The sequence below is a fragment of the Dipodomys merriami genome, unplaced genomic scaffold, assembly GCF_024711535.1.
Source record: "Dipodomys merriami isolate MVZ:Mamm:240054 unplaced genomic scaffold, mDipMer1.0.p SCAF_234, whole genome shotgun sequence".
Lineage (NCBI taxonomy): Eukaryota > Metazoa > Chordata > Mammalia > Rodentia > Heteromyidae > Dipodomys > Dipodomys merriami.
This window is the reverse complement of record NW_027203760.1, coordinates 1,120,119-1,264,297: the sequence shown is the minus strand read 5'-3', so window position 1 is coordinate 1,264,297 and position 144,179 is coordinate 1,120,119.

The following is a 144,179-nucleotide window of genomic DNA, read 5'->3' as shown; positions in this document are numbered from 1 at the left end:
GATAGAAGTACAAAACCTCTATCAGTGATAGAGGTTCAAATGAATCAAAGATTGGTTGCTCACACATGTTATACGACGTACTCAGGAGGATGAAATCTAAGGATCACAGTTCATGACCAGCCAAGTCAGGAGAGTCCAAGAGACTCATCTATCTAATTTGCCACCAAAAATAAGCTACAAGTTGTACTTTGGCTCATGCAGTTGAGTGGTATTCTTAAACAGAAAACCTGGAACAGCACCTAAGACCTAAGTTGAAATCCTAGACACACATTTCAAAAAACCAAACAAACCCAAACTAAAAATGAAGGGAAAAGAGAAAGCCAGTTTCAAAATGATCATGGGTTTTGGTTCATATGTGTATTCCTAGCTATTCAAGGTTCAAAGCTAGACTTGGCAAGAAAGTACATGACACTCTTATACCCAACTACCCAGTGTAGATATCATTGTAGCTGTAAAACACTGTATTTGTTTAAAAATCTAAAAAACAAACTTGTTTGCTGAACGAGAGATCAATTCCTGGTACTGAAAATGTGTAGGAGAAGAGAAGAAAGCCAATTATAAATTGAAGCATAAGCCTAGTGCTTGTTGATCATGGCTGTAGTCCTACTCAGGAAGCAGAAATCTCAGGATCAACTTTCAAGGCCAGGTCAAGAAGCAAAGTGCAGGAGACTTTGTGTGTGTGTGTGTGTGTATGTGTGTATGTTTGTGTGTGTGTGTGTGTGTGTGTGTGTTTGTATCTGTGATGTTGTGTTTGTGTACCATACTTTGCTAGTGCCCTAGCATTCCCAGATGTTGGGTGGTGAATTGGAGATAAGAGTGTCATCGATTTCCTGCCCAGGCTGGTTTTGAAACATGGTCCTCAGATTTCAGCCACCTGATCCAGCTGCAATTTGATCTATGGCTTAAGTGGCAGAACTGGGCAAATATTTTCTGGGACTCCACCTAAACCCTGAGTTCAAGCCCCAGAACATGCACAGAAGAGATAAAGAAGAATAGAAGTAACCAAGGAAGAGTGAGTGACAAAGTCTTAAATGAATCAAGCATTGTTGGCTCATACATGTTCTACTAGCGATTCAAGTGGCTGAAATCTGAGGATGATGGCTTATGTCCAGCCCTGACAGGAGAGTCCATGAAAATCTTGTCTGTAACTAATCACCCCCCGCAAAAAAGGGCCAAAAAGTAATAGTGTGTCTCATGTAATAAAGGATAGCCTTGAATAAAAACGTCTGGGACAAAATATGAGCCCCAATTTGTAGACCCAGTAACAGCACACACATGCAAAAAAAGTAAACAACAGTAGATAGTGGCAAGCACATATTAAAGTTTTAAAATGACACAAGGGTTGTTGGTCCTGTGTATAATCCTAACTATCCAAGAGGCTGACATCTGAGGATGTGGTATCAAGTCAACCTGGTCATAAACCTGCTTGAGATGCTTATCCAAGCTACCTAGCACAAAGCCCTGAGCTGAAGCTGAGGTGGTAAAGTAGCAGCCTTTATTTAAAAAGCTAAGAAACAGTCCTCAGAGCCTGAGGTCAAGCTGCAGGACAACTAAAATTTACAAATAAAAACCAATAAATAAAAAGGACAGTGGAAGAAGAGAGACTGAAATCTGAGGATTAGTGTTCAAAGCTAACACAAGCAAGAAAATCCATGAGACTTTGTGTGTGTGCATCTCTGTGCCATCCTGAGGCTTTTGTGTGCCATCCTTGAACTTGTGCTGGTTTGTTCAAGGATAGAGCTCTACCACTCCCAGCTATTCAGTGGTTAATTGGAGGTCATAGTCTCATGGACTTTCCAGGCTAGCTTGATTTATGCTAGGCTTTGTCTCAGTCTCTTATCTCCAATTAATTGTCAAAAAGAAAAGAAAAAAACCTGGGAATTGAGTTATGGCTCAAGTGGCAGAATTAGGCAATCACTTTCTGGGACAGCAACCTGGCACTGAGTTCAAGACCCAGGACAATCACAGAAGAAAAAAAAGGAGGGTAGAAGTGCAGAAGGAAGATCCAATGACAGAGGTCTAAATAAATCAAGCATTGTTAGCTCACTGATGTTCTATCAGCTACACAGGAGGATGAAAGCTTAGGATCACAGTTGAAGGCTAGCCCAGGTAGGAGAATCCCTGAGACTCTTATGTCTCATTTGTCACCAAAATATGCCACTAGCTGGGCTCTGGCACATGTGGTAGAGTGCTAGTCTAAAACAGAAAGCTCTGGGACAGCACACAGACCCTAGTGCTGATGCCCTAGCACATAAATTACAAAAAAAGAAAAAAAGCACAAATTATAAAAGATGGAAGAACAAGAAAATTACAGTTTCAAAATGAGCCATGCGTTATGGATTTATGTGTGTATTCCTAGCTACTCAGAAAGATGAAATATGAGGATCACAGCTAAAAGCCAGCTTGGACAGGAAAGTGATTGAAATTCTTTTCTCCAACTACCCAGTAAAAGCTGGAAATGAAGGTGTTTTGTAGTTGTAAAGTACTGACATTTCGTGAAAAAACTGGGAAACAGTTCCCTGGTCCATAATTCAGCCCAAAGTCGAACAAAAACAAAACTGAAAGAAGAGAAGAAATGACCATTTGAGATTTAAAAATAAGCCTGGGGCTGGTGGTTCTTGCTTATTATTATAGCTATTCAGGGAGCTGAAGTCTGAAGATACATTTTAAGACCAGCCCAAACAGGAAAGTCCATGGTCCTTTTCTTACTGTGTGTGCCAACCTGGGGCTTGAATTTGAGTAGTTAGTTGATGGAAATAGCCTCATGGACTTTCTTGTCCAGGACAGCTTCAACTTCAATCCTCAGATTTTAGCCTCCTGTGTCGTGCTGGGCTTTACATGAGACATCTCCAATTAACCACCAAAAGGAAGAAAAATAAAACCTGGTGATTGAGCTGTGGCTTCAATGGTAGAAATGAGAAAATAATTTCTGGGACAGCACCCAGATCTTGATATTAACTTCAGGATGAACATACACACAAACAATAAAATAAATAAATGTAGAGAGGTTAGGAGAAGAAAGGGCCAATTTCAGAGTTTAAAATGAGCCAAGCACAGGTGGCACACATCTGTGATGGTAGCCACTCTGGAGGCTCAAATCTGAGGATCACAGTTGAAAGCCAGACCAGGTAGGAGAATTCATTGACTCAAATCTAAGTAGCTATTTGAAACAAAACAAAAACTAATAGCCACAAGTTATGCTGTGGTTCATGTCTTAGTGTGCTAGTCTTGAATAAAAACTTCTGGGACTGCAACTGGGCTGATTTTTAGACCCAGGACCAGCATACATAAGAAAATAAAAATACAAATAAAAAGGTGTAAGAATGGCTGGGAATGTGGCTTATTGACAGAGTGTTTGCCTACCATGTTTGAATCCCTGGGTTTGTATCCTCATTACCTCATAAATAAAAAAGGCTGGAGGTGGCACAGTGGCTCAAGTAGTAGAGTTCTCACCTTGAGTAACAGAAGTTCAGGGACAGTGCCCAAGGCCTGAATTCAAGCCCCAGGATTAGGAAAAAGAAGAATGGTGTGAGAAAATCCAATTAAATTTTCAAAATGATCCATGCATGAACGTTTGGTCGGTATGTGTAATCCTATTTACTCACAAGAATGAAATCTGAAGTTTGTTGTTCATAGCCAGCCTGGAGAGGGAAGTTCATAAATCTCCAACTAACCAGCAAAAAACTTCAGAAATGAAGCTGTGGTTGTAGTTGTAAAGCACCAGCCTTGAATGAATAACTTATTGAAACAGTGCCCTGGCTCAGAGATCCTGCCTCAGGATCACAATAAGAAAATTAAATGCTTGGAAGGAGAGAACCTAGGACTGTTGGCTCCTGTCTGTAATTCTAGAAATGCAGGAGACTGAAATATTAGATCCTGTGTAAAGTCAAACCTAATCAAGAAATTTGAGGAGACTGTTTTGTTTGTGGTGGCCACACTGGGGATAGGTTTTTGTTGATTGAAGGGAGATAAGAGTTTCATGGACTTTCCTGCTCAGGCTGCTTTCAAACCATGATGGACAGATTTCAGCCTCCTGAATCAAGCCAGGCCTTGCATGAGCTCGAGCTCCAGCACCAACACACACAAAAAGAATGAAATAAATGAAAAGTAGGGTAGAAGAAGAGAAGAAAGACCAAGTAACAGAGGTTTTGATGAGACAATCATTGGTGACTCATATCTGTTATTCTATATAATCAGGCCGAAATTTGAGGATACTCTTTAAAGTTCAGCTCAGGTATAGGTGTTCATAAGACGTGTGTGTGTGTGTGTGTGTGTGTGTGTGTGTGTGTGTGTGTGTGTGTGTGTGTGTGTGTGTGTGTGTTTGCCAGTCCTGGTGCTTGAACTTGCACTATTTTGCTCAATGATCTACAACTCTCAGATTTTAGTGGTTAGTTGGAGAAAAGAGTGTCATGAACTCTCCTCAATTTTCATCCTCCTGAATCTGGCCTAGCTCTACATGATTCTTTTCTCTCCAATTAACCTCCCCCACAAAGCCAAATATTATGGTTGGTCCCATGTGTGCCCTGAGACAACATCTGAGTTTCAATTTCTACTCCCAGGACAAGTAAAAATGGAAAAAGAAAAAGAAAAAAATGTGGAAGCAAGCACATATTAAAGTTTTAAAATGATCCAAATGTTGATGGTCATGTATGTAAGCCTTACTACACAAGAGGCTGACAACTGAGCATTGCAGGGTCAAGTCAGCCTAGGAAGGAACGTGCTTGAGATTCTTATCTCTAGCTACACGGCACAAAGTCTTGAGCTGTGGCTGAGGTGGTAAAGCACCAGCCTTGAGTTTAAAAGCTAACATATAGGCCTTAGAATCAGAGGTCAAGGCACAGGACAAATAAAATTTTCAAAGGAGAGAGGATGAAGAGAGGCTGAAATCTGAGAAGCATGGGTCAAAGCTAGCCCATTCAAGAAAGTCATGAAGCTTTTTCTCTAGGTGCATCTGTGTGCTATCTTGTGACTTGAACTTATGTTGTATTGTTCAAGGATAGAGCTCTACCACTCCCAGCTTTTCAATGATTAATTGGAGCTAAGAGTCTCATGGGCTTTCCTGCTCTGCCTGGCTTTCAACCATGATCCTCAGAATTCAGCCAACTGATTCATGCTAGGCTTTGCATTAAACTCATCTCCTATTAACTACCAAGAATTAAAAAAAAACCTGGAGTTGAGCTGTGACCCAAGATACAAACTGGTCAATGACTTTCTAGTACAGCACCTAGGCCTTTACTTCAAGCACGAAGACAAAACACATATAGCCACAAGTTATACTTTGGCTCATGTGGTGAGCCACTAGTCTTGAAGAAAATCTCTGGCATTGTATAAGGCCCTGATTTGTAGTCCCAGGACTAGAACATATACAAAAATTAAAAAAAAACAAGGAAAATTTTAAAAATAAGAAGTGAAAAAAACGTATTAATAATTTTAAATGACCAATGGGTTTGTGCTTCATGTGTATAATCAGAGCACCTGAGGAAGCTGAAATCTGAGGATCATGATTTGAAGCCAGACTACTCAGAAAAGTACATTTGAAACTTATGTCCAATAAACCAAAATAAACTAGAAGTGGAGCTATGGTTGAAGTTGTAAAACATCATCCTTGAGTCAAAAAGCTAAGAAACAGAAGGGCACTGCTGGTTCTATTCTGTAATCCTACTACTCATTGGGCTGAGATATTAAGATCACGGTTCAAGCCAGCCTGATCAGGAAAGTTCATGAGACTGTAATCTCCAATTAAACACCAGAAAATCTGAAGTGGCTCTGTGGGTGAACGAGTAGAGCATTTGCCTTAAGCTGAAGAGCACAAAGACAGCCCCCAGGCCTAGAATTCAACCCCTACCCTCCTTCAAAATAACTAAGAAACAGCAATGTGGCCCAAAGATCAGGTCTACTGGACAAAATAAAAAAAGTATTGAGGTTGAAGGCAAGAAAGAGATGGTTAAAAATATTAAAATAAGCCGGGTACCAGTGGTTCATGCCTGTAATCCTTGCTACTAAGGAGGCTGATACCTGAGGATCAGAGTTCCAAGCCACCCTGGTCAGGAAAGTCCCTGAGACTCTTATCTCTGATAAACCACTAGAAAACTGGAAGTGGTTCTATGACTCAAGTGGTAGAGTGCGTGCCTGGGCTGAAGAGCACTGGGACAGCACCTAAGGCCAGAGTTTAAGCCCCAAGGATGACCAAAAAATATATAAGTCAGCAGTTGGTTGCTCATGCCTGTAAATCCTAACTCCCCAGGAGGCTGAAATCTAAGGGGTGAAGTTCAAAGCTGCCCAAGCAAGAAAGTCCATGAGACTTGTTTGTGTAATTACCAGTACTAGGGCTTGAACTTGCCCTGTTTAACTCAAGGCTAGAGATCTACTACCCACCGCTTTTTGGTGATTAATTGGAGATAAGATCTCAGACTTTGCTGCTCAAACTGGCTTCAAACCAAGATCCTCAGATTTTAGTCTCCTTAGTTGTGCTGGGCTTTGCATGAGACTTTTCAAAAGAATGAATCTGGAAGTTGAGCTCTGGTTCAATTGGCAGAACTGAGAAAAATCTCTGAGGCAGTGGCCACTCCGTACATGCAGAAAAAAAAACGATAAAAGCTTTCAAAAATAAATAAAAGTAGTTGTAATATAGAAAAAATAAAAAAAAACATGTTTAATATGATATAAAGGAAAACCATGTGTTTTTTTTGTTTTGTGAGGCAAACGAGAACATAGTACAAAGTTTCAAAATGACATACTGAGAGTAAGGGAAAAAGAAAAAAAATTAAAATCATGTAAATGTTAAATACAAGCCGACATGACCAAAATATAATGTGATCAAAAACTTATCTCTCTTATCTCTCACTTTTAATTGCTTACAAATAATTGTCCCTCCAGTTTCAGCAGATACTACGATCATTTAGACATGACCTCTCTATGCAGCCTTGAATGTATAAGGATCTTCCTGCTTTAGACTCTTGAGTTAGAACTGCAAGCATTGCTCTCATTTTAATATACGAAGTTTCCTTTAAAACTCAAAATTAATATTCAAATAATGGATTTTCTGTAATGCATGACTAAACATCAGAGATCCACCAGAGATCCTCTGAGGAATACAATCAAAACAGTAGAAAAGGAAGGAAAATTTAGCATTTTTTTGGATGTGCTGGGGGTTGAGTGCAGGGCCTCATGCTTGCTAGGGAGGTATAAAATTCAGTGACATTAATTATATCCACACTGCTTTGTAACCATTACCTCTATTTGTGAGCTATCTTTTTGATACTGATGGAGTCCACACAATTCTTGAGTAATATCACCCCAATGACCTGCCCCAGAAAATTTAATCTTCCAGTTTCTCTTATGAAATAGTTTAGCCAATATGTTTAACATAAATAGTAGATTATTTTTGGTGTCCATCCGTGACAGACATATATTAAATTGCAGCCATCCTGTGGATAAGTCATAATCCATTTATGCATACCTCATATTTTATAAACCTGTTCATCTAATAGACACTCCAGGTATTTCCAACTTATGACTATTGTAAACGTTGGCATATGAGCTATTAGTTTTTTTTTTTCTTTTCAGTTCTTTTTATTATGCAATGAGCAATGGAATTGCTGGGTAATGTGGTAATGCTATGTTTTGTTAGAAGAATGAGTCAAATTCTACCATAATTGTTATATCACTTTTCATCACCACAGAAATGTACAAATGGTCAATAAAATGTACCATAGTATTTCAAATCTTCCACAGCTGTGCCCTAAAAGATCATTTTTCTTACTTTTTACTTGTTTTTATTTAGGTCATGCAGGCCTGGAACTATGAAGCATTGTCTAGAGCTGAAGTGAGAACAGTACCAAATTCCCCTCCCCCAGCCTCCAAAAACATTTAATCTGCTAGTCATTTTTTTCTAGAGATAAATTTTACTGATTATTTGCATTTTTACTCTTAAAATAAGGTTTTGAATTTTAAAATGATTTATATAAATGTAACACCTCTATATACTTCTTTTTAATAAGAAGAAAAATTATTTTTCCAAAAATTATAAAAGGAAAAAAAAGATTCCCAGCAGGAAAATACATTACAATTACAGTCTTATTCTGACCCAAGCAAAATATTACAATAAGAGCTCATCTAAAGTAAAATGAAGAACAAGGGCTGGGGGCAGGGTTCAAGGGGTAGAGCACTTGCTTGCCCAGCACCAGCCTCTGAATCAAAACCACAGTACTGCCAAGGAATAAAATAAAGTGTTAAAACTTAAGGAAACATGCAGATAATAGTATGATGGATAACATAGATGTACACACCTGTAATCCCAACAGTTAGGAGACAAGGCAGGAGAATAATGATGTTAAGATCAGACTTGGCTACATAATGAGACTGCATAGAATAAAATAAATCAAACTATATTTTTAAAGACTAGGAAGTATTTCAAGTGTAATTTAAGTAGTTTTGTATGTAAAATGAACTGATAAAATGCACAAAAATTACATGCTTTGATAACTACAACGTTCAGTTACACTGCAGTACAAGGTGCCCCTTGGCTGGAATCCCTCCTGAGGGAACCTAAGGCAGTTGATGCACCTGTCTTCTTGGCTGGACTGAGGGTGTTGCTGCGCAAAGTGTTTTGATCTCCATTCTTGAATCCCACTTACAATTTTTTTTAAGTAGACCACCTACAAATCTCTCCCATCTCAATAACAGGGTCTTCTGGGTTTCAAGTGAAGTTATCTTTGATATATCTTAGGGCTCTCCTCCCCTTTGTCTAGAAATGCTCTGTTCCTGGACCCACATTCAGTAGCTTGTTCTAAGAAGAGTGGTAGCTATTTTGCTAGCCACCTCTATCCACTGCCATTTCCTCCTCAAATTAGTCTTTGGTATCAGTTTGTGTCTACTCAGAAGTTAGAGCCAGTCTGGGCTGGCTTTGAACCATAATCCTCAGATCTCACCCCCCTGAATAGCTAGGATTACAGATGTGAGCCACTGGCACCCAGCCATCATTTCTTTCTTCCAGGAAAATGTAGCAGGGTGGACTAGCACAGCAGCACATATATTCAATAGCAACTGCCCCAGGGTGAACCAGATGCTCAGACCAAATCACTGACCTTGATATTGTCTTTGGTATCCAACAAGATGTTGTTGGACTTAAGGTCTCAGTGTGTGATTCTGTTCTAGTGTGAACAGTACTTACAATTTGTGTGAAGAGCTTCTTGGTTTCATCCTCATATAGGAGGCAGGATTTTCAGATCCACCCCAGGAGGTATCCACTACTGGCATGATGAGATACACATACTCTTCCTTCTCCATCACCTGGTACAATCTCATGATGTTTGTGCCATATCCTTTTAAAAATGTCCACCTCATTCTTTAACTGATGACTAGAGAATTCTCCCTTCAGGAGTATTTTAACTTCCACTTCCATGTGTGTGAGGCGAGGATGGGCCAGCTTCACTTGTCCATTGGTACCATGGTCGATGAACTCTTTCATCTGGCATTGTTTGATGATCTCCTCCTTCAAGGATCTGGAGGATGATTCTTTTTATTCTTCCATCCTTCTGCTATGATGGCAGGTAGCAAGTCTACCTAAAATTAACTAAATAAAATAATGGAAAACCCAGAAAAAGTAAAAAGAAATACCAATATCCAAACGACAACTCACCCCCCAACCAAAAAAATCATGTATTTAGCTTTGAGACAGTCAAGTGGGTCACCAATCAAGAGATCCTAAAGGTGTTAACTGACATAGGTTGGAGCACAGTGGCTTCCTATATACCCTGCATGACCTCTCAAAATGGAGCTATCACAGCCCGGCATAGTGACATCATAGAGGAAATGGACCATCAGAGTCTGGGCCAGTGAGGTCAGAGAAAAAATTGGACCAATCATAGCTTTCCAGCATTGCTACTCTAGCTCATAAGCTTCTAAGACTGTTGCTAAGGAATCCATGTGGGCTTGAGCTTACTCTGGTCATTATTATGCCATTCCTGAAACCACTAAGACAGTGGTCAAAGTCCTCTGACCTTATAGAAGACTCCTGAATCTCATAAATTGCTTCTGTGGAGACACTATCCAATGGCCTCCATTCTTGATGCCCACCTTATCCTATATCTTGTTCCAGCAATGAAATGGCAAAAAGGCCTCTGTCCTTCTCAAGGACTGCTGTCCTACAACTTGCTCATGAAGGGACAAGGTCCAGACTGGCTTTGAGCCACAATCCTCACAATTCACTTTCCTGAGTAGTTAGGATTATATGCCTGAGCCATCGTTAGGTACTTAGCTCATCTCTCACCTTTGGAGGAAGTATAAATATTTGTTAGAAAGGTTGTTCTGTCTTTGACTGTTTAATTAGGATGTGTCTTAGTGTGGACCTGTGTAATTATGTTAATTGACTTCTTTAAGCTGCTAGATTCCTGCATAGAAGGGTTCATGCTTTCAATCAAATTTGGGAAGGTTTTGGTCATTATTCCTTCAAATACCATGTATTTTTTTCTCCATGTATTTTATACATATACACATTATACATACAATACATATTCACGTTGTATATGTGTTTTCCCCATTTATGTTAGGTTTTTTAAAAAGATTTACATGAGTAAGCACAGCAGCACACACGTGGTATTCAGGTTTTATTCATCGTTCTGGCTGGCACCAGACCATCTTGGTCCTCCACGCGGTGGGGAAAGGCCTGGGAAAGAGAGCTGGGAGAGCTGGGAAAGAGAAAGAGCTGGGAAAGAGAGAGATATGGGAAAGACAGGAGCGCTGAGAAAGAGAAGAGAAGGAAAGAGTTGAGAAAGAGCTAGAAAAGAGCAGAGAGAGAGAGCTAGAAAAGAGAAGGGAGCTGGGAAAGAGAAGAGAAGGAAAGAGCTGAGAAAGATCTAGAAAAGAGCAGAGTCACGTTGTATATGTGAATATACATATATAAACCTATATGTATATATTATATATACAACATTTATATTCATATGTTTTTCACATAGCTTCCTCTTTTGTGATTGTTCATGGCAGGAAGTCTAGATTGATCCCAGCTAATCCATCAGAGTTAGAGTTAGCAGTTTTCCATTTTATTTCTTGGTGAAAATATGCATTTATCGACAAGGATATTTAAAACGGTACAAATCAGAGCTAGCCTTGAGTCTCTCTCTCTCTCTCTCTCTCTCTCTCTCTCTCCCTCTCTCTCTCTCTCTCTCTCTCTCTCTCTCTCTCTCTCTCTCTCTCTCTCTCTCTCTCTCTCTCTCACTCATTCTCTCTCTTTCTCTGATTTCCTGCCTGTCAGTTCTCTGAGCACAGGACCATGGATTAACAAGTTCTTCTAGTGTGTTATGTAATCTTCTAGTGTGCACACTGTCATGTTGTGCTTCAATGGCCACTACACCTGCACCTGGAAGAGGAGCTGCTCCAAAGTCAAACTGCATAGGTGTGCCTGCCTCTTTATTTTTGTCAGAGCCCCCATAGCTACTGCAGTGGACTTAGTAGATGCCCATGTGTCAGGACTGCTGACTGCTGACTGTGGACAACTCAAGCACAGCCTCTGTTTTTTTTTTTAACCAAAGTCAATGGTCTGCATTGGATCCTGGGGGCACTGCCCTGTTGGTGACTGTGCTAGTAGCAAGGCTGTGGACTGCAGAAGCCTCACTGTGGCCTGACTTCTGGGGCACAACATATGCCAAAGGCTTCTCTGGGCTCTATTCAGAATACATGGGCAAGTTCAGGAAACAGAAGCTGAGCTCAGGGGGCCCCTCAACACAGGGTGGGCAATGGACCTTGAAGGGACATGGCTGTCCAGGTTGGCAGGGGGACAGGTGATAAGCCTATATTAGTAGTTTGCCGGCTTCCAACGGAAAAGTTAGACTTACTTGCTACCCAGAAATATCCTCCTAAAACTGGATGCACCAGAGTGTCCCATGCTGCTGAGGGGCAAAATCCCAAAAACCAAATTAGACAGACTAGGAGCACTTGGTGCTCTTGGTGGGCAAATCATTGCTGTCACTGGCAAGAGGAGCTGCGAGATCCCTAACATTGCATGTCCAGGGTAGCCAGAGTTCAAGCAGACACCAGAATTGGCCAGCTGCACACTAGACATGCTGGAAGGTGAAACGTTGCTGGATAGCTTTGCAGAGTCTGCAACTTGGGCCACCTGAAGGCACAAGAAGCTGCCTATCATCTACTCAACAAAGAACTTGGGTACAGCCGCTTTCCAAACTTGGAAATGAGTGTTCAGCTCAATAGAGGATGCTGTGATCAGTTTGGGTCTGGGAAGAGTGGCAGGCCTGCTGCTAGAGGGAGCAGATGCCCCTTCCAAGGCTTCTTGGGGACAGGGAGCCCTTGGAAATGGGCTCATGGGAAGGCTGTTGTGTCTTCCCCAAAGAAAACACCTCCAGCTTGTTTGACTGTTTGCTTGGGTAGGCAGTCGCCCCTTGGGGACAGTAATATTAGGAGACAGTGTTCATGAGATTATCCCCAAATTAAAGAAACCCCTGAGGATGCAAAAGTGTAAGGATTGCTGAACTGCCTATAGCAGGTGGAGGTGAGGCCATGGCTGCTTCTGTCTTGAAGGACCATGAGGCTTTGTCACCAGAGGACAAGTGAGTGGATGCTGGCATGGAGCCTGATAATTTTAGGAAAATTATTAGAGAGCCCTACTTGACTTGCATGTCACTCAGCAGGCCTAAAACTGGGTGAGGAGTTTGGGCTGTAAAGCTGAGCATCACAGTTTGATCTTTTTGAAGGGCTGAGGAAACCTTCTGGCAGGTGTTGGAACTTTACGAGGTCTAAGTACATTATGTAATTAGGTGTGGTCCTCTGAACTTCATCCTTGGGCTGTTATAGGGCTGAGCCCTCCCTCCCTGCTGTCCTAGTGCTCTCAGGATCTGGACTGGTGTCTGGTGGGTAGAAAAGGGCAGTGTGTTTACCCCCTGAGACTCACTGTGAAGGATTATTGTTGGCAGGGAGGATTGTGTCATTAGGAGGTCAATGGGTTCTTTGAGTAAGGAAATCTACACACCTCAGAGGACATCTTGTTTATCTCTCTGAACATTTGGTTTCTTTGGAGTACTAGTCTCTTAAAGGCCTAAGAGTTCTAAGGCTCCAGAGTCTTTCTTGATTTCCAAACATGTCCAGGGCTTGTTCTTTTTGATCTTACACAGCTCTAACTTCCTCCCTTAGTCATGTTTTACTGAGTCTTTTGGCTCTGGCATGAATGAGAAAATAAAGGCAGGGCTGTCTTGTTGCTAAGGAAAAGCAGACAGGGCTGTCTTGTTACATAGTTTCATTTTATTCTCCAATGTTGGTAAATAAAGTCATCAGATTGGACTTCAGGAGCTGCCCAAGATCATTGCTCCATCCGTTTTCCCTGCTCTTACCATACTGCCTTTCCATTTAAATTTATTTTCATTTTCAATTTTTGGATTGGTGATTGAATCTAGGGCATCAATAAGCTGAGCATAGTGATGTGAACCTATAAGCTTAGCTTTTGGGGTTGCTGAGACTGCAAAAATTCTATTTTCAGGTCATCCCAGGCCAAATTCTGTGAGACCTCATGTGAACAGAAGAAGCTGTGCACAGTGGTGAGCACCTCTCATCCCAGCAGTGATGGGAGAGGAAAGTTGCATACCTGAGCAGGAAATGAGACACTGTCTCAAAAACAAATAAAAAATTATACAGCTGTGTCTCAATATTAGAGTGTGAACCTGGAAAACATGAAGCCCTGAGTTCAAACCACAGTACCATAAAAGGAAGAGAATCAGTTATGTCTGGAAAGCTTATTAAAACTAGTCTTTTTTAAAAATAAGTTTTTATTGTGAAAATACTGTACAGAAGGGTTACAATTACATGGGAAAGATAATGAGTACATTTCTTATCAAGCATTGTAGCCTCCTCCTTTGTTTCCCCTTCCCATCCCTTCCCATCCTCACCTGCCCCCACCCAATTCTCCTCCCCCCCTACCACTCCCTCCCCAAAGTGGTAAAGTTCATTTTTGACATAACGAATTGTACATTTCATTATTGCAATGGGCCAACTGTATCCCTATTTAAACAATTTGTTTTTTCCCTTCCCCTCCACAAAATATACCAACATGAAATACAGTGAAAGCAAGGGTTATACCATGGGGGAGGGACATACAAACAACAAAGAAATAATCTTATAAATGTGTTAGAAACAATTGGATGAAAGAAAGAAAACATTTTAATACATATCTCAGGGTTCATTTCCCTAATATCAAGTTATCTGACCTTTTCTGCTTGACTCCGACATATACTAGTTATTGTAAATAAGGGAAACCATAGCACCTATGTTTCTTTGGTCCTGGCTTAGTTCATAGCTAAGATATGGAACCAACCCAGATGCACCTCAGTAGATGAATGGGCCAAGAAAATGTGGTATATATACACAATGTAATTCTATGCCTCCATCAGAAAGAATGACATTGCCCAATTTGTTAGGAAATGGAAAGACTTGGAAAAAATTATATTAAGTGAAAAGTAGTCTTTTTTTTTTTAAATGTGTTTCTATATTGGGGTTTGAACTCTGGGCATTGACATTTTACCTTAGGGAAATTTTCACATAAGAGTGGACTTTGTTTTTTTGGGATACACTTTGACTCAGTGTAACAATAAGTTGTACAAAACATTAAGTTGAAAATAAAATTTACAACTTTGATGTGGGTGGGAGGGGGCTGGGTAGTTTTGTGGAGGTGGGAGGGAAGGGATTGTAGGGGGAAAACAAAGAAAGAGGCAACAATGATCAATAGGAAATGTACTCAGTACCTTGCTCATGTAACTGTAACCCCTCTGTCCAGCATTTTTACAGCAAAAAAAATGTACAAAAAAAGAGACTAATCTTATATGATTGAGCCACAGTTCCACTTCTAGTATTCTAGTGTGTGTGTGTGTATGTGTGTGCCAGTATTCGTTTTTTGAAATCCTGGACTGGGCCCTGGGCACTGTCCTTCAGCTCTTTTGTTCAAGGGTAGTCTTGTACCACTTGGCCCTCCACTCTCCTACTGACTTTTGGTGGTTCATGAGATAAAATTTTTGTGGACTGTTCTTGCCCCAGCAAGCTTTGAACCGAGATCCTCTGCTTTCAAACTCGTGAATGGCTAGGGTTATGGGTGTGAATCAGCAGTATATGGTAGAAGTGTTCTTAAGCAGAAATAATGTGGATGTGCTGGCCTTCTGCAATTTGGTGGTGTGCTATTTTTTTAGAAATGAATTCCTTTACTGGGAGGCCAGAGGTTACCCTGGAAGCTAGGAAGGCAAAGGAAATGCAATCCCCTATCTGCAGAGGCAGGACCTTTTTGCACGATGGTTGTAATACCATCATCTTCCTTTATCAGAGCAGATATCTATGCTAGCCTGAAGGTAACATTGTTTTCTTCATCAGCTTTGTCTTGGTTGCATTAAATAAGAAAATTACTTGAAAACTCTCACCAAGGTTCACCAGAGAGAGGGTGGAATGAAGTTTTAAAGTGAGGCATTAGACACTACAGGAATATACCAGAAGGGGCAAGGAGAAATGAAAGTTCATAAATACAGATTTTTATTTAAACATAATAGGAAGACAACATGAATATATGTCAGAACTGGACGAGTGTGCTCAAAGTTTTCTAATAAGCTAGCATTTAAAGGAAGTATTTTTAGCTATGGTAAATAATGCTGCAATAAACATAGTTGTGCTGGTAGTTTTAGTGTGGTCTTGTTTGTAAACATTTGGGTAAACGCCCAAAAGTGGGATTGCTGGGTCATAGGGGAGTTCTATGTGAAGTCTTTTGAGGAACCTCCATACTGCTTTCCAAATTGTTTGAACAAGTTTACATTCCCACCAACAATGAAGTAAAGTTCCTTTCTGTCCACATCCCCTCCAGCATCTGTTGTTGTTAGAGTTCTTGATTTTTGCCGTTCTAACTGGAGTGAGGTGATATCTCAATGTTGTTTTGATATGCATTTCTTTTATGGCTAGGGATGTTGAACGTTTCTTCATGTGTCTATTGGCCATCCTTCTTTCTTCTTCAGAGAAGTTTCTCTTTAATTCTTTCTACCACTTATTTATTGGGCAGTTGTTTCTTTGAGAATTTGTTGTTGGGTGGTTTAATTTTTTGAGTTCCAAGTATATTTTAGATATGAGACCCTTGTCCATTGTATGGCTAGGAAAGATCTTCTCCCAATCCATGGTTTTTCTATTGATCTTGCTTGCTATGTCATTTGCCCTGCAGAAGCTCTGCAACTTTATGCAATCCCAAACTTTCTTTGATTTGTTGTGTTTCCTGGTCTCTATTCAGAAAATTTCGGCCTGAGTCAAGGAGACCTAGGGTTTCTCCTATTTCATCCTGTAATGTTTTCCGAGTGTCTGCTTTGAGTTCAAGGTCTTTGATCCATTTGGAGTTGATTCTGGTGCAGGGTGATATATAAGGATCTAGTTTTAGTTTTCTACATGTAGTTAACCAATTTTGCCAGCACCATTTACTGAAGAGGTTGACTTTCTTCCATTCTATTGTTTTAGCTCCCTTATCGAATATTAGATGGCTATAGGTCTGTAGGTTCATTTCTGGGTTTTCAATTCTATTCCATTGGTCCTGAGTTCTGTTCTTATGCCAATACCAAGCTGTTTTGATTACTATGGCTTTATAGTAGAGTTTGAAGTTTGGTATTGATATTCCTCCAGCAGTGTTCTTTCCGTTGAGGAGCGTTTTTGCTATTCGGGGTCTTTTATTTTTCCATATGAATTTTTGGATTGCCTCTTCTATTTCCTTTAAGAATGAGGTTGGAATTTTGATAGGTATTGTGTTGAATTTGTAGATAGCCTTGGGAAGAATTGCCATTTTCACAATGTTAATCTTTCCAATCCAGGAGTATGGGAGGTTTTGCCATTTTTTAAGTTCTTTGTTGATTTCCTTTTTTAAGATTTTAAAGTTTTCATCATAGAGGTCCTTCACTTCTATAGTTAAGTTAATTCCTAGGTATTTTATTTTTTGTGGGGCGATCACAAATAAGAATGACATTGCCCCATTTGTTCTGAAATTGAAAAACTTGGAAAAAATTATATTAAGTGAAGTAAGCCAAGCCCAAAGAAACATAGGTCCCATGCTTTCCCTTATTTGTAATATCTATGAGTCAAGCAGAAAAGGGCAGATAATGTGATGTCAGGAAAATGAACCCTTAGATGTGTATTTTAATGTTTTTTCTTTCATGCATGTTTTTCTAATGCATCTATAAGATTATCTCTTTGTTGCTTTGTATGTCCCTCCCCCACAGTATAACCCCTGCTTTCACTATATTTGATGTCAGTATAACTTGCGGAGGAGATGGGGAAAAACCAGTTGTTTAAGGATACATGTGGACCTGTTGCAACAATGAGAAGTACAAGTTGTCATGTCCAAAACCAGCTTTACAACGTCGGTGGGGGGGGGGGGTAGGGGGGGAAGGAATAGGATTGGGATGGGGGGAGGGGGGAGGCTGGGAAGGGATGTGAAGGGTAAACAAAGGAGGAGGCTGCAATGCTTGGTAAGAAATGTACGCATTATCCTGCCCATGTAATTGTAACTCCTCTGTACAGTATGTTCACAAATAAAATTAAATTAAATTAAAAAATAAAAAATAAATAAAGGAAGTATTTTTATGATGCAGGACTGCTCATATTACCTGTGTAGATTGTCTAATCCCTTCACTGCCCTCCCAGGGGAAGACACTGTCCTTCCAGCTCAGAGCAGAGCATCTAAGATAACATCTATCTACTAATGGGCATTGGAAGACCAGTCAAACAGCTGGTGAAGTGTGGACAAGCTGCTCGAATCCTGTTTCCACCCAATTCTAGCCTTTGCTGTACAGAGTTCACAGATTAGGGGAGATGCTTGAGAATACTCCTGGACCCATAATTATTTGTGTGTGTGGGGGGGAACAGTACTCATATGCCAGCATGGGGCTTCTTTTGGGTCTCACAGGTGTTTACTCCTTCTTCCCCAAGTCTATTGAAAAGATTTGTGTTTCTCTGCCTGAAATGCAGCGGAGGAGGAAATGGTCCTTGAATTCTCAACTGGTAGATCAGATGGGTCCTTCTATATGCTCTGATTTATACTAATGCTAGTGCTAATACTAACCCATGACTGGGAATATCAGCTGATACTTTTTGTGTATTTTGGCACTAGTTTTTTTTTCACATGGATTAAGCAAAAAATTCTCATAAGAATATCATGACATAATGTTAAATATAACATGCTGCATACACACACACACACACACACACACACACACACACACACACACACACACACACGCACATATTTGGCAGCAGTCTTCATTATGTAAAGTGGACCATGAACTGTACAGAAGTTCAATGGATGCCTCACAGGGACCATATTCTACAGCCAGCACCTTGGAGGAGGTACTCACAAGAGTGTGGCCAACAAGTTGGAGACAAGATGATGTAGATCCCGTGCCATTGTTGGCTACCGGCCTGATCTGGAGGGACACAGGTTTTGCTATCCTAGCACTGTCCCCCATGGCCTGGCCTGGCCTGTCACCACCCCAAACCCACATAATCTTTGGCACAGGAAGAAAAGTTTTGTCCTTTTGGCCACACGTTCATCTGACACATAAGGTTTGCTTCATAGAATTTCCAGAGGACAAAAGGAAGATATCTAGAAGATATATTAACTGAGGTCAGAAAGGGCAAAAATTTACTGTAGGTCTCACATTTGGTTAATAGTGGGGTCTATTGACTCCTTGATCTTTCCCCAAGGAAGGGGAGACACTTATTTAGGATTCTCACAATCCTCCCTTAGAAAAATAATCTACTAGAGTCAGAAACAAAGAGGCAATTAAAAAAATCTATATATAATGTTAATTTTTATTCTTGAATTACTAAAATGCATGCAGAATCTGTCTATCCAAGAAGCATAAAATGGCAGATGGTGTGAGCTTGACCTCTGTCTCTCTATTGTGGCTCTCTTGCTCCAACCTGGGGTGACCACTGCTACTAGTTAGTTATGTATTCCAGCATATAAACTAAATGTGTGCAAAGGACAGGCTATTAAAAGGAGACTTCTTGTCCATAGCTACCTGAGGTCCCCCAAACTGCTAGCTTAGAACAAGGCCAAATTTTCATTCACACTACAGAGATTCAATCTTCTACACTCAGGTTCACAGCCCTGAGCCAAGTCTATGCTGCAACCACCTGACTGAAGGTGATAGCTCAAAACTTCACCAAAGAAAAAGTCTGCAATAGCTGAAAGTCTGCCCTCCATCTTTCCAAATAGGTCACAGCATCAGGAATGAGGACTATGGAGTTACAAGGCTTTTCAAAGGTTACTAGACATTGGGGTTTAACTTTTGTAATATCAAGTTTTGCTTCAGATCAAATATTGGGCCTGCACAGCAGCAGCTCAAGTGGAAATGATGTCCAGAACTTGTGTAAATGTCTCAGATCATTTGAATTTGTTTTTACTGAATTGTCATTTTTCTTACAATCCACACCTGTGGCCGAAAGGGGACTTTCTTACAGCTAGCTGATAGAAGACACAACACTGGATCTAGTTTCTACCTAGTTATGCAGTCATATTCTGGAATATGGCTGTTGTAGTCTTTGATTTACAATTCCCCTTTCTTTTTCAAAAAAATGTATTTATTTATTTATTTATTTATTTATCTATTTATTTTCATTGTGAGAATATCGTACAGAAGAGTTACAATTACATGGGCAGGATAACGAGTACATTTCTTATCAAGCATTGTTACCTGTTCTTTGTTTCTGCTTCCCATCCCATCCCATACTCTCCCCCTCCCCCCACCCATTCATCCCTCCCCCCCACCAAAGTTGTAAAGTTCATTTTTCAACATAACGACTTGTACATCTGATTATTGCAATGGGTCCACCTGTGATTTCTATATTGTTTGTATGTCCCTACCCCACGATATAACCCATACTTTCACTGTAATTGATGTTGGTATAATTTGTGGAGGGGAATGGAAAAAAACAAATCGTTTAACTAGGGATACAGGTGGACCCATTACAATTCCCCTTTCTATTACCCTCTCTTTCCCCAAACTCTCTGTCCTTCAGTGAATGATTCAAATGTCACTTGTTGAAAAAGAAGTTGGAAAATTGTCATAACATTAAACAGTAGTGTCCACCTTTCAAGTCTGCCAATATTGTTAACACAGCTGGAGAATAAGGAAGATAAAAAGTAAATGCACATACAGATGCATACACGGACACCCACTCCTACACCAGAGAGACACATAGATACACCTTGTTCTCTTAAAAATTTAAATAGACAAAAATATGTGATGCAGGTAGGAAATCACTAGGGTCTGTGCACACATGTGCACACACATGCACACACACACACACACACACACACACACACACACACACAAACACACACAAACACACACAAACACACTGCCAATCCTAGAGATTGAACATAGGATATGTGTAATGTCCCTGAGATTTTGTTTTTTTTAATTTTTATTTTTTAATGTGAAAATACTGTACAGAGGGGTTACAATTACATGAGCAAGATAATAAATACATTTCTTATCAATCATTGTAGCCTCCCCCTTTGTTTCCCCTTCCCATCCCTTCCCATCCTCCCCCCGTTCCCCCAATCCACCCCACCCCCCCACCAAAGTTGTTAAGTTTATTTTCGACATAACAACTTGTACTTCTCATTGTTGCAACGGGTCCACCTGTATCCTTATTTAAATGATTTGTTTTTCCACTTCCCCTCGACAAATTATACCGGCATCAAATATAGTGAAAGCAGGGGTTATACTGTGGGGGAGGGACATACAATGCAACAAAGAAATAATCTTATAAATGCGTTAGAAATAATCGCATGAAAGAAAAAAAAACATTTGAATACATACCTTAGGGTTCATTTCCCTAACATCAACTTATCTGACCTTTTCTGCTTGACTCAGACATATAATAGATATTGCTAATAAGGGAAACCATGGGACCTATGTTTCTTTGGGCCTGGCTTATTTCAGTTAATAAAATGTTTACCAAGCTTTTCCATTTCCTAACAAATTGGGCAATGTCATTCTTTCTGATGGAGGCATAGAATTCAATTGTGTATATATACACATTTTCTTTTTTCATTTCTTTTCTTTTTATTTTTTTTATTGTGAACATTCTGTACAGAGCGGTTACAATTACATGGGCAAGATAATGAGTACATTTCTCATCAAGCATTGCAGCCTCCTCCTTTGTTTATCCTTCACATCTCTTCCCAGCCTCCTCCCCCCTCAGTCCTTCCCCCCCCCCAAAGTTGTAAAGTTCGTTTTCATCATGACAACTTGTACTTCTCATTGTTGCAACGGATCCACCTGTATCCTTAAACGACTTGTTTTTCCCCTTGTCTTCCACAAATTATACCGACATCAAATGTAGTGAAAGCAGGGGTTATACTGTGGGGGAGGGACATACAAAGCAATGAAAGCTACCACTTTACTCATTTGCACCACAGCTCTACTTTGGCTTTTTGGTGACCAATTGGAGATGAGAAACACATGGACTTTTCTGCCCTATTTGCCTTCAAACCACAATACTCACATCTCAGCCTCTGGACTGCTTGAACAGTTTATATTCTCACTAACAGTGATAGAGTTCCCTTTTGGCCACATCCATGACATCATTGGTTCCTAATCACTTTGAAAAAAAATTATTGGCCTTCCTTACTGGGGTGAGATGGAATTACAGTGTTGTTTTGGTGTACGTTATCTTTACGTTCAGTTGTTGAAAATTTCTTCATGTATCTATTGGCCATTATTACTTCTTCTGACAAGTATCTCTTTAGGTCATTACTTCATTTAGTAATTGGGGTGTTATTTGAGGGTTTCTTGGGGGCTAATTTATGTGCTCTATGTATATTTTTTCTATTAGGACCTGTCTGATGCAAGCTCATACAATTCTTCCCCATTCCGTGGGATTTCTATTTAGCTTGTTATGTCCTTTACCAGGCAGAAACGTTCAAGTTTCATGCAATCCTATTTATCTACTTGGAATGTTTTGCCCTGAGTAGCTCGAATATGTATATGTCACCTCACCCAATGTATCTCTCATTTGACTACTGCAGAAATTTTTTAAAAGAAGAAACACCTCCTAATTAACTTCATGAGCCCCATGACAAAATGAGAATGTATTTATAGCAATTATATTTATGAAGAGAAAGGCAAAAAATCCTAAACAAAAGAGAATATGTATCAGTAATAAAGGACCATTTACATTTATCCTTTTTTCCTCGTTCTTATGTGTGTGCTGTCCTGAAGATATAACACCGCTTCACCCATGTTAATCAAGTTATTCTAACACCAAGCTGCAACCCCACTTACATAGTTAAAATTTAGAAAACCTAATGCAATTTATCACACTGAGTAACGAAGAAATCCTATATATTCATCGGAACAGATGGTAACACAAAGGCATTTAATATTTTTAATATTACTGAAAACTCTGAAACTGAAGGAAAAGAGCTTTATCTTATGTAGAATATCTATCAAACATGTACTATGTTCTTAAAAATTAGCTGAGGTATTTCTGATGCAATCAAGAGATAAATTTCTTTTCAGTGATGGAATTCGGTGACACATTGGATGTTTTATTGAAGAAGGAGGAGGAAGAGGAGGAGGAAGGAGGAGGACGAGGAGGAGGATGAGGAGGAGGAGGAGGAGGAGGAAGAAAAAGAGGAAGAAGAAGAAGAAGAAGAAGAAGAAGAAGAAGAAGAAGAAGAAGAAGAAGAAGAAGAAGAAGAAGAAGAAGAAGAAGAAAAGGAGGAGGAGGCGGACGAGGAGGAGGAGGATGAGGAAGAAGAAAACCAATTACAATAGAAGGAAAACACTGAAATTTGTGAGTAAGATAACATGGTAGTCTACATAAAAATTCAGACATATTTACAGGTATACTCTAATTATTCAGTAAGTTGGTTAAACATGAAGTCAACCAGTAAAGAAATTAAAAAAATATGCAAGGATTTTGTAGATTTCTGAGTTACTATATGAGCTACATCTCCATTCCAGGATTTTGCTAGTTGATTAAAATTTTTGAAAAATAATCTCATGAATTTTTTTGCCCTGATTGGCTTCCAATTGTTATCCACAGATCTCAGCCTCTTGACTAGATATCCTGAGTAGACAGGAATACAGGTGTGACCAATCAGCACAAGGCTTTCAGAATAATTTTAAAAGTAGAAGAAAATTTACTTCATGGTGACCTGTTTTGTCATCTCTTACTTTTAAAGCATTTTAGAGTGATTATATGTGAATTAATTTCATTTTTGGATTCTTAAAAGACAGTAAGTGATGATATTTAAAAGTTTTAGTCCTTTTCATAAGGAAACTGGAACTGTGGGACAGAAGAAATTTTGCTCACTTTGGACCTCAATTTATAAGCTCAGCTCTATGCGTGGGTTTACAAAGTTGTGTTTAATACCACTTCTATGCTGGCTTAATGCTTTGTGAACAGTCTTTAGAGGAACACAATTCAAAATTATTATACTACTTCATAACTATTATAACTCATCAAAAAATCAAATGAACCATGTGTGTTGGTAAAGGCTTGTAATTCCAAGCATTTAAGAGGTTGGAGTAAGAAGACTTGAGTCTAAAGCCAGTCTCGGTACTGCACATAGTAAAACCTGCCCTTTAAAAAAACCTCAAAAGGTAATAATATTGGTGAGAGTGTGGAGAAAAGGAAATTTTCTACATTCTTGGTCAAAATACAGGTTAGTATTCTCGTTGTAGGAAGTAGTATGCAGTTTTCTAAAGAAATGCAAAGTTGAAATATAATCTGACCCACCAATCATGTGATTATTTCTCTCTGGGTAACTCGTAAATTTACCTGTAGTTCATTGTTATTCACATTATTCACAACAACAGCCAAGATATAACTCAAAGTTTAGTGTACAACTACAGACTAATAAAGCAGCTGTGGTACATGCACAAATGTATTTTTTTCTGTTTCATCCTTAAAATAGCAAGACACTTCTCTCATTAGCCACAACTTACAATGACCAGAAAGATGTATTCTAAATGAATTAAAATGTTATCTTCTCACCTTTGTAATAACACACACACACACACAGACACACACACACACACACACACACACACACACACACACACACACACACACACATACACACATGAACCTCAAACATTAAGAGAGAATTTTTTTAGAAAGTAAACTGGAATTACTATGCAATTTAGGTCACAATGTAGAAAATAGAAGATATGCAGGATGACCAAGAATAGAGTTGTAATGTACAACATGGTACAGGGGACAACTATGTCCTTACATAGGAATGAAGGTAAGTAAGTGGGAGATGTTCTTCCTAGTAGGGATTGCTCTTTAAATTGTTCTTTCTTCAGTAATGGATGAGATGAAAGTAAATCTTTAAATATACCTGCGTGCTTGCAGAAATAATAACAAATAATATAGCAATAATGTTCTATGCTCAACATAGAACAAAATGTCAAATTAAAATTCATGAGATTTTCCTTGATGTAAACTAATTATTACAATTAAGAGAAACCATGGGACCTATGTTTCTTTAAGTCTGGCTTACTCCAATTATTATGATTTTTTCCAAGATCTTCCATTTCATTACAAATGAGATGGTCTCATTATTCCTGATGGAACGATAGTATTCTGTGTGTGTGTGTGTGTGTGTGTGTGTGTGTGTGTGTGTGTGACATTTTATTGATCTATTCATCTACTGAGAGGCATCTGGGTTGATTCCATATCATAGCTATGGTAAATAATACTGTGATAAACATAATTGTGCTGATAGCGTTAGTGTGGCCTTGTTTGTGGTCACTAGGGTAAATGCCCAGACGTTGGATTACTGGGTAATAGGGGAGCATTATTGTGTACATCAAGGATAATCTTAGTAGATGAGCAGAATAGCTCAATAGCTAAGTACATATGACCATATAAGGTGATTCCAAGTGAAATGAACTCCAAGACATGTTCTTTGTTTTTGTTGTTCTTAAAATACTGTGTGGTTTCTTTTTTTTTCTTTTGTGTTTTCCACACCTATGGTTTATCCCCTGTAGTCACTGTATTTCATTTTGATACCCTGGCTACTGTAAATATGTTAATCTGAACTAAGGAAGGGAAAGGGAAAAAAACAAAATGATGAGACAAAGGACAAAGGGGGAACCTATGCAACAGTGATACTCACAAAACAATATATTGGAAATAATCTTGGGGGAGTGTTGGGAGGGAAGAGGGAGGAAAATGTGGGAAGGTGGTAACAAGTTAGAAAAGTAATGAATTCACAACCTTACTTATGTAACTATAACCACTCTGAACGTTACCTTGCCAATAAAATTTAAACAAAAATAAAATAAAATACATGAGAGCAGCAATACAGGAGATGGGAGTGAGGGAAATACTGCACTATACAGAGAAGAGTAAAATAGCTTTGGAGAGCAGTAATTTTACTTTAACATAGGAAGTAATAATCTAGCATACAGATTTTCAGACTCATGTCAGTCTCTAAAAAGAGAAAAATGCACAATCAGTAAACCAATAGAGATAAAATAAAAAAAAAAAACTGAACAGTTATGGTGAAAAAATGATTTGGACCAAGAAAAACAAATGACACAATTAGGAAACAACAAGCTGGTAAGTTTAAAAAATATTTTCATAATTTTATTAAATGTTTTTTACATCACAATTTGTTAGAATTATAATTCAAATCACAGTGTAATCGTATATCATAGTAATAATAGGTTAATTATTACTGATTTTTAATATTGAATGTTTAATATATAATTTTAGTAGTTATAGAAAAGAAAAAGAATCTAATTTTAATAATATATTTCATGAATTATAAAATTAAGAAGCATTAGAATTTAAACAAATATATCATTATTTCAATAATAAATTATTATTTCATTTCTGTGAATTAATGTAATAATTCAAAGTGTATTCTACTCTTAGCACTCATATTGACATCAAATAATAAATTATTGCACACGACTCTTGGTATTAGGTGGAAGGGTTCAGCATTGTGGTAAAATTCACACTACACATTCTCCAGGCAGTACACGAGGGTATGACTACTCTCGTCTAGCTTAAATTGTGGAAATTGAATTAATATATGCATGTTAAATTCCTGTTTAGGTGATATTCATAGAATTATACATAATTCTATACACGAGGAGTATTTCAGATGATAAATAAAATCATATTCATTAATTAAATTTTTATTATTTTGTGCCAAATAAATATTTATAGAGACTGAATTTCTGAGCAGCTGATGGTGTATGTGTGCCAGATTATACATATTGAGGTTTATTTTATATTTCTAACATTGTTTCTAAAATTCGATTAAATATTCCATAAGGGGTTAAGAGTATTATATTGGATATATGAAAGTCAATGGAATGTTTACTTCATTAATCCTTTCCTACTTGTCTAATCCCAAGTACAAATTATACATGTGTTTGCAGTAATGAAAACAACACATATAAGCAAGTTAAATCTGACTACACATAAATTATCCATGTGTTTGAAGTAATGAAAATAATAGATATAAGCAAGATAATTCCATCTGTAGACAAGTATTTCCACCTTAATTTTAATAGTTGGTCCCATTTTACACTACAGAATATTCTTGGGAAAATGTGCTCCTGGCTAACCACAACTGCAGAATATTATGGTTTGATCTATCAGAAGAGAAGGAAGGAAGGGGTTTCTTCCTTCCAAAAGTCTGCTCGCAAGGATGTGATCTGTTTTATGGTGGTGACTTGGAAATGAACATTTTTCACAGTCAACCTTGAAAAGCTATCTTGATAGACAATTTCTGTAAGTGGTTACAGAGGACTATTCATGGCTTGGCAAGGATGCCAGATGGCCTCATTTTGAAACAACTAACACAGGAATTAAGTTAGTTGTTCTTTGTATCTTTAGGAGAAAAAGCCATTGATTCTAGGCTAAGGGATCACTGGAGCCCAGAGAAGCTACTACCTTTAATATTAATGCTAGACCGCTAAAAACAAAACAAAACAAAAACTGCAGTAAGCACAGCCAGCCAGGGCTGCTCTCACATCCTACATGAAGTCATGCAAAAAACAGAAGCTAAGAGTTATTTACCTGATAACTATTATATTGTTTTATGAGTCAGATTAAAATGAGACTCTAGAGACAATGTCAAAATGACTGATCAGAGAGACTAAAATTGGTCACACAAAAATTGGAAAATAGAATTCCTTGCAGAACAAATAAATCATAGAATGTCTGTTCGTGCAAGAACAAGACAGCAGACCAAATTCCAGAAATGCAGTTTCTTATAGGACAGCTTAATGAATTATCAATGGAAATCTTTGAGTTCTTAATTATTTGATCACATGTGGGAGAAGGCCAATTGCTCAAGAGAAAGAAAATGTCATCCCTCTATTAGGAGGTCCAATCACATTAGGAAGTAATGACTTGTAATAAAAAGCGAAAAAGAATTATTGCAAGTGAGGGTTTCATTTGTTTTGATGTAACAGTTCTTCATTTAGGTGCTAGCAGTTACTATACAATTGATCCAAACCTGCAGCTGAGTTGATATTGACTGCAGTATTCACACATGAAGGAAAAGAGAAAATTTACAGATGTCTGATGAAATGAGAGTGTGAAGTGTTTTAATAGTGATATCTGAGGTTTAGACGCAGGTGAAGAGGTGGATTTTCTTCTTTTATAAAAATCCCCCATTTTTACCTGGTGCCAGTGGCTCACAGCTGTAATCATAGCTACTCAGAAAGCTGACATCTGAGGACTGGTTTTCAAAGCCAGTCTGGGCACGAAAGTCCCTGAGACTCATCTCCATTTAACCACAAGAAAACCAGAAGTGGCACTGTGTCTCAGGTGGTAGTCCACTCACCTTGAGTTGAAGAGCTCAGGGACAGTGCCCAATCCCAGACTTCAAGCCCCAGGACCAACAACAACAACAAGAAATCCCTCTTTTCTTGGACTGCCTACATCTTTCCTAACATTCAACAAAGAAGCCATTTTATCACCCACTACATTTAAGTCCTATCCTAGATACTGCAAGTAGAATGATTTGGTATCTTATGTCAAAAGGTTCGTATTTGTGGAAACAAATTCCAGCAGTAGTAACCTTTTTACTAGTCCTTGAACTCTGGGCCTGGGCCCTGAGCATGGTTATGCTGGTAGCTTTAAAGTGAGCTTTTATGATTATTACTTATTGGATTACTCTCCATGAAGGAAATTACTTGGTCATAAGGGAGATCTATGTTTAGTCTTTTGAGGAATCTCCATACTGCATTCCAGTGATTGAACAAGTTTAATTTCCCACCAACAGTATACTAGAGTTCCCAGTTGGCTACATCCATGCCAGTAATTCCTATTGTTAGCTTTCTTGATAATGGCTATTCTAACTGGGGTGAGGTAGAATCTGTCTTCTTTACTTGAAGATTTTTAGGCATCTTCTAGATACCAGTAATTAATGAATATATGAACCCTCTGAGTTTGCATGCCTTTGTTTTTATATAATTTTCCAAGCCTTTCGTTTTCCTGAAGACTGGTGAAAAATCATCCTTTCAGTTGGGTGAATTGAATTCCATTATGTGTGTGTGTGTGTGTGTGTGTGTGTGTGTGTGTGTGTGTGTGTGTGTGTGTGTGTGTGTGTGTGTGTGTGTGTGTGTGTGTGTGTGTGCGTGTGTGTGTAAGATGACTATAGGCCTATGAGTTCATTTCTTTTTTTCTTTTTCTTTTGTTTATTGTGAAAATATTGTACAGAGGGGTTACAATTACATGGGCAAGATAATGAGTACATTTCTTATCAAACATTGTAGCCTACTCCTTTGTTTCCCCTTCCCATCACTTCCCATCCTCCTCCCGACCCCTCACCAATCGTCCTCTCCTCTCCCCCCTTCCCTCTCCCCCCTACCAATCCTCCTTCCCCCTCCACACCCACCAAAGTTGTAAAGTCTGTTTTCGACATAACAACTTGTATATCTCATTGTTGCAATGGGCCCACCTGTATCCCTATTTAAATGATTTGTTTTTTCCCTTCCCCTCCAAAAATTATACCAACATCAAATACAGTGAAAGCAGGTGTTAGACCATGGGGGAGGGACACACAAAGCAACAAAAAATAATCTTATAAATGTGTTAAAAACAATCCCATGAAAGAAAAAAAAACATTTAAATACTTATCTTGGGGTTCATTCCCATAACATAAACTTATCTCACCTTTCCTGCTTGACTCAGACGTATACTAGTTATTGCAAATAAGGGAATCTATGGGACCTATGTTTTGGGGGCCTGGCTTACTTCACTTAATATAATTTTTTCCAATTCCTTCCATTTCCTCACAAATAGGGCAATGTTATTCTTTCTGATGGAGGCCTAGAAATCCATTGTGTATATATACCACATTTTCTTTTTTTTAAATTTAATTATATTTTATTTGTGAACATACTGTACAGAGGAGTTACAACTACATGGGCAGGATAATGCGTACATTTCTTACCAAGAATTGCAGCCTCCTCCTTAATTTACCCTTCACATCCCTTCCCAGCCTCCCTCCTGCCCCCCAATCCCAATCCTTCTCCTTTCCCCCCTCCCCCACCACACCGACGTTGTAAAGCTCGTTTTGGACATGACAACTTGTACTTCTCATTGTTGCAACAGGTCCACATGTATCCTTAAACAACTGGTTTTTCCCCATCTCCTCCACAAGTTATACTGACATCAAATATAGTGAAAGCAGGGGTTATACTGTGGGGGAGGGACATACAAAGCAACAAAGAGATAATCTTGTAAATGCGTTAGAAACACATGCATGAAAGAAAAAAACAACATCTAAGGGTTCATTTTCCTGACATCACATTATCTGACCTTTTCCGCTTGACTCATACATATACTAGATATTACAAATAAGGGAAACCATGGGACCTATGTTTCTTTAGGCCTGGCTTACTTCACTTAATATAATTTTTTCCAAGTTTTTCCATTTCCTAACAAATGGGGCAATGCCATTCTTTCAGAGCATTTTTCTGCCTGTTCGAACAAACTGTCTTAAGAAACCAATCAAGCCACATTTTCTTGATCCATTCATCTACTAAGGGGCATCTGAGTTGGTTCCATATCTTAGCTATGGTAAATAATGCTGCCAATGAGTTCATTTCTAAGCCTTCTATTTAATCTGTAATTTTGTAATTCCATGTTAAATTGGATTGCTTTCTCTACTGCATTGAAGAATATTGTTGGTATTTTGATGGGTATTGCATTGTCAATTGTTTGGGGGCAATATTGCAGTTTTCACAATGTTAATTCTTCCAACCAGGAGCATTGAAAGACTTTCATTTCCTCGAATCTCCTTAAATTTTCCTTTTTAGATTTGTAACGTTTTCACAGTAGAAATCCTTCACATGTTTAGTTTAATTAATTCCTAGTTTTGTTGATGTTATTTTGTTTCCTTAATATGATATGATTTTTAGGCTAATATAAATGAGGTAGTATTTTGGATTTCAGCATGGATCTTCCTATTGTTGTTAACACAGAAAAACTACTGAGTCTTGTGGGTTTTATACCATGCTATATTCCTGAAGTTTAGCATCACCTTTACTAACTTGAGGGAGCAACCTATAGGGTCCTTTAATTACAGGATCATTTCATCTGCAAAAAGGGATAGTTTTACTTCTTTCCTATTTGGATCCCCTTTATGTTTTTCTCTTGTCTATTGCTCTTGCTAGAAAGTCCATTACCCTATTAAAGAGTAGTAGAGAGAGTGGACATCCTTGTCTCATTCCTGATTTTGATGTCTTCATGCTTCCACCGTTAGGTACATGCTAATTATCTCTTTGTCATATACATATTCTGTAATATATTGAGAAAAGTTCCATGCATTTCTAGCTTCTCAGACCTTTTAATATTAAAGGGGTATTGGAGCTTATTAAAAGCTATTTCTAGGGGCTGGGAAGGTGGCTCAGTGGTAGACAACTTGCCTTGCATGCATGAGGCCCTGGGTTTGATTCCTCAGCACCACATAAGCAAAAAGAAAAAAGCCGGAAGTGGTGCGCTGTGGCTCAAGTGGTAGAGTGCTAGCCTTGAGCTGAAGAGCTGAGGGACAGCACCCAGGCCCAGAGTTCAGGCCCCATGACTAGACCCCCCCCCCACACACACAAAAAGCTATTTCTAAATCCATATCAACGATCATGTGGTTCTTTTCCCTGCTTCTGCTGATGGTTTGTATTATGTTTATTGACAAGTATATTGAATCCAATTTTATCCTAGGATGTATCCTGTTTTGTCATAACATATTATTTTTTGTTAGTTGTTGAAATTGGTTGGTAAGAATTTTATTGAGAAGTTGTTCATCAATGCTTATCAAAGACTTGGGTTCAAGCTTTACAATGTCGGTGTGGGGGGGGAGGGGGGTATAATTGGGTGGGGGGAGGGGGGTAAAATTGGGTGGGGGGAGGGGGGAGGCGGGGAAGGGAGGTGAAGGGTAAACAAAGGAGGAGGCTGCAATGCTTGGTAAGAAATGTATGCATTATCCTGCCCATGTAATTGTAGCCCCTCTCTACAGTATGTTCTCAAATAAAATAAAATACAATTAAAAAAATGCTTCATAGGAAAAAAAAAATAAAGACTTGGGTTCATAGTTCTCTTTCTTTGGTGAGTCCCTATGTGATTTGGGGAAGACTCTAATTCTAACTTCATAGAACGTGTTTGATAATTCCATTTCCCTTTCCATTCCATTGAAGAGTTAGATGAGTATTGCCATTGAAGAGTTAGATGAGTATTGTAAGTTCTTCTAAGGCCTTAATTTCATGACAAATCTTTTTTTTTTTTTACTTTTTTCTGTACTGCTTTGGACTTGTCCTGTTTTCAAGGAGCTTGAGGTTCATAATTATAATATTGCTTTGAGATTTCCCCAATTGCTTGATGTAGGCACTCAGAGCTCTAGATTTTCCTCTAAGTACTGCATTTACTGTGTCCCAGAGGAGCTGGTATTTTGTGTGTTCATTTTTGTTAAATTCCAGGAACTTTCAGATGTCTCTTCTAATCTCTTCAGTGTCCCACCGGTCATTCAGAAATGTGTTGTTCAGTCTTCATGAGTTTGAGAATTATTTTTTGCTTTAGCTGTTTAATTCTAAATTTATTCTGTTGTGGTCTGACAAGATATGGGAAGTCAATTCATTTTTCTTTCAATTTGGACAGAATTTCTGTGTGACATAGGATATGTTCTATTTTGGAGAATCTTCCACAAGCTGTTGTGAAGAATGTATATTCTGAAGCTGAATTTATATTCTGTAGATGTCTATTAGGGCTAGGTGATCAATATAGTTATTTGGGTCTGCAGTTTCTTGGTTGAGTTTTTCGTGGATGACGTATCCAGTGATGACAATGATGTGTTGAGATGTGTTTTTTGGTTAAGTAGTATTTGGTTGATGAAGTGGGGTGCTCCAGGATTCAGGGCATTGATATTTAGACTTGTTATATCCTCCTAATGGAGAGTTGCTTTATTAATATGTAATGTCTCTTCAAACTAATTTAATTTGAATTCTATTTTATCTTATGTTAGTAATTCTACTGTGGCCTGTTTATCATGTCCATTTGCTTGAAAATTTTCCTTCCAGCCTTTCAGTTTAAGTATATGTTTGTTTTTGTCAATAAAATTTTTCTCTTGTATATAGTAGATGTATTCATCTTGTTTTTGATACTAATTATGTGTTGTAATTGGAAATTCAGTTTATGAATATTGAGAGTTAAGACTGTGAAATATCTGCTAAGTTCTGCTATGTTATACACCTGCTTTTAGGATCTGTGCCTCATCTTCTCTTAATATATTTACCTTGTTCTCTGGTAGGGAGCATTTTATATAACCATTTCCTGTTCTTCTTGATCTTCTCTATGTAGGATATATTTGATTAACTTCCATTCTGCTGATTTGGGAGAGATAAATTGTTTCAAGTTTTCTTTGTCATGAAATATTTTTATATATCCTTTAAAGATAAAGGAGAGTTTGGCTTGGTACCATATTCACGGGTGGCAGTTTTTTGCCTTTAATATTTGTCATATTAAATGCCAGCCTCTCCTTTTTCCATATCAACTAAGAAATCTGCATTTATTCTGACTGTATATCTTTATAAATAATCTTTTCTCTATGACAGCTTTAAGAATCCTTTCTATGTTCTTAATGCTCCTCTAATGGATTATGATGTGGTGGTGGGTTGTTCTGTTCTGGTGTTATATGTGGTGTTCTAAAGGCTTCTCTTCTCTGAATGAGCCTATCTCTTTGGATGTTTGGAATCATCTTTGCTAGAATTCTGTAATATTTTTCCCATCCATTTAGTTCCCTGCTCTTCTCCTTGTTGATACCTATCTCTCCCAAATTTGATCTTCCCACAAGATCGTTTCTTATTTCTTGGATTTGTTCTAAATGATTATCTATCCTTTCCTATTAGACCTATTCTTTCTTTCACCGCTGAAATTGTCTTCTATGTCATGTATTTGCTGTGGAGACTTTCTACTTTGTTTTTTACTTTCCTGTCTTCTACTTGGTCATTTTTAGGGCTTCTATCTTTTTATTAGAGCTTTGTTTTATGTCTTGTATGGACTTTCTTTAAATCTTTTCTTTGGGTGAGGGGGTGGGAGGGTTGTCTTTTTAGCTGTGTCTTCATTCCTATCGTTTAACTAGACATCATTTTTTTTTTTGCTTAGACCCCCTTTCTTCTGAGAATGTATCTTTCTGTTTATAGTCTCCATGAATTATTTTGCTAATCTTTGGCTGGTCTCATCTTGTTCACAAATTCCCTTCTATAGGTTTTGTGTCTTTTCATTAATCACATTTTTCAGCAGTATTTGTAATGTATTTTGAAAACTATTTTCTAGGTCCTTGATTGTCTCTTCTAATGTCTGGTTATTTTTTGTATGAATTATACTACCTTGACATCATTTTACTTGTATTTTTCTGATATGTTCTGTCCTTTTGGAGGATTTCGTGGCTTTCATTTGGAGGAATCTATGATCATAAATGGTGACTGTCTATGTTCTTGCTTGATTTTCCAGGTGTTGGTTTGATCTTCTCTTGTGATTTGTTTTTCTGGAATTAGGTTTTTATTTATTTATTTATTTGTTTGTTTGTTTAGTTTTTTTTGTTTTCTGTGAAAAAACCATACAGAGGGGTTACTATAACATGGGCAAGGTAATGAGGGCATTTCTTATCAAACATTGTTGCCTCTTCCTTTGTTTCCCCTTGACATCCCTTCCCATCTCCCCACCACCACCAACACCACTCCCCGTTCCAAAATTGTAAAATTAGTTTTCAAAATAACATCTTGTATATCTCATTGTTGCAATGGTTCCATCTGTATTCCTATTTAAACAATTTGGATTTTCCATCCTCTCCACAAATTATACCAACATCAAATACAGTGAAAACAGGGGTGATATTGTGGGGAAGGGACATACAAAGCAATAAAGAAATACTTTATAAATATGTTAGACACAATAGCAAGAAAGAAAAAAAAATTTGAGTCCTAAACTTGGGTTTCATTTTGCCTAAAATCAATTTATGTAACCCTTTATGCTTATCTCAGACATATACTAGTTATTGCAAATAAAGGAAACCATGGGACCTATGTTTTTTGGGCCTGGCTTACTTCACTTAATATAATTTTTTCCAAGTCTTTCCATTTCCTAACAAATGCGGCAATGCCATTCTTTCTGATGGAGGCATAGAATTCCTTTGTGTATACATACCACATTTTCTTGATTCATTCATCTACTGAGGGGCATCTGGGTTGGTTCCATAACAGCTATGGTAAATAATGCTACAATAAACATAGTTGTGCTGGTAGCTTTAATATAATCTTGCTTGTGATCATTTGGATAAATGTCTAAATGTAGCATTGCTGAGTCATTGGGGAGCTCTATGTGTAGTCTTTTGAGGAACGTCCATACTAATTTCCAAAGTGGTTGTAATAGTTTACACTCCCACCAACTATTCAGTAGCCTTCCCTTCTGTCCACATCCCCTCCATCATCTGTTGTTGTTAGAGTTCTTGACTATAGCCATTCTAACTGGGGTGAAGTAATATCTGAACGTTCTTTTGATTTGCATTTCTTTTATGGCTAGGGATTTTGAGCATTTCTTCATGTGCCTACTGGCGATCCTCTTTCCTCTTCAGAGAAGTTTCTCTTTATGACTTTAGTCTACTTATTTATTGGGGGATTTAACTTTTTTGAGTTCCAGGTATATTTCAGATGTGAGACCCTTGTATGCTTTATGGCTAGTGAAGATCTTCTCCCAATCCGTGGGCTTTCTATTGATCTTGCTAGCTATGCCCTTTGCCAGGCAGAAGCTCGACAAGTTCATGCGATCCCATTTGTCCAACCTTTCTTTGATTTGTTGTGTTTCTGAGTCTCTTTTAAGAAAAATTTGGCCTGTTCAAAGCAGACTTGGGGGTTCTCCTATTCCATCCTGTAATTTTTTTCAGAGTGTCTGCTTTAACTCCAAGGTCTTTGATCCATTTGGAGTTGATTCTGGGGCAAGATGATATGTAAGGATCTAGCTTTACTTTTCTCCAATGACTAACCAATTTTGCCAGCACCATTTACTGAAGAGGTTGTCTTTCTTCCATTCTATTTATTTGGCTCCCTTATCGAAGATTAGATGGCTATAAGTCTGTGGGTTCATTTCTGGATTTTTTATTCTATTCCATTGGTCCTGAGGTCTGTTCTTGTGCCAGTACCAAGCTGTTTCGATTATTATGGCTTTATAGTAGAGTTTGAAATTTGGTATTGATATTCCTCCAGCAATGTTTTTTCTGTGAATTATCATTTTTGCTCTTTAGGGTCTTTTTTTGTTCCATATGTTTGGATTGCGTCTTCTATTTCCTTGAAGAATGAGTTTGGAACATTGATAGCTATCACATTAAGTTGTAGATACCCTTGGGAAGTATTGCCATTTTCACGTTGTTGATCCTTCTAATTCAGGAGCATGGGAGGTTTTTCCACTTTCTAAGTTGTTTTGATTTCCTTTTTCAGGTTTTTAACGTTTTCATCATAAAGGTCCCTCAATTCTTTGGTTAAGTTAATTGCTAGGCATTTTATTTTTTATGGGGTATTATGAATGGATTTGTGTTCCTGATTTCAGCCATGCTTTTCTCATTGTTGGCATACAAAAAAGCCATTGATTTTTGAGGGTTAATTTTATATCCTGCTAATTTGCCAAAATTTGGATTCAGCATGAGTAATTTGGGAGTAAAATGCATGAGGTTCTTTAAATACAAGATCATACTTCATCTTTCCTTATTTGGATCCCTTTTATATTTCCATCTAGTCTTATTGCTGTAGCTAGGCAATCTAATACTAAATTGATGAGAAGTGGAGAGAGTGGACATGCTTGTCTCATTCCTGAGTTGAGGAAATGTCTTAATTTTTCAACATTAAGTATAATGCTGGCTCTAGGTTTGTCATATACAGCCTATATTGTATTGAGGAATGTTACCTGAATTCATAGTTTTTCCAGAATCTTCATTATAAAGGGGTTTTTGATCTTGTCAAATGCTTTTTATACATCTATTGAGATAACCATATGGTTCTTATACTTGCTCTTGTTCATGTGATGAATTATATTAATTGATTTGTAAATAGGGAACCAGATTTGCATCCCTGAAATGAATCCTGTTTGATCGTGGTGTTTGATTTTTTGGATGAATTGTTAAAGTTGATTGGCCAAAATTTTGTTGAGAAGTTTTGCATCAATGTTCATCAAAGAAATGGGTCTATAGTTCTCTTTCTTTGATGAGTCCCTTCCTCATTTAGGGATGAGATTTTTGATGGCTTCATAGAATAAGTTTAGTAGTGAACCTTCCCTTTCAATTTCATTGAAGTGTTGATGGAGTATTGGTGTGAGCTGTGCTTTGAAGGCCTTGTATAATTCTGCTGTAAAACCATCTGGTCCTGGGCTTTTGTTAGATGGGAGGTCTCTAATTTCTCTTTCTATATGGGCCTATTAAAATGGTTTAATTCATCTTGGTTTAGTTTTGTCATATTGATATTTGCTAGGAAAATGTCCCTTTCTGCCATATTCTCAAACTTATTAGCAAAAAAGTTTGAGGAGTATTCAATTTAATGTTCTGAATCTTGGTTGTTTCTGTTGTTGTGTTTCCATTCTCATGCTTGATTTTACTTATTTGCATGTGTTCTCTTCTTTTTCTGATAACATTTGCTAAGGGTCTGTCAATTTTGTTAATTTTTTGTAAGAACCAGATCTTTGTTTTGTTGATTCTTTCTATGGTTCTTTGGATGCTAATTCCTTTAATTCTGATTTAGTTTTAATTATTTCTTTCTGTCTACTGGATTGGGGTATATGTTGCTGCTCCTTTTCAAGGAGGTTCAGATGTGTCATTAAATTGTTGTTTTCAGATCTCTCCAGTTTGTTGATGCAGGAACTCAGGGCTATAAACTTGCCTCTAAGTTCTGCCTTTGCTCTGTCCCAGAGGAGCTGGTTATATGTGTGTTCATCTTTGTTGAATATCATGAACATTTCAATTTCATTTCTAATCTCTTCCATGACCCACTAATGATTCAACAGTGTGCTGTTCAGCCTCCCTGTGTTACCGGACTTTCTTTGGTGGCTTTTGGTGTTGAGTTCTAATTTTATTTCCTTGTGGTCAGAGAGAATGCAAGGTATAACTTCAATATTTCTGAATTTGGACGAGTTTGTTTTGTGACCTAAAATGTGGTGTATTTTGAAAAAAGTTCCTTGTGCTGCTTACAAAAACCTGTATTCTAATGCTGCTGGGTGAAATTTTTGGGAGATGTCTGTTAAATCTAGTTGTTCCATGCAATTGTATAGATCTGCGGTTTCTCTGTTGAGTTTTTGCTGCATTGATCTCTCTAGTGGGAATAGTGGTGTGTAAAAGTCCCCAATAATTAATTTCTTTGTATCTATTTGAAATTTGAGGGAAACTAATGTTTCTTGGACAAATTTAGGTGCTCCATTGTTTAGTGAATAGATATTTAGAATTTTAATGTGGTGAATAGGTATTTATAATTGTCATGTCCTCCTGAAAGAGAGATCCCCTAATTAGTATGTAGTGGTCTTATTTATCTTTTCTCACTAATTTTAATTTTAATTCTAATTTATCTGATATTAGGATTGCAACTCTTGCCTGTTTATTGGGGCTGTTTGCTTGGTAGATTTTGTTCCAGCATTTCCCTCTCAAAAGTTGTTCGTTTTTATGGGCAAGGTATGACTCCTATAAGCAGTAGATAGAAGGACCTTGCTTTTTAATCCAGTCTATGTAGCTTAATTGGAGAGTTAAGTCCGTTAATGTGTTGAGAGTTAGGACTGAGAGGTGTTTCCTAGTTCCTGACATGTTATCCACCTTCTTGGGAGCTGAGGCAACTGGTTCTTATTATAGTCCTTGGATTTTCAGTTTGGGTGTGGTTTCTTGGCCTTTTTTGTGGTCTTGTTAGTTTTCAATGTGTAGGACATCTTTAAGTATCTTCTGTAGGGTGGTTTGGTGGAGTTATAGTGTTTCAGTTTTTCTTTGCTATGGAAGGTTTTTTTTGAACTTTGGTTATGAAGGAGAGTTTAGCTGGTTACAGTATTCTTGCTTGATTGTTGTTTGTCTTTAGTGCATGGCATACATCATTCCAGGCTCTTCTTGCTTTAATTGTCTCAGCTGAGAAATCTGAGGTGATTCTATTTGGTTTCCCTTATAGGTGAGTGATCTTTTCTCCTTGACAGCTTTAAGGATCTTTGTCTTGGTCTGAAGTGATTCTATGCAGATTATAATGTGATGGTGGGATGTCCTGTTCTAGTCCATTTTGGGGGGTTCTAAAAGCTTCTTGTGTATGAATAGGCCTATCTTTTTTCATGTTTTGTAAGTTCTCTGCTAGGATCCTGTTAAACAAATTCCCTATACCATTAACCTTTCTCTCTAGGTGTTCCTCTACACCCATTATCCTCAGATTAGGCCTTCTGATGCTGTCTTCCAAATATTGAATAGATCTATCATATTTCTTGGATTTGTCTTGGATAGTTGCATGTTCTTTCTCTATAATATCTAGGCTGTCTTCAATCCCCGAGATTCGATCATCTGCATGTTCTAACCTGCTGTCAAGACTTTCTACTTTGTTTTTTTTATTTCTTTTTCTTCTAATTGGTCAGCTTTGATGGCTTCAAATTCTTTGTTGAAGCTTTGTTTTAGATCTTGTATGAACTTCTTTACTTCCTTAATTTGGTGTTCAGTGTTTATTCTCAAATCACTTAGTTGATTGGTTTTTTTTCCCTTGGACTCCTGTTCCCTCTGTTGAGTTCCATTCAGGATTCCTTTTGTAGTCTCCCTGAATTCTTTCAGTTCTCTGTTTTTGGATTCCATGAATGCCTCTATTGATCTTTGTCTATTCTCATCCCGCTCTCACAATTCCTGTATTACTCTTTGATTACTTTTATGTTCATGCAATTCCTGAATTTCTCTTTGACTGTTCTCAGCCTGCTCACATAATTCCTGTCTTTCTCTTTGACTGTTTTCTACATGCTCATGCATTTCCTGTATTAATCTTTGAGTAGCTTCCTTAAATTCACATTATTCCTGTATTAGTCTTTGGTTTGACTCCTCTTTCTCCCTATCATGTACACAGGTTTTCAATCTTTTCATTCACCATGTTTACCAGTAATGTTTTTAGAACTTTTTGGGAACTCTCCTCGGGTTATTCATTACTGTTCTGTCACCTGATTATCATGAGTGGGATTTGAGAAACTCAGACTTGACATTTTTCTTGTGTTTTTCTGGCTTGTTCTGCACATTTGGTATGAAAGTAATACCAATTTTATGCTAGAACACTACTTTAAGGCAAGCATCAACCATGGCTGCATATACTATTTAGTTCATCAAATACAATCTAGTCAACATCAAACAACTATGGATTAATGGGCTAAGAAGAGAAAAGAAGAATTTGGCAAACCAGAAATTATTAGGTTTAGGGAGAAATGTTGGGAAACATCGGATTAGAGGGATGTGGAAAGGTAAATGGAGAGTGAATTTAACCAAGTCCTAATCTCAGAGAGGGAAATTGTTTGGACAGAATGATAGGAAAGACATTTAAAATAAAGAATTGAAAAAAATGTAAAAAACAAAATTTAAATTTTAAAAGTGACACAGGTAAAATTATGTAAGTTTAAAGAAATGATATTGAGAGGAGGTTCCGGGAAGATGGCGGAGGAGAAGCTGGAATCTGAACAAGCTCTCGCATAGAAAGTAGGTTTAGAGTTCCAGTGAACAGTCCTAAGCCAGAGAATCACACCAAGTGTACCATCACAGGACAGAGAGTTAGACAAGAGAGGGGAAGCCAAGGAAACGCACCAGCTGCCGCTCCGGCGGCGGGGTCGCGGCGGCGACCACCGCCGCGGGAGTCATACCTGAGACACAGAGAGTCGGGGACGAAGGAGCCAGACGCAGCGGACGAGCGGATTCTACTCAACACCAACAAGAACCGACAAGGAGCGAACATCTTCATCCTGCTGTTTGCAGACCAGAGACGACCCAGGATCCAAGACTCGGCGTGAGTACAAGCCCGACATCCTCACTCCTCAGGGAGCAGAGGAGGGAAGGCCACCCCTCCCCCCCCAGCACCGGTGATCTCCATCTTGGATACCGACAAAGCTCGGAGTTGCTGCTAGCTCCAGCTCAGGCCTTGGAATAAAACGAGTCATTTAGCAGGTCACAAGAACTTAACGCCGAAGTGACCTGCCAGACTCAGCTCCATCCAGGGAAAAGTCACCCAGCTCAGGCGCCAGCCATCGGAGTGCCTAGCATCACTGGGTAACCAGAGCCAGAGGCTGCCCCTCCCTCTAGCAGCCACCACAATCAATTGAAAAACAGAAACCCTGAGAATGGCTCCAGGCTGGGCGCTGTGAGCTCTATCACAAAATAGCCCCAGGGAAAAGCTACTGTTTGTTGAAAGGCCTCAACCCTACCCAGAACCTAGCCTCATAACCACACCCCCCTCTTTTGTGACTCTCAAAGCAGACCACCCTCCCAGAAAACTAACCTGGGAGGGGGATCTCAAAATCTTGGGTAAAGCAGAGCATTTTTCTGCCTCTTCCAACCAACCGACTTAAGAAACCAATCAAGCCACAGGACCTCAAGCTGACCAGAGACTACAACAAGAGACTGGTCGCAGACAAAAGGGAGATACAGGATTCCTCCCACTCCTCCCCCCCCCAAAAAAAAAAAAAAAATCAAAAGACTTTTTTTTTCTTTTTTTTTTTTTTTTTTTTTTCTTCTTCTTCTTTTCTTTTTTTTGCTTGTTTTTTGTTTTTTGTTACCATATATATATATATATATATATATATATATATATAAATTTTTTCCCTTCTAAAACTTTTATTAATCTTTAATTTTTGCCTCTTCTGAAAAAATAATTGTTTTCCAGTAATTTTTTTTTCTCATCTTATAATTTTTATTTTAGGAATACGTGAATGAGAGTTTTCCTTTCTTTTCTTGTCTTCTTTCTCTTTTTCTTCCATTCTTAATTATCTTTTTGTTTTTTATCTAGCTCTACTGAACTTCTGATCTTTTCTTCTCCCTTTCCCATCCTTAAAGCTTTCCACATCTCCTCTATGTCCCTCCCCTTCTCTGAACATATTCACATTCCTCTCTAAATAGACGGTCTTTTAACCTCTATAATAACATTAATTTTTACGTTTCTATTCTTTTTCTGGTCTCTCTTTATTCCCCTTTCCGTCTCTTCTTTTTCTCTCTCTCTCTACTTGCATCCTACCCAACCCATTTCCTGCACTGTGATTAGGACATAGTTAACTCTCCCTGTGCCTCCCCACACCAATCTATTCCTATTTTTTACCCACATCTCTCCCTAATCCTAATAATTTCTGGTTTTCCAAATTCTTTTCTGCGGTTCGAAGTCCTTTAACATATAGTCATTTGATGTTGAATAGATATATCTGTTGAACTAGATTGTATCTGTAGACTATTGACTGTACAAATGCAAACTTTGGTTGATGGTTGCCTTAAGATAGTGTTCTAGCACAAAACTGGTGCAATCTGTATCTCAAATGGGCCGAGTAAGCCGGAAAAACACAAGAAAAATGGCAAATTCGGGTATCTCAATTCCCAACCTTGATAATCAGGGATTAGAACAGATAAAGAATAATCCAGAGGAGAGTTCCCAAATAGCTCTACAAACACTAATAGCAAACATGATAAATGAGAAGTTTGACAATGTACAAAGGACTCTGTATGAGCGTGATAGGGAGAGAGAGGAGGCATCCCAGAAGTTTATACAGGAACATCATAAGCGTGAGGAAGCTTCTCAAAAACTGATACAGGATTTGCGTGAACAACTTGAGAATACTCAAAGAGAAAGGGAGGAATGGCGTGAGCAGGCAGAGAACACTCAAAGAGAACTGCAGGAATCCCACAGAAGGGAGGAAACTAATCAAAGAGTAATTCACGAATTAAGAGACCAGGTAGAGAATACACAAAGATCACTAAAGACATTCATGGAATCCATTAACAAAGAGCTGAAGGAAGTCAGGGAGACCACAAAGGGAAGGCTGAATGGAACCCAACAGAAGGAATGGGAGTCCAAAGAAACCATAACCAATCAACTAAGTGATTTGAGAACAAACACTGAACACCAAATTAAGGAAGTAAAGAAATTCATACAAGACCTAAAACAGAGCTTCAACAAAGAACTTGAAGCCATCAAAGCTGACCAATTAGAAGGAAAAGAGATAAAAAACAAAGTAGAGAGTCTTGACAGCAGGTTAGACCATGCAGAAGATCGAATCTCAGGGATTGAAGACAGCCTAGATATTATAGAGAAAGAACATACAACCATCCAAGACAAGTCCAAGAAATATGATAGGTCTATCCAACACCTGGAAGACACCATCAGAAGGCCCAATCTAAGGATAATGGGTGTAGAGGAGCACCTAGAAACAGAAGTTAATGGACTAGGAAATTTGTTTAACAGGATCCTAGCAGAGAACATCCCAAACATACAAAAAGATAGGCCTATTCAGATACAAGAAGCTTTTAGAACCCCAAATAGACCAGACCAGAATAGGACATCCCACCGTCATATTATAATCCACACAGGATCAACCCAGACCAAGGAAAAGATCCTTAAAGCTGTCAAGGAGAAAAGGTTAATCACCTATAAAGGGAAACCAATTAGAATTACCTCAGATTTCTCAGCAGAGACAATCAAAGCAAGAAGAGCCTGGAATGATGTATGCAATGCCCTAAAAACAAACAACTATCAACCAAGAATACTGTACCCAGCTAAACTCTCCTTCATAACTGAAGGCCAAATAAAAACCTTCCATAGCAAAGAAAAATTGAAACAATACATCTCCACCAAACCAGCCCTGCAAAAGATTCTTAAAGATGTCCTACACATAGAAAACCAACAAGAACGCAACAAAGGCCAAGAAACTGCACCCAAACTGAGAATCCAAGAACCTTAGGAAGAACCCAGTTTTCACAGCCCCCAAGAAGGTGGATAACATGGCAGGAACTCCCAAATACCTCTCAGTCCTATCTCTTAATGTTAACGGACTGAACTCTCCAATTAAGCGACATAGACTGTCTAATTGGATTAAAAAACAAGACCCTTCTATCTGCTGCCTGCAGGAGTCACATCTTGCCCGTAAAAACAAACATATTTTCAAGGTTAAAGGCTGGAACAAAATCTACCAAGCAAACGGCCCTCATAAACAGGCGGGAGTTGCAATCCTAATATCAGATAAAATAGACTTCAAATTAAAATTCGTGAGAAGAGATAAATAAGGTCGCTACATACTAATTAAAGGATCTCTCCTTCAGGAGGATATTACAATTCTAAATATCTATTCGCCAAACAATGGAGCACCCAAATTTATCAAAGAAACACTACTTTCCCTCAAATCCCAGATAGATCCAAAGACATTAATCGTTGGGGATTTTAACACACCACTCTCCCCACTAGATAGATCAACTCGGCAAAAACTCAACAGAGAAACCGCAGATCTAAACAGCTGCATAGATCAACTAGACTTAACAGACATTTACCGAACATTTCACCCAGCAGCATCAGAATACACGTTCTTCTCAGCAGCACATGGGACGTTTTCTAAAATAGACCACATTTTAGGCCACAAAGCAAACTTGTCTAAATTCAGAAACATTGAAGTTATACCTTGCATTCTCTCTGACCACAAGGGAATAAAATTAGAACTCAACACCAAAAGCCACCAAAGAAAGTCCGGTATCACATGGAGGCTGAACAACACACTGCTGAATCATGAGTGGGTCATGGAAGAGATTAGAAAGGAAATTCAAATGTTCATGCTATTCAACAAAAATGAACACACAAATTACCAGCTCCTCTGGGACACAGCAAAGGCAGTACTCAGAGGCAAGTTTATAGCTCTGAGCTCCTACATCAACAAATTGGAGAGATCGGAAACTAATAATTTAATGACACATCTAAACCTCCTTGAAAAAGAGCAGCAAGATAAACCCCAATCCAGTAGACGGAAAGAAATAATCAAAATTAAATCAGAATTAAATGAATTAGAATCCAAAAAAACTATAGAAAGAATCAACAAAACAAAGAGTTGGTTCTTCGAAAAACTTAACAAAATTGACAGACCCTTAGCAAACCTTATCAGAAAAAGGAGAGAACACACCCAAATTAATAAACTCAGAGATGAGAATGGAAACATCACCACAGAAACAACCAAGATTCAGAACATTATAAGGGAATACTTCTCAAAACTTTATGCTAATAAGTTTGAGAACTTGACAGAAATGGACCTTTTCCTAGCAAATATTGACATGCCAAAACTAAACCAAGATGAGTTAAACCAGCTTAACAGGCCCATATCAAGCATCGAAATAGAAACAGCAATAAGAGACCTCCCAGCTAAGAAAAGTCCAGGACCAGATGGTTTTACAGCGGAATTTTACAAGGCCTTCAAAGAAGAGCTCACACCAATACTCCTCCAACTCTTCAATGAAATTGAAAGAGAAAGCTCACTACCGAACACATTCTATGAAGCCATCATAACCCTCATCCCAAAACCAGGCAGGGACTCATCAAAGAAAGAGAACTATAGACCCATTTCTTTGATGAACATTGATGCAAAACTTCTCAACAAAATTTTGGCCAATCGACTTCAACAATTCATCCAAAAAATCATACACCATGATCAAACAGGATTCATTTCAGGGATGCAAAGCTGGTTCAATATACGCAAATCAATTAATATTATTCATCACATCAACAGGAGCAAGAATAAGAACCACATGGTTATCTCAATAGATGCAGAAAAAGCATTCGACAAGATCCAACACCCCTTTATGATGAAGGTTCTGGAAAAATTAGGAATCCATGGAACATTCCTCAATATAATAAAGGCTGTATATGACAAACCTACAGCCAGCATTATACTCAATGGTGAAAAACTAAAGCCATTTCCTCTTAACTCAGGAACAAGACAAGGATGCCCACTCTCTCCACTTCTCTTCAATCTAGTATTAGAATGCCTAGCTACAGCAATAAGACAAGATGCAGACATAAAGGGGATCCAAATAGGGAAAGAAGAAATAAAACTCTCCCTCTTTGCAGATGACATGATCTTGTATTTAAAGAATCCCATAGACTCCACTCCCAAATTACTCAAGCTGATTCAAAACTTTGGCAAAGTAGCAGGTTATAAAATTAACCCCCAAAAATCAATGGCTTTTCTATATGCCAACAATGAGAAAAGTGTGGCTGAAATTAGGAAAGCAACTCCATTTGTAATAGCCCCACAAAAAATAAAATACCTAGGAATTAACTTAACCAAAGAAGTGAAGGACCTCTATGATGAAAACTTTAAAATCTTGAAAAAGGAAATCAACACAGAACTTAAAAAATGGCAAAACCTCCCATGCTCCTGGATTGGCAAGATTAACATCGTGAAAATGGCAATACTTCCCAAGGCTATCTACAAATTCAACGCGATTCCTATCAAAATTCCACCCTCATTCTTCAAGGAAATAGAGGAGGCAATCCAAAAATTCATATGGAACAATAAAAGACCCCGAATAGCAAAAACGCTCCTCAACGGAAAGAACACTGCTGGAGGAATATCAATACCAAATTTCAAACTCTACTATAAAGCCATAGTAATCAAAACAGCTTGGTATTGGCATAAGAACAGACCTCAGGACCAATGGAATAGAATTGAAAACCCAGAAATGAACCTACAGACCTATAGCCACCTAATCTTCGATAAGGAAGCTAAAACAATAGAATGGAAGAAAGACAGCCTCTTCAGTAAATGGTGCTGGCAAAATTGGTTAACTACATGTAGAAAACTAAAGCTAGATCCTTATATATCACCTTGCACCAGAATCAACTCCAAATGGATCAAAGACCTTGAACTCAAAGCAGACACTCTGAAAACATTACAGGATGGAATAGGAGAAACCCTAGGTCTCCTTGGCTCAGGTCGAAATTTTCTGAATAGAGACCCGGAAGCACAACAAATCAAAGAAAGGTTGGACAAATGGGATTGCATAAGATTGCAGAGCTTCTGCAGGGCAAATGACATAGCTGGCAAGATCAATAGAAAACCCACCGATTGGGAGAAGATCTTTACTAGCCATACAACGGACAAGGGTCTCATATCTAAAATATACTTGGAACTCAAAAAATTAAACCACCCAACAACAAATCCTCAAAGAAACAACTGCCCAATAAATAAGTGGGCGAAAGACTTAAAGAGAAGCTTCTCTGAAGAAGAAAGAAGGATGGCCAATAGACACATGAAGAAATGTTCAACATCCCTAGCCATAAAAGAAATGCAAATCAAAACAACATTGAGATATCACCTCACTCCAGTTAGAACAGCAAAAATCAAGAACTCCAATAACAACAGATGCTGGAGGGGATGTGGACAGAAAGGAACCCTACTTCATTGTTGGTGGGAATGTAAACTTGTTCAACCACTTTGGAAAGCAGTATGGAGGTTCCTCAAAAGACTTCACATAGATCTCCCCTATGATCCAGCAATCCCACTTTTGGGCATTTACCCAAATGTTTACAAACAAGACCACACTAAAGCTACCAGCACAACTATGTTTATTGCAGCATTATTTACCATAGCTAAGATATGGAACCAACCCAGATGCCCCTCAGTAGATGAATGGATCAAGAAAATGTGGTATATATACACAATGGAATTCTATGCCTCCATCAGAAAGAATGACATTTCCCCATTTGTTAGGAAATGGAAAGGTTTGGAAAAAATTATATTAAGTGAAGTAAGCCAGGCCCAAAGAAACATAGGTCCCATGGTTTCCCTTATTTGCAATATCTAGTATAGGTATGAGTCAAGCGGAAAAGGTCAGATAATGTGATGCTAGGAAAATGAACCCTTAAATATGTATTTTAATGTTTTCGTTTCTTTCATGCATGTATTTCTAATGCATTTATAAGATTATTTCTTTGTTGCTTTGTATGTCCCTCCCCCACAGTGTAACCCCCGTTTTCACTATATTTGATGTCAGTATAACATGTGGAGGAGATGGGGACAAACAAGTAGTTTAAGGATTCAGGTGGACCTGTTGCAACAATGAGAAGTACAAAATGTCATGTCAAAACCAGCTTTACAATGCCGGTGTGGGGGGGGGGAGGGGGGTATAATTGGGTGGGGGGAGGGGGGTAAAATTGGGTGGGGGGAGGGGGGAGGCGGGGAAGGGAAGTGAAGGGTAAACAAAGGAGGAGGCTGCAATGCTTGGTAAGAAATGTATCCATTATCCTGCCCATGTAATTGTAGCCCCTTTGTACAGTATGTTCTCAAATAAAATAAAATACAATTTAAAAAAAAAAAAAAAAAAAAAAAAAAGAAATGATATTGAGAGAATCAAGGATAGATTTATAGCAGGGGAGGGATAGAAAGGAGATATGTAAAATTAAAAAAATTATTAAAATTAGTTACTTGACAATTATGTAGATATAAAGAGATACTACTGCTATTAAAGAAGTTAAGCCTAAGAGGTTGTGAATTGAGTAATAAATTTGTAAATTAAGTATGTAAACAATGGTGGATAAGGTCTAATAATCGACGATTGGTATATGTCTGGGGATGAGCAGACCCGCAATTAAGCCACTCAAGAAAGAAAGAAAGAGAAAAAAATGAAAAGAACAACAAAAAAAAGACCAAAAGGTCAAAAAAGTTTAAACACACACACACACACACACACACACACACACACACACACACAGACACACACACACACCTAAAATAAATATTATGAGGGGAAAAGGATTAAAAGAAAACATTTTTTAAAATAACATATATATTTTAAAAAGGTACAATAAACAGTTCTTTGGGGGGGGGGGGGAAGATCCTGTATCTTCCCTGCATCTGTAACCAGTCTCTTGGTGGAGTCTCTGGTCGGCTTGTGGTGTTTGGTTTTCCTGTGGCTTGATTGGTTTCTTAAGTAAGTTGGTTTGAGCAGGCAGAAAAATGCACTGCATTATCCAGGTTTTTGTGAACCTACTCCCAGGCTAGTTCAGTGGGAAGGTGATCTGCTTTGAAAATAACAAAAGAGGGGGGTGGCTGTTTCCTTTAGCTTGGAGATGCTGTGATGAGGCTAGATTCTGGGTAGGGTTAAGGCCTTTCAGCAAACTGTAGCTTTTCCCTAAGGGGCTAGCTTCTGAGACACACACAGAGCCCAGACTGAAGCCATTCTCAGGGTTTATGTTTACTGAATTTCAATTGATTGTCTAGGCTTCTCTAGGGAGGGTCAGCTTCTGGCTTTGTTTACCCAGTGAAGAAAGTCACTCCTCTGGGGATGGATCTGTCTGCCTGGGCTGGGCGACTTTCTCCTGGTGGGCTGAGCCCCAGGTCAGGTCAGGTTCCTGTGACCTGCTAAATGACTCTTTTGTTTTCTTCCAAGGCCTGAGATTGAGCTACCTGCTCAGCTGGCCTTTGTCAGTATCAAAGATGGAGATCTCAGGTGGTTGAGGATGGGCAGCCTTCCCTCCTCTGCTCCCTGAGAAGTAATGAGGATATCATGGTTCTACTTATACCAGAGTCATGTTTCCTGGGCTATCTCTGGTCTGCAATATGAAGATATGTGTTGAGTAGAATTTGCTTGCCTCCACTTCTGGCTCCTTTGTCCCGAACTCTCTCTGTAGGTATGGTGGCAATAGCCACCGCTGCTGCCGCAGCTGCTACCACAACCACCTCAGAGTGGCTATCAGCAAATGCTCAGATCTGTCTCCTTGCCTGGATTTTCTCTCTTTGGCCAAACTCTCTGTACTGTGATGGCACACTTGGTGTAATTCTCTAGCATAGGACTGTTCAGTGAAACACTAAAACTGCTTTCTATGCGAGAGCTTGTTTAGCCTCCAGCTTCTTCTCAGCCATCTTCCCCCCGGGAATTAGGTTTTTGTGTAGACCATTAAGCATAGGAGTAGAGATGAGTTGTGGTGAGATGTTGTAATGTTAATACTTGTGGTTCCAATGACAATTCGGACTGTCCAGTGGCATGCTGAATTGTCACTGTGTTTGGATGTGATTGTCTCTGATATACACTTCTGTTCTTGCTTTTTTCCCATGTGGCCCTTTCATTTGACACTGCAGCTCTGCTTTTGAATATGTTGGCTAACAAAATCACAGTAGTCACCTGCCTGTCTAAGCACCTTTTCATAGATTTCTGTTTTCTTGTGAAGACAGAAAAAATCTTCTTTTGAATTGTGTCTCTATATATAATTATAGCTGACTTGGTGGGATCCTCTAGAAGTGGAGTACATGCTAGGACTCTAAATCTCTGTTTCATTAGAGAGAGAGAGCGTAATTTTCTGTTGTTATTCTGCCATTGATTTTTCTCTTCCTCGGTTTTATTTTTTATAATGTGGACTTTTTCACATAATTTAGGGTTTCTGATTATTGTATCAGGTTATTTTTGTATTTCTGTTTGTATTACTCTGAAATAGTGATGTCAGGCTTGAATGAAGACCCAGAAACAGTATGAAATATATGTTACTACATTGAAAGAAAGAGAGCAGACATTTTTACCTACTTGCTACAAGTAAGTTAATATTAAGCAAAGCTAATTAAAATAATTCCTTATTCAGTCTTCAGAGGATGAGTATAGTACTCTTGGTATCTTGAAGGAGCAGACTTTAGACTTGTTACAACTGATGCCTTACATTGAAATTACTGGCTAAACTTTCTTCTTCAGAAAGGCAAAAGTTCCATTTCATTCATATTAGTATTATAAAATCATAATAGCTAAATTTTGAATTGTTTACCTCTACTATTTTGAATTCCCTTCTTCATCCATTAGATATCTAGGGTTTTGGATGACCAATTACTTAAAATACCTATATTGCTTATATTGTGATGTAAATCTTAGTAATATTAGTATGAATTTATCTCTGAGTCTCATCTTGAGCGACATTCATATGAAATTTATGTAGTACCAAGCAAGAAACCTAATAATTTACTCTTTTCTATGTTTTAATAAATAAATCCATTCTCTTTAGCAATATGTTCCCGTCTTTTATGTTACTCAAGTAAACAACATGTATTTTTAGTACTTTTCTTGAAATAAATATATAGCTTGGAAAAAGAAGACAAACCCTCCCATTATTGTTTTAAAAGAAATCCTTGGGGACAATTTTATAAAAAAAAAAATTTAAAATCTGGGTGTAGGTGGCTCATGCCTGTAATCCTAGCTACTCAGTAGGCTGAGATCAAGCCCAACCTGGACAGGAGAGTCTGTGAGACTCTTATCTCCAATAAACCACTAGAAAACCAGAAGTGGTGCTGTGGCACAAGCAATAAAGTGCTCGAGTTGAGCTGAAGAGCTGAGGGATAGTGCCCAAGCCCATAGTTCAGGCCCCATGACCGACAAAAAATAAAAAAAAAATAAAGGGCTGGGAAAGTGGCTCAGTGGTAGTGTGCTTGCCTTGCATGCCTGGGTTCAATTCCTCAGCAAAACATAAGCAAAAAAAAGCTGGAAGTGGTACTATGGATCAAGTGGTAGAGCACTAGCCTTGAGCTGAAGAGCTGAGGGAGAGCACCCAGGCCCAGAGTTCAGGCCCCATGACTGGACCACCCCAAAAAATAAAAATAAAAATAAAAAAATAAAAAACTGCAATGCACATGTTTATATCTGAATAATCTAATGGTTAAGTTCATAATACAAAGAAAATATCACATCAAGTCTCAATTAAAGGCACTAAAATATTAGTGTCCATGAATATCACTCATTTTCAGCAAATGATTAGTTAAAACCAATTTTATATTATATATGAAATATAAAAATAAATTAAAACCCAGATTTGGTGTGAATATCCTGTTTCCAAGAATACTTTTATTCAGCCAAAGAGAAAAAAATTAATGGTTTGTCACATAGAATGAAAGATGTAGAAGCAGCCTCTTTCCTTAAGATAAGTACATGCAAAAAGTGTGATTCATCCATTCATCTACTGAGGGGCATCTATGTTGGTTCCATATGGTAGCTATGGTAAATAATGGTGCAATAAACATAGCTGTGCTGATAGCTTTAGTATGGTCCTGTTTGTGATCATTTGGGTGAATGAACAAAAGTGGGATTGCTGGGTCATAGGGGAGCTCTATGTGTCTTTTGAGGAAACTCCACACTGTTTTCCAAAGTGGTTGAACAAGTTTACACTCCAACAACAATGCAGTAGGGTTTCTTTCTGTCCACATCACCTCCTGCATCTATTGTTATTAGAGTTCTTGATTATAGCCATTCTAACTGGGCTGAGTTAGATTGTCAATGTTGTTTTGATTTGCATTTGTTTTATGGATAGGGAGGTTGAGCATTTCTTCGTGTGTCTTTTGGCCATCATTCTTTCCTCTTCAGAGAAGTTTCTCTGTAAGTCTTAAAAAATGTTTTTATTGTGAAAATAACGTACATAGGGGTTACAATTACATGGGCAAGGTAATGAGTACATTTCTTTTCAAGCACTGTTGCCTCCTCCTTTGTTTCTCCTTACACAATGGAATTTTATGCCTCCATCAGAAAGAATGACATTGCCCCATTTTTTAGGAAATGGAAAGACTTGGAAAAATTACATTAAGTGAAGTAAGCCAGGCCCAAAGAAACATATGTCCCATGGTTTTCCATATAACTATTATATGTCTGAGACAAGCAGAAATGGTCAGGTAAGTTGATGTTAAAGGGAAAAATCCACAAGATAAGGACTCAAATGGTTTTCCTTTCTTGCTATTGTTTCTAACATTTTTATAAGATGATTTTTTTGTTGCTATGTAGGTCCCTCCCCCATGGTATAACCCCTGTTTTTACTGTATTTGATGTGGGTATAATTTATGGAGTGGAAGGGAAAAAATAAATTGTTTAAATAGGGATATAGGTGGATTCATTGCAACAATGAGATGTACAAGACATTATGTCAAAAAATGAACTTTACAACTTTGGCATGGGGGTATGGAAGGGGTTGGGAGGACGGGGGCGGGGGAGATGGATAGGGATAGTAAGGGGAAACAAAGGAGGAGGCAACAATGTTTGGTGAGAAAGGTACACATTACCTTGCTTATGTAATTGTAACCCCTCTGTATGGTATTTTCACAATAAAAAGTGATTTATTCAAAGATAAAAATTCATAAGAGGATTTGTGATCAGAATTGATAGGTAAGCAAAGTAACTGGAAACTATATATGTAAGTTGACTTTTCAATCCAGGATGACAAGATTTTGATAAATGAGACTATAGAAGATGATTTTGTATCTCTAACTCACATCCAATATTCTACAATTTCCCACATACTCCCGTTCTCTTACCTCAGTTCCTGATCAATATTCTACTTTCATGATGTTTATTGCTAGTAAAATAACAAGGTGGATTTTTTTTAAATTTCTAGATCCAATAAATTTTAGCAATTTGGAATAGTAGTATAAATTCATGGAGTTTAAATTGAATGTCATGTTTAAGGATACTGTATTAAGGGTACTGTGAATTGGTGTGACGCATCCAAGAACATATTATGAATATATATAACCCCCTTAACCCCCATCTAAACAGGCCATAGCCAAGAGAGTAGGTGAGGCAGACCCAATCCCCAAACTTCTTTCTCTGGCACCTGCAATAGCATGTGTCCAGCTCAACCTGGTGGAATGGAGGCCTGACAGATGATATGGGAGCCTGGGAAGAGTGAGTGGGAACAAATCATCTCAAAACAGGGCTGTCCAGGAATGGCTGCCACAGGGGTCAGAGGTGAAAATGGAAAAGCAAGGAATGAAAGACAGGGGTCTCTCTTACCTCGTGGGGTCCTCTGAGGATGGCTCCCACAGCTGGGTCCACACTGAGCAGGAAGGTCATATAGTATAGCTGAAGATCCCTCAAGCTTCCCCAGTGGCTGTGTCAGGCATAAAACCTGTTGAGAGAGGGAGGCAAGGTCTGCACCTCCAGCCCCATAAATACCAGTGGACATGGGGAAAACAAGGAACCCTGGAGCTCTACCAGCCACTGCTGGGAGGGGAGGCTGAGCACACTCCATTTTCATCCATTAGGTATGTAGGGCTTTGAATGACCAATTCCTTAAAATACCTACATTGCTTGTATTGTGATGTAAATCTCAGTAATATTAATATGAATTTATCTCTGAGCTTGCAGCCACCGCAACTGGGTTCAGACCAGTCTGGCACCACTTCTGTGTGTTGTGTGTGGACACACACACACACATATCCCCTCAGCTGAACACGTTCCCACAGGGGGGATTGATCCAGGAGGTGGACAGGGATGGGAAGAGGGGGCGGGAAATTAGTGTCTGAGGTGAGTCTGGAGAAGGGGGAGCAAGGAGAGGGGAACCAGCTGGGGGGTATTAGGCCCCACTTAGCTTGATTCAGGGCTGTTCTGGGATGGCTCCTTCAGATGGGCCCACACTGATCAGGAAAGTGGTGGTACCCAATGGTGATGATGAAAAGGCAGCAACGTTAGCTACAGTACCAGCAGATGCAATGGAACTGAGCAGCCAAGCATGCTACAAGGTTGAATGGTGGATAGGGAAGACTGATTCCCTGCTTTCCTTCTCCAATGACTGTTTTGCCTTAGTTCAGTCCAATTGCAACACCTACCTATGTGCATGCAACGCACATCCCCTCACTCACGAGGGGAAGGGGTGGGGGACTGGTGGGAATGGGTGGCAGTGGAATCAAGGGATGGGGGATGGAGTGGGTAAAGCAAAGTTTAGGGGAGCCACTGGGGTGAGGAAGCATGGTTTGGGGTGGGCAGGGAAACAATTGTTTGTGGGAAGCGGAAGCATGAGGTGAGGGAGTGGATAGCATGGGGTAGTGAGGAAGAGGGACATGGGTGGAGAACCTAGCAATAGAAAGGAAGAGAAGAAGAGGGGTTCAGCCCACTTAATATTTAAAATCCCTGTCCCAGGGATAGCTCCTGCTGGGGGGCAGAGGAGAGGGTGGAGTAAAGGGCAATGGAGGGGGTGAGAGCAGGTCACTCACTTACATTGAATCTGGGTCTTTGGTGATGGCTCCAGGAGTTGACTCCACAGTGGCATTGAAAGTGGAGGTCAACTGGATGGTGAAGCCTAAGAGGCCCTGGGGGACCACATCCCTGAAACAGATGCAGCACCAGTTGGGAGAGTTGGCAGATTACTCATCTCCAAACACTCCAGCAATTGATCATAGAAACCATGACTACTGAGGGCATGCCCAGGAGGGGATGGGGGTGAACTCTAAGCTCCTATCTTCCATCTATGGAGGAGCTACATCCCCTCACCCATGAATCTTCCTTCACTGAGAGAGGTGGGTTCGGATTTAGGGTGAGCTTCAGACCAACGGGTGTGGGGAGGAGGAGATTATTGGGAGTGGGGCCCCATTACCTTGGAACCTGGTCTTCTAGGGTTGTCTCTGGCATCTGGGTCCATACATCTCTAACCCAAAGAAAGTTCGCGGGGCACTGGAGGGCTAGGGAATGGGAGTATGGGTTGCCCTTGTGTTGGGGGGCATAGGGTGGAGGTGGGCCGGGTGGTGGTGGAAGTGGGAGCCTGGCAGGGTTATTGGGGCCCAGGAAGAGGGGATGGGCACACTTCAGTTGAAACTGGGCTGAGATGAGAGGCTCCCACAGGGGAGCAGAGAAGAAAATGGAGAAAAGGGGTTTTGGAAGGGGACTTTCTTACCTCAAATTGTAGTAGTCATGAGATATTGCCTGCAGCTGGGCCCACACTGAATAGAAAGATGGAGATTCAGGTGGTGAAACTGAATATCCCTCAGGAAGATGCATCACTGTTTAAGGAGATTGAGGCAAGTTCTGCATCTCCAGCCCTTCAACTGCCAGCGAACTCACGTATACCAGAGAGCCCAGAGAGCCCTTGGGCTGTCCAGGCCTTAGCCAGGAAGGGAGGAGGGACACACTTTGACCTGGGCCTTCCTTCTCTGTGGCAGCCATAGCTCATATTCAGAATATTCTGGCAACTGTGATTGTGTAGTGAGTGTTGGGCAAGCACACATTCCTTCTCCCATGCATGTGTTCCCCCGGGAGGGCTGGGCCAGTCAGTGAAGGGAAAGCAGTGGGGCCAGAAGGGGTGGGGATGGAAGGGGTAGCGCCAGAAATGTGGAGATGGAGGTAAAAGTTGTGGCTGTGAGAGGGATGGGTCAGGAAAATGGGTGCAGTCCTGAGTGGGTATCTGGCCTCAAGAAGTAGTCCAGTCCAAAAAGTAGGAGTAGAGCACATAGCATGTTGGTCGGCTTAGGAAACCCAGGGTGACCATGGGCCAGAGGGTGGGGTTGGGAGGTGGGATGATGGGGGGGTATGGGACAGAGTGGATAGGGAACCAAGAATAGTAGGTGCACACACTTAACTGAAACAGGACTGTCCAGTATGGCTCTCTCCACGTGCTGTGTACTATGCTCATCTGTGCTCTGCCGGGGGTAAGCCCAGCCGGTTAGAGTTCCCATGCCCCACAATCTAGACTAGAGGAAAGGAACTCCATCTAACTATTCACCTTGCAGGGGCATAATTCTCTGGCGCCTGGGAAGAGGTTTATTTTGAAAACAGGTGGGTAGAACGAGCCACCTCTGGAGTAATAGATTCATATAACCCTTACCCATGAGGCATAGTTAATATATAAATTATATATATATATGTATAAATATATAATGTATATTATATATTATATATATTGTATTATATATATAATATATAAATAAAATAATATATAAATAAAGTTAATATATAAATAAGTCCTTCCCCCCCTTCCTTTTCTTTACCTCTTTCTTCTTCTAGTACTGGGGCTTGAACACAGATTCTAGGTGCTACAAAAATTCCCTGCCCAAGGGCTTATTGTAATTCACCTCCTAGACCTCCATCTTCTTGGTCCCTGTCAGCCCAGGTGCAGGTACCATGGCCAGATGCCCATTTTCAAGGCAAGTAGGTCACGACCAGCCTTCTTCCTGGAACCAAAAGGAAGATTAAGGATTTGGGGCTCTTGTGTGTACATTCATATGAACATTTCCTTCCATCAGTGGGACAGTTCTAAGACCTCATTTTCTTATTGCATTTCAGCTATAAATCATTTAAAAATGGAGGCACGGGAGAGGGATGGGGGAAAAAACCCAAACAACAAAAACAAAAAAACATATTCCACAATCATTGAATGACTGAATGATGGCAAGTAAAACTCAACCTAACAATATTTTACCAAATCTGTTATGTTTGAATGTTGAGAGTTCCATAGAGGAAGATGCCAAGGCAGCCAGGCAGTGTACATTTGGATATGTTCAAGGATGCTGTCATTATTTAATCATTTGCTCATTCATCCAGGAAGGGGAGATCAGTTACTATGGTACTTTGAGTGTGTTCAAGCCAATTACCATATTATAAAAATAGCAAGCTGCCATAACAAAAAATAAGGCTCCTCTAACCAGCACCAGTTATCTTTAGTTCACTTCCAAGCCACACACCTCATAACCATATCCAAAGAATGCAAGGAAGGGAGGTAAAGAATCGGCATTCTGATGTATTAGCTGGGACCAACAAATTGTTCAGCTTGAACTGTTTATCCTCTGTAGATTACTTTCTTCCTATTTGTGGATCTGAGGTGTGTGCACTTAAGAACTACGTGCATATATCTGTATATACATTCTGACTGAAGATATATGTCCATCAACTGAGGTGTTAGCTTGGAAAGGTTCATTTTAATTGGTACATCAACTGTATGTCAATGTAATTGCTCCTGTGTCATATGTGCATCTCTCCAAGTTCTGCACTAATAATTTCACTCACCATTTTACCTATGTTGCTGCTGGCATTACCAGTCTTCCTTCTCCCAATTCTCCCTCCCACCTCCCTCAATACCATGCATCAAACCACAGCCTTTATGGTTTGTTTCTTCAGTTTTGATTGCCTGAGGTTTGATTGGTCCAGTTCTAACTCAGTAGGTACTATGGCAGGTGCAGGGGGTGGCCTTTCTTCTTCTAACTTTCCTGACACATACCAGGAGAGTCTGTCCGTGTTTCGGGAGTTTTACTTGATTTACTTTCCACTTTCTGGGCTTTGCCACCTATCTGATATGGTCTCTTCTTTTGTGTTAATGAAGATTGAACCCAGGATGTTTCATTAGCTAGGCAAGTACTCTCAGTGAACTATAACCCAGCCCCAGAACATCTTTTTAAATTCTCCTTACATCTGAGTGTAGGATGGAAAGAAAAGTTTAGTCCGGTATATTGTAATGTTTCACATTTTTAGATTTTGATTAATCTAGTTATATATAGTCATAGTCTAGAAACAAATATATTGGTAGAACTTGATAAGACACTATACAGCTGTTAAGGGGAATGGATTGTTCTACAGCATAACCTTGGAAACAGTGGTGAGGCCTTCAACATCAATTCATCAGGGACATGAGTTCAATCCACGAGAGTTGCTGTGGTCTGAAGCTTCCCCTCAGGTTTCTGCTATTCCATCTTGCATGCTACATTTCATACTAGCAATATCCACCATGCTCAGTTTGACTGCTTAAATTTGTTGAAAGATTGTGAGTGAATGCATATGTCATCTTAGACGACTTTATCATTGAGTCATGTGAAGAACTTCACCACAAAAGAGATCACTCTTCACTTGCAGTGATGACTTACATCAAATTTTCATAATGACCACAAAGCTCTTTTTTCAGGGCAAACATTTTAACTTTCACCAAAATGATGCTATGGCAAAAAAAAATCTTCTAATAGGGTTTCAAGTCCAAACACAAAATACTTTTGCTTAAGGAAAAATTAACTATGCCAGCCAATATATTCGCAGAATTTTTATCTGTGCTTTGACCCTGTTAAAAAAAAGTTATTGTTTTTGTTTTAGGTTTTGGGGTTTGTTTTTTGGTCATGGGGCTGGAACTTTGGGCTTAGGCTCTGTCCCTCAGCGAATCAGCTCCTCAGTGATTCAGCTCAAGGCTTGTGCTCTACCACTTGAGCCACAGTGCCACTTCTGGTATTCAGGTGGTTAATTGCAGATAAGAGTCTCATGGACTTTCCTGCATAGGCTGGTTTTGAACTGCAATCTTTATATCTCAGCCTCATGTGTAGCTAGGATTATAGGCGTGAACCACTGGCGCTTGGCAACTATGTACAATTTCAAACCATGTTTGAAAATGTTGGGAAAAACTATAGAATACTTGTAAGCAGCAGTAGTTACATGGGTATAAAAATATGTAATATACCAAATATTTTTGCAAAACTGAAGTTCTTGGTAATCAAATATATAACAAAACTCATTTGGATCTCTTATTGAACATTATTTATTTTACTATATAGAAAAAATATATATCACATTATAAAAATATATAAATAATGCTTTAGTATTTATGGGCACAATTCTAATTACAGAGAAAGAAAGAGAGGGGGGAGAGAGAAGGAGACAGAAAGAGGGAAAGAGAAACACAAAATCCAGAACATTAAACTTACGGGTTGGAATTCTGTAATTCCCAATTACATATTGTACTGAAAGGGAAATTACAATGAAATCGAAAATTAGACCATTCTGTAAGGATTCCAAATATATAGTTCTTATTCATTACTTGTTTCTTATCTTGATGTGTTTGTCACTAGTTAGATCATTAGGTTTGCATTAGGATGAAAATACCACTATCTTGTTCTTAAAATCAAAGGGAAAATTACAAGTGTGCAATTGAAAGTGGTATATGTATATTTGTATCAATATTTATTTGATTAGTTTTCAAACACCAAGTCATGTTCCCAAATAATAATGGATTTTGCAAATATAAAAAATATACTGTTAATGTATTTCTTTTTCTAAAATGTATTTCTTATGACCAGATAAGACGTGTTAAGTGAAATGAACCTCAGGATAGGGACACAGGTTGTTTTTTTCCCTTGTTATTGTTTCTAACGTATTTATAATGTACCTTGTGATTTTTTTGTTTCTTTGTATGTTCCTCCCCTATAGTGGTTGACCCATTGTAACTGAGATGTACAAGACACTATGTTGAAAAGCAAACTTTACAATTTAGGCTGGGGGGGAGGAGGAGTGTAGTTGTAGAGATTAGATGGAAAGGATGGTAGGGAAAAACAAAGGAGGAAGCAACAATGCTTGATAGGAAATGTGCTCATTACCTTGCTCATGTAACTAACAAATTTGTACAGTATTTTTACAATAAAAATATATTAAAATGTATTTCTTATAAATAGAAATACTTTTAAATTTTTATGCAAATTTCCAATTAGGCAGTTCTGATGATGTATATATGAATTGTTGTTAGTTAGATTTGTTTGTGTATATGTGTGGTGGTCATTGGGTTTGCAGTTAGGCCCTGGGTGCTGTCTTCTCTCCCCACCCCCTTCTTTGGCATGTTCAAGGTTAGCAACTTCCCACTTGAGCCACATCTTCCAACTTTTTGTTTTTCAGTTGGAGATAAGAGTCTCTTTCTTTCCTGCCTGAGCTGGTTTTAAACCATGATCCTCAGATCTCAGCCGCTTGAATAAGTTACCACTTACATTTATTGTTTTCCTTTTATTAACATTAATTTTATTGTAAAGATACTGTACAGAGGGATTACAGTTACATGAGTAAGGTAATGACCACATTTTTCTAACGAGCATTGTTACCTCCTCCTCCTTTGTTTTTCCCTTACCATCCCTCCCCTCCCCACCTTCTTCTCTTCCCTCCCTTTCCCCACACCCAAAGTTGTAATATTCGTTTTCAACATAGTGTCTTGTACATCTCATTGCTACAATGGGCTAACCTATATCCCTATTTAAGCATTTTGTTTTTTCTCTTCCCCTCCCCAAATTAGAAAAATTTATATATAGGATACAGAGCACCAGAATCAATACAGTGAAAACAAGGGTTATACCATGGGGGAAGAACATACCGAAGAAATAAAAAAATGACATTGTACATTATAAATACGTTTAAAACCATAGCAAGAAAGAATAAGCCACGTGTGTTCCCAACTTGAGGTTCATTTTGCTTAACATCATCTTATTTTGTCATATGTACATAGCTTTTGACCTCTTCTGCTTGTCCTAGATATATACTAACAATGGCAAGTAAGGGAAAACATTTAACCTATGTTCTGGCTTACCTCACTTAGTATAATTTTCCCAAGACTTTCCATTTCCTAAGAAATGGGGCAATATCATTATTTCGATAGAGGCATAGAATTCCATATATATGCATATATATGTGTGTGTGTGTGTGTGTGTGTGTGTGTGTGTGTGTGTGTGTGTGTGTGTGTGTGTGTGTGTGTGTGTGTACCTATCATTTTTTGGATCGATTCATCTACTGAGGGGCAACTGAGTTGGTTCCATATCTTAGCTACCATAAATAATGCTGCAATAAACATATTTGTGCTGGTAGCTTTAGCCACTTTCATTTAAATCAGGTGATCTACTGAGTGTTTCCCTGTCCTCTTTTGTGAAAATACACCTTCCCAACAACAAAGGTAAAAGAACACATTAAAAGTTGTTCTGATACTCGCAACCCAAGAAGATACAAAGACAAAAAATTTGTAGTTGTTGAAAGACTGAGTTTCTTTTTTTTGGGGGGAGGGGTTCTGGTCGTGGGGCCTGAACTGTGGGCCTGGGTGCTGTCCCTCAGCTCTTCATCTCAAGGCTAGCACTCTACCACTAGAGCCACAGCACCACTTCTGGCTGTTTTCTTTTTGCTCATGTGGTGCTGAGGAATCGAACCCAGGGCCTCATGCATGCAAGGCAAGTGCTCTACCACTGACCCACCTTCCCAGCCCAAGACTGAGTTTCTTCAGTGTCATTTTGGAAAAAGTGAATCAAATGTTCAGATCATTCCTAAAGAGAAAAAATTGGTCCTACTTTTTAAATGAGGAGTAGTAATGAGAAAAATGGTTTTTGTATCATTACTGTAGCCTACTTGAAAGAGTTTGAAGGTAAAGATGATCAGATATATTTTCTGTGTAGCAATCACTTAAATCTAAAATTCTGTTTTACTCTGCATTATCAGTTTGTTTTCAACAAGTGTCTGATTTGAAACATAGACCTTGGTACCAGGGTTTTCTGTAGTTATTTTAATATTTATGAAAGTAAATTTAGTTTTTTTAAGCCATAAAATCTAATAATGATAATCGTTCTCTGATATCAGTATATTTATATGCTATAAAGTTTGGTTTTGCTTTTGGCTTTTGTGCTGGTATTGGGGCTTGAAGTCAATACCGTCTGACATCAGCCCTCCCATTAAAAATTTTGTTGGTTTTACACAATTGTTTAGATGGTAAATTAAGACTCCCACCACCCACATTCCTCACCTAAGGCTGTTTGAAACCTTTTTTTGTTCAGTCGTGGGGCCTGAACTCTGGTCCTGGGCACTATCCCTCAGCCCTTCAGCTCAAGATCAGCACTCTACCACTTGAGCCACAACACCACTTCCAGTTTTTTCTGCTTATGTGGTGCTGAGGAATCGAACCTAGGGCCTCATGCATGCACGGCAAACACTCTACCACTGAGCTACCTTCCCAGCCCTTGAAACAATCTTGACTGGCTTATTACATAACTATTCCAAAAACATGTACTCATCATTCCTATGTTTCCTCTATTTGCTGGTCTATGAAACCTTCAAACTTAAATAACATTCTTTTAAATAAAATATCCAGGAAAAAGTAATCCTATATTAAGTTTTTTTTGTGCAATAGTCATAAAAAGAACGTTTTAGACCTGGAACATTGTAAATAACCAAATTTCAAGAGCTATTTGCTACTAACTCAGTTAATTACTGAATGCCTATAACAGATTATTCTGAAAATATTTACACAGAGACAGGCATGTAGAGGATTATTTTACCAAGTGCACGTTAAAATTAGGGCACAAAAATAAAAATCAGGCTTAACACATATTTTGATATCTTTCCCCACATTCTCCCTAAATGATGACAATATTAAGAATGTCTGATAGAGCCTTCTTAGCTCCAATTTTCTTGGGCTTCCTAGGTAAATCACAGAGACATGCTGTAATGGGAATAAGATTTTTTTTGGTGTACGTTGCCCTTCAGACTGCGTTTCTTCTTCAACGCTTTTCTCAACTCCCTTACTAGAGATTATTCTCAGAATTGACTTCTTCTCCAACTTTTCATTCTTCCCAGCTGGACAAATGAAGTTGTAGATCAAGACTCTTAGACACAAAGAATTGAAGAGCCTGAATCTAAGACACTTCTCTCATACACAGTCCCTGTAAAAACACAACTACCAAAGCAGTATTTATAGTTTCATTTTTTTCTACTAAGACCAATAGATGAGATTGCTTGCTTCTGAGGGTACCTGTTTGGGCCTCTTCCTGATGTTGTGGATTAACTTTACATCTTAGGTCCATTGTCCGCAACAAAAGGTGGCAGGCTTAGCCAATCCAGAAGGTTCGCTCAACAGGGCAGCTGGATGTGTCTCCTATGGAGGGATCCTAGGATACCTCATGAATGGCATGGAAGATCTAAGTTGGAAATTCAGGGGGAAATTAATGTATCCTATGAACACCAACTTAGCAAGGCAAAATTTACTCCTACAGAAGGCATCCTGTCTGTCTCATACCCAAGTTGAATAAGCACACTGGATACCAAGCCCATCACTGGCTCCCACGAATTTGAACTTTGGGATCATCTTTCAAAATTTTGACCCCTTTCAAACTAGTCAAAAGCTTTAATAATTAACCAACTCTATAACACCTAGCCATAGTAAAAGAAAAATAACCAACTTTTACCCAGCTGGTGTTCTACCAATAGTGCCATGCTTCTAGCCCCTAGAACTTCTCTAAAATAGCATTGGTAATGTTGTGACTATCTTTAAAAGGGCAGTGCTTATATCAGTCAAGCACATCATCATTTAAATTCTACATTTCTCTGATCTGATTTTACTTTCTTTACTTACAACCTAGTAAGCACTGGCTTTCTTATTCAGCAATATCCAATATGACATTTTGAGTTAAAAAAAGTGTTTAGTTAAGGCAGTTTTTCAGTCAGCAGCTGAACAAAACTTATACAAGAGATAAAGCACCCATCCACACATTACTCTGCAAACATTTATTAAAGAGGTAAATATTGACTCATTTTTAAAATGCTTGTTCCATCATGAAACTAGTAACGGGATCTGCCACAACACACAGACACACAAACTTCTTTTTTTAAGTGACGGTGGGCTGGTCTTGGGTTTGGTCTCATGCTCTGGGCATTGTCCCAGTGCATTTTTGCTCAAGGCTACCATTTTAGCCACAACTTCAGTAATATCTTTTTGCAGGTTAATTAGAAATAAATGTTTTATCTTTCCTGCCTGGGTTAGCTTCAAACACAGATCCTCAGAACTCAGCCACCTGAGCATCTAGTATAGTACTCAGCTTCATCTCAGTTTTTAGGTAACTTGTTTGCCAGTATTCAATTCTTGTAAGTGTTTCTGTAGCATTGGCCTCCAACTACCACACAGATTCCCTTTCAAGTATATTTATTCTTTTTTGAACATGTTTCTTGTAAAAATACTGTACAAAGGGGGTATTTACATGAGTAAGGTAAAGCATATTTTTCCTATCAAGCATTGTTACCTCATCCTTTGTTTTTCCTCTACCATACTTAACCTCCCAGCTCCACAGTTATACTATACACTCCCCACACCCCCACCTAAATTGTAAAGTTTGTTTTTCAAGAGTGTTTTGTGCATCTCATTGTTAGAATGGGTCAACCACTATTCCTGTTTAACCATTTTGTTTTTTCTCCTTTCCCTCCCCAAATTAGAGATCTGTATATACAAGATGCAAGGCACCAACATCAAACACAGTGGAAACAGGGATTATAGCTGGGAGTGTGAGGGAAATACAAAGAAACAAAAATCACATGGAACATTATAATATGTTAGAAACAAGAGCAAGGAAGAAAAAAATCACTTGTTTCCCTATCTTGGGGTTCATTTCTCTTATCTTCATCTTATCTGGTCAAGTATTATATTTAAACCGAATTTTTCCCATTCAATCCTACCTGTGGCTCCTAGTTACTATTCCTTGGTGGCATGTCCAATTAACAAACCCAGCTGATAAATAAAAGCACATATTGGAATAATTTGATTGTGGAGATATAGATTGTGGAGATTAAGAGAATATAACTAATTTGAGTTGCTGTTTCTGGTTTCTAGCTTTAAGCTCTTTGGGAAATGTTCAGGGGCTCCTAAATAGCATAGTTGTAAATATGAAGTTTGAATGACCCCCTAACTATGAAGTTTCTCCTTACTTAATTTAAGGTGCTTGATAATGCTCAAGTGCGGCTTGGTCAATTGAACCAAAACACAGTTTCTACTCCAGTTGGCCAGTTACATCTCCAATAGTGGTCTTCTGCAATGCCACCATACATTTCTCCTGTCTATGGTTAGTACTTAATGCTCATATCAAAGGGTTGGCCTTTACTACATTGAGGTAAGTTTCCCAGAAATGTCAAATTTTCCCCAGGGATAGTTGATCTTGAAAGAATGGAGCCGGTGAGTTTCAGAGGTTTTTGAAATAGACTCTTGCTTTTGAGAAGAGAAACAGCATGTTCCAAGTTGTCTCATATCACAGATTGCTGACCTATCATGAATTTCATTCCCATGGGGTCTGAGCTCCGTGACAGCACAAAGAGGACCTTTTGTGTGGCCTCCCTGCCACACAGTCATAGCAGTACTCACTATGTGGACAGAATCATCAAAGTAGTTACCTCACTTATCCAGTAACAATTTCAATCTGGGTGGAATCAAAATTGAAGTCATACACAGAGTGTCTGTTCCATGACTGAAGTTGCAATCATATTGTATGATTAACTAGAGGGTCCATTGAGGCCCTGGAACTAAGCAGGATCACTTTAAGGGCATTAAGACTGTTTGGAGTTCCCCAACCAGGATGTTTTCACAAGTCAATACCTAATAAACATTAGTCACTTATCTGGGAATTATGAAACTGGATGATGTTTTTGAGCAATTTGATCATTAACGCCTGCCTTACTAGAAGGCAATCTCTCTCCCCACTAGAAGGGAAACTTGTATTTCTGCTAGACAGAAACCCCTAAAACTCCCTACCACTTGGTAGGAAACCCTCCCTCCCTCTTGGCAGGAAACCCTTTAGGAGTAGCTAACCTTATTTTTTTGTTGTTGTTGTTGTTCTTGGGACTGAACTCTGGGCTTGGGCACAGTCCCTCAGCTCTTCAGCTCAAGGATAGTGCTCTACCCCTTGAACCACAGTACCATTTCTGGTTTTCTGGGTGGTTTATTGGCAATAAGAGTCTCACAGACTTTACCTGCCTTGTCTAGCTTTTAACTGCCATCCTCAGATCTTAGCCTCCTGAGTAGCTAGGATTAGAGGCGTGAGCCACCCTCTCCCCATTTTTTCTTTTTCTTTGTTTTGTGGGTTGTGAAGCCTGAAATCTGGGCATGGACACTGTCCTTTAGCTCTACAGGTCAAGGATAGCAATCTACTATATGAGCAACAGCACCACTTCTGGCATTTTCTGCATATGTGGTGCTGAGGAATTGAACCCAGGAGTTCATGCCTGCAAGACAAGCACTCTAACGCTGAGCCACCTTCTCAGCCCTTCATCTGAGATTTTAGTTCACTCATTTGCCAATGTTCAACCCTTCTAAGACATTTATGTAGCTTTGGCCTCCAATTGCCACACAAACTCTTCCCTTTTCAGAAAATATTTCTAGAATTAATTTTCCCATGCCATTCTACTAGAGAATCTAGTTTATTGGTTTAAAAATGTTTTAGTATGATTAATAACCTGTTGTTCTTATTCTCTACATTTTATTTTTACCAGCCCTGGGCCTCCCTGAGATTCTTTTGCTGAAGCCTAGCCACAGTGCCAGTTCCACTTTTTTCTGTTTATGTGGTGCTGAGGAATAAAGCCCAGGGCTTCATACATGCGAGGCAAACAATTTAAAACTAAGCCATATTCTCAGCCCCCAAACTATATTTTATTTATAATTATTGTCCGAAAAAATGGAGTCATAAGATGCTATCTGGGTTCTGGTTTTGAACTTTTGGGAAATTTTGGGGGGATCCTGAATAGTGCCTCTGTAAATATGAAATACGAATGACCATCTAGGGAAGGGTTTTCTCCTAACTAGTATAAAATGTTTGAGAATGGACAGGTGGACGAAATACTAATGTGAAAGGGATGGCCAATTGAACCAAAGCACAGGTTCTACTCTAGTTTGCCAGGAATGTTCCAACACTGGTCCTCCACAATACCATTGGACATTTCCCCTGGCTATGTTTAGAGCTTACTAGTTATCTCTTCACATGTTCAGCCTCCACTGCTTCTTGATAAGATTCCCAGAAATGCCAGTTGTCCCACTACCTAGAGAGGCAAGGAGTATAGTTGGCCTTGGGAAGATAGGATTTTTGTCTTAGATCCTTACTCTTGCTAACAGCAACAGCACCATCTTACAAGTTTCCCCAAGCTGTGTTTGACTGACAGATCATGCACTCCATGCATGATCTGCATGGGGTTCTGAGGTTCATCACAGTGGAAAGTGGACCACTTGTTTTTCTGGTCTCTATGCCACAAAATATTAACAGTAATAGTGGGCAGAATATTTAATCCATTTTACACAAGCATTATTTTTCGTTGGTCATAGCACTTGAACTCTGGGTCTTGGCACTGTCCCTGAGCTTTTCAGCTCAAGGCAAAAGAAAGGCCTACTACTTGAGCCCAACACTATTTCCAGTTTTCTGGTGGTTAATTGGAGGTAAGAGTCTCAAGGACTTTACTGCACTGGCTGGCTTTGAACCCAATCCTCAGATCCTGGGTAGCTAGGATTTCAGGTGCATGCCACTGGCACCCAGATTTGGACTTGAATTTTAAGGCTACCCAGAGAGTCAGCTTCTGGAACTGAGGTTCCAATGTCATACATCCTTGGATCAGCTAAAGGATCAATCCAGGCTTCAGAGTCCAAGTGGGCAGCTGAAGGAGTTTAATGAGTAGGACTTTTTTGAGTTCTCCTTTCAGGATATAAGATTAAAACACACACATGCAAGCACATATGCATCACAAGTTTTTGTTTGGACAAGTGCACATTATGGAGCTCAGTAATAAATGTCATCCATTATTTAATAGTGTTCTCAGATTTTTTTCAACATTCTCCCAGTGGATTATCAGAAGCAGTGTCTTGGATAATTTTTCGTGGGTTCTTTAAGCCTAGAATTCTTATTCCTCATTTTAGCAGCTTTCTTGTGATTTCAGTTTTTGGTGCACTTAATCCTCCTTATTGTAAGTTTCTTGTGCACTCCTCTCATATTCAACTCTCCCCTTACTGGAGATTTCTTAAAATGGCTTCCTCCAGCTCCCACATTTTTATTCTTGGGCCAGAGAATGAAAACACGCATCAAGACTCAAGTTTTCTTTTTGCCTAAGACTCATTCAGCCCATGAAAATCCCCAACCCATGAGGTAATATGCTCTAGTCCAATTTTTCCTCTCATGGCCAAAGCATGATGTTAATTTTTATTGGGGGTGTTCCTTGGGCCCTTTCCTGACATTGCTGATACACTTTCCATCATTAACCACAATGGGTGGTGTTTAACCCAACCTTGATCTACCTCAACAAGGCAGGATGTTTCTGTTCCTGAAGGGCTCCCTCCATCCCTCCTTGCATGACAAAGATCCTGGACAATGGTCCAGATTGTTGGGAATACTCTCATAATATAAGCCAATATGACAACAAAGACCAGCAACGTGAAAAAAACTTAGCACGACAAAGTTTATTTCTGTTAAAGGGCATGTTATTGGCAAGAAGACAACTAAGCAACCACTCTGAGTAGGAAATCTGAGTAGGAAATAGGTTTTACCCCTAATGAGTTACAAATTCTGGTATTGATCAGAAGTTGTGTTCACAATCTTGCTCAATTGTCTCTTTTGAAGCTCAGCTGGCTAGTTTGAAGGGGGATAACAGTTTCATAACAATCCATAAACCAAGACAACCATGCCAGAAATTGTTAGAAAATTCTTACTAAGCTTGTGCTCTATGAGTTAAACTATGGCCCTAGAACGATTTTAGTTATAGGATATACTTTAGTTATAATAGCTTTTAGTAAGATGATTGCTATGCTTAGTCAATGCTTTCCCTCAAGCAATCACTTTCAGAGTAAAAGATTCTAACTCCTACACAGTCCATTCCCAGACAGAATTTATTATCAGCAGCTTCCTCTTTGAAATGGAGGCTTATGAGCTTCCAGTTGAAAAAAACCTTATTCACATATTGCCTTGGATCCCTTAGGCAAACTCACCACAGCAAGTGGTTATGAAACCAACAGTGGTGTGTGTCTGCTTCATTATAAAGAACCTGTCATGTACTTCTGGTCCTACCGCTAATAGAAAGAGGAAAGCTTACTCTCTCAGGAGGCACGTAGCTATGGACTTAAGCACACATATTGAACCCTGAGCACAGGACACAAATTAGGCTGTAGGATTTTCAGAGCCATCCGAGCTGCTTGGCTGACCGTAGGGCACACTTCTGATGCCACATTTCTGAGGCAAAGCAGTTCTAAGCTGCCAAGACACTATGGTAGGAAGAGGCCTTAGAGAGAATTCTTGGTGGGAAGGAGAAGGTGAAACTTTGGATTAAGGTTTTAGAAAATGCAAGACACTTTCTGAATTGCTTGAGACATTGAGCAGATCAACATATTTTCTAGCCCTCTAGATGTGGAGAATGAGAACACTACACATGTCTTACATTCAATCGCTCTGCCTGGCACTCTTCAATTCCCTCTTACAGGAGTTAAGCAGTTTTTAAGAAAGCAAAAGTCAGTGAATGTGATCTAACTAGTGAAGAAAGCATATCCTTTGGCTTTAGAATAAATCAATTTCTATCTCAGAACACGAGGAAGAGAAGAAACCACATTCTACAGAATTTAATACCTTAACAATGCTAGTTGGCTGCATTAAATTTTCATTGTTAGATTCACGCAAGAAAAAAAGGAAAGCCAAGAATTTCTAGACCCTTTGCTAGCCTAGAACTTGGTTCTTGTTTTTTTGTTTTGTTTTTTTCCTAATTTTTTTAAAAAAAATTTTTCCTCCTCTTTTGTTCCCCCTTTCCATTCCTTCCCATCTCCCTCCTCCCACCACCACTCTCCCTCCTAAGCCACAGTTTAATGTTCATTTTTTGACATAACATCTTTTACATCCCATTTCTAATTCTTTTATAGATTCTAGTAAGAAGACAAGAAAATGCAGACATTAGCCTGGTTCAGTTTAATCTGAAACCACAGAACCTAAGTTATCGAATTCTAAATCTAGTCTCATAGCTGAAGGCCAAGGCTTCCCTCCCCCCAACATCTTCAGAATAGCAGTATTTTCTGTCTCAGGTTTGTTTTCTTTTAAGAATTTGAGAGCAGAAAAGTTTTTAAGCGGGTTTCCTTCAGAGCAAAACACAGCAGTGAAATAGACTCCTCATCAAAGTAAAAATAGATTAGTGAAACAGACTCCTTAGAGAAAAGAGGGACCAAGAGCTGGTCGGAAGGGGCCCACATCCCTCAGGGCCCATATCCCTCAGCCCTTTGACTTTGCCCCTTAGGGCATGTTCCTGGATTGATTGGTCAGTGGGTGGGCTTGTGCCACATTGAGTCTCATAATTGGTCTCCCAGTCTCAGAGAATGAGTATGGAATTTTCCTTATTGGATACCCCAACTCAGAGCACAAGTGTGGAAAACACTTTTGATTGGATGGGAGGTAGAGGGAGACTCCCCAGATCATAGAAAGAGTGCATGTTAGCACCTAAAGGTTGTTGGGAACAAGGTGTTCATTCTTTTCTGTGTCATTCATCGCTGAAATGTTGTAGTCAGTTCCATCCATCACCTTTTATCCATAACTACCCAGCTGAAGTGGTTTAACTCCCTCTGAGTAGAACATCTCCATTTGTTACTCACAGGGCACTTTACATTATGGTATCCCATGAACCACTATGCTGATAGAGAGATTGAATGTCTAAATTGCGGTTTTGAAGCAACAAAGCCCGCTGACTTAAACTGGAACACTTACCTTGAATGCAATTTGATTTCTACTTACAGAGGCAAATTCGGTTCTTCTTTGAGCCAACATTGTAAGATACCTTTAGCAAATCTAGGACAGAGAAATTACTAGACTGTATTTCTAAAGTCAGTTGATGTAGGAACCCTCATTCCCCGAGTGCTTGCATTATGTTCACAGACCTATATTTTGTTGTGGGAAGTAGTTTCGCCTGAAGGTATATTCTGAGCTGCATTCAGGCTGAAGATCATATTTGTGCATCTGAAAGTATGTACTTAGGAATCTAAGCTGCAGATGAAGCAAGTTCTTAGTTGCGGGGAGCCAGGGCGAACGCAATTACAAGATGCCGCCCACTTCCTTGCAGCTTTGAGGTAAACAACTCCATATTAGGCAGTGCTTGGCAGGACCGTGGGTCTTGGGCTTTGCGCATGCGCGAGACACGTAGAGTCCCCAGCCAATCCCGTGGCACCTGGTGACGGTGAAAGGCAGACGACCAATGATAGAACGACCCATGTTCCTATTTCCCTATATAAGCGGCCATGTTTTTGTGCACGGGGGTCTCTCGCTCAAGCTCTCCTACAAACAAGAAGGCTCTCCAATAAAGTGTGATCTGAGAAGACTCCTGGTATGGTGGTCGTTCTTCCTCGCTGGCCGAGAAGGCGTTCGCCGCAAGTGGTGCCGAAACCTGGGAACCACGCGAGAGGCCAAACAGGAGCCAGAACTCAACACACGGAGAGGAGACGTCGGTAAGTATCCCTAGGTATGCTGTTTTTTTACTATGGACTATTGGTTGCTTCCTTTGTGGTTTGTCTTTCTGGTGGTTCTGCATTGTGGGAATGACCACAAAGAGGGGGTCTCAAGGAGACCCCTATACCCTACATGTGGAAGGGCAGGACCAAGAACGCAGTGATCCTGTGAGTGACTCAGAGGAAGAAATGTTAGAGGAGGAGGGAGAGCAGCTCGATCCAGCTGATAATGAAGACTTAGAAGAGGCTGCAGCTGAGTATGAGGCAGACAGATATGGGGGGTGGCGTCCTCAAACAATAAGTGTACTGCAGCAGCCAGAAAGGAGGAAAGGAGCTGGCCCTCACCTGTCGGCCCCCCGCCGTGCCCGCCGGCGGGGCGGAGTCACTTTATAAAAGGAAGCACCTGGTCTCAGCTGGCGGCCGCCTTTCCAGGTTTTGAAAATCCAAATACTAATGAAAGAAATTTTGAGCCGTTTTCCTACTCCCAGCTTAAGTATTTAGTTGAGGCAGTCTGGACTTATGGAGTAACGGCTAATTATACCACTGCCCTGCTCCGAAGACTGGCCGTCAATGCTATGACGCCCACGGACTGGTTTGAGGTAGCCTGTACCTGTCTTAATCATGGGCAATTCCTCGATTTCCAGTCTATTGTTCAAGACAAGGCTCAAGCCCAATACAGACAAAATGTCCGTGACGGGCACCTGGACTGGACCGTAGATATGCTTCTCGGGCAGGGACCCTATGCTGTAGATCAAACAGGATATCCCTTTGAAGTGTATCGACAAGTGAATACTCTTTTTTACAAATCCTGGCGAGCCCTCCCAAACAAGGGAGAGACGGCTGGCAATCTGAGAAAAATCACTCAGGCCCCTAATGAGCCATTTTCTGATTTTGTTGCCTGCATGCTAAAGACAGCCGAGCGGGTGTTAGGAAATCTGGAAACAGCCATGCCATTTGTACAACAAATCATTTTTGAACAAAGAACCAAGGAATGTCAGAGGGCAATTACCCCAGTAAGAACCCAAAGCCTAGAAGCTTGGTTAAGAGCCTGCAGAGAAGTGGGTGGCCCCCTGACCAATGCGGGGCTGGCAGCTGCTGTCTTGTCAGCTGCCAGGGCCGCAAAAGATAATAAAGGAAAAGGATGTTTTCGGTGTGGCCAGTTGGGACATTTTAAACGGCAGTGCCCACAAAATGGTGGTCCTGCCGGGCGCTGGTGGCTCACGCCTGTAATCCTAGCTACTCAGGAGGCTGAGATCTGAGGATCGCGGTTCAAAGCCAGCCCGGGCAGGAGAGACCGTGAGACTCCTATCTCCAAAAACCACCAGAAAACCGGAAGTGGCGCTGTAGCTCAAGTGGTAGAGCGCTCGACTTGAGCTGAAGAGCTGAGGGACAGCGCTCAGGCCCAGAGTTCAAGCCCCACGACCGACAAAAAAAAAAAAAAAAATGGTGGTCCTGCACAAAACACGTCCAGGCAGCCAAGGACTGCAGGAGTGTGTCCTCGTAAAAAGGGGAAGCATTGGGCCAACGATTGCAGATCAGTTAGAGGCAACAATGGACATCCTATCCCCCAAATTATTCCAAACACTGATTCAAAACAAGAGCCAAAAAACGGGGAAAAGGGCCCTCGCCCCCAGGGCCTGAAAATTTACGGGGCATTTCAGACTCCGGCTCCTGGACAGCACCCGCAAAAACCCCCCAGCCAAAAAGAGCAACCTCAGGCTCCGCAGGGTTGGACCTCTGTGCCACCTCCGGACTGGTATTAACACAGCAGATGGGAGTCCAGATTGTGGAGACGGACATGACAGGACCCCTAGATGAAGGCACTGTAGGAATAGTTTTAGGACGCTCCTCCTCCACAATGAGAGGATTAATAATTTTCCCGGGAGTGATTGACCCTGACTATACGGGGACTATCAAAGTCCTCTGCCATGTCCCCCATGGAGTGGTGTCCATTTCTCCCTGGGATAGAATCGCACAGCTCTTGCTTTTGCCTTATCTTCATGGCAACTTCCCTGCTAAGGAGATAAAGTGAGGAGATAAAGGGCTAGGCTCCACTGGAGTCGACCTTACATGCCTGTCCATAACTTTAGACCAAAGACCTATGCTAACTCTCCAAGTGGAAGGGAGAAGATTTGAGGGACTGGTGGATACAGGTGCAGATAGAAGCATCATCCAAAGAGGGGAGTGGCCAAAGCAATGGCCAACTCAAAAATTCTCCCAGACCTTGCAAGGACTGGGCTATGCTGATGCCCTACAGTTAAGTGCAAAAGAATTGACTTGGAGAACAGACGAAGGCCAGGTTGGAAAAATGCAGCCATTTGTGGTAGACATCCCAGTCAATCTTTGGGGAAGAGATGTGCAGCAACAGCTGAAGCTAACTTTAACCAATGATTACTCTGAGGCCAGTCAGAATATGATGAAACAGCAAGGATTTGTTCCGGCCTTGGAGCTTGGTCGATGTCTCCAAGGACGCAAGGAGCCGATAGAGCCACTTCCTAAGCAGGACAGAAAGGGTTTGGGTTTTTTCTTAGGGGCCTCTGAAAACAAAGCTACCACTGAAGGTGCGGTACCCATACCTTGGTTAACACAAAAGGCGGTATGGGTTCCTCAGTGGCACCTCTCTCGAGAAAAATTGGAAGCGGCTCAAACTCTTGTCCAGGAACAGCTGCAGCTGGGGCATGTTGAACCTTCAGTGTCATCTTGGAATACCCCAATTTTTGTGATTAAAAAGGCCTCTGGAAAATGGAGATTATTACATGACCTTAGAGCAGTAAATGCCCAGATGCAAATTATGGGGCCCATTCAAAGGGGACTTCCATTACTTTCTGCGTTACCTCGAGAGTGGCCCATTTTAGCTTTAGATATTAAGGATTGTTTCTTTTCCATACCTCTTTATGAGAAGGATAGGGAGCGCTTCGCCTTCACCTTACCCTCTGTTAATCATGAAACCCCAGATGCTCACTATCAGTGGAGGGTTCTCCCCCAAGGGATGGCCAATAGCCCCACAATTTGTCAACTGTTTGTGGGGGCTGCACTAACCCCTGTTAGGAAAGATTTCCCAAAAGTGTGGATTATCCATTATATGGATGATATTCTGTTGGCTGCGCCCTCGATAGAGATTCTCCATAGAGTGTTTGGGCGGGTGTAAAAAACCTTAGCTGACAAAGGATTGATTATTGCCCCTGAAAAGGTTCAACAGTCTAGTGTTGTTCAATTTCTGGGGACCGTTGTTTCCCCCACTGAGATTAAGCCACAAAAACTTTCCATTCAAATTTGTCATCTTAAAACACTTAATGATTTTCAGCAATTGGCCGGAGATATTAATTGGATTAGGGGATTTCTTAATATCCCTCGGTCAGAGTTGTGACCTTTGTTTGCCATTTTGGAGGGCGACCCTGAAGTCACCTCCTCTAGATCCCTGACACCTTTAGCACTAAATTCCCTACAAAAGGTTGAGGCAGCTTTGTCTAGGGCTCAACTTTCACGGGTTGATTTAAAATTACCTATCGATTTATGTATATTAAAAATGAAAAATTATCCCACGGGAGTTCTTTGGCAAAATGGCCCCTTGTGGTGGCTTCATGGCAATTCTTTGGGAGCAAGAACAGTTCAGTATTTTCCTGAATTAGTGGCTAAGCAAGCACTTTTGGGCATAAAGTATTGTTTAATGCACTTTGCAAAGATTCCAGATAAATTAATCATTCCATACACCCGTGAACAAGTTGAGATTTGGGCCGCTACCGTGGATACTTGGGCGGTTCTTGTTTGCTCATTTCCCAATGTAATTGATAATCATTATCCTAAACATCCTTTGCTTGCTATTATTAGTAAAAATTTAGTGTATTTCCCTGTTGTTACTTCAAAGGAACTCCTAGTTAATGCCTTGACCATCTTTACGGAAGGATCAGAGTCTGGACAAGGCGCCTTTTTTGTTCAAGGACACCAACAACCAGTGGTCCTTCATTTTCGGCCAAATGTTCCGCAGGCTGTTGAATGTTTGATTGTGCTTGAAGTTTTTAAAAGATTTGATCAACCTTTTAACTTGTTTTCTGATTCCTTATATGTTGTAAATGCCGTTGCTTCCCTTGAAGTTGCTGCTTCAGTTAAGCAGGCCAGCACAATTTCTAATGTTTTGTTACAGATTCAATCCCTTATTTTAAACAGAAAACACCCTTTTTATATTGGACATATTCGCGCCCACTCTATGTTGCCGGGCCCGATGGTAAGGTGTAATGCCCTGGCAGACCAGGCAACTCGGGCTGTGGCCCTGGTTGCTGCAGATCCTGTAGAATTGGCAAAGGACTTTCATAGATTGTATCATGTACCCAAAAATACCCTTAGAAAAAGATATAATTTACCCAGGCATGTGGCAAGAGATATTGTTAAAGCTTGTAAATTTTGTGTTACCTTTCTTCATCCTCCCCATGTGGGGGTAAACCCCAGGGGGTTGAGACCAAACGCCCTATGGCAAATGGATGTCACGCACCTGATAGAGTTTGGTAAATTGAAATATTTACATGTGTCTGTGGACACCTTTTCTGGGGTCATTCATGCCACACCTTTGGCAGGAGAAAAGGTGTCTCATGTCAAAATACACTGCTTAGAAGCTTGGGCAGCTTGGGGAAAGCCCCTTAGACTTAAGACAGATAATGGCCCTGCTTATACTTCCCATGGTTTTCGCGCCTTTTGCGCACAAATGCAGGTTGCCCACACCACAGGATTACCCTACAATCCACAAGGACAAGGTATAGTAGAGAGAGCTAATAAAAGTTTAAAAGAAATACTTCAAAAACAAAAAGGGGGAATTGCTGAGTCAGCGTCCCCCAGGGAAAGACTTTCTCTTGCACATTTTACCCTTAATTTTTTAATTTTAAATGACAATAACCAGTCTGCCGCAGATCGGCATATGATGGGAAACTCCATGGATATTAAAGACGTGGTCATGTGGAAGGATGTTATCAATAATAAATGGTATGGACCGGATCCAGTTATTACGAGATCCAGGGGAGTTGTTTGTGTTTTTCTGCAGGATCAAGAAATGCCACATTGGGTCCCGAGTCGGTTGACACGACTTGTCAAAGAAGACCAAGAAAAGAAGAAAAATGACTGCGAAATCTCTGATAATGATGATACTACTGATGGTCAAGATCTGCCCCAGCCAGGAAGAACACAGATGGGGGATCCTGTCGGTGTTCCCGAGACCAATGACAGTCAAACATGACGCCAGACTTTTCCCACGATTATTTGTTATCTTTTAGGTAATTGGACTGGTGAATTTGATGAGATGCTGGATCAGCTGTGGATTGCCATTGTTACAGTGAACTCAACGCGAGTGGACCCCGGATTGGTGGAGGGACTCCAGTCTTGGATCTCCGCTGCTGTTTCCTGGTTTAAAGAGTGGGTGGGAGTTGGGATGTTTTTGGCCTGCTGCCTGGGAGGATGCGTGGTCTGCCTATGGTTGGTCTGTCGCCCCAAACCAGAAGGGACAAGGTTGTTATCTCGCAAGCATTAGCTGCTTTGGAGAGTGGATCCTCACCCCAGATCTAGCTGTTGGCCCTGAGAGGCAATTAAGCCTTACCATTCTGTATAGCCTTAGCACCCTGAGGGATCAGGGGATCCCATTGCACCGGGACAGGTATGCAACTTGCAATTTGGGACAGGGTGAGAGTCAAGTGCACTGCATTTGAGGAGGACCATCTCCTCAAGAAGAGCAAGTCTGTTTGCACGTGGGTTCATGCCGTGCTTTCTCCACCCCTGGAAAAAGGCATTGGACTGGCGGGTCATCCTCTGGGGAGAGGTAACCTGGAACGAAGGCTTTGCATTGTCCTCTTCTATTCAGGGAACAGACCTCTACTCTTACCTGTTGCCAAAAACAAAAAGGGGGAACTGTGGGGAGCCAGGGCGAACGCAATTACAAGACGCCGCCCACTTCCTTGCAGCTTTGAGGTAAACAACTCCATATTAGGCAGTGCTTGGCAGGACGGTGGGTCCTGGGCTTTGCACATGCGCGAGCCACGTAGAGTCCCCAGCCAATCCCGTGGCACCTGGTGACAGTGAAAGGCAGACGACCAATGATAGAATGATCCGTGTTCCTATTTCCCTATATAAGCGGCCATGTTTTTGTGCACGGGGTCTCTCGCTCAAGCTCTCCTACAAACAATAAGGCTCTCCAATAAAGTGTGATCTGAGAAGGCTCCTGGTGTGGTGGTCATTCTTCCTCGTTGGCCGAGAAGGCGTTCACCGCACTTAGTAACAGAACAGTATGTTCAATATATAAATGGCAATGACATTTTGATGAACAAATGAAAGAAAAATTATAAAAGCAGTGGTATCAATCAAGTTTCATTGTATTTATTTACTGACTTGTTGAATGATGACCCTTTGTACAACTACTTAAAGGAATATATATATGTATATGTATATATATATGCAATACTATGTATTTTCTGTGAGTGCATATAATCCACAGTCTGTAAGTATCTTGAGGACAGGAGAACTCAAATGACCATAACAATGCAGCTAGTAAAGGATTAGTCTCTTATCTGTTGAAAGCCGAGAGGAAGAAGATTCCAAGAAGATGGAGGCATACTGATAAAAGTAGAATCATGTAATATTCAATCTTTTTATGACTGGTTTATTTCACTTAGCACAGTGTCCCAAAAATTCATCCATAATATAGCACCTGTCACAACATAATTCTTTTTAAGTTTTGAATAATATATTACTCTGTGTATAAACCACATTTGCTTTAGCTATTCATTGGTTGATATCCACTTGGATTGCCTCTATGTTTTGAATATTGTACAAAATCAATATGAGTGTACAAAGATCTCTTCCAGACCTTGCTTTTAGATCTTTAGAGCATATGCCCGGAAATGGAGTTATTGGATCATATGACCATTCTGTTTTCTTTTTTTTTTTTTTATTTTCTGTTATTGGGGCTTGAACTCAGGGCAGGGTCACTGTCCCTGAACTTTTCTCAAGGCTAGTGTTTTACCACTTTAAGCCACAGATCCAATTCCAGTTTTCTGCCCAGGTTGGCTTTGAATGTGTTTCTGCTTGTTCATAAACTACATATGCTCCATAGTTGGTACTCACACAGAAGATCAGATTAGAATTTCTGAAGTTAAGATATAGATTTACATTGCTCTGCATAGGAACATTTATTTGTGAGGAGGAAGAGGAACAAACAGTCAACGTCAGCAGAATCAACATTCTGAACTCTAGGAATGAATAGGTAAAAATTTTAGCAATTTCTTGCAGCTTTGCTTCTGTGATTAGAATTGGCTGTGGCATTCTCAATGGTGATTTTGTTGGGAAGTATAAATCTGTAATTATCACATTGGATCACAGAAGAATTAGGGTTTGTGCTTTGTAAATGTCATTTGGTATTTACACGTGAAACTTTAATTTTGCCTGATATCAATACAACACAAATATCTTTATATGGTTTCTGAGTTTTTTATTTTTTTTTACATTTTTATTGTGAAAATACCTTACAGAGGGTTTACAATTATATAAGCAAGGTAATGAGTGCATTTCTTATCAAGCATTGTGGCTTCCTCCTTTGTTTCCCCATCCTTTCTCATCTCCCAGCTTCCAGCCCCCCACTCCCCTCTCACCAAAGTTGTAAACGTCATTTTTTGACATAACATCTTGTATATCTCATTGTTGCATTGAGTCCACTTGTAACCCTATTAAACAATTTTTTCCCTTCCCCTCCACATATTATACCAACATCAAATACATTGAAAACAGGGATTATACCATGGGGAAAATACATACAAAGCAACAAAGAAATCATCTTATAATTATGTTAGAAACAATAGCAAGAAAGAAAAAGCATTTGAATACTTATCCTGAGTTCATTTCACCTAACATAAACTTTTCTGCCCCTTTTGGCTTGTCTGAAACATATACTAGTTATTGCAAATAAGGGAAACCATGGGACCTATGTTTCTTTGGGCCTGGCTTACTTCACTTAATATAATTTTTCCAAGTATTTCCATTTCCTAACAAATGGGAAAATGCCATTCATACAACTCCAAATTTATCAAAGACCTCAGAGTCAAAGCAGACAACCTGAAAACTTTACAGGACAGAATAGGAGATACCCTTGGTCTGAGTTGTTTCTTTCGTTAATTTTGATTCTTCTTACAGCAGGCATTTTAAAAATTAGTGGAAAACTTAAGACTTTTTTTGTGTTTCGTAGTCCCATTTGTACTCAGTAAGCTTAATAAAGAATGAGAATCGAAGAACTAAGTGAAGAAATTGTATCTCCAATCACCTATTCCCTTTCATTAATTACTGGAGCTAAGAGAACCGGCTCCCCAGAATCTGAACTTCCGAATTCAAGAATGAGGTGGGAATAAGACAAGGAAAGAGAGACATAGTAATTTGCACTGGAGTTGCTGTGTTGTCATAATGAACGCCTGTTCTCAGGCAATCTTTTTGAATCCCACAGTTAGCTTTTTTGTGCTTTTCTATTAGTATGACAAAGATAACTGACTTTCCCAGATTTAGAGTTGGAAATGTGTGGGAAACATTCCTTTATGTATGGAATCTTCCTTATGATTGTGTATCATTCACTTTGGCTCTTGGTGCCTTTTCCATCCTTATTGCAAGTAGGTATTTCTACAAATGGGACGTTGGTTCATCATTTGTCTTTAAATGATTAAGTTATGAGAATTTGGAAGATTGTGTGATTTGCTGTAGAAGTAAGGTATTATGGTTAAGACCCTTTGTTCCATGTTGGCATTTCTTTGTGGAATTTTTATTGGGGTCCTTACACATGGACTCATGTGTAAATAATTCTTCCAATATTACAGTATAATCCAGTAGAGTGAGGCAATTCATTAGAAATTTAAAACATGCCTAAAATTCTTTTAAAATGTACTTTTAAATATAATATCATAAATAAAAGCTTTGTTTTGTTTTTTTTGTAATTTTAACATTATTGTCAAGGTGATGTACAGAAGGGTTACAGTTACATAAATAAGGCAGTATAACATTTCTTGTGTAACTTGTTACACCCTCCCTCATTTTTCTTCCTCTTTTCTTGGCTCTCACAATCCCACTGCCCAAGTTATACAGATCATTTCCAACATATTGTCACTTTTGATTTCCTTTAAATAAATATTAGTGCTGTTTCCATCATGGAGCTCCACAATGTGAACACTGGAACACCACGGTTATACCCCTCTGCCTTGCATATATGCATATATATATCTATATATATATCTATATATATATCTATATGTATATGCCTATAATTTGGGTTCATATATTTGTTTGATTATTCATTTGTTTATTGCCAAAACTGGGGCCTGCACATTGTTCTTTGCTTTTTTCCCCTCAATGCTATCCACAGATCCACTTCTGGCATTTTGGTGGTTGAAATGATTTTCTCTGTGGGCTGGCTTTGAACCATGATCCTCAAATCTCACCCTTGTGCTTAGGTAGGATGACAGGTGTGAGCCTACTTCATACTTTGACTTTTCATATCATTGTATTATGCATATATTTCCCACCCAATAACATCCTTAGAAATTTCATATACTTCTAAGAACATCACTTATAATGATTACATGGAAGTCCAGTGCTTATAAATTCCATAATTAATTGAACTGTTTTTATCACTGAACATCTTTGTCGTCTCCAAAATATTAAATGTATCATCAAAGTTCTTTTAGATTTTTCATTCTAGTATTCATTTTTTATAAATAGATAAGTGTCTGCTAGTTAGAAATAACCAAATACGATCTTTCTTCTTACATAATGATCCATCTTAACGTTGCTCATCTAAAACAGTAAGTTACTCTTCCCTGTGGTTATTCTTTTTCCCAGCATGCAGTTCCAGTTTTGAAACCTTTACACACCTTATGCACTATAATGCCTTTGTCTGAAATCCCTCTTGCTATCGTCCAGTTTTTGTACAGTTTTTGTAAAAACCTTCTCCATGGTATTTCTTTAATAAGAAGGTATATTTAATTAATACCAACTTACTGTCATCATTTCCATGGGTATTTGCATTTTAGCCTGGATCAGAACTTGATTCAAACATGATTTTATTTTAATGGAAGAATCAGAGCATCAGTCAGAAGGCTGAGATTACCCTTCTGAACAAATTTTATCTTTCATTGCTTATTTTTGCCTCTCTATGCCCAGGTATCTACCAGATATATCACAGGACACACACAGTTCACCTGGCTGCTCTGCTGCAACTACATCTATAGAGAACTTGGAACAAAAGTGGAAAAGTCCTTCCACTGTCTAAGAAATGAAGTTCCAAGTCAGTCCTCATGCTGGAAAAGATGGTAGTGTTTCCCCCAGGTATTCTATGGCCAACATCATTCTAGAAGGCAAAGAAAGGTCAGAGCCAAACTCCCACACCCCATCAACTGTTGCAGACATCAGAGTTTTGGATAACTTCTTCCGCTAAACCCCCTCTGATCGCAAAGGCACAATCTTCACAGTTATTTGAGCCAGAACTGTCTGTTTCAAAGGGAAATTAGGCAAACAAGCATGCCACCATGTCCAAGCACAGAATGGGCCACAGAAGAGGTGGTCAGCAACCCTGTGGCACAACCCCCACAGGAGCACCCACTAAACGTGTGGCCTCTCGGAGTCAGAAAAAAATGCGTGCAAGGGAGGACAAGGGCAGTGGTTAAACATGAACAACAGCCAGTCCACCACTCCTTTTGACTTACAGCTACACATCCAGAATCAACAAGCCACAGAAAAACTAAACCTCAGATGAAGATTAAGGAAATTCTAGAACACAGGGAAGACTTCAAGATTCAACAATATGAACACTGAAATGTACCAAATCCAAGATAGATAATTAGAACAACCATCAAAGCAAAAGAATCTCTGCTGCTGACACACTGAATGGTATTAACACTTAAGTGGGATGACATCCTAAAAATCGCCACAACAAGGAAAAATTGACACAAGTAATCTTTGCAAGAAAAGTGATTTTTGTTATTGCTGTTGAAGTCAAAGGAAAACTTGTATGCCTAATTTATAGCTCTGTGTTAACAGAAATGGAAAAAGCCAATCTGGAGCATAATTCAAGCTCAAAGCAGGCTAACTAGAGGTAGAAGTATAGAAGAAAGAACAGAGGTAAGGTCAGATGTATAAGATCTTGCAGCCATTGTAGGATCTGGTTATTCGCTTCTGCTATCTCTGATAAATTAATGTAAACAATCAGAAGGCAAAAGAAGTTAGGCTAATCAGCAAGCTTAGAGGAAAATACAAAGAATAATGTCCTAAATTCTTCTCTTACCAGGATATTGCAAATGATTTTAAAATTTGGACTCCTTGGGTTCAAACACCAGTACTGCAAAAAAAATTAAAATAAATGAGCCAGGCACCCCGTAATCCAAGCACTGGGGAAGAAGAGGCAGGAGGAAAGCTAGACCAAAGTCCAGCCTAAGGCACCCAGCAAGCCCTGTTCTCAAGATAGTTAAGAGAAGAATGATTGTTTACCTCTCAATTCCTCATTTAACAAGAGCTTTAGAATCAGTTCCCCACACACAGCACAAAGAAAAAATGGGGTGGGAAGAGAGGATGGACACATGAATATATGTATGTGGTCAGAGGCAACTGAACTCTGTCTCCCTCCCCCTTTCTAAGCCTAAGTCCGTTCAGTTGTCAAGACCGGATGAAAACCACATTTTCAGTCCTCCTCTCCTACACAACACTGACACCTGCCTGGGCTAACCCACCAGAATAAAACAATGTGCATGTTCAACTTCCAGGAATCCAATCCCTCCAGTCTAGCAACAAGGTGCCAGGGCAGGCTGCACACCCACTTCATCAATTCACAGACATTGTGGCTACTCCTGCCCACTGCCAACTGCCCAAGGCATTTCCTCAACAGCACATTGGGAGTTAGGCACTCTGCCCCTATAATGTGGCAAAGAAATGAGCCCAGTTTGATGGTGCACTGAGGAGGAAAGTGAGTTCAAGGATGGCCTGGGCTTGATTGAGACACTCATTTCTCAGAAAATACAACAAAGTATCTTTTAGAGAAGACATCTACACATAGCCAGGAAGCCTGCCACCCACAGCCTGGCCACACCAGTACCCTCATGAGTCTACCTATTTGAGAGAAGCTCCTGTGGGCCACACTGAGCCCAAGGGAATCCCTTCAAGGTGGAGTGCACAGCTCAGAACATGCTGAGCCTCTAATGGGAGGAATGCAAATGGCAGGGTGTCTGGGCAGACCAGGTCTAGGGACTGAGGGCTGGACATGTTTTTGGCAAGAGGCCAAGAGCCATCTGGCTCAGGCTGGGAAAACCCCAGGGCAAGGTGTCAAAGGTCTTCCAGCCCTAGTGCTAGGGAGGTCAGAGGCTAAGGGCCAGTCGGGTCTCAAGTCAACCTGGGCAGAGGGCCTGGGGTCTAGATAAGGCATTGGGCAACCCAGGATGAGTGGCCCAGCGCTGGCCTGTGCGACCTGCAGGCACCTCAAAATGAGTGACCAGGGCCAACACGGGTCCCAGGGAAGCTGGGATGAAGGGCTGAGGGCCAGTCTGGGTTTTCAGGCAGCCAGGATGAGGGCCAGGGTTTCTGAGAAGTCCAGAAGGAGAGGCTCAGGGCCAGTCATTCCAGGAACAGCCATTATAGGCCCAACAGTCAGTCTCTTACCTTCCTTCCCAGGATCAGTACTCCACTGCATGCACATGTTTTGTTCTCCATGTATAGTCCACTATGTGTGAATACTCCACTGCATGCAATCACATGCCTTGTTCTCTGGGTACAGTCCACTGTTTGTAAATACTCCACTGCATGCAGAAATTGTGTTCCCTGTGTATAGCCCATTCTGTGTAAATACTCCACTGCATGTACATGTCATATTCTCCGTGTATAATCCACTGTGTGTAAATACTTCATTACCTGTACAAGTCATGTTCCTTGTATACAGCCCATTGTGTGTAAATACTCCCCTGCAGGCACACACTGTGCTCTCCATGTATAGTCCACGGTGTGTAAATATTCCACTGCATGCACATGTAGTGGTCTCTGTGCACAGTTCACTGTGTGTAAATACTCACTGTGTGCAAACATTGTATTCCCTGTGTACAGCCCACTGTGTGTCAGTACTTCACTGCATGCACACAACACGCTCTCCATGCACAGTGCACTGTGTGTAAATACGCCACTGCATGTACAGCAAGTGTTCTACATGAACAGCCCATAGTGCATCATTACTTCCCTGTGTGCACACACCTTGTTCTCTGTGTACAGTCCACAGTTTGTAAATACTCCACTGTGTGAACACATCATGTCTCCATGTACAGTCCACTGTGTGCACATTCCGTGTTATCTGTGTGCAGCCCACTGTGTGTCTAATCCATGATGTGCACATGCCATGGTCTCTGTGTACAGCCCACTCTCTCTGTGGATAGCCCACTATGTGTCAATACTCCAGTGTGTGCACATATTCTCCCTGTACAGCCCCTGGTGTGTAAATACTCCACTATGGATACATGTGGTGTTCTCTATGTACATTTACCTGCCAAGGGGTCCTTAGGGTTCTTCCGGCTTCTTTGACTATGGTGAGCAATGTTGTATGAACATAGTGTGTGTCCCTGCCTTTTACTGTTGGCATGCATAGGGAGCTATAGGTGCATACCATCTCCCTGCACCGCCATTTGGGGAACAAGCCTCAGCTCTGTAAACCTCCAGGAAACGCTAAGCACATCACCTCTTAGAATCTAGCACAATCAGTCCTCTCTGATTTTGTCACTTTAATAAATTTAAAGACGATTTTGATCCACATTTCCCTAATCAGTGGTGTTGGGCATATTCTCCCTGTTCCTGTCATGATATCCACAGGGTCTTTTGTGACTTGTTAGATGCATTTTGCCCAATTTTTACCATGTTTCGTATTGTTACCTTCAAATAGTTTTACAGAAGAGTTTTGATTTATGTGCACAGCATATTTTGAACAATCATTCTCCCTCCATCAATTTCCGTTCATCCACCTATCCCAAACCCACCTATCTCATTCAATTTCCAAGTTGTTTTTTCACATACATATATTGAGACTGATATGTATATTCTCCCACCATTCTTCTATCAATTCATTTCCCCTCCCTTTAGCATACACCTGCTCTAGTCAAGACACATTTCAATTACTTCATAGTCATTTTTCTTAAATAATTAGGTTTTTCATGGGGTTTTTGATGGGATTTTGCTAGGGAATCTCACTACAGCTTATACCATACTTTAGTCAATTTGGTATGACATATATACAGATATATGTAGATATATCTGTATATATCTACATATATATATATATATATATATATATATATATATATGTTTTTCATATATGTCATGCCAGCTTATACCATAGTCAGATTGGTAAGACCTGTATGTATTTATATATATTTGTTTTAGGTGTAAGACTCACATATGTTCCAGGCACTAGTGGCTTATGTTCATAATTCTACTCAGTTGGGAGGCTGAGGTCTGCTTTTAGTTCAAAGCCAGTCAGGCAAGAAAATCTGTGATATTATTATCTCCAATTAACCAGCCAAAACCTACGAATGGAGTTGTAGCTGAAGTGGTAGAGGACTAGCCTTGAGTGAAAAAACTAAGGGACAGCATCCTGAATTCAAGGCCCTGTACTGACAACAAAAAAGAAGTTAAAAAGATTTGCATATGAGAGAAGACATGAGCTCTTTTTCTTTCTGAGACTGGTTGCTTCACTTCAGATTCATCCATTGCCCAGCCCCCCAAAAAATTCCTCTGTGTGTGTGTGTGTGTGTGTGTGTGTGTGTGTGTGTGTGTGTGTGTGTGTGTGTGTGTGTGTGTGTGTGTAATGGTCCTGGGGTTTGAACTCAGGGCCTGGGTACTATCCCTGAGCTTTTATGCTCAAGGTTAGCATTCTACCATTTGACTCATCTCTGCTTCTGGCTTTTTGGTGGTTAATTGAAGAGAAGAGTCTCACTGACTTTCCTGCCAAGGCTACCTTTGAACCACAAGCAGATCAGTTCTCAGCCTCCTGAATAGCTAGTTTTACAGATGTGAGCACCAGAACCCAGAAGAAGTATATATGATTTTACTTTTATGGGAGTCTAAAGTTCCTGAGTCTCATAAAAGGCTGTACATTTAGTCTCTTGACCATTGTTGGAACACCTAAGACTTTGAAGAGTCTTGAAGAATTTGCCTTTTGAGAGGAACATGAGGCTACAGGGCCCAGGGGCAGTATGTTATACCTGTAATATGATATATCCCCCACCAGCTCGTATTTTCAAGGCATACTGCTCAACTAGTGCTGCTATTTTGTGAGACTTTGAAGACACCAGGGAACCAGAAGGCTCATTGTTCTGGATCCTAAAATCCTTCTTAATATTCTTTATATTAATTTTAATACAGGGTTTTGGTCAGTGGTTACAGGTATGTGCACAAACTATGGCATCAATCTAGTCATTAACATGAGTTATTGTTTGTATACATAGTGACCTTTACTGTTAGAGTGCAGAAGGGAGCAATAATCAGATCAACCATAACACAGACAACAATATAATCTCCAAAGTCTTAATTTTTTAGTGTCCTAACAGCTCTAACTTAAATAAATTTAAGGCAGAAAATTATGTCCCTGTCTTCACTTGACTGTTTGCCCTTTCCAGGGCATACCCTTCGGCCTTCTGAGTGCTGTTTGAGATGGCTTTTCTATCTATTATCCTTTTCCAGGTTTCATGACTCAACTGTAGAAATCCTCACATGTATGCTTACAGATGTATTATTTTGCAAAGGATATTTTTTCTAGAATAGATTCACTTTATAAACTTAATATTCCCTTTCTCTCCCTCTGCCTCTCTCTTTCCCTCTCCCTCTTCCTTTCCTTCTCTTTCTCCCTCTCCCTCTTGCTTTCCTTCTCTCTCTTTTATTCCCCTCTTTCTACTCTCTCTTCTCCAAGACTCAATCTCTTCCTCCCTCCCTCCCTCCCTCTCTCTCTCTCTCTCTCTCTCTCTCTCTCTCTCTCTCTCTCTCCCTCTGTCTCTGTCTCTCTGTCTCTCTGTCTCTCTGTCTCTCTGTCTCTGTCTCTCTCTCTCTCTCTGTCTCTCTCTCTCTCTCTCTTTCTCTCTCTCTCTCTCTCTCTCTCTCTCTCTCTGTAGTAATGAGATTAGATTCCAAGCCTCAAACTCTTTCTTGGTTTTTTCACTCATAACTGAGGCTATACTACTTGAGTCAAGGTTTCACTCTGTCTTTGACTGCACAAGTGAACATAAATGTCTCATGGATTGCTACTGCAAAAAGCTGGGAACCGTGATCTTTCTATCTTAGCCTCCTGTTTATATAGGAAAATTGATGGGATACTGGCATCTACCTCTATTATCAAGTATTTTTGTTTTGTTTTGTTTTGTTTCTTGATGTTGTTTTTGTTCATTCAAAATCTGTAAGGAAAGCAAATTATTCATAAACAGGACTCTTCAAATAAAATATGTATTGTTGAAATATTACCTTAATTATGTTATCCTTCTGGATGACTTTTATTACTTGACATGTACATTATGTAATTTGATTTTTTGAATTCTATTATTTCACACAGTCGAGTCACATATATATATATATATATATAAAATTGTCCTTGTCTTGGTTTATAATGTGTTGTTTCACAACAGAGTTTATTAAAGTTTAACTCTGTACTACTGAAGCAAGACCTTTATGATTATTCAATGTTCTGTAAATCATAAGCTCATCTCTTCTTGTGGCACCGTGTGAGCACCACAGGTAGTTTCCTGTAATCACTCCACATGTTTTCGTAGTCACTGCCAGACACTTTTCTGAACACATATGAGTTCACTGTTCTGCCAAATATGCAAGGGCATCTTTAGTAATTCTCCTTGGATTTTAATTGTTGTAAGTCCTGTGATGGTCATTTTGATTTTCTCCCCTGTTTCTTTCAACACTGTATCTTGGGAACTACTGATATTTACTATTTTGCTTCACTCCATTCTCATTGTGCCTTGGCCTGTACCCCTCTCACAGCAGAGGGCCAGATATTGGGAATATTTAATTTACTCTTTATTTCAGACATATAACTTTACTTTCTAGAAATACATTCATTGAATTCATTCTGTACATTTTAATGATTTAATAATGATTACTGTATTTTTGCGGCTTTGCCTGTTATTTGCCCTCAGAGAAGAACATAGCTCAGTAACTGTACCCTAGGTAAATGAAGATCACAGTCATGCCTCAGTAGATGTTGTTCATTGAATAATGTTTACTTCATGGTCTGCCTGCCTGATTGCTTTACATTATTTATCAATATAGACCTTTCTTCAGGAACATATTTGTGGGCGTTATGAAGATCAATTACTAGTTTATACAGTCATTAATTTTATTCCAAAATCATTTCTTCAGGGTCTGCATAGTAGTGCTTCACATTGTTGGATACGTTATAAGTATTGAGGCATCCAATGATAATTGCTTAAGTCACCATTTGGATGATTGAAAAGAAAACCATACTGCAATCTCACCATATGACAATTTTCTATTTTTAAATTCTTTTAGATTAAAATGGAGGGGGAGGTGGGGAAGATTGGGGGTGGCGGGGAGAGGATGGGAAGGGATGGGAAGGGGAAAAAAAGGAGGAGGTTAAAATGCTTGATAAGAAATGTACTCATTATCTTGCCCATGTAATTGTAACCCTTCTGTACAGTATTAATGCTGTAAGATTGAATATTCTGTATATTTTATATTTTGCTAAGTATTTAGTTTTAGTTTAGGTTCCAATATAGAATCATAAAGTTAAAGCATTATTATTTACTTGGTTTTAGTATTTCTAAAATGTTCAGAGGAAAGATTCTATTAATTCACAATTTTAAGACAATAGAGTGTCCATTATGACTAAGGGAGACAGTTTATAATTTTTGTGTTCCAAAGCTGGTGCTGGGGAATCAAGTACAGTGCTTCATTTGTCTTAATCTACTGTGTTCCTCTGAGCCGGATGTGATCTGTGGTTTTATTCTCACTCAACTGGAATAAAGAAAAAGTTCACCAGGAAGGAATTACTTGGTTTATTTATCCAGTATTTCTCGCATACATAAAAGCAATTTAATTCTACACTGACAGAAAATGGTATTCTTATGTTGCATTTATTAGTAGTAACCATTTTTTCTAGCCCTTCTCTTCACTGTCAATGTCTTGCCCGTTTCCTATCGTCCCCTCCCAGGAAACTTGACTTGATCCACTGGAAACGCACTTCCACTCTGCTTCCTCCTAAGAAAGCCCACCATAAACTAACCTACCCTCTGGTAGCCCTTCTATAAATTCTCAAAGCCCTGACTGCAACCAGACCCCTTCCTGAATGCCCTGTTCTGCTACAGGGAAATCCCTCTTCCACTCCACCACTTCCTGGAAGCCTGTTCCGCACTACCAGAAACCAGTCCACATCCCTATCTCCTCCCTTTATGTACTGCCTTGCTTCACCAAGAATCCCTCCCTTATCCACTTGTTACATCCCCCCCTAACTACCCTAGCCCCTCCCAGACTTGCCCCTCCCATATAATTGTCCCTCCAAGCCCCTCCTTTCTTTCTCACACCCTGCCCACAACCAGCCTTCCCCCTGGAGTCCCTCCCAGTTTCAAAGGAAACCCGGCCTATTACTAGCCTACTTCTAAATGGCCTAATTTCTCAAAGCCCAGTCCTGAACCTACCTCCTCCCACAAAGCCCACCATGCTACTCCAAAAATTATCCACCTCCCTATACCTGCCCTTGAAGCTCTGCTTTGCTAAACCAGAAGTTTCTCGCACAGCTCACTACCTCCTGGGAAAGCTCCTCCTAATCCACCACATGCCTCTCCAGCTCCCACATAAACTCCCTCTATGCCGTGCCTTGCTCCCCTGATAAACCCGCCTTTTGGGCTCCTCTCTCAGATCCACACTCTGCTCTATCAGATGTCCTGCCCATAATTATACTGTACCCATGTCACTTTTCCACTCCTACCCAAAGCCCCATCTCCAGCTTGCCCCAATGCTTCAAGCCCTACCCAGCTCCTCTAGAAAACACCAATCACCCTATCCCATCTCTCAACACCCATATTGCTCCACCTGAAACCACTGCACCAGTTGGTTTCCCTCTGGAATCCTTGCCAGACTCACCTGGAAACCCCTGTCCCTCCTTCGTCCCTTCTTTTAATGTTGCCTTGCCCTACTGGAAATCCAGCCACAGTAGGTTTGGTACTGCCTTGCAATAACGAAATCTCCACCCAACTGGACTTCCTGTCTGGAAGTTGTGGCTGGATTTACTGAAAACCTCATCCTAACTAATCTAGTCCATTGGATTTTCTCCTTGTTCGCACAAAGCCCTGGTCCTAATAAGGCTTGTCAACTGCCACCACATCCTACTCCATAGAAACATCACTCCACCTTACCACATGCCTCAAACTCCTGCCAAGCTCTACCAGAGACCCAACCCCTTACTAGCCCACTCCTTCCTAGCACCTCCATTCCCTCTCAAAGCCACAGCCCCCACAAAAGCCTCTCACTTATAGCCCTGCCTTCCTCCACCAGAAACCCCTCTTTCTGTCAGCCTCTTCCCTCAATTCCCCGCCCTGCTCCACGGAAATCCCCACTCTGACTATCCTGTGGAGACTCACAGTGCTCTACCAGAAACCCTCCTTCCCAGTAGCCTTGTTCTTCCATTTCAAATTCCTGTTTGCAAATAACAAGCTCCCCTGTTTCCCCGCATTCGTACACTGAAAACCAGGCCACCTGTCTGCCTTCTTCCTAAAGCCCTGCCCTGTTCCCATAGAAATCCCATCCCTAACAAGTCAAGTCTTTCCTGTCACCTACCTACTGTCTCATAGCCCTACCCATGCCGACCTCTGCCCTCAAATCCCTGCCCAGTTCCACCACAGAACCTTTGTAAATACCTGATTCTCCCTCGATTCTGACAGGACTCCCCCAGGATCCCCACACAACCTCATCCAGGAAGGCTCACCTCGTAACTGTTTTATTCCAAATGTGATTTTATATTGGTCATAGAATTCACACTAAACAATAGGATAAAACAGCTGTGTTGTAAACAGGAAACATAAAAATGAGAAAGCTATTAGATGTCTAAGTCTAGTTTTGGGTTTATTTAGGCTTCACACAAAATGTTTCTGCCAAATAAATAAATAATGGCATAATAGCTAAAATGATTCAGTGTCATTATTAACATCTAACACATGCTGAGATTTTTATTTATACCTCTTTCTCACTTTCTTTTTTCCTCCCTCCTGTTTTCCACCCTCCCTCCTTTCTTTTCTTTCTCTTTCTTCGTTCTTCTTTTTCCTTTCCTTCTTTAGAACATGATTATGAATTTAGATACTTTGTTTGCTAAACAACATTCCTTTTTTGATTTACTTGCTCATAGGTTATCAGTTTTGATAAGGGCCAGAGTTTAAGTTCCTCAACTCTGTCTGCCTGGCTTTCGATGGAGATCTTATTACTTTCCTTGCTAACTGATTCTGAACTATGATCATCTCAACTTCTACCTCTTCAGTTAATGACGTGAACTCCAGTAGCCTGCCCTCACTATAGATTGTCTAAATGAGTGACTGAAGACAATTTGATTTTAATCTCTTTTTTGCCAGTCCTATGTCTTGAACTTTGGAAATTTCTATCCCTAGGATGCTTTGGCTCAAGGTACTTGAGCGACAGTGACATTTCTGTTTTTTTTTTTTTCTGTGATTATTTGGGGACAAGAGTCTCACAGACTTTCCTGCTCAGGCTGGGTTTGAACCATTATGCTCAGGTCTCAGCATCCCAAATAACTAGGATTACAGACTTAAGGCACTCTTGCATGCTTACAATTTGAGTTTAATCACTGGCATGAATATCAAAATAGGGTTGTTGCTGTTAAAATATAGGGTAAGTAAGTTTGAAAATATAGTTTCACTAATCAGATATTTTGGCAAGTAATCTGTTTCACATTAGAAACATCTCTACCAGATTTGCTGTTCGTCATTTTGTATGTAATTTTGGAAAACAAACTTTATTTATTCCAAATTGGATAAAAGACTGAATGGCCTGATATGCTATCTCACATCTATGATCACTTTTTGTCAGAAGTCAGAGGTCTAGAGCATCACAATGAGAACATAACCTCGCCAAAAATGTATACATACCAATCTCAACAATAAGTGAAGCATGAAGCCTCATACCATTAATCTCAGTAACACAAGAGTCATAGGTATGAGTAACAGGGTCCATGCATTGCCTACATAACAGAGATTGAAAAATAACCTAAAAGTACAAAAGGCAAGAGGTATACAAAGATTATTTATAAAAATAAATGCATGTAAAATTAAATAAATTTTAAAAATGAAATATTCATTCATTTTAATTATGAATTTGATTTTGTAATTGTACTTCTCCACCCTTTATGTGCTCATTAATGTGCCTTTCTGCACTTGGTTCCACCCCCACATATGAATACTCAATTTTGGGTGCTTATTTTGTTGGGCTGTGAGTTAGCTTTTCTAAAAAATTACATCTTTTACGTTCTACTAGGACTCTATCATATTTTAGTTCTTACACTTGTGTACACCAAGTGTACACACTTGTATATTGTATATTTATAGATAAATTATATCTTTCTTGTTTAAGGGTAAACATGTATTCTTAGTTTCCCTTGGATTAACTTTCTTCACTTAACCTGGTTTTTATGAGGTCTTACCATTTCTTTAAAATGATGCAGTGTCCTATTTTCTAATGGATGGATATAATTCCATTCCTTAATTATTATTCAATTGAGTGAAAATGCCTAAATCTCATTTCTTGTATTTAGTGTGATCCATCCCTCAATGATGTAGCATTTAAGTTTGCATAGCCTTTGTCTTTCTGTGTTTCCATGTGTTTGATGTTGTGGTTTTGTTTTTATTCTTTATGCCATTTCTGGCTTTTGCATTCAGGGCCTTGCACTCTCCCTTAACATTTTTCAGTCAAAGCCTACATTCTACCACTTGAACCTCAACTCTATTGAGGCTTTTTGCTGATGAATTGCAGGTGAGAGCCTTGTGATCATTTGTCCAGGCTGGCTTCACAATTCAATTCTGAATAGCTAGGATAATATGCAAGTGTAAGCAACACCTGGGAGACTCTCTATGTTTTATGTTTTTGTTGTCAATATGCTGGGAAATAAACTTGGCATTATTTACCTAATATTATGCATAAAATCTTTTCTCTAATAGAAAGAACTTTTGTCCCAGACGTCCAGGTGAAGGGGGGAGGGTTAGCAGGGGTGTGAGTTGGGCGCAGGGAGATGGGAAAGGATGGGCAGGGGAAATAAAGGAGGAAGCAACCATGCTTGATAAGAAATGTACTCATTACATTGCCCATGTAATTGTAAGCCTTCTGTATGGTATTTTCACGATTAAAAAAAAAAAAGAACTTTTTACTCACTCCCAATCCTGGTGGTTTATATTTTTACATTATGTCAGTATATGAATGACATAGGCTCAAAATTCTTACAAACCTTATTTAGAGGGAAGGAATGAACATTTGATTGTATTTAAATGACACTTTTTAATATATATATGAATACTATTTTGCTTTATTTCAAATATATTTATTTATACTATATATGGTACATTATTATATGCTTGTGTATATTATGATTAGCATATATAGTATCAAATGTATAATGTATTTAAAATATATATGAAGTAATACAACATAATACAATATATAAAATAATATAATAAACATATAATAAATGTACCCAATGTAACTTATAATTTAAATAAAGACAAATATATAATACATAAATGTTTATAGAATTGTTATATATGTAATTATATGTATATATATATATACAATATTTAGATGACAGTTCCTAAAATACTAATTCTATCAATCTATATTTAATTGTATCTATCTATATTTATTAAATTATTATTTAGTAGCATTGGTATTTGAGCTTGAGGGCACATCTGCTTTCCTTTAAGGTATTACTGCCGAAAATATGGAAATATTTGAAGACTTTCTGTTTAAATTCATACAAAGGAATTCATATATTCACAGGGAGACTTTTATCATTTCAAAATTTCTTCTATGTTTCTTCAGAGTCTGTTTTGTTTTGTCTATAATTCCTGGATAAGTGGTTAATCCATACATCCAATTGGAAAAGCATATTAAATCACAATTTAAGTGAATGAATAGAAGTATATCACCCTGAAATATCAGTATATGGAAAAGTTTTCTGGTTTAATTTTTTTAAATTAGAACCTGATATAAATGAACAGTATATATAAATAATTTTATATTTTACTAATTGTCTACCTTCAATAAATTTTCCAATATAGGATGTTAAAGTACTAGTTTTTAAATACGTTTTCTAAATCATTGAAAAGTAAGTTAATATTTATATACATTTCCTCATACTATGGAATTGTTATTTTTTAATAATGTTAGCTAGTTTTAAAATTTATAGTTTTGCTTTTTTTGTCTGTGGTGAGGCCTGAACTTTGGGTGGGCCTGCGGGCTGGCACTCAACACTTCAATTCAAGACTAGAGTTCTATTGCTTGACCCACAGTGCCACTGCCATGTTTTTCTGTTTATTTGGTGCTGAAGAATAGAACCCAGGACCTCATGTGTGCAAGACAAATACTCTACAGTGAACCACCATCCCAGCCCCTAGTTTTGCTTATAGAAAACGGTTGGATCAAATAGAGTGATTTATACTCCAAGCCTATTCTGTGATTCTGAGCATGATATGAAACAGTGATGTTATTCATACTCAACAGGAATGAAAGTAAAAGTTCATACTAAAGGAATTAATTTAATCCAATCCTTAATTTATTTTAAATGTATGTTGAAAGAAAATGCTACTGTTTTATTTTACATCCCAAAGCAATCTACAAATTCAATACAATACTTATCAATATTCCAAACTCATTCTTCAAGGAAATAGAAGAGGCAATCCAAAAATTCATATGGAACAATAAAAGAACCTGAATAGCAAAAACAATCCTTAACAGAAAGAACAGAGCTGGAGGAATATCAATACCAAGTTTCAAACAAGCCACAGTCATCAAAACAGCTTGTACTGGCACAAGAACAGACCTGATGACCAATGGAATAGAATTGAAAACCCAGAACTGAACCCACAGTACTCCACAGAATCTTCAATAAGGGAGCTAAAAAAATAGAATGGAAGAAAGACAACCTCTTCAGTAAATGGTGCTGGAAAAATTGGTTAACTTCTTGTAGAAAACGAAAGTTAGATACATATATATCACCCTGCACCAGAATCAACTCGAAATGAATCAAAGACCTGGAAATCAAAGCAGACACTCTGAAAACAATACAGGATGGAATAGGAGAAACCCTAGGTCTCCTTGGCACAGGCCGAAATTTTCTTAAAAGAGACTCAGAAACAAAACAAATAAAAGAAAGGTTGGACAAATGGGATTGTATGATCTTACAGAGCTTCTGCATGGCAAAGTACATAGCTAGGAAGATCAATAGAAAGCCCACGGATTGGGAGAAGATCTTCACTAGCCATACAATGGACAAGGGTCTCAAATCTAAAATATACCTGGAACTCAAAAAATCAAATCCCTCAACAACAAATCCTCAAAGAAACAACTGCCCAATAAATAAGTGGGCTTAAGACTTATAGAGAAACTTCTCTGAAGAGGAAAGGAGGATGACCAATAGATGCATGAAGAAATGCTCAACCTTCCTAGTGATAAAGAAATGCAAATCAAAACAACATTGAGATACACCTCACCCCACTTAGAATGGATATAACCATGACATGTAATTATAACAGATGCTGGAAGGGATGTGGACAGAGGAACTTACTGCATTGTTGGTGGGAGTATAAACTTGTTCACCACTTTGGAAAGTAGTATGGAGGTTCCTCAAAAGACTCCACATAGAGTCCCCTATGACACAGCAATCCCACTTTGGGCATTTCCCCAAATGACCACAAAGAAGACCATACTAAAGCTACCAGCCCAACTATGTGTATTTCAGCATTATTTAACATAGCTAAGATATGGAACCAAAACAGATGCCCCTCAGTAGATATATGTTCCTGTTAAATGTTTTTTTTGGGGGGAGGGGTCCGGTTGTGGGGCCTGATCTCTGGGTCTGGGTGCTGTCCCTCAGCTCTTCAGCTCAAGGCTAGTGCTCTACCACTCTATCAATGAGCCACTTTTCCAGGCCCCTTATTGGTAAATGTTTTACCCAAAATTTTATATTTGTCATAGATGTTATACTAATTACCAAGCAGATATTAGATTTGTTATCCTTGTTTGGGGTTATGCTAAAAGCACATATATGTTGTGGGAAAATGTGTGAAGTTGCTGCCTTACATGGCAAATTATTATTCGCATTATCACCTTGGTAAGATATTATAAGGTATTTCTAGACAATTTTGTGTATATGTGAATATTAGCCTTAACATTACACTTTCCCCCCACTTTTTTGGGGTGGCTGAACTCTGGGCCTGGGTGCTGTCCCTCAGCTCTTCAGCTCAAGGCTAGTGCTCTACCACTTGAGCCACAGCGCCACTTCCTGCTTTTTTCTTTTTTCTTATATGCTGCTGAGGAATCGAACCCAGGGCCTCAGGCTTGCAAGGCAAGCATTCTACCACTGAGTCACCTTCCCAGCCCTTTCCCCACTTTTTACCTTTTTATTTTTTGTCAGTCATGGATCTTGAACTCTGGGCTTTGGCACTGTCCCTGAGCTCTTCAGATAAAGTCTAGTGCTTTACCATTTGAGCCACAGTGCCACTTCTGGTTTTCTGGTGGTTAATTGGAGGTAAGAGTCTCACTGATTTCTTACCAGGGTTAGTTTTGATCCACCATCCTCAGATCTTAGCCTCCTGAGTACCTAGGATTACAGGCATGAGCCATTGGCGCCCAGCTAAAATGTTACTTATTTTAAATTCTGTGGTTTAGTTGAATGAGGATCATGAATGTGTAGAAAAGTAACTTTCAAATCATCTCTCTAAATAATTTCAGAGTTCCATTTTCGTAATCCTTATTGCAGTGGCTAATATCATAACCTCCCAAAATAACAGAATGATACTTCATTTTCCACTTCCCATAAGACACTATTGAAAGAAAATGAGTTAGATCTACAGATATAAGTCTAAGAGAGAATATATAATTGAAAGAATAAAAAAATGATGACACAGGAAGGCATAAGTGCCTTTCATTTTCAAAAATAAGGAATTTCATAAATGTATTTTTAATGGCAGGGCTTTTTTATCTGAAAAACAAAAAAAACACAATATCATAATATGTTGAAAAGGATCAACAACTACGTTAATTGTGATATAGCATTGGAGAATAAGAAATGAATTGATTCAGGTAAAATAATTCTTTTGGAAAACTATGTTTATTAAGTTTATTCATTGTAAATTTTATTTTTCTTTACATGTCACTAAATATACATATGTATATAGGTATGTAAACATGTATGTATATATGTACACACATCTATACATATGTATGCTTATATATATGTGTGTGTATGTGTATATATCAGCAGGATCTTTCCAGTGAACTGTATGGTTATGCAATTTCCTCATGGCAAGTTCATCAGAAGTATGGACTTCTACAAACCTCTACACAGCTGTAACACTACTACACATGCAAACTTAAGTGCTCACCATTGTAACCCAGACCTCTGTTTTATTAAAACTTTGTATATAGAGTGTTATAGTTTCATTTAGGCCTGACACAAAATGTGCCTGTCCCTAGAGATCAATGATGGCATTTATTACTACAATATTGTAGTGTAAATCTTTACATTGAACACATATTCATTATGAGTTGTTTTTTCTTTCCTTTTCTTATTTAAATTTTAGGAAGTTGATTTGCATTTTGATGTTGTGTTTTCCAGACAGGTACTCCATCAATTGAGTCACTCCACCAATGCTTTTTGTTTGAGTTACTTTACTCATAGATTAACAATTTTTGCACCTTGCCCAGTAGAGGTTATACTCCTAATTACCTATGTCTGCCATGTAGCCCGAATCATGATTGCATTACAATATCCCTAGCTAGTAGAGTGATATGGGCAATACTTTCCTTCCTAGCCTGATTCTGAACTGAGATGCCTGTTTTATCCCTGTTTACTTATTGTTGTGAGCTCCAGTTCTGCCTACTTCTAGAATGTATGACAGAAATAAATGATTTAGGGAGATTTGATTTAACCACTTGTATAAATGCTAATATAGGTGATTTGACATTAAATATAGGGTACGTTTGAACGTATAATTACCCTAGTCATATATTTTGATCAGTAATTTTGTTTCACATTAAAAACACCTCTTGACCAGTATTAAGGACTTACTTTTGCTGTTTGTCAACTTGTATTTCATTTGGGAAAATAAACCATGTCTTGCATTTAGGATAAAGTACTTTGAATGGTCTGGTGTGCTGGCTCACATCTATAGTCACTGTCAGCAATCAGAAGTAAATAAATCACAACTTCAACATATCCTAACCAAAAATTTAGGAAGTCTCAATCTCAACAAAAAAGTAGATCATGGTGAAACATACCATTAGTCTCAGCAACACAAGAGGCTAAGTCTCTGCCCAGAAAGAGTGAAAAAGAAACAAAGAAAGAAAGAAAGAAAGAAAGAAAGAAAGAAAGAAAGAAAGAAAGAAAGAAAGAAAGAAAGAAAGTAAGAAGGAAAGAAGGAAGGAAGAAAGGAAGGAAGGAAGGAAGGTAGGAAGAAAGAAAGAAAGAAAGAAAGAAAGAAAGAAAGAAAGAAAGAAAGAAAGAAAGAAAGAAAGAAAGGAAGGAAGGAAGGAAGAAAGGAAGGAAGAAAGGAAGGAAGGAAGGTAGGAAGAAAGAAAGAAAGTAAAAGTAAAATTATTGAGAATGAATGGCTTGGATTCAGGAGTCACGTGGCAGAGGTAGTATCTGTATTTGGTAATAGGTATGCCTACAGCCATTGAGGCCCTCCCTACATCTTGGCTAAGTTTTCACAATTTATCTGTGTTACCTAGGTATCTGGCCCACCTGGAGGCAGCCATATTCCTCTCCTGCTAGGTAACAAACTGGGCTACCTCTTGTCACACCTCCCATCTGACCAGAGGAGGGTTGCAGGCCCTGAGGTCACATCCAGAACCAGTGTGGCCACACTTTACCCCCACCTGTCCACAACTCATCTGGTCCCAAGCCTAGATAATTCCTGGCATGAGGAAGGGTCATCACTTTTTCTGGCCATGTCTCTCCACCATGCATGGGATTGGCAGCAGTTTGGTAAATAAAATACATTATCTAACTGAATACAGCGTGGTATTCTCTTCATCGGCTATCTAATTAATATACCTGACATTTTGGAGTTTCTAGTCATAAATCTGTGGATATTTCTTCCTGTGGATTATTTTGTGACACATGTGACTTTAGTATCTACAAAGAATATGTGCTCACTCATTATTTAACAGTATACTTCTACCTGGAATTCTGTAGTTAACCTTAATCTTTAATTAACCTTAAAGTCTATTTTGTTTGCTTTGTTTTGTTTTTTGCTTAAAGTCATAGAAGAGTTGGTGGGACAATCTGAAAGCATCTCTGGCTTCATATTGTCGCATCACGCTGGGCCATACAACATGTGTGCCACCAACTCAGATGATGGGGCTCTCAAATTCTGGAAAGCAGATGAACCTTATAATGTACCATGGCTTTTTGATTTCTCAGATTATTTTAAAATATAATTGTTACTAAGGTGTGTACAGCGAGGTGACCATTTCACAATTCATGTAATGTGTACATTTGTCTTGTAGACAATGCCAACCTTTCCTGAGCTTTATCCCAGTTTCTGTTTTTTGTTGTTGTTGATGATTGTTTTTTATTTATGTGCCTGAACTTCAAGCTTGAACTCAGGGCTTGGGTGCTGCCCCTGAGTTTTTGTAATCCAGGCTACTCTACTTCTCGAGCCCCAGCTCTCTTGATGGCTTTTTGGTCGTTAATTGGAGAGAAGAGTCTCACAAACTTTCTCATTCCAGCTGGCTTTGAACTGTGATCATCAGCCTCCTAAGTAGCTAGGATTATAGGCCTGAGCCCCCAGTGTCCAGCTACTAAAGTGTTGGTTTCATGCTTCCTATTGTGTCACAATTTTCCTCAACTCTTGGCACCAATACTACACATTGCCTGGTTCAAATCTGAATCGGTGGAACATGTTTGTATTTTGAGGAAGGCAAGAATAGGAAATTATAGGCCATAGAGATATATAAGATAAACAAAATCATTTGGTACATGGCATACAGACATGTAAGTTTATTGTCAGTTGACTGTGTCCTGTCTGTCTTTATTGTTAATTCTGCATGGCCTGTGAATGATGTTATACATATCCAAGTGCGCGTTGGCAGAGATGGGATTTCTTAAAACAAAACAAAACAAAACAAAAACCAACCAAAAAATAGTACATATGACTCCAGCAATTTCCTCTAATTAGAGACCTATCTGCCCTAGTTTATGAAAAAGTGTCCTTTATTGAAGTGCTGCTACTTTTTCTAACTACAAATATAATATAGTTGTCTGTAGAATTGTATACCACAGATGTCATTTTATTAATTCACAATGAATTCAGATATTTAAATGTTTATTTAATTTTATTGGTTGTGGAGCTTGAACTTAAGGCCTGGGCACTCTTGCTGAGACTCTGTGCTCAAGTTAGTTAGCACTCTACCACTTGACTCACAGAGCCACTTCTGGTTTTTGAGTTGTTAATTGGAGATAAGAGTCTTATGGGGACTTTTCTTACTGGGCTGGCTTTGAACAGTGATCCTCAGATCTCAGCCTCATCTATAGCTGGGATAACAGGCAAGAGCCCCTGGCACCTGGCTTCAAATTGTCATTTTTTTAAATCATGAATTGCTTAGTGCTTCTGGATCACATATATATCACATATATATCACATATATTTAGGATTATTGGTATGAGAAACAACATTACTTGTGTGTTGTTTATGATGGTTTGTATTGGCATGATTTATTGTTGTTTATTTCTGATTCTACAATGCTCTTATGTTTATTTTCCCCTAATGGTGTTGATAGGTGCTCTGTAGTGATGAACCTTCTTTGGTTGAGATGAAGCCATGTGGAAATTCTTTCCTAGCATGGCATGAAATTGAAATCCTCCTGCTCTCATCCCCCCCATGATCCTTGGATGATAGATGTATTCCATCCACATAGTCAGATTGGGGACCATTGCAGGTAAAACTACACCAATCTTGAACTGATGTCCCAAATAACTAGCTTTACAGGCATATGCCTTCAAAAATCTTGTTGTATTGTTTCACTTTGAAGTAGTGTTTGTACATACTTAGGGAGTGCAAAGATAACATACTACTTGTTTAGTATATTGAATAATAAGACCAATATAATTAGCACGTTTATCTCCTAAAACATTGAATGCTAATGTACGTTGGTAACCTCCTGACTCTGGCAGTTATTTTGGAATATACCATAAACATGAATACATTGATAATATGTACTAGAGGATTGGAAGTTGATAGAGATAGGAACAAGTTTGAATGTGTGTAGTAAATATATATTTATGTATTGCTGCTCTGAAGATTATTATCATATATTCATCATGACAATAATTTTCCTGTAATGTAGAATTTTCGATTTCATAATCTGCCATTTTTATCTTCTTTACATTCTCCTTATAAATATGAATGTTTTTCCTGTTCCTTTTAATTTTTTGAAATTACTATAAGATGGAATTTAAAAATTCATAGTCTATTAAAATTATCTCATTTTGTTTGATTTTGTGATGCTAAATCATTAAGACCACGGTTTCCTGAAAGTTATGCTAGCAGACTATATCACTAAATTTTATTGTAATTATATCTTATTATTATATTTTGTATAGGATTTTACTGTTGCTGTTTTTTGTGAATGGACTGAAACTTGATCCAGTAACAATGCTTTATCACCCCACTGTCTCCAGTAAAAATGATTTATCACCAGGTTCTGGAAGCTCATAATTATAACTCTAGCTAATCAGGAGGCTGAGACCTGAGATTTAATTCAGACAGCTTGCACATGAAATTTTATGAGTCTTTCATCTCCAGTTCACTACAAAACGCTTGCAGTGGAACTGTGGCACAATTGGTAGAGCACTAGATTCAAGGGCAAGATGCTTGGGATTGTCACATAGCCGTGAGTTCAAGCCCTAAAACACACATATACACAGACACACATTCACAAACATACACACACTCCCACACACATTATACATGCACAAAATCGCAGGCAATGTTGTATCTTAAATTCTTATCCAGAGATTGGAAACAGCTCACTGATTTTTGAAGAGTTTTCCTTGATTATTTTGGAAAGGGAGGATAGTTCATGGGACATAGTCAACAAGACTAGTGAAGAATATTTCATAAATGACTAGCTTATAAAAAGAACAGGAGCACAGTTTTTATCTTTAAATATTACATTCCTTCAACTATAGTATTTTTAAATAATAATCAATGAATTATGAGAAAACAATGAAGGACCTCTTCCCCTCTCCCCTTCCCCTCCGTCATAAAATATTACAAAAGTATCAAAAATATTCTTTTATATTACAAGAATGTACACCTTTAGGAATGTCTGACTGTATGTATAATGTTTGTTTTTCAATACTTGTTTGATTTTCCCACCACTAAGTACTTGCCTTTTTGCCAGATGACAGCACACAGGGGCTTCAGGAGCACAGAAGATTAGGATTCAAAATCCTAACAATGTCCTAGGAAGTAGATGTCAAAAATACATGCAAGAAGCCCATGGCAGGCTGAGAGGGTCCTGAGAGGCAAAATGATTTTTGCAGGATGAGAGAAATAGTGACAAATAAGGCATGGATCAGACCTAGGAAAGTCTCCTTGAGCTGAAATCATGCTAGTACTTAGGCCTAGCTGAAGTTGTTGGGATTTGGCAATGTCCACATATGTATATAGTGATGTGGGAAGGGAGATTTCAGTCTCCAGTTTATCTTTGGGGTGGTCTTATATAAACAAGCAGCTTAGATCATTGGCCCTGATAGATGACTCTAGCTCCCTCACAATGGAACAGAATATAGAACCCTGAGAGCCAGGTAACTGTTAACTGACAGTCAGTTCAAGCCAGTCATTGGCCTCTGGCTCAGAAACATGAAAGGTGTTCCTGTGTTGTTTTCAAAGTGGAAGAAACTCGGGCCTCAGGCATGAGAGGTGTGAGTGCCTCACTTGAAGCTGCAGACATTGGATCAGTGCCAAACCATGAATCCAGTATCTCAGCCCTTGTTATAAGAAGAAACCAAAGGAAGCACAAAGCAACTCAGATAAGGTATAACCATGACAGGATACTTATTTAATCTCATCCTAGCCCATACTAGAACATTCTTCTTGTGTGCTTTTATATGTGTATACTGAGAAAATATTTACTGTGTAGTTTTCAATCCACTCTATTACAATTACTCAATTTGAAGTGTACTTCCATTTCCATTTTTGAAAGATCCATTCTTTTTATCACATTAATGTGAGAATGAGTCAGCCGAGACCCTGACTATTCCTTATAATATATGGAGTCTGGACTCAGGCTTGTTTGGAAATGCTGGTGATGGACCTGATCCCTGCCTAAAAGAAAGGTGATCTCTTCTATATTGGAAACTTCCTCCACCACTACAGACAGTGGGGAACAATTAAGCAGGTGCTGGATTTTTTTTTTGTTTAAAAAGTCAGTGTTCCTCCTTCAAACCCAGGGCTGATGAGACCCACTGGCAGAGTATTGGAATACTTGGCACCTCTCTGAGACTGTTTCACTTGGGCTTTATCATAGGAGCTTGGCTTGAGACAAAGAAGAGCACTCCCTGGCTAATTTCTTAGGACCGGGCTGCCAGAATATTTCAATTTCCTCAGAATCTTGTGGAGCCTTAGCAAACTGCTAAGATTAAAGGCATGAGCCAGTGGCACCCAACATCCACCCTCACCTAGGAAATCACTAACTTGGAGGCCTTTGAAGTAACTAGAAGAAAGGACAAAAGTTGAATTTGGGGCCTGAGTGCTGTCCCATGGGTATTCAGAGGTAGCACTCTACCATTTGAGTTCCAGGTCCAGTTCTGGCTTTTGGCTGGTTAATTGAATATGTGTCTTTAGAATTTTACTGACTATACTGGGTTCAAACTGTGATCCTCAGAATTCACCCTCCTGATTAATAGGATTACAGGCATGAGCAAATGTGCATTTATTTGGACAGGTGCATATAAGCCCCTTCACAGGATCTCCATGAAACTGCATAGATATATCTCTACTTTTTGTTTGTCATGTTTACATTAATATGTGGGACTTAGCCAGTCTCATGTATGCCCTGTTAGTTCATAAAAGGAGAAGCATAGAGTTAATTTCCATCTCTTGACCCATTGGTACAGATCCTTCTACCATAACTGAAAGAAAGATGAACAAGTGAAGAAGTAAGTGGACATTGGCATGAAGAGAAGTTCTGTCCTTGAAAAAAGGGTATCTTTTAGTTTTCTGAATCAAAGTCAACTTTGCACACCAGTTGTGATTTTCACCAGGAGGTTGATGTTTAGCACTTCAGTGGATAGCAGATTACACAGTAGTAGAGGTGGTTGTGGTTTTGGACTCTCATGGATGACAGGGAGGATTGTGTGTAACAAGTCAGATCCAGTGGGAAACAACTTTCTCTGCCTATCACAGGGAGAGTTTTGGAGGATTGTATATCAGAAATTACTTCTTTTGTAAAAATATCATACAGAGGAATTAAAATTATATGAGCAAGATAATGAGTACATTTCTTATCAAGCATTGTTGCCTCCTCCTTTGTTTCCACTTACCATCTCCCTCAAATCACTGTATGTAATATATCCCAGGACTGTAAAACATATAAAGTTAGATTTGTGCTCCATTGACTAAATTTCATGATTCATAAAAGAGTATAATCACAGTCCTTTATTTATACTGAACCTTTTCCCATTCTTTATTATTGAGCACAACATTAATGTTGGTAAGTCTTGCCTTTTCATTGGAAAATTCTCTAAAAATTTTTCTAAATTTTCCTTTCTTTTATACAGCAAATAAAACTATGTATGGTATGTGAATATGACCAGTAGAGAAGTAAGTGAATGTCACCTCTACAATGCTCTGGACCTGCTTGATCATCTCACCTAGCTGCAGCTCTATTTTCTTTCAGGCATGCTTTCAAGCCAAATGATCTTCTCCATAGTGCCCAGGTTAGGGTGCTCAGTAACTTCCCTCCAGTCTCCAAGAATAGCTCATGGATGTTTCTTCATTGCAGAAAATAGATTTCTCTATTCTACAAAAAAAAAAATGTGATTGGGTTAAGTCTGTACTGTCATAAAGATTTTATTTTACATTAGTCCATATTTCCTTCAGAGAATTCCCTAAATGTTTAATTAATGGGAGGAAAGGGCTGGGAAAGAGTGGGGGAACAGAAGACACTCTACAAATGGAAATGTATTCATTATCTTACTCATTTAATTGTAATCACTCTGTACATGCTCTTTATAACAATAAAGTAAATAAAATGTTCAATTAGACCAATCTGGTCAGAATGTTGACATGTACATCTATTCACCTAACAAAACTAATGTTTACAAACATTTAGAAAACAGTATACTCACAAATAAAGTGTCCTTAAATCATTTGCAAGGCTGCTCTAGCCCAGCCACCACCATCACTCCTGGTTCTTTTGTCCAAGATGGGGCACCAGGGGCACTGCCTCCTGGGCTTCAATGCAGCCATTGTGAGGTTCTGTGGGTCACTGTTCCACCTCTCCAGCCCCGAAGCTGCACAGTGGAGCCAAGTCAGATCAGTGTGTGGTGGTCTGCAAAGCGGCTGCAGTTGAAAGTGAGGCAGGCTGCACATGAGGTCTCTGACACCCAGGACCCATCTCAGGTTGAGTCCTTGGGAAGCCCCACAGCAGCAGGGGCAGCCACCGGGCAGAGAACCTCTAAGCTAGCAGTGTGTGCTCCTCGGGCTTGGGCGCCAGCAGCAGCAGGGACCAGGTCGGCAAGTCCTCAGGGAGCCAGGAGCCTTGGGCAATAGCACGACTCCTGCCCCTGCTGCCCCTCCTGAGGACTGGCCTATGAGCTCTGCCCAGCAGCTGCGAGCACCAGATGCTGCTAATCAGCAGCCTGAGTCCCACGCAGTCAGCTGAGCACCCGAGGACCGCCTTCTCCACCAGGTAAAGGGTCTCAGTGAGACAGCCAGTGCCTGTGCATATGTCCGATCTCCTCTGCATGGCCTATGTGAATTTCTGGCAGTTGTAGGTTGAGCCAGAGGCCTGGAAGCAAGTCCTGGCCAGCCAGCAGCTGCCCTACGACCCCAGGCTCTAGGCAGAGCCAATGCACCTGAGTTGTGGAGGCAATGGCGGCAATGGCAGCCATGGAACTGCAGCAGAAGCACCATTGCCTCCAGGCCACCCCCAGCTGCCTCCAGGCATGCCCACATCATCAACCCCCTGGGCTGCCCGCGCCTGGGCTGAGGCTACACATGCATTCAGTGCTCCGTTTCTTCTGTATCCACCGTCCCCCTGCCCAATTCCTGCGTGCGCCTCTGCCTCCTCTACCAGCTTTGCCTTGGACATCTAGCATATGGGCCCCTCATAGAGTTCATAGTGGTCAAGGGCGCTTTTGCAGAACAGCCTCTGGGAAAGAGTCAAGGGTCAGGGTGATAGAGAGTCTTGAATGTGTGGGAAAAGGTATTCCATACATATTTTAATAGAATATGGCATCAGAAGAAAGCAAAAATTATCAAATTTTAAAAAGATTAACTAGGTATCAATGGCTCAGGGCTTTTAAACAAGCTCCTCAGCAGGCTAATAGCTGAGGATAAAGCTTGGAAGCCAGCTTGGGCAGGAAAGTCCCTGAAATTCTTAGGATTTTCTTTTCTTTTTTCTTTTTCTTTTTTATTGTGAAAATACTGTACAAAGGGGTTACAATTACATGGGCAAAATTATGAGTACATTTCTTATCAAGCATTGTAGCCTTCTCCTTTGTTTCCCCTTCCCATCCCTTCCCAGCCTCCCCCGCCCTCCCACCCAATCCTCCCCACTCCCCCTCTCCCCCACCAAAATTGTAAAGTTCGTTTTCGACATAATGACATGTACATCTCATTGTTGCAATGTGTCCACCTGTATCCATTTTAAATGATTTGTTTTTCCTCTTCCACTCCACAAATTATACCAACATCAAATACAGTGAAAGCAGGGTTATACTGTGGGGAAGGGACATACAAAGCAACAAAGAAATAATCTTATAAATATGTTGGAAACAATTGCATGGAAGAAAAAAAAACATTTGAATACATATCTTACCTGAGATTCTTATCTCCAATTATCTACAAACAACAACAGCAGCAGCAGCAGCAGCAACAAAACCCCACAAGTGAAGCTGTGGCTCAAAATGATAAAGTGTTACCTTTGAGCATGAAGCAATGCCAGGGCTCCAGCAGTATCTGCAAAGCTTTAGAAGCTTGGCTCCCCCAGGATAGCTCACAGCCACAGAGCAGGCTGTGAGGAGGAATCGATCCCTGGGGTACACTTGAACCACCAAAACACACCCCACTCACAAGCACCAATCATGTACCACTTAAAACTCAACGACCCAATTCTAGCTCTTTCTCACCACACTTGGGCAGGAGGCTGGGGGAGCTATGAAGTAGCAGGATTGCACCATTTGGGTTGAGGGGGGGATATCTGATATCAGACCCACAGATAATATGTGGATAGACTAGCACTCTCCAGAAGATGGCCAAGGTCGACAGATGTAGTCATTCTGTAACAAGTGTAGAAGGAAGAAGCTTAGGTCTGAGGACTCCAAAGTGCCCAACTTTGGAGTTGGTGGCAGCGACTCCTCCCTGCGATGGTGACTAAGTGGTAGCATCTGGTTTGCTAGCCTATAAACAGCAGATGTGAAGGGGGGATGGAGTGAGGCTGGTGCCTGGGTGATTCCCTTTTGCTGAGTTGTTGCCGCTGCCACCATGTGGACATGCCTGGGCTTGGAGTAAGGCTGTAGGGTTGGCGGGCTGACTGGTTCTGAAGAAGCAGAAGGTGGAGCCGCTTCTGCAGGTGATGCCTCCATTACTGGTGGTCTTCCTGCCCAACGTGGGGCTGTGGGCTCTGCACCATAAGTGGTAGCCTGATGGAACCCTGAAGGGTCAGGAGCCAGACAGCTGAGTGCCTGGGTAAAGGTGCAGACAGAATGTTGCTCCCAAGACTCCCACCCCAATTTGGGTTTACTTCAAATCTGCGGCTCCTTCTCCTTCCTCCTCCTCTGGTAGGTGTCCTCAGCTGCAGCACCTGAACAGTCAGTCTGTGCTTCTTCCCACTTTTCTTCCAGGTGGGGTAAATTGAGGCTGTGAGGATAGTCAGAAATAGATCCCAGGGCCCTTGGTACCCCTGTATGGGACTCTTCTTTCTACTTTCCATACTTTACAATCAGTTCTTTCTGTTGCCCTCTCCTGTCCCCTGACCTCATCCAGAGTTCTCTTTCTGGGGAGTACCCTGTCTGCACATGCCTGTATCCCAAGGATGTAGTGCCAATTGTAGAACTGGTACGCTCATCATCCCTGCTCCCCTCCCTCACCTCCACCTGATTATCCTTGTGTCTCTACTCAGGTCAGTCCCTTTCCCATTTAACAATTTGCAAAGAGACCCCGGCCTTGCCCGCTCTTTCTCCCTATTCACTGTTATTAGGTACTGTTGATTCCCTGAGGAGTGAGTTCAAAGATGCTCTTGGAACTGTAGGTCCCTTGGATGGGGTGAAATTTGAATTTCTGGTTCTTGAGGAACTTGCCACCTTTGTCTCTCCAGTAGTACAGATGTGTCCCGGTGGAGGGACTGCCCAAAATGTCCCCTAGAGCAGTTCCCTGAGTGTGAAATGACACATGCCTTCCTTCTCTGCTATGAACTAATGGGATGTGGTATTTTTTTGAATTCCAAACTGTGATCATACTTGTTTCTGCATCTTTGAAACTTACTCATGTACTTGCACGTGTGTATGTGCATTTGGACCAAATTAGCAATTTTTCTTCGTGTGTGTGTGTGTGTGTGTGTGTGTGTGTGTGTGTGTGTGTGTGTGTGTGTGTGTGTGTGTGTGTGTGTGTGTTCAGAGCTTGGGTCTTAAACTCAGGATCTGTATCCTGTCATTTAGTTTTTTTTCACTCATGGCCAGTGTTCTACCACCTGATCCACAGCTCTACTTCTGGCATTTTGGTGATTCATTGGAAGTAAGAGTCTTACAGACTTTTCTGCAAGAGATGCTTTAGAAATAACATTCTCAGATCTCTGCATCCTGAATAGGTAGGATGGAACTCAGGACCTTGAACTTGCCAGGCAAATGCTCCTCCCGGAGCTAAATCCCTAACCCAGCTCATATTTTTGATTGGCTGGTTTTTGCTCACATTTGATGCTCTACTTCATGAGCTAAATCTCTCTTTGTGTATATTTTTGTTTTATTTTTATTTGTTTGTTTTTGGTCTGTCATGGGGCTTGAACTCTGAGTTGGGCGCAATCCCTGTGATCTTCAGCTAAAAGCGAGCACTTTACTGCTTGATCTACAGTGCCAATACCAGTTTTCTAGTGATTTATTGGAGATAAGAGACTCATGGACTTTCCTGCCAGTGTGGCTTTGAACCGTGGTCCTTTGATCTCAGCCTCCTGAGTAGTTAGGATTACAGGCATGAGCCACTGGTGCTGGGCTCCTTCCGTTTTTGTTTTTCATTTTTTTCCTTATTAATTAATGATAAGAGACTCAGATTTGCCTACCCAGGCTGGCTTTGAAGTGCAATCCTCTCACCGCAACCTCATGATTGGATTATAGCTGTGAGCCACCAGTACCTCTCTTTGATTTGTCATTTTTGACAAATATCAAATGTGTCTTTGAGATGGCCTGAGCATTGAACATTGCACTAAACCCAAGGCATATTTCAGGAGAATTACAACTATGTAGAGACCATTTGGTGACTCACACACACCATTACATAAGGTAAGTTAAATACTTTCTTCCCAGAAAAACACAACTCTTACCTTTATACAAGATATGGTGCTTAAATGCCTCTTCATGTTTATCTGAATTAGTATACACATTGAAAGGAACTCCACAATATGGATATGCTTCTCATGCATGACAAGCAAGCAATCTACCACTGATCCACCTTCTAGGCCACTAAACAAAAGACTTTTAAGTGTCAGCTGGGCACTGTTGGCTGGCACTTGTAATACTAGATACTCAGGAGGCTAAGAGCTGGAGATTGTGGTTCAAAGCCAGCCTGAGCAGGTAAATAGGTGAAAATGTTAACCAATTAACCACCAAAAATATCAGAAATGTAGCTGTGGCTCAAGAGGTAAAGCACTAGCCTTGAGTAAAAAAAGCAAAGGGACAGAGATTAGCCCCTGAGTTCAAGTCCCACTCTGCACTACCAGGTTAAAATTTAAAAAGAAGAATGATAATTCAACTTATCATCCACGGGACTACAACACTTGTGAGTAGTTGCTGATATGCATGACTGCCTTCCTATACCATGGGACACATACAACATGATAGACATACATTTCTGTTCATTTCAAGTTTAGGTACAATAAATGATTACAACATATCTAGAAACTGCATCAGTGTGAAGTTCATTTCCGTTGCCAGTGATTTAGAAGTATGTCAGAGCTGAGTGTCCCTCACAGGAAGAAAAGAAGCTCCTACTGACTCACCTTAAACTCATGTGAGTAGGAATAAAGCTGGGCTTTTTGTCAATGCAGCATTACTTAGATGGTTTTGACTCATCCTAGTTCCTTGAAGGAAGAACCCCATTTGGTTGCATGTTAGGGGTATCAGAGGAGGTCACCATGAAATAGGAACTGAAGAATATCACCAGCTCCCTGCATTAAAACCTTATTATATTTAAAACCAGTGGTTCACATGTGTAATCCTAGCTACTCAGGATGCTAGCATCCCGATGGTTGTGGTTCAATGCCAGCACTGGGTAGAAAATCCATGACACTTTTATCTCCTATTAAACATCAATAAAGCTGGAAGTGGACCAGTTTCCCAAGTGGTAGAGTGTTGGCCTTGAGCAAAAAAGCTCAGGGAAAGCCCTTGGAATGACACACACACACACACACACACACACACACACACACACACACACACACACACACACTCAAACACACACCCACATACACCGCTTTTTGTTAGCTCAATTAATGCTCTCAACAACTATATAAGTCTAGTATTCTTCCTTCCATATTTACAGAGGAGGAAAATTCCTGGTGAGTCAGTGGCCTCAAATCCGAAATCCATAGCCCTGTCCTAGTATCTTTCCTTGGAACAAACCTGTGACCCAAGAGACAAAACAGGCTACAGGCATTATGTGCTGTGCTATGCTGTGTGTGTGTGTGTGTGTGTGTGTGTGTGTGTGTGTGTGTGTGTGTGTGTGTGTGTGTACATCAATTCTAGGGTTTGAACTTGGAATCTGGGTACTGTCCCTTAGATCTTATTCTTGAGGTTGGCACACTATACCACTTGAGCCACAGCTCCATTTCTTGGTCGTTAGTTCTTCATTGGAGATAATAGTCTCACAGACTTTTCTGCCCAGGCTGGCTTTGAATCATGGTCCTTAGATCTTAGCCTTCTCAGTAACTAGGAGTCCAGATGTGAACCATTGGCCTCAGGCATAGATTCTTCACCCTTATGAGTAAACCTGTCTTACCTAGTTTCCTCAGTATGAATTGGTTTCAATAATGTTTGTTCCTAGGCCAATTGAGACATGTATGTCCTTATTACAGTGAGTGGCTGGTGTTTCAGTACAGCACTAACTGCTCTGCCAGAGATGAAAGTTCCTGAGAAGGACAACTAAGCCAGGTATGGTGACTCACACCTTTAAGCCTAGTTGTTGAAGAGGCTGACATCTGAAGATTGCAGTTCAAAATCAGCCTGGGAAGGAAAGACTGTAAGACTCTGGAAGTGGGGCTGTGGCCCACGTGGTAGAATTTTAGCCTTGAATGAAGAGTTCAGAAACAGTGTGCAGACCCTCAGTTCAGACCCTAGGACAAGCACAAAATCAAAGAAAGAGAAAGAAAAAAGAAATGTAGTGGGGGCAGGAGGAGAAGGAAGGAGGGAGAGAATAATTATGGCATTAGTGGCTCAGATATGTAATCCTAGCGTGAAAACCAGTAGTGGAACTGTGTTCCGAAGTGGTAGAGAGCTAGCTTTGAGCAAAAAAGCCCAGCAACAGGCCCTGTGTTCAAGTCCAAAGACCGAAAAGAGAGAGATGATAGGAGAAAGGAAGGGAACAAGGGAGGGAAGGAGTGAACTAGTTCAAGAGTTGAGTGAAATAGAAACTGCTAGGTATTTGGGAACCTACACAGAACCAGGAGGCACAATTATTTTTATTGTGAAAATACTGTACAGATGGGTTACAATTACATGGGCAAGATAATGAGTACATTTCTTGTCAAGCATTGTAGCCTACGCCTTAGTTTCCCCTTCCCATCCCACTCTCTCCCCTCCCTCCCCCGCAACAAAGTTGTAAAGTTAGTTTTCAACATAACAACTTGTACATCTCATTGTTGCAATGGGTCCACCTGTATACCTATTTAAACGATTTGTTTTTCCCCTTCCCTTCCACAAATTATACCGACATCAAATACAGTGAAAGCAGGGGTCATACTGTGGGGGAGGGACATACAATGCAACAAAGAAATAATCTTATAATGTGTTTGAAAAAATCGCATGAAAGAAAAAAAAAACATTTGAATACATATCTTAGGATTATTTCTCTAACATCAACTTATCTGACCTTTTCTGCTTTACTCAGACCTATACCAGACATTGCAAATAAGGGAAATCATGGGACCTATGTTTCTTTGGGCCTGGCTTACTTCACTTAATATAATATTTTCCAAGTCTTTCCATTTCCTAACAAATGGGGCAATGTCATTCTTTCTGATGGAGGCATCGAAGTCCATTGTGTATATTTACCACATTTTCTTGATTCATTCATCTACTGAGGGGCATCTGGGTTGATTCCATATCTTAGCTATAATAAATAATGCTGCAATACACATAGTTGTGCTGGTAGCTTTAGTGTGGTCTTGTTTGTAAACATTTTGGTAAATGCCCAAAAGTGGGATTGCTGGGTCATAGGGGAGTTCTATGTGGAGTCTTTTGAGGAACCTTCATACTGCTTTCCAAAGAGGTTGAACAAGTTTACACTCCCACTAAGAATGCAGTAATATTCCCTTCTGTCCACAGCCCCTCCAGCATCTGTTGTTATTAGAGTTCTTGATTTTAGCCATTCTAACTGGAGTGATGTGGTATCTCAATGTTGTTTTGATTTGCATTTCTTTTATGGCTAGGGAGGTTGAGCATTTCTTCGTGTGTCTATTGGCCATCCATCTTTCCTCTTCAGAAAAGTTTCTCTTTAAGTCTTTAGCCCACTTATTTATTGGGCAGTTGTTTGAGGATTTGTTTTTGAGGGATTTAATTTTTTGAGTTCCAAGTATGTTTTAGATATGATACCCTTGTCCATTGTAAGGCTAGTGAAGATCTTCTCCCAATCCCTGGGCTTTCTATTGATCTTGCTAGCTATGTCCTTTGCCATACAGAAGCTCTGCAATTTCATACAATCTCATTTGTCCAACCTTTCTTTGCTTTGTTGAGGAAGCACAGTTTTTTAAGCACATATCTATGGATAGTGCTGAATGTCATATTCCCCCTACAGAGCCCATGTTTTGCTTTAGTTCAGGCCTACTGAATCCTGCCTAGGCCTTGGGAAGGAAAAGCTAGCCTTTGCTTCACTTGAAAAGTCTAGGAAACTGAGGACATCAAGCCTCTCATGGCAAGAAGAGGAAGAGATGGGTATCCATTCCCTGGAATCTGATCCTTTCTGTGACATACCCACTCTGATCCTTCTCCTACCCTATTATCTTCTGGTAGACTGAAAAGATGTAAAAAACACCTACATCACCAGCACTCCAGGAGAAGAAAGGGAGTCCCCTCAATGGCTATAGGGTGGGTCTCTCTACCCCATTTGGCAGTCCTCAGGATAGATTCTACCAGCACCATGATTAGTAGACTAAACAGCTTTGTGGAAAAACTTTCTCTCTCTCTCTCTCTCTCTCTCTCTCTCTCTCTCTCTCTCTCTCTCTCTCTCTCTCTCTCTCTCTCTCTCTCTCTCTCTCTCTCTCTCTCTCTCTCTCTCTCATCCTATTGTCTGGGGGAGTCTTCCAAGTTGACTATGGAATTGGCTGCTCTCTCCCCATTTTCACCAGCAGTATTTAGCCATTTTCATCAAAATCAAAGCCAGAGCACCAGTGATTAAAGTCCAATTTAAATCTGGGAGCAAGTTATAAACTATTGGGCTGGGACTTTTTAAATGGCTGGTGACATCAAAGGAAACCAATGAGATGGGGGCAGGGAAGAGGCTGCAGTGAGACTTCTCTTCTCTGCCCTACATCTTATAAGACTTCTCAAATCAAGGTCAGGACAAATAATAACAATGACAAATAATGAATATTGATTACTAACAACTAATGTATTGAGAGATGAAGGTTTCATTTATTTTATTTTTACCACATCAAATGTCCATGCCCACCCCATAAAGTATTTATTATTATTAATATACTTTCTTAATCTTCATTTCACATATCAGGAAATGGTATTCAGAGAGATTAAGCCACTGACTAGAGCCACATAGCTCAAAATGAAAATAGTATGACCATGAGAATACTATCTGAAGCAAGTGCTGGTATATCATGCTTGTAATCTTAGTTATTCAGGAGGCGAGTTCTGAGGATCATGGTTTACAGCCATGATCTCCGATTAACCATGAAAATGCCTGCAATGGAGCTGTAGCCCAAGTTGTAGTGTGCTAGTTGTGATTGAAAGAGGTAAGGGACACTGCCCAGGTCTTGAGTTCAAGCTCTGGTACTGGCATCAATCAACAACAACGAAACAGTTCATAACCTTCACCCAAGAATATCTCCTACACACCAACAAAAACCTGGACCTGAAGGTGTGGCTCAATAGGTACAGTACTAGTCTCAAGCAGATATATATATATATATATATACACATATATATATATATATATATATATATATATATACACATATATATATATACACATATATAATGTATCCACAAATATATATACATGCATGCATGTGTATACGTTGATTGGGGGATATCAGGCCTGATAGCTCAAGCAAATGAAAAATTTTGCAATATTCAGCCTGTAAATGGAGACTCAGTATATCTATACTGCAGCTAAGTGGCAGAATTTGAGTATCCTCAAATTCTGAAGTTCATCAAATCATTGGATAAAGCCCATTCTATTTTGGAAACGTCATCATCTTTTTTTTAGCTTTGCTTTTTTTTTTTTTATTGCCAGTCCTGGGGTGTGAACTCATGGCCTGGGCACTGTCCATGAGCTACTTTTGCTCAAGGCCAGTGGTCTACCGCTTGAACCACAGCATCACTTCTAGTTTTGTTCATGTGGTTCTGAGGAATCAAACCCAGGGATTCATGCATGTTAGGCAAACACTCTAACAGTGAGCCACATTCCCAGCCAGTAATAAATATTATTACTCAAAGTTTATAATTATTGAAATTTATCTTTTTAAATTTACTATGTGATTAAAATAGTAATCACATCCAAAAATATTTTCATAGCAACATTTACCCTGTTTGACTAAAAGATTAGGCACTTCATGATAGCAGAACTAATGTGTTAAAATTCACCATCTCTAGACACGTGTTGTTGGCTCATGACTATAATGCTAGCTATTTAGGAAGGATAGAGCTGAGGACTGAAGCTTTATGAAACTTATCTCCAATTAACTACCTCAGAAAACTGACATGGAATTAAGGTACAAGAGGCAGAGTGCTATCCTTAAGCAAAAGATCCCTGGGATAGTGCCCAGGACCAGAGTTCAAGAAATAAGACTGGTATGTGCATGAGCATGAACACACATACATGCACACATACACATACACACCATGACCATCATTATTACTAGAATATCATGACTCCACTCACAAGAGATCTGCAACAGTCAAATTGTGAGACAGGAAGTAGAAAGGTGGGTTTCATGACACTGGGGAAAGAGATGGCTGGATTATGCTGTTTAATAAGTGCTGAATTTCAGGTTGGATTCTGAGAAAGTTTTAGAGGTTGGTATCAATGATGGTGCATGAAAATGTGAATGTACTTAAAACCACTGAACTGTACAATTATAACTGGTTCATATGACACATTTAATGCTATTGTTTTTTCCCAGGGTGAGAGAATAGATAATATTTAAGCCAGAGAGGGCCTGGACAAGAAAAGATGGCAGGAGGTGAGGCTCCTTATATAGGTCACTGGTTCAGTTTCCCACCCATAAATATCTGCTGTTGGGCCATTTGTGCTGGGCTTATGCCAGGTTGGAGCAAAGGCAGTGAGTGCTACTTGTAACTGGCACTATATCATTTGAGCCACATCTGTTCTTCTGGCTCTTTGTAAGTTAATTGGAGATAAAACTCTCAGATGTAGCTGCCTGGGCTGGCTTTAAACTTCAATCCTCAGATTTCAGCCTTAATGTACTACCTTAAACAAATGATTTGAACTTGCTCTTTATTGTTGTTGGGTTTTTTTTTGTCAGGCTTGAACTTGGGGCCCAGGCGCTTTACCTGAGTTCTTCTGCTTAAGGCTAGCATTCTACCGGTTTGAATTACTAGACTACTTTTGATTTTATGGTGATTAATTAGAAATAAACTATCACAGACTTTACTGTTCAGACTGGCCTTGAACCTTGATCCTCTGATCTTAGCTTCTTTAGTAGTTAGGATTTCAGATGTGAGCCAATTACACCTTGCTGGGAACCTGCTCCTTTATGAAGGAAGGGGCTCTGATTATCTCCATTTTCCAGATATAGAAACAGAGGCAAACAAATTGAAATGACATGTATATGATGTCACAAGTTAGTAAATGCTGTACCTGGGTCTTTTCTCCTGGTCTTTCCAATTGCAAAACTTATACTCAATAATACTCCATTAGTGTGAGGTCTTTGTTATGCCCTACCCTCACATTCCTGTAGCAAGGAATCAAAAATGCCTATAGGTGTTATTAAGTAAATGGCAGTCTAGTGATGAGAGTGACTGGGTTTAAGTCTCATCTTCATTATTGGAATTGGATTGAGATGTTTGTTGCCCAGGATTTAAGTTTTGTGATCTTGGCCCTAGCGAATCATTGGTTCTGTTCCAGTGTCCTGATCTGTAAGATTAAGATAATGATTACCTATCTCATAGGTTTATTACCAAGTTCAAAAAGAAAAAGGGGGGTTGTTGCATAGCATATAGCTCTTTATTTCATTGAGTAAAGATTGTAGCCTATGTCTGGGTGTGCAGTTCAGTTGTAAAGCCTATACTTATTTAACATGGTGTGGAAGAGGAAGGTTGTGAGGGGAGAGGAGGAAGAAAGAAGAAGAAGGGAGAAGAAGGGGTGGAATGTGGCCAGGCAACAACAGCTCAAGCCTGTAATCCTAGCTATTTTGGAGACTAAGATTTGTGGATGGTGGATAAGCCCAGCCTGGGCAGGAAGTCTATGAGATTCTTAATCTAATAAAGTACTCATAAAAACCATTGATTACTGAAATGAATAAATATATCAGACAATAAAAAAAAGATACTATAAATTATTTATCCTTAATCTAAATGAAATGACGTGGCTTTTGGGGCTTTTTCCTTGGGTTGAAACTTAGCCTTGTGCTTTCCAAGAAAGTTCTGTGCCTCTTAGAATCAAACCTCTGGCCCTATATTAATGTGGGAAAATTGAAGTGGTAAAAAGACATGGTTTGCAGGCAGCTTTGATCCTCTATTCTAAATGGTGGCTTTTGGACCTATAGCTTGGGTAAGTAAAGCTTTTAGATATATTTTAGCTTTATGAAAATGTTTCTGTATCACCAAATGCCTGTCCAAGTTATACCTCTCCCTTTTGATTCAGCAGATTGCTTTTTTTTTGGGGGGGTGGTTATAATTTTTAAATGTTTGGTAGAAAAATGGTTAAAACCCCCAAATTAGGGCTGGTTCTGGGGCTTGAAAACTGGGACTGAGCACTATCCCTCAGTTCTTCAGCTAAATGTTAGTGTTTTACCCCTTGAACCATAGTGCTACATCCAGTTTTCTGGTGGTTTATTGACATAAGAGTTTCATGGACTTTCCTTCCTGGGCTGGCTTTGAGTTAAGATCCTTAGATCTCAGCCTCCTGAGTAACTAAGATTATAGGTGTGAGCTAGTGGTGCCTGGCTCAGATTGTTTTTAAGTTTGTACCTCCCTGCCCCATCATACCTCCTCCTGCCCCCACCCACTGGCCCATCACCACCCCATGTTTCCCCAGCCCACCACCTTGCTATGTGCTCTACTCCACCTTTTTGGACCAGTCCCCTTCTTGAGTCCAGACATCCATCAGGGCCCCACTCATTCTCCTGACCCACCCCCTCTCACAACCACAACTTTACCTCTATCCCCACCTTTACAGCCCCACCCCTTCAGGCCCCACTGTTTTTCCCTCAGTGCCTGGCCCCACCCCTCCACATGGAAACACATGTGTGGGAGGGGGAATGTGTGCATTCCCAGCACTCATTATATAATGCCAGGTGCCAGAATGTTCCTAATATGAGCTATGGCTGCTGCAGAGAAGGAAGACCCAGGTTAGAGTCTGCCCCTTCTCCCTGCCTGGCTAAGGCTTGGACAGCCCCAGAGCTCTCTTGTTTGCCTGAGTTCACTGGTGGTTGCGGGGCTGGAGATGGAGACCTCGCCTCCATCTCCACAACCAGTGCTGCACCTTCTTGAGGGATCTTCGGCTTCACTGAGTGGACCTCCATCTTTCTGCTCAGTGTGGGCCCAGATGCAGGCTTCATTCAATAATGATCCCAATTTGATGTGATATAGGCCCCCTTCCTAAATACCTTTCTTTTCCATTTTCTTCTCTGCTCACCTGTGGAAGTCTCCCATCTCTTCCCGGTTTCAACTGAAATGTACCCATCCCCTCTTCCTGGGTCCCAAAATCCCCTGTCAGGCTCTCCGTTCCAGCACCACCCTGCCCACACTCACCGCATGCCCCTCACTACATGGGCCACCCCTACTCCATTACCTGGACCTCCAGTGCCCTACAATCCTTCATTGGGTTAGGGATGTGTGGACCCAGCTGCCAAAGACAACCCTAAAAGAGACAGTTTCAAGGTAATGGGGCCTCAGTCCCCTCAATCTCCTCCTCTCCCCCCGCATTCATCTGAACCTCACCCTCAACCCTGCCCCACCCCTCTTAGTGTAGGAAGATTCGTGAGTGAGGGGATGAACCTCTTCCATAGATGGAACATAGGGGCTTAGAGTTCATCCACATTCCCTCCTGGTCATGGCCTCATTAGTCACAGTTGCTATGAAGCAATTGCTGGAGGGATTGGAGCTGAGGAAGCTATCACCTCTCCCTACTGGTGCTGCATCTGTTTCAGGGAAATGGTCCCCCACTGCCTCATAGGCTTCACCAGCCAGCCGACCTCCATTTTCAAGGTGACTATGGAGTTAATTATGGGGGAGCCATCCCCAAAGACCCAGATTCAATGTATGTGAGCCTCCCTCCGCTTGCCCTCCCTCCATTGCCCTCTTGTGCATTCTCTCTTCTGTCCCCCACCAGGAGCCATCCCTGGAACAGCGCTCTTAAATGTTAAGTGAGATGAACCCCTCTTTTTATTCCCCTTTGTGTTGCTAGGTTCTCTGCCGGTGTCTCCTTCCTCACTACCCCCTTGCCCATCCGCACCCCACCCCATACTTCCCCTTCCCACAACCAATTGTTTCCCCTGCCCACCCCAAACCATGCTTCACCACCCCAGTGCTTCCTCGACCCTTTGCTTCCTCCACTCAATCCCCCATTCCTTGCTTCCCCTGCCACCCATTCCCACCCATCCCCTATCCCAGCCCCACCTGTGTGAGGATGTCTGTGGAAATGCACATAGGTAGGTGATGCAATTGGACTCAACCAAGCAACACAGACATTGGAGAAGGAAAGCAGGGGATCAGAGTTTTCCTTGTCCATCATTCCACCTATGGCCTTATAGCACGCTTGGTTGCTCAGTTCCCCCACATCTGTTGGTACTGGAGCTAATGTTGGTGCCTCTTCATCGTTACCATGGAGGACCTCCACTTTCCTGGTCAGTTTGGGATCATCAGCAGGAGCAATCCCTGCACAGCCCTGAATAGAGGTAAGTGGGGCCCAACTCCTCCCAGCTGGTCTCCCTCTCTCTGCCCACCCTTATCCCCACTTATCTCTTTCCCTAGGACCTCACTCATCTCTCCCCTCTTCCCCTCCACCTCCTGGCTCAGACCGTCCTGTGGGAATACTTGTTTGGGTGAGGGGATGTGCTTGTGTCCACATACAACACTCAGAAGTGGTGCCAGACTGGTCTGAATCCAGTTTTGGTGGACGCAGACAAGCAAGGCCCTGGCTCAGAATTTGCCCCACATCTGCTCCCAGCTATGGCTTGTAGAGCTTCGGGGTTCCTTGTGTTCCCCATCCACTGGCATTTATGGGGCTGGACTTGCAGCCCTTGTCTCCCTCTCAACCAATGTTATGCCTATCACAGCCACTGGGGGAGCCTGATGGATCTTCAGCTTCACCACATGAACTTCCTGCTCAAAGTGGTCCCAGCTCTGGGAGCTATCCTCAGAGGACCCCATCAGGTAAGTGAGCCCCTCTCCTTTATTCCTTGCTTTTTCATATCTCCTCTGACCGCTGTGGGAGGCATTTCAGGACAACCCTGTTTTGAGATAATTTGTCCCACCCCTTATTCCCAGGCTTCTATACCATCTGCCAGACCTCCCTTTCCCCAGGTTGAGCTGAACATGTGCTATAGCAGGTGCATAGCAGGGAATGAAGTCTACTCCACCTCCTCTCTTGGCTGTGGCTTGTTTAGCAGGGATTATGGGACAAGAACTGGGGATGCTGCCACAATCACCAACCCGCTACAGCTTCAAATGCAACAAGGAGGTTCTGCCCATGGACCTCTTCATCCTCACCTGGTACACTTACAACTTTCTGGTCTGTGTCTTCTCAGGTGACAGTGCTATCCCACATACCCCTGTTTCGAGGTAAGTGGGCCAAGCCACCCCTACTTAGAAACTGATCTTTGGTAAAGGGTTATGCCCCTTTGTACACATTCACATGAACACACAGACATGATGCCAGATTGACTTAGAGGTGCTCTACAGGATCAAGAGAAGGGAGGCCAGATCTTGAAGTTTTTCCCATTCCCCACTTGCCTTCTCCATCAACTATGGTCTGTGTAGCCCAAGGTTATAGGACTGGAACTGTGGATGCTACTGTCATCTCCAACCAACATTCCTCCTGCGCCCTTCTTGACATAAGTGGGTACCCTTCCACTCTAGCATTGAGGGAAGAAATTGCTGGTGATGGATTCTGTGCATGTGTACATGTGTTTACTGGAATGCATGCAGGTGGTTCCAGAGTGGCCAGGAAGGTCCTACATTAGACCCAGGAGAAGGAAGACGAGGGCTTGCAGACTGCCCAGAAGTGGAGCCCAGTTACCTGTTCTTCACTTTGTAGACTACCATCTTACTGCTTCCTCCTGGTAGGCCCATGTACTGTCATCCCAGATACTCCTATATTGCAGCAAATGGGCCTTCTTCTTCATATTGCAGCAAATGGGCCTTCTTCTTCATTTCTGGGAAACAATCCCCAGGTGGGGTTTTGCGGGTATGTGATTGTAACTGTGCATATCCAAATTAGAGGTACACACTTTTGCTTCTTCCTGTTACATTGTGGCCCCAAGGGAAGGAAGGCCATACACAGAGTATTTTGGGCCTCCCTTCCAGGTTGTAGACTGCATCATACTGAGTTATGAGCTTGGATCCTGCTATGATTCTGTCTTTCCAAACCAGTGCTTCACCTGCTACAGAGCATGATGTACTGTTTTTCTTTTCTGTTTTTAATACTGTAGACAGGGGTTACAGTTACATGAGAAAGGTAATGAGTACATTACTTCTCAAGCATTGTTGATCCTCCTTTGTGTTCCCCCTATCATTCCTTCCTTCCCATGTCCTCAACACTTCTCCCTAGCCCATGCCTAAATGGTAAAGTTTGTTTTCCAACATAGTGTTTTGTACATCTCATTGTTAAAATGTGTCAACCTTTATCCCTATTTAAATATTATGTTTTTCCCTACTCCTCTGCAAAGTATACCAACATCAAATACAGTGGTTATACTGTGGTGGAGGAACATACAAAGCAACAAAAAAATCTCATGGTACATTATAAATATTTTAGAAACAATAACAAGATAGGAAAAACCACTTGTGTCCCTATATTGGGGTTCATTTTGCTTAACTTCATCTTATCTGGTCATATGTACATAGCTTTTGACATTTTCTATTTGTCCTAGACATATACTAGTTATTGCAAGTAAGGGAAACCATGGAACTATGTTTCTTTGGCACTAGCTTACATCACTTAATATATTTTTTTCAAGTCTTTCCATGTCCTAAGAAATTGGACAATATCATTTTTTCTGGAGGTATAGAATATATATATATATATATATATATATATATATATATATATATATATATCACATTTTCATGTTCCATTCATCTACTGAGGGGCACATGGATTGCTTTCATAGCCTAGCTATGGTAAAAAACAGTGCTGTGATAAACATCATTATGCTCATAGAGTTAGTATGGACTTGTTTCTGATTGCTTGGCTAAATGCCCAAAAGTGGGATTGCTGGTTCATAGGGGAGCTCTATGTGAAGTCTTTTGAGGATCCTCCATATTACTTTCAGGTTCATAGGGGAGCTCTATGTGAAGTCTTTTAAGGAACCTCCAAAGTGATTGAACATTTTTAAACTCCCATCAAGAATACAGTAGGGGGGCTGGGAAGGTGGCTCAGTGGTAAACGCTTGCGTTGCATGCCTGATTCCCTGGGTTCAATTCTTCAGAACCACATAAGCAAAAAAAAAAAAGCCGGAAGTGGCACTGTGGCTCAAGTGGTAGAGCGCTGGCCTTGAGCTGAAGAGCTGAGGGACAGCACCCAGGCCCCATCACCGATCCCCCCCCCAAAAAATACAGTAGGGTACCCTTCTGGCCACATCCCCTCCAGTATCTGTTGTTTTTAGAGTTCTTTTTGTTATTAATAAGATCTTTTTTATCTGAGGATTAAAAACCCAGATTTATTTTATTATTTTATTTTATTATTTTTTATTGTGAAAATACAGTACAGAGTGGTTACAATTACATGGGCAAGACAATGAGTACATTTCTTATCAACCATTGTTGCCTCCTCCTTTGTTTTCCTTTACCATCCCAGCTCGCCCATCACCCTTACTACCCCCCCCCCGCATTCCATCTCCATGTTGTACAGTTCGTTTTTCGACATAAGGTTTTGACTATCTCATTGTTGCAATGGGTCCACCAGTATTCCTATTTAAACAATTTCTTTCCTTCCCCTCCACACATTATATCAACATCAAATACATTGAAATCGGGTTATTCCATGGGGGAGGGACACACAAAGCAACAAAGAAATCATCTTATAAATATGTTAGAAACAACAGCAAGAAAGAAAAAAAAATATTTGAGTCCTTATCTTGGGGTTCATTTTGCCTAATATCAACTTGTCTGCCAATGTCTCAGACATATACTAGTTATTGCAAATAAAGGAAACCATAGGACCTATGTTTCTTTAGGCCTGGCTTATGTCACTTAGTATAATTTTTTCCAAGTCTTTCTGTTTCCTAACAAATGGGGCAGTTGATTGAGGGAGTGTAAACTTGTTCAACCTCTTTGAAAGTACCATGGGGGATCCTAAAAAGACTCCACATACAGCTTCCCTATGACCCAGCATCCCACTTTGGGCATTTACCCAAATGACCACAAACAAGACGATACTAAAGTTACCAGCCCAACTATGTTTATTGCAGCATTATTTGCCATAGCTAAGATATGGAACCAACCCAGATGCCCCTCAGTAGATAAATGGATCAAGAAAATGTGGTATATGTACACAATGGAATTTTATGCCTCCTCCAGATAGAGTTCGGGAATCTCAATGTTGTTTTCATTTAAATTTATATGTCTAGAGAGGTTGAGCATTTCTTATGTGTCTATTGGCCATCCTTTCAATTTCAGAGGAGTTTATTTTTAAGTTTTTAGCCCACTTAATTATTGGGCAGGTGTTTCTTTGAGGTGTTGTTGGGGGATTTAATTTTTTGAGTTCCAAGTATATTTTAGATATGAGACCCTTATGGGTTGTATGGCTAGTGAAGATCTTCTCCCAATCCATGGGCTTTCTATTGATCTTGCTTGCTATGTCCTTTGCCATGTAGAATCTCTACAGCTTAATGCAATCCCAATTGTCCAACCTTTCTTTGATTTGTTGTGTTTCTGCATCTCTATTTAAAAATTTAGGCATGTGCCCAGGAGACCTTGGGTTTCTCCTATTTTATCCTTTAATGTTTTCAGGGTGTCTGCTTTGACTCCGAAGTCTTTGATCCGTTTGGAGGTAATTCTGTTGCAGGTTTATGTATACGGATCTAGCTTTAGATTAACCAATTTTGCTATTTACTGAAGAGACTATCTTTCTTCCATTTTATTTTTTTAGCTCCTTTATCAAAGATTAGATGGATATAAGTCTGTGGGTTCATTTCTGGGTTTTCAATTCTATTCCATTGGTCCAGAGGTCTCTTCTTGTGCCAATACCACACTGTTTTGATTACTATGGCTTTGTACTAGAATTTGTAATTTGGTATTGATATTTCTCCAGCATTGTTTTTTATGTTAAGGATCATTTTTGCTATTAGGGGTCTTTTATTGTTCCATATGAATTCTTGGATTGCTTCTATTTCCTTGAAGAATGAGGTTGGAATGTTGACAGATATTGCATTGAATTTGTAGATACCCTTGGGAAGTATTGCCATTTTAATGATATTGATCCTTCTGATCCTGGAGCAATGGAGTTTTTTCCACTTTCTAAGTTCGGCTTTGATTTCCTTTCCAGGTTTTTAAAGTTTTCGTCATAAGGTCCTTCACTTCTTTAGTGAACTCCTAGGTATTTTATTTTTTGTGGGTTTACTACAAGTTCAGTTGCTTTCTTGATGTCAGACACGATTTTCTCATTATTGGCATACAGAAAAGACACTAATTTTTGAGGGCTAATTTTATACCCTGTTACTTTGCCAATGTTTTGAATCAGCTTGAGTAATTTGTGAGTGGAGTCAGTAGGATTCTTTAAATACAATTTGCATCTTGTCTTATTGCTGTAAGTAGGCATTCTAATACTAAATTGTAGAGACGTGGGGAGTGGACATCCTTGTCTCATTCCTGAGTTAGGAGGAAATGTCTTTATTTTTTCACCATTACGTATAATGCTGGCTGGCTCTGTGTCATATTCAGCCTTTATAGTATTGAGAAATGTTCCTTTGATTCGTACTTTTTCCACAGCCTTCATCATAAAGGGGTGCTGGATTTTGTCAAATGCTTTTTCTGCATCTACGGAGATAACCATGTCATTTTATCCTTGCTCTTGTCGATGGGATGAATTATATTAATTCATTTGCGTATATTGAACCAGCCTTGCATTCCTGAAATGAATACTGTTTGATCGTGGTGTATGATTTTTTTGATGAATTTTTGAAGTTGACTAGCCAAAATTTTGTAGACAAATTTTGCACTAATGTTCATCAAAGAAATGGGTCTATAATTATCTTTCTTTGATGCTTCCCTGCCTGGTTTGGAATAAGGGTTATAATAGCTTTTTTATTGTAAAGGCACTATACAGAGGGGTTAGAATTACTTGAGTAAGGTAATGAGTACATATCTTATCAAACATTGTTACCCCCTACTTTGTTTTTCCCCTACCATCCTGTAAGGTCGGCTCCTGGATGGCTATCAGACTCCACCCTCCTTGCAGCAAAGTCTCCACCCAGTACCTGTGTTACCTAGGCAACTGGGACACCTGGAAGAGGTCACATCTGCATCCACTGAGGTCACATCTGAATTTAATGTGGCCACACCTTTCTCCACCCATACCCTAGATAAGGGCTAGCACAGGCCCAGACACCCTTTCTCTGCTCTTTTCTAGATCTTCTCTATCTCTTCTCTATCTCTTCTTTTTTCTAGCTATTTTCTCTTTTCTAGCTCTCTCTTAGCTCTTTTCCCCAGCTCTCTCTCTTTCTGTCTTTCCCAGCTCTCTCCCAGCCTTTTCCCCACCGAGTGGAGGACCAAGATGGCCTGGTGCCAGCCTGAACGATGAATAAACTTACCCCTTATCTGAATACCACACGCGTGGTGCTCTTCTTATTCGGCTATCTCTTTTTTTTTTTTTTTTCTCCCTACCATCCCCTCCCTCCCTCCCTTCCCCAAGGTTCTTTTTTTTTTTTTTTTTGATTGTGATTAAGTGATTACTTAATTTCCGGAAATTCACAGTATTGTGGAATAATGATGCTCATTTAAAGTCACAGGTTCATTCTAACTTTCCTGGAGCAAATTGTCTATCACAGTCTGTAATATATAACGGTGTTCATATGTTATATACCATACACGTGATCAGCAGCATGGGGATATTTAGTAGTGGTTCAACCAGATGAGTGGGAGTTCTTTGTTTCTTAAGTCCTGTTAGTTTTGTCATATCACCTAACATTTTGGATTTATCATCCGCTTATCAGGGAGACCATGTACTGTTTGTCTCTTCGTTCTTGGCTTACCTCGCTCAACATGATTCCTTCTAGCTCCATCCATTTCCCTGCAAATGCCATTATTTTGTCATTTCTAATGGCTGCATAATATTCCATTGTGTATAGATACCACAATTTTTGGATCCATTCATCTGTGGTGGGGCATCTAGGTTGTTTCCATATCCTAGCTATTGTGAACAGTGCTGCAATAAACATGGAGGTGCACGTGTCCTTGTATATTGGTTCCTGTTGTTCAGGGTAGATGCCTAGAAGTGGTATGACTGGGTCGTAAGGGAGGTCAATCTTTAGCTTTCTAAGGACCCTCCAGACTGCTTTCCAAAGTGGTTGTATGAGTGTACATTCCCACCAGCAGTGTAATAGCGTTCCTCGTTCTCCACATCCCCTCCAGCATTTGTCGTTGGCTGATTTGTGGATGTGGGACATTCTGACTGGGGTAAGGTGGTATCTCAGGGTTGTCTTTATTTGCATTTCCTTCACCACCAGGGATGATGAACATTTCCTCATGTGTTTCTTTGCCATTTTTATTTCTTCATTTGAGAAGTCCCTCTTTAGTTCCCTTGCCCATTTAGTAATTGGTTTGTTAGGTTTGGGAGGGATTAGTTTCTTGAGTTCCCTGTATATACAGGATGTTAACCCCTTGTCTGATATATTGCTGGTAAATATTTTTTCCCAATTAGTTGGTTGTCTTTCTAGCTTGGTTGCGATAGCTTTATCTGTGCAGAAGCTTTTTATTTTAAGGTAGTCCCATTTGTCGAGTCTCTCTCCAATTTGTTGTGACCCTGGGACTCTGTTCAGGAAGTTCCTTCCTGTGCCTATTAGTTCAAGTGTCTCTCCTACTCTGTCCTGCAGTAGTTTCAGAGATTCAGGTTTAATGTTAAGGTCTTTAATCCATTTTGAGTTGATGTTGGTGCATGGTGATAGGCTGGGGTCCACTTTTAGTTTTCTGCATGTGGCTGCCCAGTTTTCCCAGCACCAGCGGTTGAAGAGGCTGTGTTTCTTCCATTGTATGTCTTTGGCTCCTTTGTCGAATATCAGCTGGCTGTAGGCCTGTGGATTTATTTCTGGATCTTCTATTCTGTTCCATTGGTCTTCGGGTCTGTTTTTGTGCCAGTACCATGCTGTCTTTGTTATTATAGCTCTGTAGTAGAGTTTGAAGTTCGGCATGGATAGCCCTCCCATATTGTCTTTATCCCCTAGAATTGTTTTGGCTATTCTAGGTCTTTTGTTGTTCCATATGAATTTTTGGACTGTTTTCTGTATTTCAGAGATGTACGTCATTGGGATTTTAATAGGAATTGCGTTGAATTTGTATATTAGTTTTGGAAGTATTACCATCTTTACTATATTAAGTCGGCCTATCCAGGAGCATGGGAGGTCTTTCCATTTCCTAGTGTCTTCTGCAATTTCTTTCTTTAACTTTTTATAGTTCTCATTAAATAGTTCTTTTACATCTTTGGTTAGGTTAATTCCTAAATATTTTATTTTTCGGGAGGTTATTGTGAATGGGGTTGCTCCCTTTATTTCCCTCTCTTCCTGTACATTATCAGTGTATAGGAAGGCAACTGATTTTTGTGGGTTTATTTTGTATCCTGCTATTTTGCCAAAGTGATTTATGATTTCTAAGAGTTTGGGGATGGAGTTTTTGGGATCTTGGAGGTATAGTATCATGTCGTCTTCAAAAAGGGATAGTTTAACTTCTTCTTTTCCTATGCGGATCCCTTTAATGTCTTTTTCTTGCCTTATTGCCCTGGCTAAGGGTTCTAGGACTATATTGAAGAGGAGTGGAGACAGTGGGCATCCTTGCCTTGTTCCTGATTTTAGGAGAATTGGTTGTAGCTTTTCCCCATTAAGTATAATATTGGCTATTGGTCTGTCATAAATGGCTTTTATTGTTTTTAGAAATGTTCCTTCTATTCCTATTTTCTCCAGAGCTTTTAGCATGAATGAATGTTGAATTTTGTCAAAGGCCTTTTCTGCATCTGTAGCGATAATCATGTGATTCTTGACCTTGGCTCTGTTGATATGTTGGATTACATTTATTGACTTACGTATGTTAAACCATCCCTGTGTCTCTGGGATGAAGCCTACCTGGTCATAGTGAATTATTTTTTTATGTGTTTCTGGATTCTGTTAGCTAGAATCTTGTTAAGGATCTTTGCATCTGTGTTCATCAAGGAGATTGGCCTGTAATTCTCCTTTTTGGTTGGGTCTTTGCCTGGTTTGGGGATGAGTGTGATATTGGCTTCGTAGAATGAGTTTGGGATAGCTCCTTCCTTCTCTGTTTCTCTGAAGAGCTTGAGGAGTATGGGTATTAGTTCTTGTTTGAAGGTCTTATAGAATTCTGCTCTGAATCCATCTGGTCCTGGGCTTTTTTTTGTTGGAAGACTTTTGATAGCTTCCTGTATCTCATTATAGGATATTGGCTTATTTAATTGGTTAACTTCTTCTTTGCTCAGTTTGGGCAACTTGTATTTCTCTAAAAATGCATCCATTTCTGCCCGATTTTCTTCCTTTAGAGAGTATAGCTTTTGAAAGTAGTCTGTTAGAATTGTTTGGATATCTTGGGTACGTGTGGTGATGTTTCCCGTGGCATCCCTAATCCTATTAATATGGGTTTCCTCTCTTCTTTTTTTAATTAATCTAGCCAATGGGCCATCAATTTAGTTTATTTTTTCAAAGAACCAGCTTTTTGTTTGGTTTATTTTGGTTATGGTTTTCTGATTTTCTAATTGGTTAATCTCTGCTTTTAATTTGGTTATCTGGCTTCTTCTAGTAGCTTTAGGTCCCATTTTTTCCTGTTTTTCTAGCTGTTTTAATTGCAACATGAGATTATTTACTTGGTCTGTCTCCATTCTCTTGATGTGGGCACTGAGGGCAATAAATTTGCCCCTCAGGACTGCTTTTGCTGTGTCCCACAAGTTTCTTTGTGAGGTGTTTTTCGGCTATCTCTTTTTAAAAACATAACGTAAATGGTGCCGTGACTCACATAAAGGGCTTAAAGTCAGGATAGCTGTGATTCCTCTCTTTTTTTTCCCTCTTTTTTCTTTTATTTTGTTTGTTTTTCCTTTTTTGCTCTGAGGAATACCCACACTTCTGATGGCCGTTTGCGAACTGGTCTGTCTGCTGCGCAATCAGTGCATAGACACCATTGCTGGCCTTCACATCCACGTCCATACCACTTCTCTACTCTGGTGAGTGAAACTGCTCTCTACAACTCTCTGTTGCTCTGTTGCTCTGTTGATCAGATGTGGCGCCATGCCAGAGAGTTCCTACGGCCTTTAGCTGACAGGCCAGTCACCTATGAAGCCGAGGACACTTGGTTTTGGGGACTTGGCCATTTCTCTCTAGAGGGTTCTGGGGGAAGTCAGGACTTTGCTTCTGCTGGGTCAACTCTCCTTCACTCACCAGACTGACTCTCCTACTCATTTAATGGGGTGCTGAGAGTCATGCTGGAACCGTGAAACCCCTTTGAAATGCCTCCTGCACTCCCTGGAAAGCCAGAGCACCTCATTTTTATGCCATTTTCAGATGTAGACCGTTTTTGCTACTGCAATGGTAAAGTGTCAGAAGTCTGTTTACTTTCAGGCTCTCTTTGCTCTGTCTGCTGTTCATGTCCAACTTTCCCTATCTCTCCCTTTCTCTTTTCTACATTTTGGCTTGTGCCCTGAAGAGTGTGACACAGGCTGGGTCCCAGGGACTCCCCCTCTAGGTTCCCTCTCAAAGTCTAGCCAATGTTGGCTTGATCTATTTGTTCAGGCTTAATTTGCATTTTTTCAGAAATTCACATTCTTGAATTGGCCATCTTGGCCACATGATGGGTTAAGGGTTTGGCCCCATCTGACCCTTAAACTTCCACCAAGCTTACTACTCCATCTATTCTAAGGTGCCTTGCTAACAAGTTGCTCTTTTCACAGGCTTTGGTAACTCCGGCCCAACCATCTGTATTGTTAGCAAAGAGGTCTAAACGTTGTCAAAATTTTAGGTTTTGAGTTTTGCCTTTTGTGTTTGGTGTTGTGTATTCTACTGACTACGTGGTTCTAAAATACTGGGCATATCGATGCTACAATTCTCATCAAATCTAAGAGTTTTGTCATTGTAGAATATTTGTTGGTCAGTTCTTGATAAGGAGCAAATAAGCTCTACTTATTCTACTTGATCTCCTTGTTGCTTTAATTGGAAATAATAAGGGGCTTTTGTGGCAAAAATTGCAGTTCAAAGCCAGCCCGGGCAGGAAAATCCCTAAGACTCCATCTCCCAACTAACGTGCAAAGAGCCAGGCTGGAAACATAGCTCAAAACTCATCTCTAACCAGACAAACTCTGCAAGTGGTACTATAACTCAAAGTAGTTCAATGCTGGCCTTGAGCAGAAGTGCTCAGGGACAATGCCCAGGCCTTGAGTTCAATCCTCCTTGAATACCAACTGGGACAAGCCAACCTAGCAACGAGGACCTATACTCAGCCAGTCTGGGGAACAAGGAAACATGGACTGGAGTAAGAGGAGATGATATCACATCAGCTACTTTGTGCCTGCCCATTCAAAATAAACGAGTGCCGGGAGGTCTGTAGAAGTAAGAAGCCTGCCTATACCTGTCTACCTATTAACTGAACAGGAATTTATATTCTTGCCTTTGTCACTTGACTTCTCTACCTAGTTGCCAGATGTCAGAAGTAGATAGGGACATTTCTACCAACATTTTCAGCCCCAAGTCCTTCTTCTTGACATTTATTTGCTCTCTAGTATTTTTTTTTCCAGGCCCTCAATGCTCATGAGACTTCTCCAGACTTCATCTAAGGACTCATGCCATCAAGGGACCGCTGCGGCTCACTGCCTTCTCTTGGAGGGGACCAAATTCCAGCCTTTTACCCCTATTGTCGATGCCCCTAGTCAGCAGGAAATAGCCAGAGAGAATCGTTGCCCTATTTCATGATTATTAAAAGGCTGGAATGTAAGGTCGGCTCCTGGATGGCTAGCAGACTCCACCTTCCTCCCAGAAAAGTCTCCACCCAGTACCTGTGTTACCTAGGCAAATGGGACACCTGTAAGTGGTCACATCTGCATCCACTGAGGTCACATCTGAATTTGATGTGGCCACACCTTTCCCCACCCATACCCTAGGTAAGGGCTAGTGCAGGCCAGACGCCCTCTCTCTGCTCTTTTCTAGATCTTCTCTAGCTCTTCTCTTTTCTAGCTATTTTCTCTTTTCTAGCTCTCTCTTAGCTCTTTTCCCCAGCTCTCTCTCTTTCTGTCTTTCCCAGGCCTTACCCCATCGAGTGGAGGAACAAGATGGCCTGGTGCCAGCCTGAACGATGAATAAACCTACTCCTTACCTGAATACCACGTGCATGGTGCTCTTCTTACTCGGCTATCTCTTTTTAGAAACCTAACACATCCTTTCCCTCCTTTCCTCACCAACTCCTCCCTTCCCCAACACCCAAAGCTATAAGTTCACTTTCAACATAGTTTCTTGTACATTTCATTGTTACATTGGTTCAACCTGTATCCTCTTTTTTTCTTTTTAAAATTTTTTCTTATTGTGAGACTACCATACAGGGGAGTTACAATTACATGGGCAAGTTAACAAGTACATTTCTTTTTTTTTTTTTTTTAATTTTTATTTTTAAATATATTTTTATTGTGAAAATACTGTACAGAGGGGTTACAATTACATGGGTAAGATAATGAGCACATTTCTTTTTTTTTAATATTATTTTATTTTATTTGAGAACATACTGTACAGAGGGGCTACAATTACATGGGCAGGATAATGAATACATTTCTTTCCAAGCATTGCAGCCTCCTCCTTTGTTTACCCTTCACCTCCCTTCCCAGCCTCCCCCCTCCCCCCACCTAATTATACCCCCCTCCCCCCCCCGACATTGTAAAGCTGGTTTTGACATGACATTTTGTACTTCTCATTGTTGCAACAGGTCCACCTGAATCCTTAAACGACTTGTTTGTCCCCATCTCCTCCACATGTTATACTGACATCAAATATAGTGAAAGCGAGGGTTACACTGTGGGGGAGGGACATACAAAGCAACAAAGAAATAATCTTATAAATGTGTTAGAAACATATGCATGAAAGAAAAGAAAACATTAAAATACATATTTAAGGGTTCATTTTCCTAACATCACATTATCTGACCTTTTCTGCTTGACTCATACCTATAATAGATATTGCAAATAAGGGAAACCATGGGACCTATGCTTCTTTGGGCCTGGCTTACTTCACTTAATATAATTTTTTCCAAGCCTTTCCATTTCCTAACAAATGGGGAAATGTCATTCTTTCTGATGGAGGCATAGAATTCCATTGTGTATATATACCACATTTTCTTGATCCATTCATCTACTGAGGGGCATCTGGGTTGGTTCCATATCTTAGCTATGGTAAATAATGCTGCAATAAACATAGTTGCGCTGGTAGCTTTAGTGTGGTCTTGTTTGTAAACATTTGGGTAAATGCCCAAAAGTGGCATTGCTGGATCATAGGGGAGATCTATGTGAAGTCTTTTGAGGAACCTCCATACTGCTTTCCAAAGTGGTTGAACAAGTTTACATTCCCACCAACAATGAAATAAGGTTCCTTTCTGTCTACATCCCCTCCAGCATCTGTTGTTGTTAGAGTTCTTGATTTTTGCTGTTCTAACTGGAGTGAGGTGATATCTCAACGTTGTTTTGATTTGCATTTCTTTTATGGCTAGGGATGTTGAACATTTCTTCATGTGTCTATTGGCCATCCTTCTTTCTTATTCAGAGAAGCTTCTCTTTAAGTCTTTCGCCCACTTATTTATTGGGCAGTTGTTTCTTTGAGGATTTGTTATTGGGTGGTTTAATTTATTGAGTTCCAAGTATATTTTAGATATGAGACCCTTGTCCGTTGTATGGCTAGTAAAGATTTTCTCCCAATCGGTGGGCTTTCTATTGATCGTGCTAGCTATGTCATTTGCCCTGCAGAAGCTCTGCAACCGTATGCAATCCCATTTGTCCAACCTTTCTTTGATTTGTTGTGCTTCCGGGTCTCTATTCTGAAAATTTCGGCTTGAGCCAAGGAGACCTAAGGTTTCTCCTATTCCATCCTGTAATGTTTTCAGATTGTCTGCTTGGACTTCGAGGTCTTTGACCATTTGGAGTTGATTCTGGTGCAGGGTGATATATAAGTATCTAGCTTTTGTTTTCTACATGTAGTTAACCAATTTTGCCAGCCCCATTTACTGAAGAGGCTGTCTTTCTTCCATTCTATTGTTTTAGCTTCCTTATCGAAGATTAGAAGGCTATAGGTCTGTAGGTTCATTTCTGGGTTTTCAATTCTATTCCATTGGTCCTGAGGTCTGTTCTTATGCCAATACCAAGCTGTTTTGATTACTATGGCTTTGTAGTAGAGTTTGAAATTTGGTATTGATATTCCTCCAGCAGTGTTCTTTCCGTTGAGGCGCGTTTTTGCTATTCGTGGTCTTTTACTGTTACATATGAATTTTTGGATTGCCTCCTCTATTTCCTTGAAGAATGAGGGTGGAATTTTGATAGGTATTGCGTTGAATTTGTAGATAGCCTTGGGAAGTATTGCCATTTTCACGATGTTAATCTTGCCAATCCAGGAGCATGGGAGGTTTTGCCATTTTTTAAGTTCTGTGTTGATTTCCTTTTTCAAGTTTTTAAAGTTTTCATCATAGAGGTCCTTCACTTCTTTGGTTAAGTTAATTCCTAGGTATTTTATTTTTTGTGGGGCTATTACAAATGGAGTTGCTTTCCTAATTTCAGCCACACTTTTCTCATTGTTGGCACATAGAAAAGCCATTGATTTTTGGGGGTTAATTTTATAACCTGCTACTTTACCAAAGTTTTGAATCAGCTTGAGTAATTTGGGAGTGGAGTCCATGGGATTCTTTAAATACAAGATCATGTCATCTGCAAAGAGGGAGAGTTTTATTTCTTCTTTCCCTATTTGGATCCCCTTTATGTCTGCATCTTGTCTTATTGCTGTAGCTAGGCATTCTAATACTAGATTGAAGAGAAGTGTAGAGAGTGGGCATCTTTGTCTCATTCCTGAGTTAAGAGGACATGGCTTTAGTTTTTCACCATTGAGTATAATGCTGGCTGTAGGTTTTTCATATACAGCCTTTATTGTATTGAGGAATGTTCCATGGATTCCTAATTTTTCCAGAACCTTCATCATAAAGGGGTGTTGGATCTCGTCAAATGCTTTTTCTGCATCTATTGAGATAACCATGTGGTTCTTATTCTTGCTCCTGTTGATGTGATGAATAATATTAATTGATTTGCGTATATTGAACCAGCTTTGCATCCCTGAAATGAATCCTGTTTGACCATGGTGTATGATTTTTTGGATGAATTGTTGAAGTTGATTGGCCAAAATTTTGTTGAGAAGTTTTGCATCAATGTTCATCAAAGAAATGGGTCTATAGTTCTCTTTCTTTGATGAGTCCTTGCCTGGTTTGGGGATGAGGGTTATGATGGCTTCATAGAATGTGTTCGGTAGTGAGCTTTCTCTTTCAATTTCATTGAAGAGTTGGAGGAGTATTGGTGTGAGCTCTGCTTTGAAGGCCTTGTAAAATTCCGCTGTAAAACCATCTGGTCCTGGACTTTTCTTAGCTGGGAGGTCTCTTATTGCTGTTTCTATTTCAATGCTTGATATGGGCCTGTTAAGCTGGTTTAACTCATCTTGGTTTAGTTTTGGCATGTCAATATTTCCTAGGAAAAGGTCCATTTCTGTCAAGTTCTCAAACTTATTAGCATAAAGTTTTGAGAAGTATTCCCTTATAATGTTCTGAATCTTGGTTGTTTCTGTGGTGATGTTTCCATTCTCATCTCTGAGTTTAATAATTTGGGTGTGTTCTCTCCTTTTTCTGATTAGATTTGCTAAGGGTCTGTCAATTTTATTAAGTTTTTTGAAGAACCAACTCTTTGTTTTGTTGATTCTTTCTATAGTTTTTTTGGATTCTAATTCATTTAATTCTGATTTAATTTTGATTATTTCTTTCCGTTTACTGGATTGGGGTTTATCTTGCTGCTCTTTTTCAAGGAGGTTTAGATGTGTCATTAAATTGTTAGTTTCCGATCTCTCCAATTTGTTGATGTAGGAGCTCAGAGCTATAAACTTGCCTCTGAGTACTGCCTTTGCTGTGTCCCAGAGGAGCTGGTAATTTGTGTGTTCATTTTTGTTGAATAGCATGAACATTTGAATTTCCTTTCTAATCTCTTCCATGACCCACTCATGATTCAGCAGTGTGTTGTTCAGCCTCCATGTGATACCGGACATTCTTTGGTGGCTTTTGGTGTTGAGTTCTAATTTTATTCCCTTGTGGTCAGAGAGAATGCAAGGTATAACTTCAATGTTTCTGAATTTAGACAAGTTTGCTTTGTGGCCTAAAATGTGGTCTATTTTAGAAAACATTCCATGTGCTGCTGAGAAGAACGTGTATTCTGATGCTGCTGGGTGAAATGTTCGCTAAATGTCTGTTAAGTCTAGTTGATCTATGCAGCTGTTTAGATCTGCGGTTTCTCTGTTGAGTTTTTGCCGAGTTGATCTATCTAGTGGGGAGAGTGGTGTGTTAAAATCCCCAACAATTAATGTCTTTGGATCTATATGGGATTTGAGGGAAAGTAGTGTTTCTTTGATAAATTTGGGTGCTCCATTGTTTGGCGAATAGATATTTAGAATTGTAATATCCTCCTGAAGTAGAGATCCTTTAATTAGTATGTAGCGACCTTCTTTATCTCTTCTCATGAATTTTAGTTTGAAGTCTATTTTATCTGATATTAGGATTGCAACTCCCGCCTGTTTATGAGGGCCGTTTGCTTGGTAGATTTTGTTCCAGCCTTTAACATTGAAGATGTGTTTGTTTTTATGGGCAAGATGTGACTCCTGCAGGCAGCAGATAGAAGGCTCTTGTTTTTTAATCCAACTAGACAGTCTATGTCGCTTAATTGGAGAGTTCAGTCCATTAACGTTAAGAGATAGTACTGAGAGGTATTTGGGAGTTCCTGCCATGTTATCCACTTTCTTGGGGGCTGCGGAAACTGGGTTCTTCCTAAGGTTCTTGGATTCTCAGTTTGGGTCCAGTTTCTTGGCATTTGTTGCGGTCTTGTTGGTTTTCTATGTGTAGGACATCTTTAAGAATCTTTTGTAGGGCTGGTTTGGTGGAGATGTATTGTTTCAATTTTTCTTTGCTATGGAAGGTTTTTATTTGGCCTTCAGTTATGAAGGAGAATTTAGCTGGGTACAGTATTCTTGGTTGATAATTATTTGTTTTTAGGGCATGGCATACGTCATTCCAGGCTCTTCTTGCTTTGATTGTCTCTGCTGAGAAATCTGAGGTATTTCTAATTGGTTTCCCTTTGTAGGTGATTACCCTTTTCTCCCTGACAGCTTTAAGGATCTTTTCCTTGGTCTGGGTTGATCCTGTGTGGATTATAATGTGACAGTGGGATGTCCTATTCTGGTCTGGTCCATTTGGGGTTCTAAAAGCTTCTTGTATCTGAATAGGCCTATCTTTTTGTATGTTTGGGACGTTCTCTGCTAGGATCCTGTTAAACAAATTTCCTAGACCATTAACTTCTGTTTCTAGGTGCTCCTGTACACCCATTATCCTTAGTTTGGGCCTTCTGATGGTGTCTTCCAGGTGTTGGATAGACCTATCATATTTCTTGGACTTGTCTTGGATGGTTGTATGTTCTTTCTCTATAATATCTAGGCTGTCTTCAATCCCTGAGATTCGATCTTCTGCATGGTCTAACCTGCTGTCAAGACTCTCTACTTTGTTTTTTTATCTCTTTTCCTTCTAATTGGTCAGCTTTGATGGCTTCAAGTTCTTTGTTGAAGCTCTGTTTTAGGTCTTGTATGAATTTCTTTACTTCCTTAATTTGGTGTTCAGTGTTTGTTCTCAAATCACTTAGTTGATTGGTTATGGTTTCTTTGGACTCCCATTCCTTCTGTTGGGTTCCATTCAGCATTCCATTTGTGGTCTCCCTGACTTCCTTCAGCTCTTTGTTAATGGATTCCATGAATGCCTTTAGTGATCTTTGTGTATTCTCTACCTGGTCTCTCAATTCCTGAATTACTCTTTGATTAGCTTCTTCCCGTCTGTGGGATTCTTGCAGTTCTCTTTCTTCCCGTTTGTGGGAATCCTGCAGTTCTCTTTGAGTGTTCTCTGCCTGCTCACGCCATTCCTCCCTTTCTCTTTGAGCATTCTCAAGTTGTTCACGCAAATCCTGTATCAGTTTTTGAATAGCTTCCTCACGCTTGTGATATTCCTGTATAAACTTCTGGGATGCCTCCTCTCTCTCCCTATCACGCTCATACAGAGTCCTTTGTAGATTGTCAAACTTCTCATTTATCATGTTTGCTATTAGTGTTTGTAGAGCTATTTGGGAACTCTCCTCTGGATTATTCTTTATCTGTTCTAATCCCTGATTATCAAGATTGGGAATTGAGATACCCGAATTTGCCATTTTTCTTGTGTTTTTCCGGCTTACTCGGCCCATTTGAGATGAAGATTGCACCAGTTTTATGCTAGAACACTATCTTAAGGCAACCATCAACCAAAGTTTGCGTTTGTACAGTCAATAGTCTACAGATACAATCTAGTTCAACAGATACATCTATTCAACATCAAACAACTATATGTTAAATTACTTCGTACCGCAGAAAAGAATTTGGAAAACCAGATATTATTAGGATTAGGGAGAGATGTGGGTAAAAAATAGGAATAGATTGGTGTGGGGAGGCACAGGGAGAGTTAACTATGTCCTAATCACAATGCAGGAAATGGGTTGGGTAGGATGCAAGTAGAGAGAGAGAGAGACCAGAAAAAAATAGAAACGTAAAAATTAATGTTATTATAGAATTTAAAAGACCGTCTGTTTAGAGAGGAATGTGAATATGTTCCGAGAAGGGGAGGGACATAGAGGAGATGTGAAAAGCTTTAAGGATGGGAAAGGGAGAAGAAAAGATCAGAAGTTCAGTAGAGCTAGACAAAAAACAAAAAGATAATTAAGAAAGAAAGAAAAAGAGAAAGAAGACAAGAAAAGAAAGGAAAACGCTCATTCACATTTTCCTAAAATAAAAATTATAAGATGAGAAAAAAAAAAGTTACTGGAAAACAATTATTTTTTCAGAAGAGGCAAAAATTAAAGATTAATAAAAGTTTTAGAAGGGAAAAAAATATATATATACATATATATATATATATAAGGTAGCAAAAATCAAAAAACAAGCAATAAAAGAAAAGAAGAAGAAGAAGAAAAAAATACAAGTACATTTCTTATCAAGCATTGTTGCCTCTTTGTTTCCCCTTCCCATTTCTTCCCATCCTCCCCCCCTCCCCACATCCTATCCTCCCCTGACCCCCTACAAAAGTTGTAAAAGGGACCAGAAGGTCCCTGATGAGGAGGAATGTGTGATCTCCTGAATTCCCACTGGCCACTTTCAGTTTTAAATCTGTTCCTTCTCTCAAGGCTGTGGTGGGTGGTCGGACATCTCATTCTCTGAATTGTGTCCTAGTACCAAATCTCTTCAGAGAAAGTGAAAGAATGACATATTCTGCCTGAAGGAGTGAGTTTCTCCATTTCCAAAGAGGTCAATTAATATCTGATTCTGAGGCCTAGGTGGAGGTCCTTCACTAGATCCTCTAAGCTGGAGTGGAAGTTAGCACAGACTCCAGGCCATTGTCACATTTCTCCAGCTCTTTCTCATGAACCAAAAGATCATAAGAGTTGAGTTCAGAAACAAGGAAAAATGAGAGTAGCAGAAGAATCATGGACACGGGGAGGAATTAGAAATTCTGGGTGAAAATAAGGTAAAAAAAATCTCCTAGGATTACTCACATCATTTGGGAATCACATCATAATATTAGGGAATAAAAGTAATAAATTACTGCCTAAATTAGTAACTACTGCTCTGACAACAAGTGTTCTGTCAAAAAGTAGGTGTTCTAGATCTACGTTGATGAGGAAAAGAAAGTACATTCTTTGGTCACAAAGTTCTACTAAGTGTCTTCATCCCTAGCACAGGTTGTTCTTTTGTTTTTTTGTCGTTTGTGAGGCTTGAACTCTGAGCTTGGCTGTTGTCCATGTGCTCTTCAGCTCAAGTTGAGCGCTCTACCAGTTGAAATACAGCACCACTTCTGGTTTTCTAGTGGTTTAGTGGAGATAAGAGTCTCACAGACTTTCCTGCCCAGGCTGGCTTTGAACCATGATCTTCAGATCTCAGCCTCCTGAGTAGTTAGGATTATAGCCGTGAGTCACCGGCACCCAGCTAGGTTGTTCTTACTCTCTACTTCTCTGTTACTTTTCTTTGTTGTATTCTAACAATGACCTTTGAAAGTGTTAACATCTTCAGATGCAATTACATTTTATTGTAATCTATTTGTTATGAAATAAAACAAATTATCAGGAAAAATCTGTCTACGGTACATTTTCTTCCATGGCCTATTTAGTTGATGTTATTAAGTTTTTTATAGTTTCATTTTTAAAGTGTGAGCAAAATGTTATGTTAAATTAACACTAATTATTTGCACATTTTTCATATTTTTCCTTGTTTGTATATGTGAAAATATATCTTGATCAGCACCCCATATGTTTTCTTCCCTTCCCACACAAACACAAATATCTTCAAACAATCACATCAACAATTTTGGCCATATTCTCTCTCCTTCATAGTTCTTTTCCTTCTGTGAAACATTTTCAGTGTATTTTATGTTTGGGAATGAGTTTCTTCAGCATACACCAAATATGCATATGTTTCATTCAAATTGGCAATGCAGATGAATGTTTTTCTAAACTTCATCAATATTCTATCCACAGCTTTTGATGAATCTGATTTTATATCTTCTTCATTCAACTTTTCAAATAATGTTTTATTAACTTCTTGCATTAGCTTCTTTTCCCAACTGTTGCCTTCTTAAAATTGCTTCAAATTAAAAACTATATTTGATGGTCCTCTATGTGTTCACTGATATATTTAAATTTTGGTCTAACGTTCACCTATTATAGGATATCTTTAACCTGTTGTAACTGCTTTGAAGATCAATATGGATGTTCCTCACAATAACGAAAACATTATTCCATAAAGCCCACTGCAAGTAGTATTAAGTGTATATCCAAAAATACTTTACAATGAAACAGCAGAAGCATTAACTTCTCTTATATCTGAGAATATGTTTATCCAAACATCCAGAGCTCCCCTAAATGACTACACTGTCTATCAGATTGTCTATGTATTTAACAATGATATCCAGTCTCCAACTTGGATCTGAGAACCAATATCACCCTTAATAACCAACCAGTTGTTAAGCTCATTTCTTGATGAAAAAAATAATTTAAATGAAAAACAAAGATGGTAGATATTTTGAATCACATGGCCTCCAAGGAGTAACCTTGTAACCTTACCCCCCCTCAAATAACAGTCTTCAGATTTGGGGAATTTTCCTTTGAAAGGGAGCCCTTAATTTGGGACAGATGACCTCCTCGACCGTCTCTAGGTCAGGTCCTTGAACAAGAGGAGGAACTTGGGGAACTTTACCTTATATATGGTCAAGAAACTTCACTATATACATGAACTGCTACTAAAACTTAAAAAAAAAGTCAACTAAAAAGAAAGCAAATTGGGCTAGGAATCAATACTAAAGTTCAGGTTGGAGTTAACTATTTACTGGTCATTGGACATCACATTTGCACCTCCTCTTAGCTTCTTAAATACTGTTACCAATTGGATTTTTGCCCAACTATAGGGGAAAGATAACTTTATTCTCCAGCTTAACTTTTTTGGACATCTGTGGGAATTTTTCTCAAAAATATACCTATTCAGTTATCTGGTACACATTCGTAACTCATCAGGTCCATCCACAAAAGGGATGAACTTTACAAGATTGTCCCCCTTCAGATGTCAATCATCATCACTTTTTGTTAGATCATTTGCTAGAATGGTTCAAAGTCTTCAGAAAAGTTTTACTCCTACATTAAGGATTATCATAGGACATCACTAAGGAATTAGAATATTCAAATTTCTCTCCAGATGTGCCATTTTTCTGCTAACCAAGTGTTTAACATCTTAGAAACTCAGTGAACTTTGTGAATTTATTTTAAATTTTATTTTAATCTTTTAGTTGTGTAAAGAAGTTGCCCTTTCAACAATGCAGTTTGTGAATATAATGCAAAGTCAAGAAGGCAAATCCCAGAATAAAGAAATAAACTGTATTTAAGAGTGCTAAAATGAAATAGCCAGCATACTTAGTTACTCGGTAAACTACAATAAAAAATGAACACAGGAGGTTGACAATACTTAGGGAAGCTGTAGAGTAGTAAACTGACAATACTCAAAGAATAAGTAAAATAGAATCAAAACAATATTGCTGCTCAAAAACATTACTAAGATCTCTGTTTGACTCCCTCCCTAGAGATTTCTTTTAGTCCTTGCAATATATCCTGAGACCAAGTAATGTATCATTTATTTCAAAATAAAATGACCTATTTTTGGAGTACTCTCCCGAAATTTTCTTTTGCCTATAATAATCTATTGTCCTGGATAACAAAAAATTTATTGGGCAAGGATTATTTAAAGCTCTCCAAAAGAAAGCGGTATAATGAAGCTTATCGAATTTCTTAGAAAAGTATTAACTTTTACTTGAAGAGCTCTAAAATTGAGCCATATAGTTTTATACCAGTGATATAGAACAAGAATGATGGAAAATGATAAAAGGTGAAGGGGGCCCTAAATAAAAGGCCAAGTAGCAATTTGATGTGAAAACAGAAAAAAACCGGTAAACCAGGTATCAGTAGCTCATATCTGTAATCTTACCTATGCAGGATTTAGAGGATGGCAGTTTGAAGCCAGTCTGAGCAGAAATGTCTATGAGATTCCATCTCTAAAATAAGTAGAACACTTGAAATAGGTTCTGTCTGGAGGCTGAATGTAAATTGTTAGCTTATTTTTTCCAGCTTCTTGTGACTATTAATATTTCTTTCTCTGTCTTATCTTTTTCCATCACCAAAGCATATCACTCTAACTCTGCTTTTGTAACATCACCTGCTTTCATTACATCAACCCTTCTCAATGAAATCTGCCTGTGCTGTGGTGAATAGAAATTCTTTTGTAAAAATACTTAAAATATTATCCCATCCCTCCCAACATACCTTTTTCCTTATTTGTCTTAATTTTACGTTATGTGCTAAATTTGTTTGCCGTTTAACCCAGCAGTTTATTTGTACAATGCATCTTAATCTATGTAATCACTTCAACATCATCAACACCTTTGGCCCACTCCTTCCCTTATAGTTCTCAGTTCTGTGGTATATACAATTAATACTTGCCTGCATTTTAGCCCTTCCCTCTTCATTCTTCTACCCCTCCACATGGCTCCCATCACCCCTCTTACAGAACCCATTTCTTGGTACTTATTTTGTTGGACATTGACATTTAAAAAAAAAAACTTAAAGAGTTTTTTTCAAGAACTATTCTATTTCACTCTCTATCATAGAGTCTATTAAACTTCAGTGAATTCATTTGTAAGCCCTTTCTCATCCACTGCTTACCCTCCAGAAAATTATAGGCACATTGTAACTACCACAAATGAAGGAAATAATGAATATATTTCTCTGTGTTTATTTTAAGGACAGTCATGATTATATCCATGAAGGATCTATTTGAATAATACAGTCTCAAGCTTCTTTTTTTTGTCTCAATATTCTTAATCAAATCTTCTCTATCTTTCTTTACCATCAACATGCACAAGTACTAAGGATTAGAATGTAAATATTTCTTGGGAGACCATTGTTAAACCTACCTTATTGATCCAGCAAGAATTAATTGTTTTTTGCAATACTAAAGATAGCTAGCTCTGGAAAACTGTAGGTTGTTTTCAAATGTAAATAAAGTGTTTTGCATTGTCAGAACTTTCCAAAAGTAGAGACAATTCCTTAGATCTGTGAGAAGATAATAAACTGGATTTTTTTTTATTCCAGTCGTGGGTCATGAACTCAAGGCATGGGCAGTGTCCATGATTCTTTTTTGTGATAAAGGCTAGAAATCTAACACTCGCACCAGAGTGCCACTTCTGGACTTTTCTGAGTATTTATTAGAGATAAGAATCTCACGGAATTTTCTGTCTGCTTGCTTTGAACCACAACCCTCAGATCTCAGCTTTCTGGATCGTTAGGATTATAGGCATGAGCCCTAGAGCCCGGCATAAACTGGATTTTAACTATGTCA